Source organism: Cynocephalus volans, chromosome 5 (genome assembly GCF_027409185.1).
Source record: "Cynocephalus volans isolate mCynVol1 chromosome 5, mCynVol1.pri, whole genome shotgun sequence".
Classification (NCBI taxonomy): domain Eukaryota; kingdom Metazoa; phylum Chordata; class Mammalia; order Dermoptera; family Cynocephalidae; genus Cynocephalus; species Cynocephalus volans.
The window spans coordinates 69,924,211-70,068,389 of NC_084464.1; the positions used below are offsets into that span (position 1 = coordinate 69,924,211).

General features: G+C 35.7%; 2 protein-coding genes and 1 pseudogene across 4 annotated transcripts in view; 1 reads left to right on the forward strand and 2 right to left on the reverse strand.

Annotated features, from left to right (window-relative positions):
• Positions 1-7,293: 7,293 nt before the first annotated feature.
• PHF3 (PHD finger protein 3) lies at positions 7,294-84,214 on the forward strand. Of its 3 annotated transcripts, XM_063097008.1 has the most exons (16): positions 7,297-7,644; positions 18,018-18,286; positions 46,503-46,664; positions 50,964-52,752; positions 58,430-58,739; positions 61,128-61,311; positions 64,099-64,246; positions 64,327-64,483; positions 65,876-65,992; positions 67,848-67,979; positions 68,490-68,625; positions 72,226-72,421; positions 78,137-78,284; positions 78,744-78,833; positions 81,018-81,213; positions 81,420-84,214. In XM_063097008.1, exons 2-16 carry the CDS (start codon positions 18,043-18,045, stop codon positions 83,546-83,548), a joined length of 6,138 nt encoding a protein of 2,045 aa, XP_062953078.1. In that variant the 5' UTR covers positions 7,297-7,644; positions 18,018-18,042; the 3' UTR covers positions 83,549-84,214. The 3 variants fall into 3 exon arrangements, with proteins under 3 accessions (XP_062953081.1, XP_062953078.1, XP_062953080.1); XM_063097010.1 differs by lacking the exon at positions 18,018-18,286; XM_063097011.1 differs by lacking the exons at positions 58,430-58,739; positions 61,128-61,311; positions 64,099-64,246; ... (7 more) ...; positions 81,018-81,213; positions 81,420-84,214 and having other exon boundaries at positions 7,294-7,644; positions 50,964-53,342.
• An 8,402-nt stretch (positions 84,215-92,616) lies between these two features.
• EYS (eyes shut homolog) overlaps positions 92,617-144,179 on the reverse strand; it is a 1,675,061-nt gene continuing 1,623,498 nt past the window's right edge. Inside the window, 3 exon segments of the mRNA XM_063097631.1 lie at positions 92,617-93,803; positions 99,088-99,249; positions 122,808-122,980. Of these exon segments, the coding sequence (XP_062953701.1) occupies positions 92,617-93,803; positions 99,088-99,249; positions 122,808-122,980 (1,522 nt within the window).
• On the reverse strand, positions 104,754-106,375 carry LOC134378155 (spermatogenesis-defective protein 39 homolog; annotated as a pseudogene).

The window sequence follows — 144,179 nt, forward strand, 5'->3', positions numbered from 1 at the left end:
TGTCAAAACTTGGTGATTGGTTGGAAATGGGGCACAAGGGAGAAAGAGAAGACAAGGGTGATTTCTGGAGCAGAGAGTCAGAGAGTAGTATCCTCTAATGGTAGAGAGGACAATGGAGCATAATCAGGTTTACAAAGGAAAATCATGAGTTCAATTTGGGACATGTTTAATTCGAAACACTTGTATAGTGATTTTGAGTAGTTTCCTTGTTCTATGGGTTTGGAAGTCAGCTGAAAGGTTTGAACCAGAGGCAAATTTGGGCTTTTTCAGCCATATGGCTAGTACATAAAGAGACTATAGAGTGTAGAGATAAAAAGGACAATTTCCTTCAAAATAAAATTATAAACTTCTTGAAGATGCTATATATCCAACATCTAATTTAATGTCAGTTTCTCAAAAAGTGCTAAAAATTTATTTGTTGAGTAAATGACGCTAACTTAGCTACTGATCCTTCTCTGAACTAATATTCCAGATACCAGTGAATGGACAATTGCCTTTTTCTTCAATCTCCCATCCTATACCACACTTCAGAAACAAGACCCCCATCTTCAATTTATAATCAGGAAACACTATCTTGCCTGGCCTCACATGCTTGATTATGTCAGGTACCAGAGACCATATGGAGCAAGCTCCTGGGAAGTCTTTGTGCTACATTGTTCTCTCTACTCAACCTTTAAATGTTGCCATGCTCCAGAGATCCACCTCAGCTCCCCTTTTCTCTTCTATCTACATTTACTCTGTAGGTAATCTAATCCTGTCCCTTGGCTTTTAATATCATCTATTATATGCCGATTGCTTGAAAAATGTATAACTCTATCTCTATCATCAACCATGAATTCTCAGCTTTTATATCCAGCTATTCATTTGAAATCCTCCCTTGGCTATCTCATAGAGATTTCCAACATAATCTGCTCCTGTACCAACCTTCCCCAAACTAGCAAATAATACCATCTTCTACCTTGTCACTGAAATCCTAATCTTGGACTTCTTAACCTTTTGCTCCTTAGCCTCACATCTCACCCATTAGCATATCTTGTCAATTCTTTTTCCAAAAGATAGTCTGGCTGTGTCTAATTCTCCTCCTATCTCTGTCATCACCACTCCGGTCCATGCTCTGTTATCTCTTTCTCCTCCTTCTGGATCTCTGCAATGGAATATCTTATTTGTGCTTTATGCTCATTCTCCCATAATTGTTCATTCTTGCTTCACTGTAATTTATTCTACTTAAGGCAGCTTGAGCAATATTTAAAAAAAAAAAAAAAAAAGGAACAGAAAGCAAAGAAATAATAAAGCAGATTAAAAAAATTAAAAATTGTAACAAAATAAACAAATCTTAGGTGAAATTAATCAAGAAAAATTATAGGGGCTGGGGAGGGGGTGGAAAAAAAAGAAAAATTATAGAAGGCAAAACTTCGGAAAAATGAAAAAATGTGGACATAGCTATAATTAAATAAAAAGGACCTTAAAAAGTAAGAGAATAATTAGTAATAAAAAGTGTGTGCCACTAAATATAAAAACTTAGACATTATGAACAATTTCCTAGGAAACTATATAACTTGAAGTCAAACCAAAGTCAAGGGTTTGGATCCCCAAACAAGCCAGCTGACAAAAAAAAAAAAAAAAGAAGTATAAAATATGGATAGGCTTATTCAAAAAAATCCCAAAATGGGATACTACTACATACAAACTAGGATAACAAGAATCAAAAAGTCAGACAATAACAAGTGTTGACAAGGATGTGGAGAAATTGGTACCTTCATACATAGCTGGTGGGAATGTAAGATGGTACAGCTGCTTTGGAAGACAGTTTGGTAATTCTTAAAATGGTTAAACAGAGAGTTATATGATCCAGAAATTCCACTTCTAGGTATAGTCATAAAAGAAATGAAAGCATATGTCCACACAAAAACTTGTACATAAATGTTTATAGCAGCATTATTCATAATGGTCCAAAAGTGGAAACAACCCAAATGTCCATCAAAGGGTGAATGGATAAAAACTGTAGTATATCCAAACAATAAAATATTATTGGCAATAAAAGGAAATTAAGTACTGATACATGCTATAACATGTATGAACCTTGAAAACATGCTAACTGAAAGAAGCCACATGCTATGTGATTCCACTTAGTTTATGAAATGTCCAGAATAGACAAATCTATGGAGACAGAAAGTAGATTAGTGACAGCAAATTAGTGGTTGCCTAGGGCTGGTGAGGGGTTGGGAGTTGGATGGTAATAACTAAAAGGTATGGGATTTCTTTTTGGTATGATGAAAATGATCTAAAACTGATTGTGGTGATAGTTGTACAATTCTGTGAATGTACTAAAAATCATTGAATGGTACACTTTAAAATGGCGAATCATATGGTATGTGAATTATATTTCAATAAAGCTGTTACCAAAAAAGAAAAATCAGATCATGTCACTCCTGGCTTAAGAAATCCCCCAATGGCTTCTCATTTTGTTTTTAATAGATTCTAAATTTCTTGCCTTAGCCAACCAAGTTCTTGCCAATCTGTCAGCTTTCTGTCTTGCACCCAGTCACACTAGCATTCTTTCTGTTTCTAGAACATCCCAAATTTGTTACTACTGTAGAGTTTTGAAATGAGCTTTTTCTTCCACTAGAATATCCTTCCTCTATGACTTCCCTGGTTGTCCCCTATCACACAGTCTCACCTCTTTACTGCCCAGTATTTCCTCAACTCTGAAGAAATCCTCTTCCCTCGTCCTTCTAAGTTTTCCAATATGTACTCTGAATTCCAATCTGTGATCAACAGAGTTTCCTACATATTTCTATTGATGGGACTGTCTGAGAAGATTTTCCTCAAAGGGCCTGGACTCTCCGAGAAAATGCTACATTTTCGTGAGGCTGTCTCTCTGTAGACATTAAGTTGTACACATGATTTTGTAACCTTTTTCTTCAGTTATAGTTGAATTCAAACACAAATTACAAACAAGTTATTGGTTTTTAGTGATATAATTAGAAAGAATTATGAATGGGCAACGTAGCCCAGGAATGCTAGGATTGGTCCCTTTTGAGAAAAGCCATTACTATACTTAGCTCTGTAAGTAAGAAGTTGCTTAACTCTTATTCTAAGACAGTCTTGCCTAATGGACATGCATTTTGCTGTTGCTGTAACTTGTTGACCTTTCTGTTGAAGCTGCTTCCACACTTCTGGACTGGTTCACGTTCAGAAAACTGGGAGACTACAAGCTGAAAGGAAGACATGCACTCCCTTATTTGTCTTCTGCCTGAAGTGGTGAGAGCTATAACCTTGAACCTTCCCTTTTGCTTCTCACTGTGTTTGGGCCAAGGTGCAGGCAGCATAAACTTATTTTCAGTCATATTTGATTAATCTGGTTCTGTACTTGTATGTACTCAGAGTGTTAAAGGACACACTCAGCTCCTGGCTGAAGCTCCCCCAAATTGATGCCAAACTCACAGGTCTGGCTGCCTGTCCCCAGACAAAATCCATACAAACAAAAGTGAAATGTTGATGAAAATGGAAGTCAGCTATTATTCAGGAATACCACTGACCTCAGGAGAGATGTTAGGCTAACCCATCTCTCTGGTAAACCTGAAGAGGAATGGCCAGGCTGAAGCCATTTCAAAGACTCAGGTCTATTGAGAGGTTTTTAAAGAGGAGGATGAGGGAATGGAACACAAGAAATGAAAAGTAGAATGGGAGGGGACGTGAGCTATGAGGGGACTATGTCTATGAGTCAGGTACAAGGTCTCTCCAAGGCCTTGTCTGGTTTCTGTTCCTGTCCTTATCTCTGAGTTTGGGTAGTACATACAAATCTGCAGCTTCAGGCTGGCTGGAAAACAACTTTACATTCATGTAAATGATGTCATCTTGTCCCATAACCAAGGTTCAAAATATCAAATAATCATGGGAAAAGAGGGAACTTAGAGAAATGTATGCCAAGAAAAAAAAAGTGTCTTTTAAAAAAATCATTTAGGGCCTATGCAGTTTTAGGTCTCAACATGGCTTCAGTCCTGCCTGCTCCAGCAAGAGTACAAATAACTGCTCTAGCAACTGAGAAAGCAGTCTTTAACCAGATGAAAGTAATATTTAATTACCTCTCAGCAGGTGCCCTTAACTTCCTTGTATTAACTGAAGTCCAGCAGATCTCTTTTGAGTTAATTTTTGTAGGTAGTTTGAAGTAAGGGTCCAAATCCATTCTTTAGCTTGTGGCTAATCAGCTGTCCCAGTACCATTTGTTCCAAGAACTATTTTTTCCACATTGAATAGTTGAATTGGGGTTTATTTCTGAAATTTCAATTTTATTCCATTGATGTGTATATCTATCCTCACACCAGGACCACACTTTTGATTAATGTTACTTTGTAGTAAGATTTGAAATTGGGAAGTGTGTGTTCTCCAACCATCTACTTTTACAAGATCGTTTTGGCTATTCTAAGTTTTCTTATGATTACAGTTTTCCTTTTTCTGCATATATAAAAAATGCACACTTTCTCTTGTTAGGTTGCTTAAGTGTTTTATATTTTTGTTGGAGTGTATTTTCCCTCCTGTATTCTAACAGGTGATTGCTGTTTATGAGGAAGCTATTAATTTTTTTGCTTTTTTTTGTGTGTGTGTGTGTGTGTGTGCTAGTAGTTTAGTTGATTCTCTTTGGTAGGCAGTTTGCATCATATGCAAATAGCGATCATTAGGTCCTTTCCACTTCTAATTTTTTTTTTTTTTTTGGTGGCTGGCTGGTACAGGGATCAAAACCCTTGAAGTCTTGTCCATTTCTTTGTGTATCATTTATTTTCTTGCCTTTTTGTACTGGCTAATACTGAATAACATGGTCATAGTAGCAGCCTTGTGTGTCCTGGTTTGAGTAGGAATGCCTATAGTGTTTCACCATTCAGTGTAATGGGTTCTGGGAGGTATCACTGAGCTGTTATCTTTAAAGGATGCAGGAACAATCCAGATAAAGTGGTAGGAGGGATTGTGGTGGTGTTTGGGGTCATTTGGGAGGGTAAAAGTTTTGCAAGATCCAAATTTTGTCAATTTTCCTTCTTTCATAATTTTTTAGCCAAATACAAATAATAAGTTTTAGCCATTATTTGTTTTGTTTTGTTTTCCTACCAAATTTAACTTTCCCAAGTTAAATTGGAGTTTTCAATGTTACCAGTGCAATCTGATTTTCCAATAAGCCTTTTAGCTAAAGCAATATCCTATGTGCAGTTACAGTGATTCCCAATATTATTATTCTGGCTCTTTCTTCTAGTAAACTTTCTATGAATTGGGTAAAAGACAAATAGTTTGTGTTTACACCTGGAAGCAAAAAGCAAAGATCACTAGTGGACAAATGTGAATCTGGACACTTGGCTTGTTCAAAATAATAGAATCAAAACATCATGCTTTATGCAAGCTTGTCGTCTTCTTCAGGATCAGAAATCCTTGTTTTGTAAATGTGACAGTCTTATGGTTCTTATTTTTTTTACCTCTATTTTGTTTTTTCCTAAATTTATTAAAATTTCTCTGAAAAGGTAAGTTCTCCTCAGTCTTCAAGGGGGATTTTCTATCTAATTATTTCCTTTATTGAGTTCTACTCTGTGAATTCCTTCAGGATTTGATTTTGTTTATAACAATAATTTTATTTTTTTCAATGATCTTTTTAAATTTCACATTGAGATCCAGAAGACTATAGATAAGTAAGGTTTTTGTAGTTAATCCTAGACATTCCAAGTGAAAAAAAAAATTGATTACTCATTTCCATTTCATTCTCAAAACACCATTAAAGAAAAAGATTGTTAGTCTTGAGGGATTGATGAGTCTAGGCAGGGGGTGGAATTCTAGGAACCCAGGAGAATCAGGACAATTCAAACTTCCTTTGTACAAGAGCATTTGGTACTGGAAGTGCTTAAAATATCAGAAGACTGGAAAAAGGAAAGGATAGACCTTCAACACATGAAGATCTTCTACCCTGCTCTGATCTTACAATGTGTGCTGTGGTTGGTTTAAGGCTTAAGTCAAGTGCTGTAAAGGTTTTAGAAGAGTGAGGCCACGTGGGAAGGTGCTCAGCAGGTATACTGAATACTGTAATGGTTCCTGCAAAAAGAAGACACAATCCTTGTCCCTCAAAGTCTCATTTAGGTCGAAGTGACTAACAAGCAACAATTACTTCATAGTGCTTCTTAAGGGCTGAGATAGGAGTCAACCCAAGCTGCTGTGGAAGTACAGCCTTGACCAGTTGCACTCAATATTTTTGGTCTCTGGACCCCTGCACACTCATAAAAATTAAGGGACTCCCAAGAGCTTTTCTTTACATGGTTGTATCTATTGATATTTACCATCTTGGAAATTAAATCCAAGAAAAATTAAAAACACTTATTACTTAAAAATAGCAACAAACCCATTACATGTTATTGTAAACATTTATTATGAAAAACATATTTTCCAACAAACTAGCAAAAAGAGTGGTATTGATTTAAAATTTTTGCAAATTTCTTTAATGCCTGGCTTAATAGAAGATACCTGGATTCTCATCTGCTTCTGCATTTAATCAGTTGCTATATGCTGTTTTGGTTGAAAGATTGGAAGAAAACTTGGCCATAGATAGGCAAAGTAATTGAGGCTCCTTTGAAAAGTCTTGGGGAGCACTCAGGGAATCCCGGGACCACATTTTTTTTTTTTTTTTTTTTTTTTTAAAGATGACCGGTAAGGGGATCTTAACCCTTGACTTGGTGTTGCCAGCACCACACTCTCCAAGTGAGCCAGGGGCCGGCCCTCTAGGACCACATTTTGAAGACTGCTTGCCGGATACCAGGAATGTTTCTTGGTGCCAGGAATTTCGTGGAAGAGGCAACTTGAGTCCTGAGGCAGACCAGCTATGCGGGGCACGGTGGAGGTGGTGGTAGTTAATGGTGAGGCTGTTGTGCAGAGCCAGCAGAGAGATTTCGGCAGCGGGCTCAGTTCCTCCTCCCTAGGTTACCATTCTGGGACTCACACCCGATTAATAAACAGTACCTGGGGGTGGGGAGTAGTTTTGCTCATCAATATTACATTAACCGTGAAGCCTTCGTGCTTATTGCAATCGAGAAAAAGAGCTCATCTATTGCTTCGCTCCTCCCGCTCCCGGCCGCCCGGGAGATAAAAGCTAAAGGCCCGCGGGCGCTGCCGCGTCGCCCGAAGACAGGGAGGGGCGCGGAAGCGCAACGTAGCGCGTCCGCTTGGGTCCCCGCGGAGGCGCGGCACGGGAGGCCCCACAGTGCGCAGGCGCGGCAGCGACGCAGGCCGTGGCCCCGGGTCCGGTAAACAGTAGGATCACGTGATGCGGCCCCGCTCCTGCTCCCGCGCCGCCGCCGCATGCTGATGGCTGCGGGGTCTCGCGCCGCCTCACGGTCCCCACGAGGCAAGTGACCCTCGGGCCCACGGCGGCGGCGGCTGCAACGAGGGTTAGGCGGGCGGCACGGAAGCCAGCAGTAGCGTCGTCAGCAGCAGCCGCTTGGTCCCGGGAGGAAAAGAGGTTGTGGCAGCGACGCCGACGTCCTGCGCGTACCCCCTCTCCGCGGCACCCACCGGGCCCCCTCCTCCTCCTCCTCCTCCTCCTCCTCCGCGGCGGTAGCGGCGGCAGCGGCCACCATCTTCCTCTTGCTGCCAGTGGTAGCGCTCGTCTGGCGGAGCTGGGTGAGTTGCGGCTGTGGCCGCGGCCAGGGAGACGGGCAATCCTCCCCTCCCCCATCCCCTTGCACACGCACAGCGCTTCCGCGGGCCTCCCCGCCCCTCCCGCGGCACACACTCCGCGCCTTTCTCCCGCGCAGCCGGGAAGTCGCGTCTGAGGCCTTTTGCGCAGCGTCCTCGGCCTACCCGGACCGCGCCTCTGCCACCCGAGACCGTTTGGGGAGGGAGCCGTGTCGGCGCGGTTGCCAGGCTGGGGGTCCGGGCCGCGGCCTTCCCCGGACCGCTGGTCCCCGGCTCTCGGCTGCGAATGTGCCCCGCCGCCGCGCGGGCGTGCAGGCCGGGAGACACGGCGGGCGCTGCCAGGAAGGCCTGGCTCGCAAGCCCTAGGATCCGGCCCTTCGGGCCTCTTTCTTCTTGGGGGAGACCCGGCATCGAGCTTGGGCCCTGGGTCCGGGAAGCTGGGACTGGCCTCGGTCGCGAGACCGATCCTTGTCTCCTCTTTTGGAAAGGGTAGTTGGTGCTCTGTCCATCCTGTTACCGCGCGCTTTTGTGCTCGGGACCCAAACTGTCGATTCCTTTTGCTTAGTTTGAAATGAGAAGCTTAGCATCTTGCCTTCCGAGAATACGTGTAATTTAATGAACCACTTGTGTCGAAACGTACGTGTTTATGGTGCTAAATAACTGATCACCTGACACAGGGGAGGGGTACAGGGTGGAGAAAAAAGGGAGAGAAGGTTGGTATCCCGTATAGTCCAGTGTCCCTTCTTTACCTCAGCAATGTATTGCCGGGTCAGATGACCTTTTCCTGTCTTTGGGTTTTTAAATGCTATTTCCTAGAAATTTATGATTCGAGTGTGTGACTATTAGTGCTATTCAGCAATTATTAGTACAATATGATCATGGATTAATGTGACAGCAATGCTTTGTTATCTACCCAGTCCTAATTTTCATTTCATGTCGATAACTGAGCCTTCCTTCCCCAATACGAACTTTAATACTTAATTTTAAGTTAAAATTTAAAAATGATGCACTAAACTGTTTAGGGAATACATTGTTCTATTTAGTTACTATTTTGGAGTTGAAGTTGTCTGCCTTTTTCCATAGTGGTTGCTTAAGATCCTCCAAAACTATGCCTCAGTTACTTACTCATTTCCTACCATTTGAGTCTTGAATGAAGTGTTGGGGATTGTGAAAATATAAGTGAAGATGTGTGTTTGTGATAGGAAAGAGACATGGGAATCAAAGAAACAGGAAATTTTCTATTGTAGATACTTACTATAGCTCTAGTCTAGAGCACAAAAAGTGTTGTGTAAAGATTGCTGTTATTACAAATAGTAATTTTTAGCCTTTGCTGTCATTTAGATCTTTTCTCTGCTTATTTTTTCTTCCCTTCTGTTTACTTTTCACATATTACCATAATGATTCTTTCCATCATCATCATCACTATCACTGTTATTATTTTTAAATGCATACTCCATTTTCTGATGATAGTAACAGAATTTAAGGGGGCACTTTTAGGAACTGTTATTGCTCTGACAAAGCCACACATTCAGTCAATTTCTTAGCAGCAGAAAGACTTGTACTTAGCTGAAATGGGTCACTTTTATTAAAAAAAAATCGCAATCTTCTATTTTAAGCTTTATTTGATTTTTGTACCCATGACTGGTCAAAACGATAACAAATGAGTCAGTAATGAGACCAAAATTTTCCCGTTTCTTGCATGCTTTGTAGGTCTGTTTATTGAAAGGGATAAAAACATAATTTATTATACTGCTTTTGCATCCTGTTGGGAGAACAGTGAGTTTATCTATTACACTGAATTATGCCATTCCCTGTTGTTGGGATAGACGTCAGATAACTTTGTCATGTTGATCTTACTGTATACTTCTATGTTGCATGTTCAGATAAGTCAAGTCTGAAATGAAAAATAGTTTTGGTCAAATGCGAATTTCAAGATAGAAAAGTCGAAAGAAATTTGTTTTTATTTTATATTAATCATTTAAAATCATGTTATTAAAATTAAACTGCTATTGAGTATTGGAATCAGCTAGGAGAGGTTGGTAGTCTTGGACTTACATAATGTATTGATAAAAGTTGTAAGGCAGCAAGTGAGAATTTAATTTACTGCATAATTATCCTAAGAGTTTAGATTTTTACTTAGTATGGGCACTTGGAAAAACTGGTGAATGAAAATTATGCATAGTTCTTTGTTTCAAGTACTAAAACAGTTAATGATTATCTTCCTTGACGTGTTAATGTGGTGTTTGCTTTTTTGATACATTTTGCTTTCTTAAATGTGCACTAGTTTGTTTTTTTTCTTAAAACAAATCAAATACCATTTTAATTTCTCATGAAATTTTTTTTTACTTACTATTTTTTTTTTCTGGAAATAATACCTTTTCTATTTTTTTAATGAGATAATGAGGTTCATTGATTAGTATCTAGGTTTTTGCGTTACCTATAACTACTTAACCACACAGTGTAAGGGAGTTTAGGGTTCTTTGAGTGCTGATTTCTAAATGCTTTCATTCATCCACATCAGGAATTTTTTTCTGACAAGTGGCTGTTGGATTTTTCTTTTTTGGAGCTCTATTTCTCTCATTTCTTCTTAGAGCACCCTCTGAGAATCCTGGAGTATCTTTTCTGAAGCATAGATCTCATTTTTTAAATTATGAAAATTACTTGGTGAACTGTTACACATCTATGATACTGTTGCATTTTTGAGAACAGTAAAAAAATAATTGTTGCCCTTTGGTTACACACAGAACAATATTGAAAGTATGGATTGAATTAAAAATATTTGAGACCCAGGTGCTGTTTCTACTCTCAAAGAACACATCTAAGCGAGGCAGGGAAAAAGGATTCAAAGACATGAGATGTTAAAGCAGTGTAGTAAGAGTTAAAAGAGGAAGATATTTCAAGAGTTATAAAAGGCATTGTATGAGGAATTGACAAATGTGTAGACTGGACAAATTACTGTCATGCGTTATTTATTTAATTTAGACTATTTTTTAATGGTCAGGGAATTTAATTTTTTATAATCATTTGTACAGTGAAGAGGGGATGTAGAAAAATAGTTAAGTAAAAATTTAAAAATATTATCCAGAAGTTTTAATCTGTTGGCAAAATCTAACTTTATTAGGCAGTTTTGAATAGATGGTACAGAAAGGCTATGTTAGTCCATTTCTTATAAAAGAATACCTGAAACAGTAATTTATAAAGAAATGAAATTTATTTCTTACAGTTTTAGTGACTGGGAAGTCCAAGGTCCAGGGAACACATCTGGTGAGGGTCTTCTTGGTGGTGACTCTATGCTATGCAGGATATCACATGGTGAAAGAATGGCATGAACAAGATAGCTAACCTTACTCTGTCTCCTTATAAAACCATCAGAACCATGCCCATTACTCCACGAATGGATCAATCCATTCACAAGGGTACAGTCCTCAAAATCTAATCTCTGTTAAAGGCCCCACTTTTTAATAACCATAATTGGATTTCCTACCCTCTTAACACTGTTGCAGTGGAGATAATGTTTCTGATACATGAACTTTGGGGGGACACATTTAACTATTAGTAAAGGCTAAACTTATTATTTTAATTCATTCATAATTTGTGTGAGCTGGGGACATGAAAACAAAATTTTAGATTGTGAAAATTTTAGATTGTGAAAATAAATTGCAGTGTTTATAGCTCATAAATTGCTTTTCCTCCAGATGATGTTGTTGTTCATACACACTGAGGATAGCCATTTTGGTTTTTATGTGTAGAGGGTGGTATGCATATTTCCTTTATTTTGGAAGAAGGGTGGGTGACTTTTGTTCCCAGTATTTTTTAAGATTTAATTAGTGATATATTAAAACCTTAAAAATTAATGTATTCAAGTAAGAGTGCATAAAATATAGTAATTTAAAAGTACAGGCTCAGGAATCACACTGCCTAGGTTCAAATTTGAGAATATTGGGTGTGTGACCTTGTGCAAATTAATGTAGTTGTCTGGGCTTCAGTTTGCTCTTCTGTGAAAGAAGTAATAATTGCACCTACCTTGCAAGGTCATTCTGAGGAACTAATGAGATAGTGCATACAGTACACTTAGCATAGGACCTGGCATATAGTATGTGCTAAATACATGTTAGCTTGGACCGTTATTACCTAGGCCATAGTTTTAATGATGACCTAGTTTCATATACTACTGCAGTTAATTCAAACTTCTAATGCTTCTTATATGTCAGTTATGATATAATGCCAATATAGCTGTAAACTTTGAAGTTTACTCTTACTACTGTTGGCTAGTGTAAGTCTGCTTTTACTGGTTTTAACTTCTACTTGATAGTTCTTTTCCTAGGTTCTTACGTCTGCTTTGGTCTTAGTTATCTTTGCACAGCAGACACCTTGGTGTCTTCTATATTCTATTTACATGTTAAATTCAGAAAGGAAGTTGTAATCCTTGCTTTCTTTTATGAAGTCTTGCCAATAGATTCTAACTAACTGGATCAGAATTTGAAGTGGGTATGTAGAATTGTATTTTGTGGTATTGTGTCATACCACATTTTCCTTGACTCTCTCCTGGGAGGATGAGCTATGATTCATCTTTAACGTTGTTATACTATAATGTAAAGAACTGATCTTGGTGTTATATAGAGTGGATTTGAGTCTCGCTCTATCACTTATTTATTCGGTAATATTGGGTGTAATTTTGCTAAGGGTTAGCCCCTCTCTTGTAAATTGAGAATAATAAAAGTACTTGCCTAATTGTGTGGTTGGGAGGATTAAATGACATAATGCATTTAAGTTATGTAGCACAGTGCCCTGCACATAATAAACATTCAGTGAATTTAACTATACAAAGAGGTAATATAGGGTAGTGGTAAAAGCACATTGACTCTTGATTGAAATTTTCTGGGTTCAGATTTTAGCTTCACAATTTAGTATAACAAGTAGTTTAATCTCTCTGATCACAGTTTCTTTCTTTCTTTTTCTTTTCCTTTTTTTTTTTTTTTGCTATAAGCATGATAATATAGGGTTGTTGTGAGGATTAAACGAATTAATGAATGTAGAGCAGAATTTCTTAACCTTGGCACTGTTAACATTTTTGGCTAGAAACTTCTTTGTTGTGAGGCTGTCATTATAGTATATTTACTAGATGACAGTAGTACCCTCTCCAGTTGTGATGGTCAAAAACATCTCTAGACATGGCCAAAGGTGCTCTGAATGGGCATAATCGCCCATGATTGAGAATTACTGATGGTAAAGCATGGAGAACAGTGCCTGATATGCAGTTACAGCACATTTTAAAATTTTATAATCACTATTAGTAGTAGTACTTTTATTCTGATATTATTGCCTATCAGAAAATTATTTTTAGTAAGCATGCCTGTGAAATTGACTGCTTAGACTATGGTGTAGGGGCTGGAAGACCTCAAGTATGCTCCCCATCGAAGGTCTTTGCACTTCAAAGTTTTGCCTGGATTACTCTTACCCATTTGTCGATTGGTCAGTCCCTCACTTCAGGTTTTGGCTCAGATGTTACCCTATTAGTGAGGACTTCATTTATCATCATACATAGACTGCCCCACCGTCACTACCACCATCATTGTTATTTTAATTTTTCTTCATAGATTTTATAATCTTTGTAATATATTTTTGTTCTCACACTACATTCTACACACACACACTCTCTCTCACACACACACACAAATGTAGACTACATGAGAGGTTATTCGTCATACTATAACCTTTTAGGGCCTTTGGTAGTTTTAGTGATTTATTGTTAGGCTTTTATGTGTCTTTTTTTTTTTAAGAAATAATATGATAAGATACATAGGTTTACTTCAAAGATGTTTTTAAAAAGTTGGGATAGACAATTTTAATGTACTTTTAAAGTGGGTTTTTGTGTAAGTGTAATTTTTTGCTGTTGATACTTTCTAAATTTCCTCTTTTTGCATTCTTTTCATACCTGAACCACTTAGAAAATAATATAGGCTTGTTTTGTTGGTGTAAACTAAATTTGGCTGTAGTATAATTGAGTTACAGATGAAACAAATATTTTAAAGTGGGAGATATCTTTGGATTCAGATTAAATTTTATTTAGAATGTTAGTACTAATATTTAATTGTATTCTGAGTCTTTATAAATGTCATCTAGACCAAACTCAGCCATTCATAATTAGCACGTGCCGTTCCATTTTCCTGGAATATCCTCTGGACCTTTAGCATCCAGCTCACATATAATCTGCCTAGCCTTTCTTGGCATCCTGAGTTTCACCTTACTCTGTGATACTGTCTACAGCCCTTTAATATGATACTTCATATTTTGTTGTGTTTACGTGTTGTTGTGTTTTTTTGTATGTCTGTATTCTATTTTCGCTTATGAGTTCCTTGAATCCAACATTGAGGTTTGTTTCACTGGAACTTAAGATAATGCTTTGTAGTAGATGCTTAATAAATACATGAATACATGAGTAGTTTTGAACTAAGCAGATTATCAAGTTCTCTGGTTTAGCTGCCAACATTCTCTTGTCCGTAAACATGAGGTGTGACTCGGAACCCAGAAACAATTTCTGACTTTAGCAATGTATTCCCAAATTTTTACTATGGATTTAATTGGATCTACACATGTCATTAGCCATTTAAAATGTAACCCTAGATAGGCTTTTTATATTTTAGTTATTAAATTTAGAATGCCAAATGTAAGGAAGCATTCAAAAAATATTTCAGTGTACGAAACAGGAATTTGTTTAAGTTAAAGAGTCTGTATAATTAAGGAAGATACTAAACTGGCTCTTAATTTTTTTCCTTAATTTGATTATCTTTGTCTATCCCTATTATTGGGTATTCAAGAGCATTCTTTCTTAGGTTAGTGTTTTTTTTTTTTTTAAGACTTTATTTTGGAGTAATTTTAGATTTATAGAAAAGATGCAAAGCGAGGATAGAGTTCCTATATACACTTCATCCAGTTTCCCTGATTATTAATGTCTGACATAATGCTTAGTGCCTTTGTGAGAACTAAGAGATTGTATATAACTATTAACTAAATTAGAGACTTTATTCTGATTTCACCAGTTTTTCCACTGCTGTCCTTTTTCTGTTCCATGATCCAATGCAGGATACCACATTTGCATTTAGTAGATTAATGTGTTCATTTTAAGTGAGTTATTATTTCTAAAATCGGTTAACGTTTTCCTATTTAGCATAGGAGTTATTTTGACACTTGATATTTGAGCACTTGATATCTGAAACTGATTTTTTAAAAATTACACTTCCAATAAATGTTACTTTCAAGATGGTCTTGTTAGATGGCTGTATACTATCATTTTTGGCATTTTTCCTTTGGAATTACTTTCAGAGTCAGTTCAAACCATATAAGAGAAATCAGTCTCCTTATTTTATAACAATTTTTCTTAAAGTGTATACCACAAAACACTAGCATTGTGATGTCTCCTGTGGAAATTGTCTTCTTTAGACTCATAAATTTGGGATAGTTTATACTCTGTCTTAAAAGATTCCTATTCTCATTGGCCTAGTAAAGTTCAGTAAACATTTGTTGAATTAATAAAAGTTGTTAAAGAAATGTAACTTTGTTATAGCCCGTCTTTCACCACTTTTGACCACAGAAGCCTTTTTCCTGGTAATGACCGTTTATATACAGGGAAACTCACTTTATAAGTCAAACTAGTTTTGACCAAACAACAGTACTGGAAAGTTTGATTCACACATCTTATTTACAATATGCTTTACTTTTTTTTTTTTAAATTAAGTTTTAAAGACTAAATATTGGCTACTTGTCTACTGTTGAGATTAAAAAATATGCCACAGGCCCTGAAGATACTTTCAGTAAAGGAGTTTGGGGATGGTTTCACTAATAGCAGTATTATTGGCGGGGGGGGGGGGGGGGGGGAGTATTACTCATTTAGATGACAGTTTGGAATGGTCTGGTCTCCCTTATGGCTTTGTGATCTTGAGCTCTGTGACCATAACTTTTGAATGTTCTGAGTGTTCAAGAATGCCTCCATCAGTTGAAAGCACACAGTGCAGCGAATAGTTGGTGCAACAGAAAGACCTCAGGTGAAGTTTGTAGAATTTTACTAGCCTTGAGTCGCTCTGGGAATGAGTGCATTTTTCAATATATTCAGCATACCGTTTTTAGAAGGAAAGTTAGCTTTTTGTTTCTAGTGCTAAAATGGCCTTTTTTTCTTTTTGATTCATCTGAGGAAAAATGATTACTAATTGGGATGCAACCGTATGAAGAGAAAGTAGCTTTGGCCCGTGGTAAATTTTGGATTCCAGCACGTTCAGATAAATGAATTCTTCGATATTTATAATCTACTTAATTTTGTAAACATTTAATAAATTTTTTTCATAAATAACTTAATTATCAGAATTTATTATACTTAAATGTTTTTGGAACTTAAAAATGTATTATTGGAAGTATTGGTGATACATGGTAATCGAGCCTTTCTTAGGTTTTGAGGTAGGGAATTTCTTTTTTTTTTTTTTGGCAGATGGCTAGTACAGGACTTGCTCTGCACCACCCCAGCTTCCTCCCTCATTTTACATTTGCCTTCCTCGTTTTTGTGGGCTGGCCTGTACATAGGAAATTCTTAAAGGAACTTTTCCTGAGTTTTCATCAGCATTGTTAGCTACAATTTTCTATTAATTAAGAGAATGCATATAAAATAACCAGCAAGTCAGTATATAGTTAACATTTTATATCAGTATTTCATTAAAATTTCTTTTTTTTTTGGCGGCTGGCCTGTATGGGGATCCATATTAATATTTCGATGTAAATAAATAGCAAAATTTGAGAAGAGATCCTGAAACTCTTCTGTTTAGAAGGGGATTAACTTTTGTGAGAGCGAGGACATTTTGCTTTCTTTTTCTTAAATTGAGGTACAGTAAACTGTATTTTTTAAAAATGAACAGAGTTGTGAAACCACTGCCACAATCAAGGTCATCCCTCAAAGTATCCACCAGTTTCTTTTGTATTCTGTCCTTCCCTTATCTCCTAACCCAGGCAATCACTGATTTGTTGGAAAATTGTTTTTAAAGTGCCTTTGAGTCAAATCTCCCCAGCACCTTAGCTCAGTGTGGAAGGGTAATAATAGTTACGGGCATGGGTTATGGAGCCTGAAACTTGGGTTTGAATTTTGGCTCTTTGTGTGATTTTGGGAGAAGACATTTAAATTACTTAAGCGCATTTTCTTTGTAAAACAAGTATAGTAATATACCTTATTTATTATTCGGGAGTAAAATTTTATAAATGTAAGAAAAATGTTTAGCACAATATGGCATACAATATGAGCCCAGCAAATGGTATCTCTTAACTTCCTCCCTCATTTTTATAGGAGAAGAATTCAAGGCCAGTTTTAGAAAGTTATGGTAGATTTGTTGCTAATCTAAAACACCTTGGTATAATGGAGCCTAGGATGTTCTGAGTTAATCAGTAGAATTTTCTGGCTAACGATATGAAGTTTTTTGTTGATTTCCCCTCCCCCCCCCCATATGTTGGTTCACTTTTCTCTAAGACCAATATTGAAAGTAATTCAACTTTCAATAACTGAGGCTTCTTCAGAGCTTGAGATGACTTTTGCTGAGTGATATGTCATATGTAGGTACAATTCAAATAGGAGACTAATAACTTGGTATCTTTATAGACCACACATAACTCACTAAAATAAAATTAAATACATGATATAGATGGTTTTCTTGTTGTTTATTTTGTTTTCTCCTGAAGGGGGAACCCAGAAAAAGTGTGTATATGTGCACGTTTTTGCGTGCGTGTGTAGTTTTTTGAGTTTTGATTTGTTTGGTTTTGTTAACAGTTTGCATTTTCCTCTCCTGCCCCACAAAAAAGCTTTTTGTTTATATATATTACCTTTCTTTAAATAACTTCAGTGGTTTGTAGATAAAACAAGGCTACTTTACCATTTTAATAGGTATGGGACAATAAATGATTTGATTTTAGTTCTCTTATGTGACTTATTTTAAAAGTAGTGATTCTTAAGTCTGATTCTTAATTTATGAAAAGGTTATGGTTAAAAACGTAGTTTTTATGGTTTAAGCCATGTAATTCTTTCAAATGTGTCAAATTCATGGACTATGTAATGGCAATTTTTTCCCTAAAAGTAATGAATTGAGTGAACATTTAATAGGATTTCTGGTAAAATGATATTCTACATGCATGATGAAGAAACATTATTTAGTAAAACTTCGTTCTACATTTCCAAATGTATATTCTAGAAACAGTGAGGATTTTTTTTAAAAACAATTCAGAAATACCTTAAGTGTGTTCTTAGACTCAAAACTATTAAATAATTTGGTATTAGGTGATTTTCAGTTGATAGCTTTATTTCTTATGGTATTTTTTTTGTCTTTCTATAGGGCTGAAAGACACACAGAAGTCTTCATGGATATAGTTGATACATTTAATCATTTAATTCCTACTGAACACTTAGATGATGCCCTATTTCTAGGATCCAACCTGGAGAATGAAGTCTGTGAGGATTTTAGTGCAAGTCAAAATGTCTTAGAGGACTCGCTGAAGAACATGCTCAGCGATAAGGATCCTATGCTAGGATCTGCAAGTAACCAGTTCTGTTTGCCTGTTTTGGATAGCAATGATCCCAATTTCCAGATGCCTTGTTCAACAGGTAATTCTTACTTTTTTTTTTTTTTTTTTTTTAGTCTGAAATTTAAAATAAAAAATTTTCAGAATTTTTTCTGTTTTTTGTTTTTTTTTTTTTTTTGATGGTGAGGGTAGTAACTTTAGGGTTCTTTCCTTTGAATTTAGAGCTTTTCCAGGCATCAGAATTAGAATTTAAACTAAATTTTCTTCTAAGTAGTGTGGAGTTATCTTTGAGGATATTATGAATATAGGTAGGGTGACCATATAATTTTTCATCCAAAGTGGGACACTTTTGAAGATCACAAGGGATGCTGTTAATAACTACATTATACAACAGGTGTAAATTGGGATTCTTCCTAGCAAATAGGGATTTCCTGGCAAGAGGAAGGCTGAATTGACCTTTCTCAATGTCCCTCTGGACTTTCAAATTTAATATATTGTTTGCTCCCATTTCAGCTCCTTTGGTATTTTGTACATGTATCTTAAAACCATAGAAAGAACTCTAGACCTGTGCTGTCCAGTACAGTAACCACTAGCCACATATAACTATTGATCACTTAAAATGAGTATAGCCCTGAGATGTGCTATAAAATGCACATCAGTTTTTGAAGGCTCAGTATGAAAAAAAGATTATAAAATATCTCATCGACTTTTAAAATTTCATCAATGCATTAACGATGACATGTTAAAGTGATACTTTGGATATTTTTGGTTAAATAAATTATTAAAAATTTTACCTTTTTGCTTTTTAAAAAAAATAGTTGCCACTTGAAAATTTAAATTTATGTATGTGGCTTGCATTATATTTTCATTGGACAGCACTCCTCTAGGATTTATAGTTGAAGTAACTGAAAGACTGAGGATAGTAACTTTGTGTAAGGCTAAACTATTCTTGGTAAGAAATTTCTTTGGCATTATGTTTACATATGGAAAAAGTGTAGTTTTTCTTTTATAGAGCAAAGAAAATATTACTGTAAACTTGAGGCAATTGGCTATTCTGTAAGCTAAATGTCGATAAACGTAAATCAGCCTCACACAGAGAAGTTAGGCTTTCCCTCACCATTCCCTAGAGTAGTTCACAGGTTTATGTGATGTTGATTTGTTTTTCAGTGACTCTGGACTTCTCCTGTAGTATAATTTTTCAGTATATTTTTCATTTCCTTTTAATATTTTCTACCTAATATTTAAAATTTAATATAGTAATACTTAAAGCTTGGAAAAGGTGGTCTGCTGTTCACCCATAAGTTTGTCAGATAACTGGATGAAGATTTAAACACTGGCTACTAGGAATATTATTTTTATTTTACAGTTCTTAAATACTGAGGTCTTTTGCATTGCTTGCTAATGGTATATCTGAATTATTTACATTGTGTTGTGTTATCATATAGGTTTACATTGTTTTTGTTGTATTCTAAATGTTTTAAAGCTTTTAAAATTTTGTTTTATGTTTGCATTGTTCAAGTTTTTACTTTGGTGCTTGTGTCAGTGCAGTAGCTCTAATTATCTTTATTGTTAAGCACTTTTGACAATGGTTGTATGCTTACTGTTTCCCAGTTTAGTCCAAATTCAGGAAAAACATTTAATAATTATGTGCGTGTTGCTGGAACTACAATTACCTTCAGGGATGTTATATTGAGTCTAGAATTGGCACATATACCATCCTGGTAGACTTTTTTTACTTATAAATTTCTAGCCCTTTTGTAATACCAGTATTCCTACTTGCTGTTCTTTTTTTTAAAAAAAAAAAAAATTGATTTCTTTTGATATGAAAAGTTTTTATTGATGTTAAAAGTGTATTCAGTTTTGGTGAACATTTCTTTTGCTAATAGAAGACTTAGAGCACCTTTATTGAAGTACTTAAAATTTTTTTGAGGTATGATTTATTAATACTTGTTTATGATTCTATTATCTTTTAAACCTTAACTATTTAAGAACTTAAGTAGAATTAACTTTCTAAATTTTTTTATTCAAATTTGTTTGCTACTATTGTTTATCTTGGATTCTGTAGTGGAACTGTTTGTATTAATATATGTGTAGTATATATGTTTTTAAGATATGTACGGGAATATATGAGGGGAACTTAAAATAATAATGAAGCTCTTTTGTTTAGGATTGTTAAATTTTATCGTGCTGGCAGGTAGAGGATTTATCTTGATTGCTTTAAAGCTCCTTTTGCCCTTTGGGATATTTGGTTCAGTAAAAGGCCCACATGTTTTCTAATGCGAGCAAAATGGAAAACGGTTTTGTAAAAAAATTTTAACTTTTTGTTTTTAAATAATGTTAGATTTAAGAGAGTTGCGAAGAAGAAATCTTATTGTAATTTAATGAAAACCCTATATGGACAATAACTTTCAGCTGTTTATAAAAATTACTTCAGCTTTTTGTTATGAAATAAAAATGACACAGTTCTTATCCAGATGTTTGTACTCCATAGGTTTTTACTAATTGTCTTGACTGAAGCTAAACAGGGAAATGGTCCTGTCTGTATTCCTCAGGCCAATGACAGCTTTAGATTTTGGTTATTTAGTAACCTTTGTTTTGACAGAGCTAAAATTAGCAAACAAATTAACTGCCCTGTCTTGTTCTCTGCTGTGCCGAACCAGGTTGGTTTCTGTAGTTGATAAAGATCAAGTTTTAGTTGACATAGTTGAGTGACTTGCCTTATATTTCAGCTGTCTCCAGAAATCATAGAGTAGCTTTAAAATTATAAAAATAGGAAAGAAACATGGAAGATTTAGCTGTCAGATGCATAAAAATTGAGATGCTAGTTGTTTCATTTTGAGAGATAGCAGCCAGTAGATTCCTGATCCTCTTTTTGAATGCTTTTGACTCTGTAAAGATTAATTTATCTAGCTGCAGTGTTTGCATATGGTTTTTAAATGTAATGTGCCCAGTAATACTTTTTTTCAACTCCAGTGATTGAAGAAAATCATTAAGTATTTGGGAAATATTTGATCTTGATGATCAAATCAATTATTGGTATTCTGTTACCCTTAAATTGAAATCAGTATTTTCCAAACTAATTGGTTCATGATACAGAATATATTGTTTTTTGTATACCTCTTGAGGAATGTATTCAAAATCATTGAAGTGATGTTTACTGACATCATTGTAATGAAGGAATTATCTCTCATTTTACAGAGGTGTTCCCCTTTTACATTGACAGCTATGATTCATAATGAAACAGTCTTGCTCTCACTATCAGTTTCTTTATATGATACATTGAAAAAAAAAAGTTCAGTGGCCTAATTTGATTTACCTAGTTTTTACTGTGTAGTTCAACACTGTCGTAAGCCCAGGAAGATACACTGTAATTTTATGGGTATTCAGAGCAGCCTTTCATTCAAATAACACTTGTAGCTTATGTATCCTTTAGTGAAACCAAGATGTCCTTTCTAGGCTACATCATGGCTTGCAAAATCATCATGCACTGAATTAAAAAAAAAAAAAAAAAGTTTTTTTCTCCTGTAGCATGATTTTTGGAGATTAAGCAAATCAAAGTCATTGAACTTACAGGTGTCCTGCCTATTCACTGAGTTGATTCATGTTGTGTACCTACGTATTTTTTCCAGCTGTAGAAGAAAATATTTGCTAATATGCATGCACATGTGATAGTTGCTTTCTTATGATGAATGCCATTGATATTATATGACATCAAGCCGTGTTGTTTAATGAAAGAATTTTAGCTTGTGCTGTTTTTCTTCTGAGCAAAGTATAGTAATACACATTAAGACTGATTTTATAAGCTTCTCAGTAATAGTGTGATTTAGTCTTTTTTGGGGGGGCACACAAATTTTTAACTTTTAACCATATCTCTGTAGTTTGGGGCTTCTTCATCATTAGAGACATTAGAGACATTATCTGTGTAATATTGGAAAGAATTATACTGCATTTGTTCTGGAAAAATGATTGGTGTCCTAGTGTGTCACTGGGATTTATTTAAAAGGTATTTATGAATTTGATGGCTTCATGCTTCTCTTGGACAACACTTTCAATCAGTGCATTGAACTAAACATAGTGGCTGTCTGATCCAGTAAAATTCAATTTTCAGACATTCGTTATTGTACTCCCTATTTATACTTTTTTGGGGGGGGGTATGTAGTGAGCTATTTGCAAAAAATAATTATACCTGTGGATCCCACTACACATGTACGTTCATTCTGTATTTGTACTGGTGTCTTTTCATTATTTTTGTTTATTCTGAGTACTAGTATTTGATAATTTTGTGAGTTCTTTGCTTTAGTGAAGTCTTACAGCACTTGATCTTTTTGGGAATTGCATTTGAACAAGACAAATACAGATTTAATACATGTAAAGTATTCATGCAATGAGATAAATGTATTGGTTAAGATAAAATGCATGCTCTTAATTAATGTTAGAGAAGATTAACTGATTAGCTTTGTAAACACATGCATATAGCCTTTAAGAATAAAACTTCATTTCTGTGAGATTGATTATAGTAAATATTATTTTGAGTTTTACTTAGGTTTAGATTAAAGTGGAATATGTTTAGAAGAGAGCAAAGAGAAAGAGGCCAACACTTCATATAATTGGAGATGTAACTTAGTGAAGAAGAGAAAATGTTGGAAGGTGGAAAGAGTAGGATAAAGTAGCTGCCCATAGATGTTTGAAAGTCTGTCATACTAACAAGTAATTTGACTTCTTTATGGATAAAAGGGAAAGAGTTAGATCCAACAGGTAGCAGTTAGAGGGAGGCAGAGTTTGAGTGGCTAAAGGGAAGAACTTGGTGTTCCCCAGAATGTAATAATAAGTTCCCTGGGGATATGGGATTTACACTTTTGCTGGATATGACCCGTTGACTAGGGTGTTTCCTTGGGGATTTGGGCATCAGACACTTGTTTTTATTAGGTGACCTTTTAAGGTCTCTTCTAACTTAAAGTATGTCTGAAACTTTTTTTTTTTTTTTTATTAAAAATTAGTATATGTTCATTGTAGTCCAGAGTCCTGTCTGAAGACTTGATATATTTCATTGCTTCTTTAAATTATATGAAGTATAGCTTAAAAGTACAGTGATAACTACATTTATGTAAACAGCTTTAACTGATTTTAATTCACTTTCTTTCTTATCTTATTTCTTATGCTTTGTCTGTATTATAGACTATTGTTTCATTTAGACATTTGTAATGGGACATGCCAGTTGTTCTCAAATGTATTTTTCACTAGTCATTGCTACAAGTCAAGGATCCTTAATACCAAGAGTAACAGTTGAACTCAGAGGTAAAACAAATAAACCTTCTAAAATAAATAATAAAATGTTACTTTTTAAATTCAGAAAATCTAGAGGTAGAGAATTTCTGGCCCAAGGCCAGAGTTTTCCAATCTGTATCTTTATTTTGTATATTCTGTAGCTTTTCTGTATTTTACTTTTACCTGATTTCATTTACTTTTGTTTTCCTTAACATAACATAAAACCAAGTGTATTTTACTTTGCATTAACTGAATGTGTAATTTTCTTTTTAATTTAAAATGTGAAATAAAATTAATCTTTAACATTATATCATTAATATCTTTCAGTTTCTTCCTTTCATCTTATTGCTTCAGTTCATTCCGTTGTTATTTCTGAAGCCCATTGCTTATTTCATTTAAAAAAAAAAAGACCCAGCACCAAAAAACAAACCTTGGACCAAGACTAGTACAATTTTTATTCTTTGAGTTGCTGACTGTATTTTTGTTAAACTTGCATTTCTGTGCTGTTTTGACATAGTTCTTTTTCCAAAGTCCTGAGCATACTATTGGTTCTATTGAATCCATCTCCTCGACATCTCTCTCCCGGAACCCTCTGTCATTGTCCTGCTCCTCTCTGGGTTTGTCATTGTGTAGGCCTGTTGTACATCTCTTACTCCTGAGCTTTTACAGCCCTCCTTGATTAGAGCTTTTGTTTTCCTTTTTTTCATGTTCTTTCTTTGTACTCTCTTTGCTTAATGACATCCTAAGTAACTTTCTAATACCATTAGACTTAACTAATGATTTCCTTTTATATAGAATACAAAGTTGAATATCACCCTTCTTTAAAACTTTAAGGCATTTTTTTCTTAGCATTCTAGCATCTGGTGTTGCTGATGGGTTGCCTGATAACTTCTGTGAGGCTTGTTGCATTGTTAGGTGGCCTTCCCTCTATCCCAGCTTTATGATATTTTCCTTATCTTTTGGTGTTCTGAAATTTCATTGATGGATCTGGGTGTAGTCTTTCCTTTATTTTCCTGGGCACTTGGTGGACCTTTTCAATTCTTTGTGTTTTCTCTGCACACTCCTAGTAGACAGATGTTGGCCCATGTCTCTTACCTGTTTCTTATATCTTTTTCATCACTTTGCTTTATGTATTTTAGAGATTCATTGCCATGTTTTCCATCTCTATTTAATTTTGACAATTATTTTACTATTTCAAAGAACTCTTACTTGTGTTCTTTTTATGCTATTTTTAGTAGCATTCTATTGTCATAGAGATATATGAGTCTCTTTATATAGTCTGATTAGTTTTTTTGTTTATGTAAATTTTCCCATAGTGTTGCAGGCTTTCCCCAAATATCTGATTATTTTTTGTTTAAAATGGAGGGAAATAGGAAATTTAATCAGGTTTTGTTGTGAGATAAGTGGGCTTTAGCTAGATAGGCTGCAGTTATTTGGGGGAACCTTTATCATTAGGTGCTAACTGTCCTATTTCCTTCAGTTAGTTCATTCAAGGATTACAAAAAGATTTTGTTGCTTGGAGTTGAGTACTTAGTTGTAAGCTTTACTGGGTACTGAGATGAGGAGAAAGGGAAGGGGTTGACCCTCAGTATTTAGGCCTTCAGTTAATTCCTTGTTTCTAGCTCAGCTCACTACTTATGTCCTCTGTCATTTCGTTTCTAGATAGTAAAAGTCTGTTCCCCTCTTAAGCTCTAGCTCCCTTTGATTCTGGGGTCTGACTTTTTCATGTTCGACTTAATTCATTTTTTCTCTTCAGTTTTCTTTTCATCTTCCAGGGATGGGTTGAAATCTTTCATTTGCTTTTGGTCTTGTTACAGGTTTTTTACCTTTTATTCCTTTATTCTCATTTTAATGGGATTTAGTGGGGAACAGGAGGTAAAATATGTACAAAGTGTGCCACATTAAACCAGTAACTTTTAATTAAATCATAATAAATATAAAATTTCTGATACACAGTAATACTTAAGGATTTTGAAACCTTAGTATTTTTAAAATTTTTAAAATTTCGGTTTATTTTTTAAACATTGTAATATTTGTGGGGTACATTGTGTTTTTTCAGTACATGCATATATGGTACATTATTTCACTTAGGGTAGGTAGCATAACTTTCTACCTGTTATTCCACCACTCTTCTCATTATTCTTCTTTGTACTTCTCTGAGAACCACTTTGTTTTTTTTTTAAGTAGCTGAATTTCATTATGTATGTGAAAACCACAGGTTTTTTCTTTTTTTCCCCATTCATCCATTGATGGGCATTTAGGTTTACTGCATCTCTTGGCTATTGTGAATTGTGTTGCAATGAACATAGGAGTGCAAATGTGTATTTGGTATATTGATTTCATTTCCTTTGGGTGTTTACCCAGTAATGGTATATATAGCTGGGATATAGGGTAGTTCAATTTTTAGTTCTCTGAAGAACCTTTGTACTGTTGTCCACAGTGGCCGCACCAATTTACATTCCCAGCAGTTTAGGAGAGTTCCCTTTTCTTTGCATCGTCACCAGCATTTGTTATTTTCTGTCTTAGATAATAGCCATTCTCAGTAGAGTAAGGTGGTATGTCATTGTGGTTTTAATTTGCATTTCCATGGTGATTAGTGAGATTGAGCATTTTTTCATGGCCAGGACTGGCCATTTGTATGTCTTTGTTTTGAGAAATGTCTGTTCAGGTCTTTTGCCCATTTTTTAATTGGGTTATTTCGGTTTTTTTGCTGTTGAATTGATTGAGTTCCTTATATATTCTGGATGAAGCCCCTTGTCTGATATGTAAATTGCAAACATATTCTCCCATTCTGTAGGTTGTCTCTTCAGTTTGTTGACCGTATCCCTTGCTGTGTAGAAACTTTTTAGTTTGATGTAGTCCCATTTGTTTTGGCTTAGGTTACTTGTGCCTTTGTGATTTTGTTCAAAAAAGCAGTGCCTACCCTCCATTTGGCGTAGCATTTCTCCTGTTTTGTTCTAGTAGTTTCAGGTCTTAAATTTAGGTGTTTAATCCATTTTGAGTTGCTTTTTATGTATGGTGAGAGATAGGGGTCTAGTTTCAGTCTTCTGCATATGGGTATCTAGTTTTCTCAGCACCATTTATTGAAGAAGCTGTTCTTTACCCAGTGTATATTTTTGGCACCTTTGTTGAAAATCAGTTGGCTGTAAGTGCATGAACCTTCTCTATTATTATCTTGTCTTTGTCAGTGTTGAGTTTTACCCTGTTTGTTTATTCCATGTTCAGTTTGCATTTGTTTCCCTACTTTCAAGATTTTTTCACCTATTAGTATTATTAATCTTAACCGTTAGTTTTATGTTAGTAATAAAGCTATTACCAAACTTCTCAGAGTTTGCGAGTGTATTCGTTAGGGTTTCTAGATAAACAGAACCAATAGGGTGTATGTGTATGTGTGTAACCTTGACTTGTTTAAGAAATTGGCTTACATGATTGTGGAGGCTGGCAAGCACAAAATCTGCAGGGTAGGCTGGCAGGCTGGATACCTAGGGAAGAGTTGATGTTGCAGCCGAAGTCTGAAGGCAGTCTGTAGGCAGATTCCCTCTTACTTGGGGGACTGCCCTCTTTCATCTTTTAAGGCCTTTATCTGATTGGATAAGGCCCACCCACCTTGTGGAAGGTAATCTGTTTTACTCGAAGTCTGTTGGTTTAAATGTTATTCTTATCTAAAAAATAGATAAGTGTATATTTTTGTGTATAAACTGATTCCCCAATTTTATTTAGCTTTATAGTCGCAATATTAGGATGAGTTTTTAAATTCTGTTTTAAAAAGAGCAAAGAGGATAGTCATCTTCTTTCCCTTTTAAAGAATGTATTTTTGTAGGAGAGATTTATGAATGCCTGAAATGGCTCTTAGTTATTAAATACCAAGGGGTTGAGAGAGAGAGAGAGTTATTGGCCAGTGATTTAGTCAATCATGAATATTAAGAAGGTGCTGTATGGATATGCCTTTAATAAGTGCCAACAGGTAGAAGTGTGCTACAAGCTACCTTAAACTTTCTTTATCAGGTAAAGTATTGATTCAGGATGGAATTTGGTTAGGTATAAGAAAAAAAATATCTCTAATTTCCTTCCCCCTCATTTTACAGTTGAAAGAGTTATGGCCTAAGAATAAACATTAACTTGAAGAAAATTTGTTAAAAACGAGATGTGTTTGGCCTTATTCATTTAATGAATGGTCTGTTTTGTGCCTACTCGTGTACCAGGCAGTGGATATGCAAAACAAAACTTGAGTAAAACAAAACTTGGTCTCTGTTCTCATGAAGCTTAAAGTTTAGTATAGATGGTTTTTAAAAAATTTTTTAATTTTTAAAAATTTTTCTGAGTATGTTTAATAAGTTAGTTATTTACTTAACATACATTTTGGGAGAGGTAGTCTGCCATGGGCCTTGAGTGTCCCTGAACTTTCTTGCTGCATGTACCAAGAGTGCAAGGTCCTGAGCATTCTTTTCCTGGACCATTTCTCAGGCTTGTGATTACAGCAAGCAACCTTGAGGGATGAGGTAATGTTTGCTCCCTCACCTCTACTTTTATCCCAGACAAAGAGCAGGCTTGCTTAATGCTCATTATAAAAGCAGTAAATTCCCCACACTGTTCCTCTCCTCTGTTTCAACCCACTGTATGGAGACATTTATCTAGGCATACCTGTGTTGTCCCTATGGAACTTGAGGAGGCACGGGGAACCAACAGAACGTTATGATTATGCTGTTTGCTATGGCATGAATGACAGAATTTTTTGTCTCTGACCTAATTGTCTTGTGTCTTCTGTCAGCAATAGGCTACTTTGTTTAGTTTTCAAGTAGAGTAAAATCCCAGATTCTTCACAGTTCTCAACATTACTGTTTAATTCCAGGAATGATTCATAGGGACCTACCAAGCAGTTTAATTATGAAAGATAACAAATTAAGTTAAATAATTTATCTCCATGAAGGCAGAGATTACTTCTATATGTGTTTTTCATTTAGGCACTAGAATAGTAGGCGTATAGTAAATTTTGACTGAAAAAACAGAAGGAAAGAGTAGGGCCAGATACTAGGACCAGAAATTAAGATAATAAATAAAAATTGTGTGTTGCAGGTGGGCTCTTAGATTTCTAAGATTTTACTCTTAGATTTCTAGCAGTCATTGTGGAAGAGGAAAACATTCCAAGGCAAAAAATATAGTGTCCTGAATGTAAAAACAAGTCTAGTGCACGGAAAAGGAAAATTATTTCTGACTAAAACTAGAACAAAATTTCATTCAGTTTTATCATGTGTGATATAATAAAAGAAAATTCTTAACAACCTACTTTCAATTAACTTTTTCTTATATCCCTCAATATACAAGAGTACTTCAAAAAATTCATGGAAAGATTCTTATTATCTTTTAATTGTATTTTTCTACAAACTTTTTGAAGTACCCTTGTATATCTCAGTGTAAACAGTATTACAGGGACTAATATAATGGTTTTACCCAACCTCAGGGTAGATTTTAAGTTATCTTTCAAACAACTTGCCTTGGGTATTATTTCTCCCCAGATTTTTAAGTGTATTGTTATGAGGGTAAGTTATATGATACTATGTAAGAACTGTTGAGAATGCGGTTACTCTTTTTTTCTTTTTCTTTTTCCAGCTAAGTGCATAGACATAAGCTTTATTAATCAACAAGGCTGGGTATGAGATTGTGTAAATTTAAAGGTTCTCATGGAGGCTTTTGGATGGGAGACTATTATGCTGTCCCTGTGGAGGAGAAGGCCAAGATATTCCTCAGAAAGTGATTTTGGTATCCCTCTAAAGCATGAATAGGAGAAGCCTCATAGTTTCAGACATAAATGAAGATCATTTGGTATAGATGATTTTTGTTTTATAGCCAATTAAATGACAACTTATTGAGTAAAATTCTTAGATTCTGTTTGCTTTATTTCCAGTGATGATTATTGTTATTTTCTTCCAGTCATGGCAGGATTGCAGAATCTCTTACTGCTGTTTTCACCATAGTCACTGCCTGGATTCCTTTGGAACTCTTTAGGCCCTTGTACTCTTTTCCCTTCCATTTTTAATTGACTTTAGTTGGGGAATCTTCTCAAAAGATTTCTGAACTTGAACTACTGGTGTTGATACTACTCTCCTGTCATCTTTTCTTCCCTAAAATACTGCCTTTCCCTAGTTTTAATATTTTGTCATAGACTCATTTATCACTTCTTTAAGTGAATCTTGAATGATATTACCAAATGTATACTTACATAACAGGAGCGGTAGATTGTCATGGACAATTACATAGAGGTTTTCTAAAGTGTGGTTATATCCAAAATGATGACATTGTTCAAAGCATAATTCATATGAATTCTTTTTCCTGCTAAAGCTAATATCCTATAACTGGAATCTGAGATTAGGATGAGAGCCTTTTACTGGCTGGGTTGTGCAATTCCAGTGAGTACAAGTTTCAGAGAATACAGTGTGAATGATGCCCCCTTGAGTTGAATGGACAGCAGCCTGAAATAGTTTAAGGGACTGAACATTAATTTATACTGAGATATTTTTATTTAAAATGATGTCTAATAATTATTTGATGATATTTTCATTATTTTAATAGTTTTAAATTTTCTTAAATAGGAGAAATGGCACATCTGAAAAATCTCATTGTAAGACTCCTAGTCTGAAAAATCAGTCTAAAACTACATTTCTATCTGTGATAATAGGACTACCACCACCTGGTGGTGGTGTACTCTAATTGTAAGAAAAGAGAAAAATACCTCCTGTGTTTTGAGCCAGAAAGGCCAAGGTATTTTCTTTTCCCAGAGCTAACTATAATCTGATGATTTTGTAGCTGTTATTGCAGTCAGGAAGTATTCTTTTTGTTGTTTAAAAATGTAAAGTTTATAAAATATGGCTGGCAAAATATTTTGAAGAGAATACATGTCAGATATTACAGGTATCTTAAATTTTATTATAGTGATAAAAGAAGAGCATAACAGAAATAAGTCAGTTCTGAAAGTGTGTAAATTTGAATTTACTTTTCTCATTAAAAAAGGTTGGGAATGGTTAAATGTCTGGGTTAGCTTTCTAATGCATTTGTAACCCATAACTGCTGATTTAGAATAATAGAATGAACCTGACCTCTGGGTCCTGGTTTTGTGCAGAAGTATGAAAGAAAAATGTTTTTAAACCCCTTGTCCTGGGACATTTTGAATACATGTGATGTGCTTGTTATTGGCCATCTTCTTTTTTATTTTCTGCATTCTCTCATCTTCACTTTTTGCCTCTTCCTTTCTTCCCAACTGAGTTTCTTTCATCCTTCTTTAAATGGAAAAATGTTCCCCCTCCAGGATTAATTGCTTATCATATAATCAAAACTTATTTTTATACCTTATCTGTGATATCAGCCCAGAATTTAAACAAGTGCTGATGGTCATCTCTGACCCATGAATATGTATAATCAATTTTTTAAAAAAAGTATGTACTAATTTAAACATTATTGATAACTCTTTAACACTTCTAGAACTATTTGTATTATTAAAAGAGGAGATTTTCTAAAGCAAATGATTTTGTAGTTATTGGATGTTTGTACGTTTTAACATACTGAAGTAAAAAGTTATATGGTAATGTGTGTGGATCAATGGGTAGTCTTTTGGGCAGAATGGCCAATATTCTGTGATTTTGCAGTTGTAAAGACTAGGATTCTTAATTTGGTAGTTTTTTAGTGTGTTACCAACTTAGGCAAATATACTTATTTCTCAATTACAGAACACTGTTGTATACTAGATGTGCAAAAGTTAATATTTAACTTATTTACTCATCAACATGAGATAGTTTATGAATAGGTTTTCCATCTTTAAAGTATTGAGTTATTCTACTTTGTAATTAAAATTTTGATAAAAAGGATATCAAGAATCCTTGAGCAAATGCTTTCTGGACCTTGGTTTTGATCTTTTTTCTCTTTTGTCTAATTAACCTTGGTATTATAACATATTATTCTTAAGATTTTTTTCTGTCAAGAAGAAAAATAAATGATAAGATCTCTAAGTCCTTTACTTTGTTGTCTTTTGAGGATGTTGACCAAAAAGGAATTCTGATAAAAGATAGCTGCATGTGCGATTTTTCTTATGGGATGTTGAGATGAGACTTGGCTGACTTGTAGTGGCCCAAGAAAGAGATTATTTGTTTCAGGGTCTTATCCCTGGGTCACCTTCCGTGTCCCATAGATAAGTGTATCTGCCAGCCAGAGCAGCTGAATTTCATAATTCCTAGGCGCAGTGTAAGATCCCTGTTTTTAGAGAAATAGGAAAGCCTGGATACCTGGATTTCCCCAAATTGCAGGCCTAGGCATCTTCAGCCTCCCTGGCTTACCCCAGAAATGCTTTCTGTATTTCAGACTCTGTTCTTTTCCTACTCTCTGTTGCTGTCATGGATTTGCTTCTCATGAGTTGTGACTTACTGGGTCATCTCGACTCAGAATTTTTGGCCTTGGTTTTAGTCAGGATTAGGTTCAGTTGAGAGTGATATAAAGAAATTTATTTTGTCATGTAATAGCTGAGACCTCAGTGACTGAGAGCTGGTATGGAGTCACAGTACCAGGGACCCAAGCTGCTTCTACCTTGCACTGCTATGTGTAATCAGTATTTTCAGGTTTATCTTACAGTTTGAGATGGCTCCTTCAGCTCGTAAGTGTGGGTTCCAGCCAGTAAATAAGGGGAAGGGAAAGGTAATTCTCCCTTCATTTAAGATCATATCCTGAGAGTTGTGTGTACGGTTTCTACTTACATCCCATTGGCCACAACTTAGACAATAGCCACATCTAACAGTAAGATGGATTGAAAAGTATAGTCTGTTATGGCAGACTGTCTACCCACCTAAAAAACAGGAATTCTAGTCAATAAGGAAGAGTATCCGAATGGATTTTCAGCTAGCATTTTCAAGCACAACTTCTGCAGTTCATTCTCTGCAGAGGCCAAGATCCGTACCTTTTCCCAGCTCACAGGTCATCTTGGGAGGTTTGAATAGTTGGCTTGTTTTCAGAGCTGATTGTGCCTCACTTGTCAAAGCCTTTTCTAGGCTGCCGTATCTATTTTTTTCCCCCTAATGGGATTTGGGTCTCAGTTAACAGAGCATGATCATTTGCTCATATCACAAATTTTAGTGGGAAATTGAATTGTGTTGTTTCATCTTGAAGACAGTGTGTATCAAAATTGCTATTTGTGTATCGGAGGCTTCATTTCACTAAGGTAATGGTATATAAACTTTTTTGACTGTGCATATTTATGAGCAAAGACATTTTTGAGTATACATCAGCACTTGTATATGTAATTATATACATGTCCTACTGTACTAATATTAATGCACTTTGTATAACACATGCAATAGATGTTTTGAAATAATAAGCTATATATAAAATAAATTATTAATTATATAAGAACATTTTTGCAGTGCACTATGATTGCATATGCTTAATTACTTTTGAAATTTTCATCTTATTCTAATACAGTCTTTAACACATTTGGTTCTAAATTGAGTTTATTTCGATACTGGATTTTAATGGCTATCATAGCTGGAAACAATAATTTAATAGTGATACATGTATTCAAATAGAAGAAATTCACTATAGGCTCCACTTACTAAGTTATAATCCTAGTTGTTTTCTTCCTATCAAATAAGCAAAGGCTTTTATTGTATTTTAATTGGAGCATTTCTGCTGTCTTTAAGTGTACTTGTTCTTTTGAACCAATGGAAATTGTCATGTTACAAAATTTTTACCAAATGAGCTCAAAACTCACTGAACCTTTTTATTTGGAAAATTTTTAAAGTGTTCAGATTAGGGTTTTTGTAAGTGACACATTTCATTTTTAGCCAAAATCACATAATGTTGGAAACATCTAAACACCAATTTTCTTAGCCCGGGTTTTTCTTTTTTCTTTCTTTCTTTCTTTCTTTCTTTCTTTCTTTCTTTCTTTCTTTCTTTCTTTCTTTCTTTCTTTCTTTCTTTCTTTCTTTCTTTCTTTCTTTCTTTTTTAAAGAAAAGCAATTCTTTCTTTCATTACTAAAATGTTATTATCTAGGTGGTACAAATTAAGGGTGTTTATGTTTTAATATGACATATTACTTATAGCTACATATAGAAAAGACCTGCATGTATAACATTTGTCTCATTTGTAAAACATTTGTCTCATTTTGTAAAACAAAAATGTGTAACTCATCTTAAGCATAACAGCTCTTTTAAGTCCTGTGCTATGAATTAATGGAGAACTTTATGTGGTATAAAGATTTTCATAGTCACTTATTTCATTAAAATTGCTGTAAAGTTTGTTTATAAAGGTTTTTTTTTTTTTTTACTATAAAAGGAATTGTATTTATATTAAACACATCTTGTAACAATGCAAAATGCTGAAGGCAAACATGCATTGAGGGTGTCAGCTCCTCTGCTTTATAGAATTCTTATTCTTCTCTCAGTATCTCTCTTTTTAAATAAATTGTGACTGACATCAATTCACCAAGGATACTAGGATCAGTCTGATTAAGTATTGGTAAAGTTTAATTTCTTTTTAGCTTTTTAGGTAACAGTTAATAATATATAATAATATTTTCTTCCAGGACATAGATAGATAGTTGGGTGTACCCGTTAGTTATATACACCCCCTTAGGAAACCATCTGCTTAGTATATACTTAACGGCTGATAAAAGCTGCTATAAGGGTGCGTTATTGAAATGATAAAGTGTTTTATTTAGAGGCAGTACCTTTTTAATGTATTCTGTTTTTTCATTTCTTTTTCCCTCTAAAGAGTTTTGCTGAGTACCTGACAAATTTTGATTTTTAAGCTGTTTATAACTCATTCTGGGTACTAATACCATCTTTGACTTTATTTTAGTTTCTTCCTCATATTTTTCTTCTGCTGAGTTTTTCTCAACATTTTTTTTCCTTTGAAAATATTTCCTTGTTTTATATCCGTTTTAAAACCACTTTAAATCTGTTTTGGATTGTAAATCAAATATATGTTGTTTAGATACCTGGTTAAGGATACTTTTTATTTTAAGCTTTTCTTTACTTTCAAATTTAACTTTGTATTTTGAAAATTTAAAACATACTGAAAAACAGCAAGTATTAGCATACACATATTTACCCATCACTGAGATTCAACAGCTGTTAATGTTTTGTTATATTTGCTGTATTTTTTTTTTGTCAGTTTACCATTTTATCCATTAGTTGAACTTCTCCATGTATCTCCCCCCAAAAGGGCATATACATAAGAACACCATAACCACAACTTAAAAAATAACAATGAACTAATATCATCTAATATCAGAAGTCTTATAATGTTTGGTTGTCTGACTTTTTTGATATTAAATTTCATTACTGGGTTAAGGTGGATCTCTGCTTCCTAAGTACTTGAGATAGCAAGTAATCTGTAGGATTAAAACTTTGCACTTTATCTCAGCCAAAAGGCTGAGAAGCGATGTAGGGATATAATTTTGGCAACATGAAAACATTAGTTCCTTATCAGCCTTTTCTCTAATGGTTTTATGTTTCCATTGATGATACTTGTTGGAATCATTGTACTAAAGTGATGATTTTCTGTTACCATCTTTTTTTATACTTTTTTTGTTGGCAATCTTGTGGTAAAGAAAAGTTTTCCTTCATTACTTGGTTACTTACAGTTCCTACTGAAGAGGCAGATTAAAGGGATAGAATTAACATTTAATTACTGATTTTCAGAGTACATCTGAAATGGTCAGTCACATCCAGTGCCAGAAGCGGTAACTGATTTTTTTGGCTCTTTCCTTTTTGATTGTCATAATGGTTTCATGGTTTTAAAAAAATATATTAATTATGTTATACTGCCTTTTATTTTTTACCTTTATTTAGATTTAATATTAATGAAAATACTTTAAATTAAATTTGATACACACTGGTGACAGGAAAATTGTCTAACAAATGACATTTATTAATGGACTGGCAGAATTGGCATTAAAATAGAACCATTCTTGTGATGATTTAGGAAAATACTTATTCCACATATTCCACATAACTTAAATTTTCAAGAAACTGGTATTTTTAAAACTATATTAGGATAGCTCATCTTCCTTTTTTTAAAACAGTGTAGAGCATAATTTAACTTTAAACTGTTGATTTAGTTGTCTTAGGAAATAAATTATTGTCTCATTCTTTATTAGTGATAGTCCCAGGTACTCTTTTAGTACATAGTGCTTTTGGTCCCTGCATTAATTGGGCCTGAGGCAAATAATATTTGAAAATAATTTTTTTCGAATGGTTTTATTCTCTTCTTTTTATAATAATGTCTTAAGAACTACTAGTGTGTCTTTCTCAAACATCGAGTATGTTCCATCCTTTCATCTAATTGAGAGGCCAGGAAACTGAGATTGTTAGAAATTTGTGAAATAGAAGTATAGGGGTATACTCTTAGAAAAAAGAGGGGTGTGACTGTAACACATGGACAGAAGTAAACCTTATTAAAGTAGTTTTTCTCTGAGGGCTTCTATTTACTTGATTTTCCTTGAGGAAGAGTTCTGGAATTGAACCTTAAGTGAAGTGATCTTGATAAGGGCTTACTCAGTCCAAACTGCTCATAAGAGGCCAGAGAGACTTATTGAAGATATCAGGAAGTATTTACTGACTTTTCTTTTTTAAAGATGACCACCGGTAAGGGGATCTTAACCCTTGACTTGGTGTTGTTAGCACCACGCTCTCCCAAGTGAGCTAACCGGCCATCCCTATATAGGGATCCTAACCCTTGGCCTTGGTGTTGTCAGCACCATACTCTCCCAAGCGAGCCATGGGCTGGCCCCAGTGGGAGCAGTTTTATAATTTTATGACAGACATGAAACAGTGAGAGCAGTATAATGAACCACCAGGCACCTTTTACACAGCTTAAGCAATTAATAATTGGCTTCTTTCTTCTATACCCCACACACTTCTCCTTAACACCTCCCTCCACCAGGGTAATTTTGAAGTACAGCCAGAAATTGTATGATGTCATCTCTCAATATTTCAGGATGTGTCTCTGAAATGTAAGACTTCTTTATTTTTAAGAAACATACCTACCATAACATCCTGCTTAAAACATTTGAAAATAGTTCTTAATATTTTTAAATACTCAGTCAGCTTTCAGTTTTACCCAGTTCCCTCAATATTATATTTGCAATTTTACTCAGAATTGAAATAAGGTCAATGCATACAATTAACTGATATGTAAATATATTTCAGTCTGTGTAAGTTTTTCACACTTTTTTCTTGAGATTTACTTGTGGAAGAAATCAGTTCATTTGAGAATTCTGTATCCTGGGTAACTAGAACAATCTAGGACAGTGTGTGACACATAGTAGGTGCTTGATGAATACTTGTAGAGGAATTAATTTAAAGGTAAATAATTCATAGTATTTTAGAGCACAATTAAAATGTAAAATTTTTAGATAACAATTACGATCTCATTTAATATTAGCTTATAGAATAATCTTGCCAATGAGGGCAATTATTTAGACACTTGTGAAGTGTTAAATGATAGGGCACTTATGGCTATAGAAAGCTATTTGAGAAAACCTGCCAGGTTATACGAATAATGACTATCATTTATTTAAGATCTTATTGCATGCATATCAGGCTCTCTGTTAGAAGGTATGTTGGCTTATTTTCACAATTTTTCAGTGAAGGGTGATACAGGTTGCATATCATTTCTCCGAAATGCTTGGGACCAGAAGTGTTTTGTGGGTTTTTCTAATTTTTTTTTTTTTATTTTTGGAATAATTGCATTAAACTTACAGGTTGAGCATCCTGAACATGAAAATTCAAAATGCTCCAATGAGCATTTCTTTTGAGTGTCATGTTGGCGCTCAAAAGGTTTGAGATTTTGGAGCATTTCAGATTTCCACATTTGGAATGCTAAACCTGTAATTATTACCTATGTGAAGAGAATAAGGTTCAGAGAGGGAAGTGGAGGGGAAGTGCTGGTATTAATGTTGTTCTTAACAAACTTTATAGAACTAGAGACAGCTATTTACAACTGTGCATATATAACTTGGATAAAAAAGAAAAACTTTGAAGAAGCAGTGGGCTGCAGCCCCTTCTGCCTGGAAGCTGGTCAAGAGAGCATGCCTGGGGTCTTAGGCAAGGAGGCCCAAAAGCAGGCAAGAGAGCAAGGCAAAAACACCACTTCCACATAGATGGCCCACCACAAGCCACTGTCACGGCTGCTGAAAAAGTGGCTTGATGCCCACTAGACACTCGACTGCATTGACACAAGGAGAGTCACCAGCAGAGACCAGAAAAAGAAGAGGCCATCTCCCTGAAAGCCCACTCCAGGGTACTAGAAGAAACAACTGCTCTACCAGGTGAACAGACGTCAACATAGAGATACTGGAAATATGAAAACAAGAAAATATGACACCATCAAAAGAATACAGCAATTCTTAAATACCAGACCATATAAAGCAGGACACCCTTGAAATGACTAAAAAAGAATTCCGAGCAACAATCTTAAGGAAACTCACTGAGATTTGAGAAGACTCAGATGACATAATGAAATGAGAAGAAAAAAAAATCCAGGATGCAAAGGAGGAAGTTTCAAAAGAGATTAATATCTTAAAAAAGAATATAGCAGAACACATGAAACTGAAAGATTCACTCAGTGAAATAAAAAACAACTGATAGCTTAATCAGGCTAGAACAAGCAGACAGAAGAATTTCTGATTTTGAAGATGATCTTTTCAGAATAACACAAGAGGACATAAAAAAGGAAAAAAGAATTTTAAAAAATGAAGAAGAAAAATCTAAGAGAGCTAGCAAGGCGCAAAGACAAAGAATTTTAAAAGAAGCCAGAGAAAAGTGTCAAATCACCTGTGAGGGAGTCCCTATCAGACTACCAGCAGACTAATCAATAGAAACTCTACAGGCCAGAAGAAAATGGGATGATACATTCAAAATACTGAAAGAAAAAAACCTGCCAGCCAAGAATACTATACCCAGCAAGGCTTTCAGAAGTGAGGGAAAAATAGTGTATTTTCCAGACAAACAAAAATTGCAAGCGTTCACTACCAGACCACTAGTCTTACAAGAAATCCTCCAGGAAGACCTGCATCTGGAATCCAAAAACTATAATCACTTCTATGAACACACAAGAAAGAACAAAACCCACTGGTAGAACAAAAATGTAAATGAAAAAAGAGAAAGAAGCTAAATCCTACCACCACAAAAGGCCATAGTGACAATGTAATAATTCCCCTACTTTATTTCTCATTTTAGTAATTTTGTTCTTTTTTCTTGGTCAGTCTAGGTAAAGGTTAACAAATTTTGTTAATCTTTTTAAAGAATTAACTTTTGGTTTTATTGATTTTCTTAATTGTTTTTTAATTCCGTTTCATATATTTCTGTTGTAATTTTTGTTATTTCCTACTTACATTTGCTTTTGGTTTAGTTTGCTCTACTTTTTCTGTTTTCTTAAGGTAGAAGTTTACTATTACTGATTTGAGGTTTTTCTTATTTCTAATATAGGGGTTTACAAGTATAAATTTTCCTCTAAGCACTGCATGAGCCCTGCAACCTATAGATTTTCATATGTTGTGCTTTGATGTAAGTTCTTTGTGATTTTTCTTTCTATCCATTATTTAGGAGGACGTTGTTTAATTTCCACACATTTGTGAGTTTTCTAAATTTCCTTCTGTTATTGTGGTCAGAGAACATATTTTCTATGATCTTAGTCTTTTTTTAAAGAAAAAAAAAACATTTTAACAAAAAAGAAATGGTCATGGCAAGATTTCTATTATCTTTCAGTTCTATTTTTCCACAAACTTTTTGAAGTGCCCTTGTGTTTATATTGTTTTATTGATTTTTTAATGCAGTTCATCTTGCTAAACTTAGATATTTAATTTCTGTCCTTGATTCTTTTTATTGAGTGGACTTGTTAATATGCTTACAAATTAATTTGCCTTTGAAAACTTTATCTTGCTCTGTTGAAATTAATTTGATATTTGCATGCTTTTGGAAGCTTTAGAACTATTTCAGATACTTATAGAGATTATAAAATGAAATTTGTAAATTTTAATATTTTACATCTCCAGTTTTTGTGATTAATTGAAGCCATATTTTCTATAGAGTATTTTGTTATTCATCTGTTACTCAGTTTATGTATTTGTTATTTAAATAAATAAATGTGCGTATCCTTAAAAAATAAGTAAATAAAAATAAAAAAGCGGAAGAGTGACACTGATACCACTTTCACTCTGCGTAGAAAACCTTTGTCGAGTATGTGTCTTTCTGGCCGCTTTTTCTAGGCATTTCCACATGTATATTTTTTTAAAAAAACATTTTAAGTACAAAATGGATTAGAAAATATGAATAAAAAGGAAGGGAAAAATCTCTGAAATAACCATTTATTAGCATTTTGGTGTTTTTTTGGGGTGTGTGTGAGAAAATAAAGCTTGGGAAACAATTATACTACACCACATGCACTTCTTTCCCTCATGAAATACCCTTTAGCACATTGAAGACTGAAGTTCTGCAGTAAATAAACTGTTTTAACTTCCTTCAGCTCAGTGTTTTTTTAAACTTGTTTGTTAGAAAGCCTCCTTTCCATGAATATACGTATGAATTCCTCCTAAATCATGAACTTGAGTTTGCAAAAGTTGAAATATTGTGAACATTTAAATTTAAGATTTTAGAATGTGTTAAATATAAATTACAGCAGAAAGGATGGATAATTTAATAGTGTTATAGTGTACTGAAGATAGCATTCTGTAGAATAATTAACTTAGATTGGTACCAAATACTAAAATAAGGTAAATAAGAGAAAATACTTCAAACAGGTAATGCAGATTACATAAAGAATTCATATAAACTGTTGAGAGAAAAACATATTAAGATTTAAGTAGGAGAGTAGGCAGAGGTGAAGACATACAAAAGGGTAGTATACAAATTTGAAGTGTTCAGGGTTTTTTAGTAAACACTTTTGATTTTAAAAATCTGAACTCAGTGGTAGTGAGTTCTTATTGAGACTTAATATGAGGTTGTTTGCACTGAAAATTGTTCATACTCAAAGCCATTTGATGATATCTGTCTATAATAGTAAAATAAATATATTTGCCTTCTTTGACTCAGTAAATCTATGCTTTAAAGTTTATCATAAAGAAGGAATTGAAGAGGGAAGAAAAGGTTTGTATATATAGCAGCATTATTTATATTTTTCAAATTAGGAACATGATAATATGTAAAAAGATAAATTCACCCCAAAATGGTTAATTGTATTTAACATATAAGTTGGTGGAGTATGTAATAAGTTTGGAGTGAATGTGTGAATCATCCGTGAAGGAAAAAACTCTCATCCCTGAAGGGAGGTCAAGTGCAGGCTGGGTAGTTTTCCGCAGTGTTAGAGGAGAAAGCTGTGGGGTCTCTGTTAAGAGGAAGTAGCCATATATTTTCTTATTCTACTTCAAAAACACAAGCCCTATAAAACGGATACCTAACCTTTATTGTTGTGATACTGCAAAGGTATCATGCACTTTATTTTTTTTCTCAAGTCTGATACTTAATGCTAATTTTATAATAGAGTAAATAATTGACCTAGAAGTAGTTGAGCTGAGTTTGGCCTTTGTATTACTAGTGTAGTTAACATACACCAAATGTAGAGTTCCCATTTGTTCCCAAATTGTAATTCTCCCTTTTGTACGGTCTTAAAGTGATTTAAACCAATCCCAGTTGTTGAGAAATGTAATAAAATTAACTCCAAATGGTTTGACTTTATTCTCTTTGTATCTCATTTACCTCCCCTTCCCAAAAAAGTGGATTGGAATTAAATAGTCTAGAGGAAAATAGTATTACTTCATTTAGACTTGACTAAAATCAGAGAGATGCAAGTTTAATTAGGACGATTTGGGGTTTGGGTAGGAGGAGTATTAATATGATCTAAATTCAGGTGTAGGGAGATTTCTGCGATCATGGATTTTATGCCAAAATTTCAAAATGAGAATGGCACTTGGTTCCGGAATGTGGGAGGGAGGAAAAAGCATAGTGTCATACTGTTTGTTTCTGCATGGCATGGTGAATGCCTTTGCCTCTTAAAGAATTTAGGTTATTGCTTTGTTTTGTTTTGTTTTGTTTTGTAACCTGAGTTTCCATTTCAGTTAGACCTATTGAATTGGGCTGGCCACTTTTTATAAAGTCAGATATCAAATACCGAAGCTTAATTTGCCTTGCGGTGGTGGGAAGAGGAGATGAGGGAGGTCCCTGAGAATAGGCAGTGTTCTGGAAAAAACTCATGATGTTCTTTACTCCTATTCATTTTCCTGGCAGAAGCACTTGGATTGAACTCTTTTTAAAACAGATACCTAATTGAAAGGGTTTTAGTGAGAGATTATTCATTCTGTACTGTCAATTATTTTAATCAGATAAAAAGACTAGAAGAAAGAAATCTCAAGCATCTTTATTGGTTGATTTGTTTTAGAGGGAGTTGAGGAAAAGTCAGGGAGAAGTAATAATTTTTGACAATAGGGTGTAATAAGGGAGAGACTCTAAAACAGTTAACAGTTATAAGGCTTTTGAAGTGCTGAATATGGTTCTAAGCACTTTCTATGTTAGTTTAATCCTCATAGCAACCCTCTGACCACTAGTTTTATCTCAATTTTATAGAAGAATTTGAGACACTGAGAGGTTAAGTACATGCTTCCATTGTTTGGGGTTTTGCTCAGCATGAGAGTCTTGGGAACTTTGGAGGCAATGAGGGCTTGATGTAATGTAGAGATGGACTTTTTGAGATGGAGGAAATATGTTTCCAGGAGGAGTGGAAGTACAAAAGAGAATTCATTCTTGGAAATCTCACCTTTGAGAAACATCTCAAATGCCGTCTTAGTTACTGTAACTGTAGGTTTTTGACCAGAGGTTTTTGAATGATACTGGGACCTTAAGGCATCACTTACCTTCCAAGTAATTTTCCAGCACATATTAACATGGTCAGATTTCTGTTGGTTTTTCCTTCCGCTCCTTCCTCCCCTTCCCTCTTTCCACTTCCCTCTTTTGTCCCACTCTGTCTCCCTTCCTGGTCCCTCATTCATCTCCCTCTTTGTAAAGGGTACTCTCCCTACCTCACCTCCTTTCCCTCTGCCTTCCCTGCTTCTCACTTACGTAGAGTCTTTTCTCTCTTTAATCTCCTTTAGCTGATTGTCCCCCTTTTCTTTCTTTTACTATTAAACTTTTTAAAAATAAAAAAAGAGGCTCTAGCTATTGTCATTATTCACTTATTTACTTCTTAGCCTCTCGTCATCTGACGCTCTGCTTCTGTGTGTCATTTGTTCTTTATTTGTTGTCTTTAGCAGTTAACCTTTTTGATCCTTACTTCCTTAAAATTCTCCTTATTCTTCTTTTGTGATGTTGTATTACCTTGATGCTTTTTTTGCCTGCTCTTTTTCTTCATGTCACCAGTATATCCAAAAAGTGAAGTCATTATCTTCCAAATTTGTTCTTCCCAGCTTCTCTCTTGGGGTTAATAGAAACATTTTTCTCTCTCTCATCAATGTTTAATTTTCCTGACTGGTCCTTTCCCCTAATTGTTTTATCAGGCAAATATATTCTGCTGTATAACAGGTTGTTATTCTAGGTTCTGGAGTTTCAGCCATGAATAAGAAACAATGTCTCTGACTTGTGAAACTTTCAGTTTAGTGGAGAAGACAGTTAGTAAACAGATATTTCATGTCAGAAAATAGAACAAGTTTTAAAAGATAAAGTATGCTAAGGGTCAGTAGGCAGTGATAGGAGTATGTGCTGTATTACATAAGGTGGTTAGGGATGTTTTCTCTGAGAAGATATTTGAGTAAAACTTGAATGAAGCAAGAGAACGAACAATATGGATATGTGGGAGAAGCATTCTCCATGCAGAGGGAGTGACGGGCGCAGAGACCTTGAGGTGGGCCTGTGCTTTTTTGTGTTCAGGAAAGGCCAGTGTGATTGGAGCAGAGTAAAATCAGCGTGGTAGGAGGTGAAGTTACAGAAGATGGCAGGGGAAGATCTTGTTAGGACCCTGTGCGCCTTGGCTGGGATTTTGGACTCTAAATGTGTTGGGAAGGCTTTGAAGGGTCTTGAGCAAACGTATAACATGATCTGACAATTCTAGAAGGATAACTGGTAACTGTGCGTGTGTAGGGATGAGTGGCAATAGAGGAACCTGGGACACTAGGAGGTTATTACAATATAGTCTTGATGAAAGATGATGGTGATATGGAGTAGAATATTAGCTGTGGAGATCGTAAATTGTCATATGAGTGATGCATTTTAAAGGTAGGTCCAGAAGGATATGCTGATTGCATGTATGTAGGTTGTGGGGAGAGGAGCTAAGGACGGTTCTAGAGTTTTAGGCTGAACACCTGGGTGAATGGAAGTTCTGTTTATTGAGAGTACTCTGGGAAGAATGGTTTTTTTGTTGGGGGGGGAGATTGGGTGGAATCATTGTTTACATTCAATATGTTAAGTTTGAGATAACTGTTAGATATCATAATAGAGATGTTAAATTATACTCTTGTGAAGGTCACATGTGAACTTGGGGAGAAAATACCTTTGGGAGTCACTGGAGTATAGATGGGACTGGATGTTATCACCTAAGAATGAGTGAATGTAAAGAAGAGAGAAAAACAATCAAGAAGATAGATGGGAAGACTGAATAGTTGGGTCTTCTAAAGGGTAGACATCTGGAAGAGGAGGCTCTGTCAGAGGATACTGAGAAGTGGCTAGTGAGATAGGAGGATGTGATATCCCAGAAGCTAAGTGAGGAGAAGGGGATTTAAAAAGGGGAGAGGAATCAGATGTCAGATGTATCTAGGAAATGAAATAATTTAAAATCTGGTAATTGATCTTCAGATTTGGCTTGCTGAATCCTGTTTTTATTGATTTTGCTTTGGAATATAGCTCTAAAATTCATACCATACCTTTTCGCTCCATGCCAGTAAACAATGTTAATCAGGCTTTTCTCCTGGACTGTTCTCCTTTTTTTGGATTTTACCTTTCTCTCCTGATTACAATATAAAATATGTGCTCATTGTAGAAAATTTGGAAAACACAGAGGAAGTATAATGAAGAATAAAACAAGAACAGCAACAACCAAATTCCTTATCTACATTACCATTAGAGATAATCATTGATAACAGTCTATTGCATTTTTTCTACTCATTTTTATCCATGCATCTTTATAATGCATATATTGTATATATGCTTTTATATAGAATTGAGATGAAAAATGGTCCTAAAATTTGCTTTTTTAAATGAACATAGTCAAAAAATTTTTGAGAAATGTATGTGAATGTGTAGCAACGTAAGTATTACATCATGGTGGAATAGCCTAACTGGACTTCCCACCTGTCTTTACCCTGGTTATATCTTAAATGAGTCTTAAATAAGTTCCAAAAGCATATTATCCTCTAAACTTTTAGTGCATAGCATAGTGATTAAAAGCATGCACTCTGTTTTTGAGAGTAATACATGCTTATAGCAGGAAATTTGGAAAATTGAAAGAAGGTATATTCTTGTCTTGTATAGTTAAGAATTACTACTTAGAATTACTGTTGTAATTTCATCTATTTTCTGCCAGTCTTTTTCTGTTTGTCTAAATGTACATATGCATGCATTTCATTTGTTTGTTTCTTTTCTTTTTTTTTTTTGGCTCTGGCAGGCTGGCTGGTAAGGGGATCTGATGTTTGTTTATTTCTAAAAAGGATCACACTGTGATATTTTCTTCAAAGTCCATTCTTTCTATGATCTTTATAGTTTATCTTGGTCAAAGTGTGTGAGCAGTTTCATGATTCTGTTTGTTGTCAAATTGCTCTTCAAAAAGATTGTACCCTTTGAAAGTTTATTTATAAAGAATTTTGTTCTCTTTAAATTTTAGGATAGACCACTATCTTGTTGAGCTCTTTTAAATGAAGTTCTACTTGGATACAAAGATGAGGACTAGATAACTTCTTGAGGTTCCTTCTAACCCGTAGGATGAAGATAATAACTAACATTTGTATAGTGCTCTAAAGTTTACAGAGTGAGTTCTCATACATCATCTCACTTGATCCTCACAACAGCCCTGTGAGGTAGGTAGGACAGGTATTGTTGTTCTCATTTTAGAGATAAAGAAACTGATAGAGAGGTTAAGTGACTTGATCAAGTTTTATTTAACTGTTCTAGCAGGGATTTGAATCCAGGCCTTCTCATTTAAATAATCACATTCTTTTTTACAAGATCTCATAAAACTACACATTTAGAATTACTTATACATGTTGGCTAGTTAAGTGGCATTTGTTCTCCACAGAAATAAACCTAATAACAATACGAATATACTTTAATATTTCCTTCAATGTCCCCCCGTTCTTTTCTACCTCTACTCCCCACAATTAAATAAGTGGCTGTTTCTCTTTTGAATGGAAGGTAATTTAATTATATAGGCTGTATTAAACAGCTATTACTTTCCCGAGCATTTGGGTGAAGGGGAAGTTATATTACCATTTTTAAAAAATTTCTCTCTCCCTCCTTGCCTCCTTCCCCCTCACTCTCCCTTTCACCTTTTACTCTCTCCTTCTCTCTCTCTCTCTCTCTCTCTCTGCTTTTTTCTTCCTTTTTTTGGTACATCTGCCTTGCTTACTTTCACACATGTAGCATAAAGTCTCTAAGTAGTAGGATCCCAGTTAGAGCTAGAATTTTTGGTTGTAGCATAAACCTAGAATCAGAAGCTTTTCAGGGTATGGAAATCTTTTGTACTAACTGAACCAAAATTGGGATAATTGGTACTCCAGTATAGTTGCCTATGACATTCACAAGGGGATAGCAAATGACAAATGAAAGTGATAGTTGAGGTCAAAACCTGAAACTATAACTAATCTTTGACTAGTTACCTCACAAGGTAGAAGTTTGTAAAACTGAATTGATTTGTGAACTTAGTAGTGACAATATCACATATGTTAGGAATAGACCTTGATTTTCAAGACTGCATAGTATTAAATTAAAGTTGCCTCACAATATTTTCTGTACTGCCTTTAAATACTTAACACCCCCAGTATTTTTAAAAGTTAATTTTTTTGTTTTTGTTTTTTTTCTAGTTGTTGGTCTTGACGATATTATGGATGAAGGAGTTGTTAAAGAAAGTGGCAATGATACCATTGATGAAGAAGAACTGATTTTACCTAACAGGAATTTGAGGGACAAAGTAGAAGAAAATTCAGTAAGATCGCCAAGAAAATCACCTCGTTTAATGGCACAAGGTAATCCTTCCAAAGAGGCCCAGCTAGAAAATCAGAGGTATAGGGACAGTTGTGTTAGGTTGCAGACTTGCTGAGCAGAGATCGTATTTTCTTGATGTTTGCTAGTCTAAGCAGTTTGATAATAATCAGATTTGAGATTATATCAGTTTGTTGTATGTTTCCAGTACCTACCACCCCACTGTCCATTTCCCTTTCTCCAGAGGAAATCACTAATAACTCTTTCAGCTGATTTTATTTACTTTTTTGGTATTTACCTTCATATCTCTACATATATTGCTATTTTTTGATTATTCTGATTTAGGGATCTATCTACTGACTTCCCACTCTGCGTGATTTTTCTTCTTCTTGGCCCCATTACAGAAAAGAACATTTCCCCATCCTTCTAATATATAATTTTGTTCCATTAGTAATAGTTATTTATGTTATTATGACTATATATATCTATATCTATGTGTGTGTGTATAGTTATAAATACACAGTTAGAGATCATTCATTTAATAAACTGGTTACTTTTTTTTCCTATACAACTTTTTGTCTTTCTGATTTTTGTTTTTCATTCACTTAGTTCAGTGTGTACATACAATTATACCTCAGCTGCTTTGCTATTTGCCCAAACTTTTCCTAAAAGATACTAGTGCATATCAGGTATTATGTCATTTTCATTTTATTGGAGAAATATCTCTTAGAACCTTCTGATCTTTGGTATGGACTGGTGTTTAAAAGCCCCATGCCTATTATCCACGGATCTTCTTTTACCATTCTTCTGAGTATCTGTGCTTTTATTGTACGTCCTGTTTCCTCTTCTTTGGTTCAACTCCTTCATTTTAGTGATGCATCTCTCTTCCAGGAGTTTTGTACATGGGGATACTTTTTTAAGCCTTGTCTGTCTGCAAATGTATTTAATCTATTTTCACACTGGAATCATAGCTGGATGTAGAATTCAAAGTTGGAAATGGTTTCCTTTCAGAAATTTGAAGGTGTTGCTTCATTTTCTTCTAGTTTCAGTGTTGACAAGTTTATTCTAACTTTTTTTGCAGTGGGGGTGGGGTATGTTACCTGCTTTTTTTTGGAAGTTTGTGGAATCTTCTTCTTCAGCTCTAGTATTTTAATTTTTCATGATAATATAAAAAATACACCCCCACCAAGTTACCTTGAGCTAGATACTTAATAGATCCTTTTTGTCTGAAAACTTATTGTTCAATTATGGGAAAATTTCTTGAATTATTCTATTGTTTATTTTCTCAACTCTGGCTTTCTATAACTCCAGTTATTAAAGATAGCATGGACTGGCTTTTCCAGTTTCTTTATCTTGCCTACTTTCCACCTCTCTGTCTTTCTCCTTTACTTGCCAAAATTTTGTCATATTTATTCTCCCACCTTTTCATCAAGTTTTGTACTTCTAATTTCTAAATGTTCTCTTTTACTTTGGGAATGGCCCGTTTTGTAGCATTCTGTTCCTTTTTCATGGATGTAATATATCTTTTTTTGTCTTTATTAAAGTACTAATGGTGTTTTAAAGGATGTCTATCTCTTTTCATAGTTTATGTTTTTTCTATGTTGCATTTTTTTAAAAATTAAAAAAAATAATTTTTGGCCTTCATCTTTTATGTTGGAGGCTTCCCTAAAATGTCTGATTCTCAATTGTTGCTCATGTTTAAGGGTAAAGAAGTAAAACTATGTGGAATCTCTAAGTGTGTGGGCTGAGTTTTGTCAACTATGAACGTTACCATATGGTGATCTGGCTGCACTGTTTTTTTGCAGCAAAATCCCTCCTATCAGTATTTAGGTGATTCCCATAAGCTTACTGCTAGCATGTTATGGGAGCCCTTGAGGGAATCTACCTGAGGTGTCTCAGCTTTGAGTCTGTACAAAATCACTTCATTTCACAGATTTCATTGTACATTTCTGCTACTCTCAGCTGTACCTGATGTTTCTTAGACTAGAAACCCTGTTTTACCCTCTCCAGAGAATAAGCCACCAGTTTTGGGTTAGGACCAGGGACGGGCAGTTGCCTAACAGGTGGAGTAGGGGAGAAGAGGGACCTAGGGATATAATTGCTTCTTAAAGAGCTTTCAACCTATCCGGGTTTTAACTACGTGCCTTCATCCCCATGTTAAAGTCATCTGGGCCACCAGTTCCTAAGGTTTTTGAGGTCTTATTGGTGTTAGTTTTTGCCAACACTGTCACCTTCTTGTTTTTATTGGGCTTTCTCTATAGTTATTTCTTAATCATCTCTCATTTTGCTTCCAAAATTTTCTGCTGTTTTCTTCTCTCTTGTTCTTCCTTTTCTTTTGGGTTTATGTCTTTTAAAAACAGATTCCCTTACTGTAGCTGTTGTGGGGTTTTGAGAAGTAAATAAACTTAGAAACCTGTATTTACTTTATCATCTTGTCCTTGATTTATATATATATTTTTTCCATGGCCACACGGAGGCTGATATCCTGGTAAAACTTTTTTTTTATAATAGCAGTTTTAGTTTTACAGAGAAATTGAGCAGAAACTACAGATAGTTCCCATACCCTTCCCCCACTGACATATACAATTTCTCCTATTATTGACATGTTACATTAGTGTAGTACATTTGTTACAACTATGAATCAATCTTAATATATTATTATTAACTTAAATTTATATCAGGGCTTCTTGTTTGTATTGTACAGTACTATGGGTTTTGTCTAATGCATAATGTTGTGTATTAACCATTATAGTATCACATAGAATAGTTTTGCTTCCCTTAAAATCCTCTGTGTTCTATCTACTCATTCCTCCCTGCCTGCCTGCCTCCCTCCCTCCCTCCCTCATCCCCTGAAATCCTGGCAGTGACTAATTTTTTTTTTCATTACCTCAAATATTTATCATTTCTTTGTGTTGGAAACATTTTAAAATCAGTTATTTGATACATACTTGTGACTTTGAGAAATGAAAAGAATAGAATGAACATTGTAGAAAAACAATGATAATTTTTTTGCCTATACAGCCAGACTTCAAACTAAGGCAATTTTGTATTTAGAGGAGAAAAAGTGACTTTGTCCTTTGCTTAATAAATTACTTACTATTGGGAAATAATTTTTTTATCTGAATATCTTCTCAGTTGAATATGCCATTCCTTTGTCATTTTTAGCAGCGAGTTGGATATTAAAAGTTCTTCATTTATTTCAAAAATAAATAGAGTTGTAGGTCACTAGAAGCTACCCTCAAAGCTTTAAAAATTATTTAAATATTGACACAAAACTTTATTAAAATTTTAGTTATTTTAAAATATTATATAACTGAACATGTGATAAATAGTTTATAATCCACTGTTTTAAAAGTTGTTGAGTACTTACCTCATGTCCACATAGTGCCAGTTCCTAGGGGAATTAGAAAGGGTCCCTAAGATTAAGATAAGCATATAATTTATTGTTCAAACTGAGACACTTTTAAGAGTGAAAGAATATGCTTTTAATAATTACGACTACAAGTATCACCTGGGACTACCAGAAAGGAGGACATATACCTTCTTGAAGATTCTCACAGTGATAAATGACAACGTAGGGAAATATTGTCAACATTGGAGCATAGTAGTGTTTTGCATTGAAAAGGAGACTTATTAAAAAAATTAAACATTCTGTTTCATGCAGAGTTGATTGAGATGTTTTGGATATAGCTTCGTACTTTGCATTTCAGTTTGGGGGTTGTTTTTCTACTAAGTGAAAAACTCACCAATTTTTTTTCACATTGTGTTTCTCCTTCCCCTGGAGGATGTATCAGGATAGGGGAAAGAAAAATTCATTTAAGACTCCTTATTAGGAGCATTATTAAAGGTGGTAAGCTCTATTAAATTATTTTTGTACTCTTCTTATTTTCCTTTATGATACATTTTTTTTTTTTTTGGTTTAAATCTTTTTAGTTGTAATTTCTGTTTTGGTGATCCATGTATGGTACTCTAGTGTATGCTTTATTTCTTTTCTTAGGAATAGCTTGAATGCTAAAATGGTGATATAAGGGGAGCACATTGATAAAGGAATTTATGAAAGCCTTTCTTGTATTAAGGTATAATGCTAGTCTGAATTTTACAGAAGTTTTTTCCCCCTACCAGAATTCAGAGAACTTTGATATATAAAATTTAACATATATATGTTAAGTTATATATATGTTAATATATATGTGATCATCATGAGTAACTTTCAAAGTACATTTTTGTCAAAATAAATATATGTAGCTCAGAATAAAGAAGTGATATATTCTAAATTGTATTGAAATAAAAACAAATGGCAAAATAGCTAAGTTATTTTTATTTATTTTTTTCCCTTGTGATAGAACAAGTAAGAAGTTTGCGACAAAGCACTATTGCCAAGCGTTCAAATGCAGCACCTTTAAGTAGCACAAAAAAAGCATCTGGAAAGACTGTATCTGCCCCTAAAGCAGGGGTGAAACAACCAGAAAGGTGTCAGATTAAAGAAGAAGTTTGTACGTCACTGAAACCTGAGTACCATAAAGAGAATAGAAGAAGCAGCCGACATACTGGACAAATTGAAGTGGTACCAGAAGTATCAGTGTCTTCAGGTCATTCTTCAGTGTCATCTTGTCTTGAAATGAAGGGTGAAGCTGGATTAGATTCTAAGCATAAGTGTAATAATCAGGGAGAAGCAAATGTGTCATCTCATGAATTAAATTGTCCACTTCTTTCAGAGACTTGTGTCACCATTGAAGAAAAGAAACATGAAGCTCCAATGGAAGGTAAAATTAAGGCTGTTAGTAGCCCGTTGTTTAAGTTTTCAGATAAAGAAGAACATGAACAGAATGATTCCATTTCAGGTAAAATGGATGAGACTATTGTTGAAGAAATGAGGGCAAAGGGAAAAGTTGAACAAGAATCAAAGGAGACAGTAAAATTATCTTGTGAAGATGACCAAATTATTGAGAAACCTGGATCTTCTGGTGGTATATCTGATGATACCGATTGTATGAATCCAAATAAAACAGAAAAGAACCTTATAGTTTTGTCTAGTTCTGTGGATGAAGTGACTGAATGTAATTTGGAATCGAAAAATACCATGGATGTTTCCGATAAAGTTGAGAACTCCCTTCAGAGAAATAAAACGGAACCACTGGATTATTGTGAAGACACAGTGTCTAATGATAAGCAGTTGCAGAGCACCGAGTTGAATAAATCAAACTTAGAGGTGGTTGATACTAGTGCTTTTGAACGAGAAAGTAATATTTTAGAAAATGCTATTTGTGGTGCACCAGACCAAAATTCAAGACAGTTGAATATTATTGATAGTATTAAAATAGAGTCACTTGAAACAGCAAACCTTCAGGATGACAGAAACAGCCAGTCAAGTATTGTTTCTTGCTTAGAATCAAAAAACATTAAATCCAAACATTCAAAACCTGTGACTCATTCTAAGCAAAACGTGACTGCAGATCCTCCAAAGAAAATTGTTGCATCAAAGCATGACGTAATGCAAAGCAAAAGTAAAGTTAATGTCAAAAGTATGAAACGAAATGCTGATGAGCCACAATCTCAGAAAAGTTTCCATAGGCCAGTCAAAGTGAGAAAAAAACAAGTCGGTAAGGATTCAAAGATTGAGAGTTGCAATTCTGGGGTTAAATCTGTGAAAAACCAAGCTCATTCTGTATTGAAAAAAACATCACAGGATCAAAATTTAGTACATATTTCCAAACCATTAATTCATTCTTTGAGTGATAAGCCTCATGGTCATCTTGGTTATTCTAAAGAACCTCATCATTCTGCACAAACTGGACATTTACTGCATTCCAGCCAGAAGCAGTGCCATAAGCCTCAGCAGCAGGCCCCAGCAATGAAAACCAATAGTCATGTAAAGGAAGAGCTTGATCACCCAGGCATTGAGCATTTTAAGGAGGAGGATAAACTGAAACTAAAGAAACCTGAGAAGAACCTACAACCCCGCCAAAGAAGAAGCAGCAAAAGTTTTTCTTTGGATGAGCCACCATTGTTCATTCCAGACAACATAGCTACAATAAAAAGAGAAGGCTCAGATCATAGCTCCTCATTTGAAAGCAAATATATGTGGACTCCCAGCAAGCAGTGTGGGTTTTGCAAAAAACCACATGGCAACAGGTGTGTGTGTGTGTGTATGTGTGTGTATGAATGATGTGTACATTGAAGAGAAATTGCTTTTTTGGGGGTGGGATTAGCGTGAGAACTTTTTTAATAGAAAGGAATTATTTAACTTGTGAAGACTTTTATAAAAACGAAAAACCACTCATCAATCTTGGATAAATGATAGAAAGGTGGAGCCACTGGATTTACAAATGTATTATCCTAGAACACTTTAAAAAGCATAGTCTGACCAACAGCTGATATATATGGAAATGTTTTGTTATTGTAACTAGTTAGAGAGTATAACTCAGTCACTGCATCTGAAAAACAAATACTTTCTGCTAACCAGGAAATTGTTAACACTGCTTTGGGTCTGTAAGTTATATATCTTTTTTGAGGGGGGAGGGGAGCTTGAAAATAGTAATAAAGTATGAAGGTCATAATGGAAATTCTATTTTTCTTTTGAAAAAAAGTTTTTTGTTTTTTTTTTTTTGGATAAATGAAGCACATTAAAGACAATGCCATCACTTTATAACTATCAAACTTGTCCTTGGAATGAAATTTGATAGCTAAAACAACTGTTAATTACCCAGGTGAATTTTGTATGTAACAAGGAATAGAGTGATGAAAATATGTATTTCTTTTTTGGATGTTTTAGTCATTTCAATAATTTCTTGTGAATTCTGATATTTCAGAATTTTAGAGGTGACTTTAGCACTGCATTTTATCATTCTTAAGATTCAGTGATTTATACTTTTATGACACTCCCTCTGCCCCGTGCTCCCGATGGATGCATTTTTTGTTTGCTAGCTTTTTAAGAAAAGGAAAACAAAATGAAGTGGAGTTTACAGCTACAAGATTATCCTGTTCGAGTCTTCATGTTGCTGTTTGAACATCTGTCAATGCTGATATGATAAAAGGACATTATAACTTGTACACTATATTGTTATTACCCTTACTCATGAAAGTGAATGTTAGAGTGACTTTTCCTAGCACTGTCAGATTACAGGAAACTCTTTAGGGAGGAAAAGTTTAGTAAAGTGTGTTGTAATATATTATTTTGGTGGGAAGAGGGTGGTTGGGGAGAATGGGAGGGAGGTGTTGGGGCTATTCTGTAAAAATATAACCTGAGTTTTATATTTAGGGAGTTTTTCATATGTGATTCAGCCCATCGCCTATTTTTAGTGTCAGGCATTACTTTATAATAGAATATATTCCAGTTTTTAAAAGTAGTCACTTGTTCGAATACAGTGCTACATTTGCCCTCACTTATGTGCTTTTTATGGTTTTTCATTTAAAACACCTTATTCATGTGTTCTAAAGTAGGCTTCTTGTTTTGGGGCCTAAAAGAATTAAGGGTTGGATGGTACTTTAAAGTACCTTTTTCTCTGTGTCACAATCTTCTAAAAACCATGTGGAATTAGGAGCCTTAAGTGAATGAGTTTTTAAAATGAAACTTTGGCATAGAGTAGGCTGCCATGTTAAGTATGTTATAATGTAGCTTTTTTTGTAGATAAACTTCTGTTGCGATGGCCCAGTCTTCAGCAGTTTGCCCGGGCTTTTTAATGATGACTGTCACTTAATCAGCATCAACAGTTATTTTCCTAAAGTGAAGATTTGATGCTAGCCTCCCCTCACCACCTCTTTTTTTTTTTTTTTTTTTTAAACCTAATGCTGTCTCTTGGATCAACTCTATAAAATCTAGAGTTTCTTTGCCCCAGTCTTAGAATTTAGATGCCCAGGGATTTTGGGCTCATTCTCTGTAATTGACCTGGATAATATATAATTATATTGGAAACAATCATTTTTTGGAGCACCATTTCAGATTACAATTTTGTGAATAAAGAAACCTAAGTAATTGATTGTTTTTTCTTCACTACTGCTTTGATACATTGTGCTTATATACATTGAGTTTATTCAAAAAATGCAACTGTCATACATCATGTAATTTTCCTATTTTAATTCACTTGTAAGAATATGAATTTATTAGAAAGGGAATATTTGGAAATAATTTTGATCCTTCTGTCTGTTTTTATGCACTAGCCACACAGAAAGCTATTTGTTAATATGACATTTTCTAGCACTTGTGATAGCTTTGTTACTGTAAAGACTATTTTAATTTTTCAGTATTTTACATGTATTGCAACTGAGGTTAGCTTCTTTGTATGTTCTTCCAGTTTGAAATTATATTTTGTGATTTAGATATTTATTCATGGCATGGCCAGATGTGATATTTAACCATAAGCAACTCCTGTACATACCCTAAAGAACAGTAGGTATTGACTCTTTAAGAGTTTACACATCATGCTGCTTTTGTTTTGTTTTTATTTTCCTGATTCAGTTTTATACAAAAGGTACATTAATTATTTTAAAAACTTGACTATTTAATCCTCTGTTTTTAAAAAATTAGTGTGACTTTTGAACAACTTTTAAACATAAGCAAATTGTTATTTTGAAGGAAAGGAGTCTTAGTCTTTTCATATTATCTACCTTATGGTCTCTATTTCCCCACTTTTCTAGAAAATGCTTCTATCCTTAGTTTGCATTACACTTTCTTGGCCCCAGTTGTAGACGACTAGTATATTGGATAAAATTTTAAAACAAACAAAAAAACCTCCCTAGCAAAATGGATTTATAGCTTTATATTCAAACGAGAAAACTTATTTCTGAGAAGGAAATTTTCTTCTAGAATAAATAATTCAGGTTTTTCTCAGAATTTTGAGTTCTGTAGACAAGTATTTTTCTTTGTGGATTGGATTGCTAGTAATAAACATGATTTAATATTTACATGGAATGGAATCCTTTCATCTTAGAAGAGTGACTACATATATGTTCACAATAAAATGGTCTAGGCTGTCACTTAAACATCAGAACTGAAGGCCCATCTACAATAAGTACCTACAATGGACCCACAGTGTTAGTGAATTTGTTAAGAGCAGGAGTTCTTAGTGTTGCCTCTGTAGTTTACTTTGAAGGAACTTGAAATTTGTAAAAATATTCTTTGGCCCAGCCAGAAAGATAAGAATAAAGATGAGAATTCTAAATTAGTTTTAAATTTTCTTATAATAGGCCCAGTTTAGCTTTTTATTTTTATTTTTAATTTTGTGTATGAACATGAAACAGTAGAAGACACTATAGATATTCCTGAACTTTTCCAATTAACTAATTAATGTTGACTCATCCACTTAATTGATCCAGAGCTAAACTGCATGCGACATTGATTTTATAGTAAAATATTAAATGTTTAGGTGGTGTAGTCTTTTCTTTAAAATGATTTCTCCTTTTGGTAATCAGAATTTCTAGGGCAGGGCAGAAAAGTGGGAGAGTAATTGTTGGCTGTTCCTGCTGTAGCTACTTTTATTTCCTCCTCCACCTCATACTCCTCCCACTCCCCCACTTTTTAAAAATAAAGCCATAGCATGAAAAGAGAAGAAAGTATATTCTCTTTTTGTGATAGGCCATTAAAAAAAAAAATGGTTTAAAAGTTCATAGTACTAATCAATTTTAGACCTAAGAATGGTCCATATTTACATTTTTGGATGATCAATTTTATTTTAAAGTGAATTTTATTTTCCGCTAGGACCTGTCATTGGGCCAACGTTGATATTTTTATCAATGTCATTTTGTCTTGATTTCTCAGAAAATTTAACTGTTTTACATGAAATCTAAATAGTAAGATACATCCGTAGATGGCACTTCGGTGAAATAATTGATAAATTTAATGATCATAAAACCACTCTTCCCTGGTTAAGTGAAATAAAAAGTCAAAAAATTTGAAGTTCCTTAATATGTGATTTATAATTTGACATTTGGATTTGGGACAGAAACATAGTCTGTAAACTTCTAAGTTGTGTCTTGTTGAAACTATTCCAGACTGGCTTTGAAGTCCTTACATAACTTTGTGGAAGTAAAGCGAAATCACCATTAGCTTTTTTTCAGTATTTCAAAGACATTTATATTAGACAGTTGCTTTCAAGAAATAGCAGTTCTTATTGCAGCCTGAAGTGGAAGAACTGTTAAGCATCTATATTCAAACTTTTCTTTTTCTTCTTTCAATTGCCTGGACTATTTGTATCATTGAAACATTGTGGACCCATCACAAATCTCAAACCTAGAGAAACTTTCTGTCTTGCAAATAACATTGTTTGAGAGGTTTCTTAGACATTTTATGTTGTTATTTTTTTATTTTTTTTAATTTTCCAAACCACATGAATCACTGGGGAGATGAGGACTTACCTGATTAAGCTAGCACAGGCATTACCGGTGAGAGTAAAGAGTGGTGAATTATATACATGAAGAGGTCAAGTCTGAATGCACAGCGGTAGTTTGTTACATAATAGGCAAATGAGGAAGAAGAAAAGGAAGTGCTGCTATTGAGGAATGAGGTATTTGGCATGATTTTTAAAAAACATCCTGTAAGGACTGAAACTAGGTGTTCTAATTTTTATAGTTTCAACATTGAAACAGGACTTCTGGTATATTCAGAGGCCGTATTATCCAGTGTTTATTACCTTTAATATCCTTATTGCCCTACAACTTTTTAAAAGGGGTTTGACTTTTGGTGATGCCACTTATCAAAATTAGTAGCACAAATTCTTTGTCTTTAAGTCACTAAAGAATATCTCTAAATCCTGAATATTTCAAACAAACTGAATTGCTAGCCTCAAGAAGGAAAAAGGAAAATTTTAAATATGATTATTTGAAGTGAATGTTGTAGCTTTCCTAACAATGGGTTGAAAAGTATGTCAAAATGATATTTTGTCCCTTAAATTGCTGTTTATATATGATTTGCCATTTTGCGTAAAAGTAATTATAGATACTTTATGTAAATTGGCAAAATAAAAGCTATTTTAGAGTCATCTTCTGTCCCAGACTTTTCCTGTTGGTTAGAGAGATTAATTCTTAGCTAAAATGCAGTAAAGGGAACTTTTGGAGGGAGAGGGGGGAAGGGCTTTTTTAAGGGAGATTGAAGAAAAACCCTAAATACAGGATAGAATATTGATCTTTATTTGAGAAAACAAGTTTATTACCTAAAACACATGGTCATTATTAATAAGGAAGTCCTTCACACTCAAAAGTACATAAAAAGATTCGTCAGCTGAATCACTGTGACATCATGGGTATTTTGAGCTTAAAATATTCTACAGTTAAGGTGATGAATAAGAAACAGTTTGAGAGGCTCCAATATATTTTTGAGTTACATTTTTGCATTTTTGTTGCCTTTTTTTTTGTCATTCAGAATGATTATTTGAATGAACGGTTGTTCCTCCATTTTATGTCTTATTTTAGGTCTGTGGTAGTGTAGCTGTAACTTTGGTGGATTGTGTATGATCAGGTTATCACAGAAGTCATACCACCCTTTGCAGTGGAGGAATATGTTGTTATTCTATACTTTGTTATTCAGTATAGTATCCTATACTGAGAAGAGTCAGTTGTCTTTTATTTTCATCCTGATGGCTTCTTTCCCCATTCCCCATGTTTTCTCACACCAGAGGGAAGATATTTGAGGTTTTAAAAGTTCCATTTTCATAGAATATTCTTTTTGAAAACTTGCTCCATATTGAGCTGATGAAATTGGTAAGATTGAAAACCTGCAAAGTATCAGAAAATCAAATATTTGAGGTTTATTTAAGCTCACTGTTGACATTGATTTTTTTAAAAAATTTATCAAAGTTTTTTTTTTTTTTTTTTTCAGGTTTATGGTTGGCTGTGGGAGATGTGATGACTGGTTTCATGGTGACTGTGTCGGGTTAAGTCTTTCTCAAGCACAGCAAATGGGAGAGGAAGACAAAGAATATGTGTGTGTAAAGTGTTGTGCTGAAGAAGATAAAAAGACTGAAATATTAGATCCTGATATTGTGGAAGACCAAGCTACAGTTGAAGTCCATAGTGAAGATAAAACAATGGAGTGTGAAAAGCTTGGGTTATCAAAGCATGCAATGACAAATGACAAAACCAGATATATAGAAGATACAGTGAAGCACAAGGTCAAAATTTTAAAACGGGTGAGCTTTTCATTAATGCGTTATTTTGTTGAAGAGCTTTGTATGGACCAACAATGAGAATTTTGAAATTTCTTTTTTCTTTAGGTTTGGATGTTCCACTTTTTAAGTTTCGGTTTATTTAAGATTTCTTGCAATCTTGGTGAAACCAGGTATTGGCATCTTCAGAATGTGCAGGTCTTATTTCTTATAGTTTTGTGCTATTTCAAGTCTCTAGTTTGGTATTTGAATTTTCTGTGATAGAATCTTGTGGTCTTAAGTGCAGATTGTACTTGCTAAGTAAGTTTTTTAAGAACGCTTTTCAGTTCATAAATATCTACCATTCCTTTAACCAATTGGCATTATTTTCAAGTGGAAAAGCTATTTTCTCTCTTTAAGGAAAAGTAATCTTAATTCTGTTGACCTCTGTCCCAATATTTGCTTGGAACTGTCACCTTGTAATCTTTCTCATAAAAAGTTGTCACTTTTCCCTGGTCTTATGTTTTTAACTACCTTCTGAAAGTATTACAGGAGAAACGTATAAAGGACACAGCATTTTATCTGATTAAATTTCCTTTCTCCTCATTGTCTACCTTTTCATTACCTGTGATTTTTCTAATCGTTGATTTGTTATTCTTATAGAATACTGCTAGGGAGGAAACACGGTGGGAACAAATGTATGTGGATAGGCAAGTATAATAATCCAAAAGACAACTTAAATTTTAGAGTTGGAAGAAGCTTGGAAACTTTTTAGTCTAGTCACTCTGATTTATTAATATGCTCTGTAATATTTCCAGGACGTGATTATCTAGTTTCTGTATGAAAACCATTGCAAAGGAATAGCTACATCTTCATTTTTAAGCAGCTCTAATTGTTTTCAGTTTGAGCTGAAATTTGCATGCTTGAAAACTGCTTTTCTGAAGGCTTCCTGTTAAAGCTAATTTTTTGTAACATAGTCGGGAAGGTAATTCAGATTGAAGAGCATGAGCATGTTTTCTCCAAAATCTTCCCCATTATTTACGAACTCAGTTTTTTCAGACACTATTTAGTGTCCAATATGGATTAAGTTCCAGTTTGCCAAATCCTTGTGGTATCTAACATTTTCTATCTGCCAAGACTTTTAAAGAATTAGATTCTGTCCTTTTGATATTTGCTATTACTTTGTTGATTTGATCTACATCAAAGTAACTGATAGTATGGAATTGAGAAGCCCATTGAGAACAGTTTATATAGCATGTCTTTGGAAAGCTTCTATTTATCATTAACTATTAATCATCACCTCTTATGTACAACTTCTTTTTTTTAGAAATATAGCTTGTATTGACATTTAGCTGAGTTGTCTCTATCTTCACTAAAAATACAGTATTAAACATTAACATTGTTAATGTTTTGGGAAACCTCTCTCTTCATTCTCTGAATCAGGAAAGGAACTTGAAGTTAGTCTGATTTGGTAAATGCATGTACTATCCAAGTGATCACTGCTTACTTTCTCTCTCTCTCTTTTTTTTGATGGTGAACTGTTGAATCTTACTTGGACTTGTGTCATGTTAATTTATGGAATCTGCTTTTCAAATGTTACTTCTTCTCCCTAGATTTTTGTGTTGAACCATTTATTGAGTTTCTACTGTGTGCCAAGCATGGTGCTGTCAGACTTGGGTATATAACATTGAAATATGTTTATACTCTCAAGGAAGTCTAGTTAGAGAGGTAAAAAATAAACAAATAAATAAAAATTTAGAGGATTCGTAGTCGAGAGAAAATCATTCTTTTGTATACACTCTGTCTTAAAACCTGTGATTATATGTCTGTCTAAACAGAGTGTTCCTCTCCCTGTCTTTCCAGCATATTAGTGTGATGCAATTAATTTCTTTCAAGGGTCCCAGAATTACAGCTTACTAGTAATTCTTTGAGCGTTATAATTAGGACCAGAGTAGCAGGTACCTTGATGGTTTATTTTACCTCATGGGAGTTAAAATAGCAAATAGGCACACTGAGAACTTAATTGGTATACTTGTTATAGGTGAATGTGACTTCATTTTAGAAATATAGTGAAAAATATAGATACTTGTTTCTCTACAATTTCTCTCTTCTTTTTCCATATTTACAGCCAATGAAAATAACTCTTATTACCTTATATCTAATTTTCTTTCTAATAATGTTACTGATCTCTGTGCCCTTTGTTTCTCTTTTATAGGCTATTACGTGTTCTGCAGAAAATAAGTGCTCAACAAATGAAATTGAGTTATTTTTGTACATCTTAAAAAATGTTTAAACACTGGGCTAAAGAATGGAATATGTTTAATATTTTAATAGGTTGTAATACTAAGTTTAATTTTTTTTTTAATCCACATACTATGGAGGTTTATATCTAAAGCAGTTTTTATTCTAATGAATTAAGTACTATTTTTCCAGGAGTCTGGTGAAAGCAAAAATTCATCAGACTGTAGAGATTATGAAATTAAAAAATGGCAGCTAGCTCCTCTTCGAAAGATGGGACAACCAGTTATACCTCGGAGATCTTCAGAAGAAAAAAGTGAAAAAATACCAAAAGAATCTACAACTGTTATTTGCACAGGAGAAAAAGCTTCAAAACCAGGTAGTGAGATTAGCAGAAATTATTATATAGTAATGTATTTATATTTTATTTCACACACAATTAATTAGTATATTTAGGGAATTTTTTAAAATTTAACGTTTTAATGGCAATAAAAATAGTTCAGGTAATTGGCCTTACTTGTAATTAAAAACTATTGCTCTATATTTTGGGGAAGTACTAGTGAGCTTGAGGTCCCTGCCTTCATGGCACTTAAATATTAATGTGAAAAGGCAGACAATAAGTTGACAAGAAAATGGTATGTATTTTAGAGAAAAAATGGGATAATGGAATAGAGAGTCACAGTCGGAGAGTGGTGAGAGCTTCTCTTTTAGGTGAAATAGAGGAGGTAACTGGTGAGGTGGGATTTGAAGTGATGTGAATATTTGTTTGGAAAAGGAGCTAGGAAAGGGGCACAGAAAGTCTAAAGGTTTGGGTGTAGAAACAAACTTGGTATTTGAGGAGAAAGAAAGCTACTTTGGAGTGATTGGAAGGACAGAGTAGTGATCGAAGATGAGTTCGGAAGACATTATGTAGGACCTTTGGGGCCATGGCAAAGTTAATATTTTCTTCTGAATGTTATAAGAAACTTTTAGAGGGTTTCGTATGAGGTATTGATGGATCACTGTGATTGCTCTGTGGAGATCAGACTTTAGAAGGGCCGGAGAGAAAGAGAGTAGACCAATTAGAAGTCTATAGCAGTATCCTAGGAAAGAAATGATGGTAGCTTGGTACAGAGGTACAATGGAGGTAGTGAGAAGTGATTAAATGCAGATATGTTTTATAGTAGAGTTGACAGAACTTGCTGATGGTATAGGTATAGGTAGATAAAGGAAAGAGAATCTTAGTGGGTGATTGGATAAATGTTGGTGCCATTGACTGAAATAAGAGAGAGAGAGAGAGAGGAAAAGATTTAGGGAGGAAAATTGAAGAATTATGTTTTGGCCCCTGTAATGTTGAGATTCCTATTAGACATCTAGATGTAGATAGATGTTTGAGTAAACCTTTGGCTGATGAGTCTGGAGCTTATAGAAGACTTTGTGGGCTGGTATCTAGATTTGGGATTTATTGGTTTACAGTTGTTTAAAATCACGGACCTAGATGTAAACAGCTGTAGAGACTTTGATATTGAGGAGACAAGCGGAGTGTTGGGGGAGCACCAACATTTAGAAGTTGAGAAGAGGAAAGGATCCAGCAAAGGAGAGTAAGAGATGGCCTGTGAGAAAAGAGTAAAACTAAGAAACTGTGGTGGCCTGGAAGCCAGATGAAGTTTCAAGAAGAAGAGAATTATGAACTGTGTTAAATATTGTCTGGACATTAATAGGATGAACACAGGTTGTTAAATCTGTGGTTTAGCAAAATGCAAATCATTGTTCATCCTGGCTAGAATGGTTTTGGAGGAACAGTGGGGATGAAAGACAATTGTAGTTGCTTATGGAAGAATGGTGAAGAGCTGGAGGTATTGATTACAGATAAGTCTTTCAAGTTTTGCTGTTTAAGGGAGCAGAAATAGTGTGGTAGGTAGAGGAAGACTTGGGGTCAAGTAATTGTTTTAAGGAAATATTATAGCATGTTTTTAAGGCTAACGGGACTGGTCCAGTAGACAGAGAGAGAGAGAGAAAGAAATTAATGATGTAGGAAATACGTGAAAAGTCACAAGGGGGTGGCATTCATTCCACATGGATAGAGGGGTTTGTCATAGAAGGGGCCAGCTCATTTGTTGTAATAGTGGGGAAGCTTATGTATGGTAGGAAGGAGGAGGTTAGATTTGGTGGTGGGAAGATGTAATAGCTGACATTTTTCTGTTTTCTCAGTGAAATATGAAGTGAGCAAATCAAATGAGGTTGAAGTTGAGAGGTGGTATTGTTGGTTTGAGAGGAGAGGAGAATAAGTGTGAAATAGCTGTCTTGAAAAGTGGGAGAGGAAGTTTACTAGGAAAATTTAATAGTATTAGGGTAGAAAATTGAGTTACCTGCTTGATATTTGTGGTTATAAATTTAAAATGAGATCTGTCAGTACCAGTGCTATTTTTCTTCAGTTATCTTCAGCTGTTAGTAGCCCATTTGGGTGAAGGATAAAAGTTGGCTTTAACCAGGGTTATGGTTTTGCCAATGCAGATGTTTAAAGGAGAGAGAATAAAGATGTTAAACATGTAAGGGGTTGATAGTAGTGTTGGGCTATCTAATCTAAGTTGATTATGTGGGAAAGTGAGGACATGAAGATGATAAAAATGATAAATTTAAGAATTGTTGGAATGAGGAGATTCTGGAATGAATGAGCTGATATGATAAGTCAGAGTAGTGGAATGTTTGAGATTTTGGAGATGCACAAGGATTACTAATGATATAAGGCAAAAACATTTGAAAAGTTTAACATTTATATTAATAATATCAAGCACAGTTAAAAACAGAAGAGATTGATCAATTTTATGATATTAGATCATTAAATTATGTGTTCATCTAGTAAGTTCAAATCAGATTTTCTAAATAGTTTTTAAGAAGTTAATTATTAGGTACATGTGAAAAGTAAGTAGCCCTGAAAACCATTATCTAACATGGGAAAAGGATATGAATATTTTATAGCTTTGGGGTTTTAGTTTCTGTTTATTTTAATTAGAACTTCAGTGTCAGGAATATTTCAATATGGACTATGGGTTCTGATTTTACTTCTAAATAGTGACTTTTAGAAGTAATTTGTCAGTCAATTTGGATTATAAGCTTACATATGAATTAAAAAGTAAAATACCTTTTAAACAACAATTTAATGAGTTTTTATACTTATTTAAATTAGGTACTTATGAGAAGCAAGAGATAAAGAAGAAGAAAGTTGAAAAAGGAGTGCCTAATGTGCATCCTCCTGCTGCTTCTACTACCAAGCCTTCTGCAGATCAGATCAGACAAAGTGTCAGGCATTCTCTCAAAGACATTCTTATGAAAAGGTAACACATACTATTATTAAAGAAGTTTAAACAATATGTCTCATGTATTTGAAAAATAATTGAATTGTTCTAATTTTAAGACTTACAGACTCAAATTTGAAGGTACCAGAGGAAAAGGCAGCAAAAGTTGCCACAAAAATTGAAAAAGAGCTTTTCTCTTTTTTTCGGGACACAGATGCTAAATATAAGAACAAGTATAGAAGTTTGATGTTCAATCTGAAAGATCCTAAAAACAATGTAAGTATGTTTTGTTCGTGTCTATGGATATTTATGCTTCCCACTTTCCTGAATACGTAAGGATCTAAGATTATAATACAGTAAATATATAATTTATTAACTGGAATGAGACTGTAGAATACCTCTTGGTTTAGACCATCTAATTTTAATAAAGTATTTTTGCTACTGAACCGAGTTATGAATTTTGCATAGTAGTGGGTAGTGTTATACAATAAATCTGTTGAAATACTAAACATGTCTTAACCTGATATATGTAAATTTTCTTTACTGTCTCTTGTATAATCCACTTTATTAAAAAATTCATTCATATGTATTCTTCAAAACAGTTAAGCTAAAATTCATGACACTGTATTATTACTTTTGATTTAAATCTGAAAGTAGAACAGTACTCCTTAAGAAAATAAATTAGATTTAGATTATAAACTACTTTAAAACATTTTTCCTGAATTAAATATAACTTTAGTTCTAAATGTCTTTTAATGGTAAAGTAAACATTAATTGAACCCCTATCTTTTCTTGGGATTTCTTATTTGGGACTTAGAGGAAATCCAAAAGCTGTTTGCTTGTGTGTATGTGTATGTGTGCTTGTCAGTGTCAGCAGCAAAAACAGGCCTTTGATTAGTACACTAAGCAAAAGTGTTGCTAGTGAATGTTTTAAAAGTTCAGAACGTTATTGATCTCTTTTGTGACATTTATATAGTTCCACCAGGAATTTTTGCTACAGATGACTTTAGGTAACAAAATATAGTTAGATTCAACCTCCTTGCTTACAGGCTTTTCACATAAGTGATAAAAATTTGTATAAGGATATTTGCTCCGGTATGTGATTTGAGGTATTTTCTTGAAGTATAATAATAGGTACTTAAGAAAAATAATCATTATACAATATGCCATCATGATGCAGGGGAATCAGATACTTTTTGAATTATATAATCTAGAAGCTTTTCTTTAGTAATTAAATGATTTATTTCCTTTAGGTTTCTGTCCTACAGTTGGTTCTTTGTTCTAGGATGCCCTCCAAGCCAGTCAGGATTTAAATGTGTAAAATCTTAAAAATATGGAAGACATTACATTTAGTAAAACTCTTTAATGTAGTATACTGTTGATTTATTATTATGATGGTTAGATTGTGTCCCTGGGTAGACTTAATACAACTTTTAGATAGGTATTATAATGGTTCCATTGTACATACTTCTCCATTATTTGTTGACTTTTATATGAAATGTGTGTTTTGCTGCCTTAGAAAAATTCCTAGAATACAAAACTGTCATTTATTCTCTGTGCAGTAGGTAATGTATAAATCATTAAATATTTATTACAAGTTTTTGTACAGCAGTATCTCTTTTTTAAATGTTTGTCTTCCCTTTTCTTCTTATTTTTAAATTCTTCCAGATATTATTTAAAAAAGTATTGAAAGGAGAAGTAACCCCTGATCATCTTATAAGAATGAGTCCAGAAGAACTAGCTTCTAAAGAGTTAGCTGCTTGGAGACGAAGAGAAAACAGACATGTAAGATGATCTATAAATATACATTTGCTATCAAAACCTATATTTTTTAGCTACAGGGGGAAAATGATACAGAGGTAGTTCAACACAGAGGCACAGTAACACAGACTTTTTGTTCTGTGTTTCTTCTAGTAACTTATTCTCCTTTATTCTAGTTCTTAAATTCCGTTGTTTTTCCTCATCTCTGCCGCTTTTTTTCCTCATTTCCTCAGATTATCAAATTACAGAATTACCTTGTGTTTCATTGTTATATTTTGTAAATCAGAAGAATGGGAAAATAGTTGCATCTTTTCTTAATCACATCTGTACTTTTAGTTTTAGAAGCACAGTTTGAAGGTATTGTGAATATGTAGAGACAGATGAATTAGGTCAGAATCTAAATTTGTGCAAGTTGACAATTCCTTATTGATAAAACCTGATCCGAATTACGATGTGCAAATGTTCATATTCATAGAAATATTGTATGTTTAGTATCTTTTTTAAATTTATTTTTTAATTGACATGTATAAGTTGTACATGTTTATGGGATACAGAATTATATTTCAATACATATATATACACATACACACACACACCATGTGTGATGATCAGATTAGGGTAATTAGCATATTCATCCTCACAAAAATTTATCATTTCTTTGTGATGAACTCTACAAGATTTACCTGATTCTTTTGTCCATAATACTTACTTGCATCATAGGCAGTAAAATTCTGTGTAGATCTATGCCAGATATAGTTTGAAGCTCAAGAGGCCTTGATTTGATGTATTATACTTATTTACTTTCACCCTTTATAATTTCTCTTTTATTTTGAAAATAGTATTACCTCCTCTTCTTTCCATTTATATCCCTAATATGCACATACCTCTCTTCTGCTTTGAAGTTAAGGCTGCAGGTTTCATCTGTATCAGAGATCATGTTGTTCTTTCTTTAGGCCACATACCTGATTTTTTTTTTTTTGAAGGATTATTTACACTTACAAAGGTGAGATAAATGAACAGAACCATTTTTGCACTCCTTACTTCATTTCATTCCCAGCTACATTTTATTACTTCTTGCTGTACTTGCTTAATTTGTATGTTTTGTTGCTGAGCTTGTTCAACTGAGTTATCAGTGTTACTAAGTAGGCTCAGTTAGGAGACACTAATAGGGATCATTTTTGGCATTTGAATAAACTGCTATTGTGGGAGATGTTAGAACATCAAATTAGGAATCTAAGAGCTAGATAGTGCTTCTTTTCCTTGTGGCAGCTGCTAAAACGTACTAAATAAGCAAGCAGATTTCGAATATAAATATCATGTTTCACCACTTTGCAAATTACATTGCACTTCAATTGCCTCCTGTCATAATGTACATGTGAACTTCTCATGGCTGACATATGGGGTCAAATTCATATAATTCATGTAACCCTAACACTTAAAACAGTCTCTGGTATATACAAGGGGTCTTCGAAATGCTCATGGAAGGATTCATATTATCTTTTTTTTTTTTTTTTTTTTTAAGATGACTGGTAAGGGGCTCTTAACCCTTGACTTGGTGTTGTCAGCACCACGCTCAGCCAGTGAGCTAACCAGCCATCCCTATATAGGATCCGAACCCGTGGCCTTGGTGTTATCAGCACCACACTCTCCCGAGTGAGCCACGGGCTGGCCCCATATTATCTTTTAATTCAGTTTTTCCATATACTTTTTGAAGTACCGGTTTATAAGCATTCAGTATATGTTTGTTGTATGGGAGACTACCTAAAGATTGAAAATCACCTGTGGTGATTTATTTTTAGGGAAGCTCTTCTTATTTAAAGTATACATGTGGAAATACATATTTTAAATTAAGTATTTCTTTTAAAATATTTTCTGTCAGACCATCGAGATGATTGAGAAAGAGCAGAGAGAAGTGGAAAGACGACCAATCACAAAAATAACTCATAAAGGTGAAATAGAAATTGAGAGTGATGCTCCAATAAAAGAACAGGAAGCAGCCATGGAGATTCAGGTAAAGATGATAGATATGTCATGTTTTAAAGCTCAAAACACAAAGATTCAGAAAAGATATTTTTGCCTATTTTATTGGTTTAATGTTTTTTGGGGGAGTATTTAGAGTATCATTTCTCTTAGTGTGAAGACTGTCTGCATTATGGGTACCTGCTAAATACTTGTTGTAATGTAGATTCCTGGGGTGCTTTGACTTAGTGAATTCCTTAGTAGGCTTGGAAATATGTAGGTGCTTTTTAGGCAGACTGTAATTTGAAAGCTGGTGCAGCTTTTCTTATTTTTAAATAACAGGAAATAATTTGAAATCTTGTTAGAAGACATGAAGAATGAGGACTGTTTGAGTTTTTGCTCTATATTAAATTATAATTAATAGCCAGCATTTCTCTTTTAAGGAATAATAAAAAACAAAATATGAATGGAATAATTTCATTTTGGAAAAATATAATTTCATACTTGAGATCAAATTTTATCAACTAAAACTAATTTTTACTCTCACTCTCACTTATGTTAGGAACCTACAGCCAGTAAGCCATTGGAGAAACCAGAAGGATCTGACAAACAAAAAGAGGAGATTGACTCCATGTCTAAAGATACCACTAGTCAACACAGACAGCATCTTTTTGATCTTAACTGCAAAATTTGCATAGGTAATTGGAAATTTTTCTTCCTAAAATGTTTCATTCATTGTGAAAGGAGGACACTTGTGTACTAGTGTTCATAATTTAAGTGTGTTTTTTTTCCAGTATTGGTGGTGAGGTACCTGCCCACTTTCTTTGAGCAATAGCACATTTTTGTGTGACTGGTTTTCAGGGTGGAGGTACAGTTTGATACTGTAGTGCTGTTTACCATCTAGAATTAATTTTATTACATATGATCTGAATTTATCAACCATTGCCAGGATCAAATGACAAGAATTTAACCATTAGAATGAACATTAGAAATTGTGGGTCGTTGTGATGGTACTGTCATTTACCAAGTGAAGTAATAAAATAGCATTCATATTTTATTATTATTATATATATCATAAAACAAATCAGAAATTACTTTTTTAAAAAGACTTTACTTCTTTAGAGCAATTTTAGGTTCACAGCAAAATTGAGAGGAAAGTACAGAAATTTCCCATGTATCCTCTTCCCCCACATATGGATAGTCTTCCCTATTATAAATGTCCCCCACCAGAGTGGTACAAATGTTACAATTGATGAATCTGCATTGACACATCATAATCACCCAAAGCCCATAGTCTGTATTAGGGGTTTACTCTTGTTCTTGTGTATTCTATGAATTTGAACAAATGCATAATGACATGAATCCAACATTATAGTATATAGAGTATTTTCACTGCCCTAAAATTTTTCTGTGCTCTTTCTGTTTATCCCTCCCTTTACTACCCCTGCCAGCCTCTGCCAGTCACTTATCTTTATACTGGCTCCATAGTTTTTCCTTTTCCTGCATATCATATGATTGGAATCATTGAGTATGTAGCATTTTTATATTGTCTTGTTTCACTTAGTAATGTGCATTTAAGGTTCCTCCATATCTTTTCATGACTTGATAGCTCATTTCTTTTTAGCACCGAATAATACTCCATTGTCTGGATATACCACAGTTTATTTATCCATTCACCTACTGGAGGACATAATGGTTGCTTCTAAGTTTTGGCATTTGTGAATAAAACTGCTGTAAACATCCATGTGTAGGTTTTTTTGTGAATATAAGTTTTTAACTCCTAATTGCTGGATCATAGAGCAAAAGTATGTTTATTTTTGTAAGAAACCACTAAACTATCTTCCAAAATGACAGTACCACTTTGAATTTTCACCAGCAGTGAATGAGATTTCCTGTTGTTCCAGATCTTTGCCAGCCTTCGATGTTGACAGTGTTCTGGATTTTGGCCATTTTAGTAGGTGTGTAGTGGTTTCCCATTCTGCTTTGCATTTCCCTGATGACATGTGGAGCATCTTTTCATAAACTTATTTGCTATCTATATCTAATTTGGTGAGATGCCTGTTAAAGTCTTTGGCCAATCAGGTTGTTTTCTTATTATAGTACTTTAGAGTTCTTTGTATATATCGGATCACAGTCCTTTATCAGATATGTCTTTGCAAATACTTTTTCCCAGTCTGTGGCTTGTATTCTCATTCTCTTGATAATGTCTTTTGCAGAGCAGAAGTTTTTAATTTTAGTGGAATCCAGCTTATTAATTCTTTCTTTTGTGGATCATGCCTGTATTATTATATCTAAAAAGTAATTATCATACCCAAGTTATCTAGGTTCTCTCCTGTGTTATCTTCTAGGAGTTTTATAGTTTTACATTTTTACATGTAGATTTTTGATCCATTTTGAGTTAATTTTTTTGAAAGGATAGAAGGTCTGTGTCTAGATTCGTTTTTTTGCAAGTGGATGTCTAGTTGTTTTAGCACCATTTGTTGAAAACACTATCTTTACTCTATTGTCAAAGGTTGGGTAACTGTATTTGTGAGTCTCTTTCTGGGTTCTTTGTTCTGTTGCATTAATCTGTTATTCTTTTGCCAGTACCACAGTGTCTTGATTACTTTAGCTTCATAGTAAGACTTGAAGTTGGGTAGTGTCAGTCCTCTGACTTTGTTCTTCTCCTTTATTTGTTGGCTATTTTGAGTCTTTTGGTCAAAAATTACCTTTTGTATTCTTGTCTTGGTTATTCATTCAATAAATACTTATTAAGCTTCTGCTTCTTGTCAGGTACTTCACTGGGTGCAGATGAAAAAGTCTGATATTGACCAGTTTTTAAGAGAAACTGTAGTTTAGTGGTAATGACAAGGAAGTGATTATTTAAGTTACAGAAGTGCAGTTATTATAAGTGTATTTAGCAAGAAGACGTAGTCTAGACTTGGGGTTTAGGAAAGGTGTGGCTCAGGAATTGACATTTAAGCCAAGACATGGAGGTTGAGAAGTGTTTCTGCAAAAAGAGAGGGGAAGACGAGTAGATACTGGCATGAGCTTGAACTGAATTCAAGTAGAGGAGGGAGGTACACATGATTAGGCTGAAGAGATATTTACGGATTACATTTTAGAGTATCTGTTATAGTTATTGCTTTTTAAACTTCAGATTGTGACTCAGTAGTAGTAGTCAAATCAGTTTAATAAGTAGTGACCAGCATTTCAAAGCAAACAAAACAATAAAAATGTTACTGTGAATTGCACTTATAAAGGTAAGTATAATTTTATGAAACTTTAGTTCCAGTTATTTATATATAAAAAAATGCACACAGGTACATACACACACACAAATTTAATGGTAGCACACACGAACTTTTTTTTTTGTCATTGACAGAACCTGAATTTTTCTCTGAAGTTTATGTTTTTAACATATGAATTTCTCATCCCTTCAACCCAATTCCCACCCTCACACCTACCCTCTACCCTGAGGCCTGTGGAATTACTGAGGTTTTGGAGGCGTAAAACACCTTTAACACAACTCAGTATTCTAAGGGAAGAACATTTGTTAAATACTACTAGACTTGACCTATTTTTAGAAAGGTTGAGTGATTTTTTTTTTCTTTTTGATGCTATAATCTAAAACCAATGTCATTTTCTAAACTTTACTGATTTTTTCATGTTTTATTAACAAAGTAGCCCTGCACTAGGCATTTATAGTCATGAACTACTGCTATATATAACACAAAGTAGGATTCAGATTTGTTTTCCTCAATTCTTTGAGTTACTTCTTATGACTTGAAATTTGGTGTAGTTTAGTTAAAAAATCATTAGTCAGGGAATTGAGAAACCTATTTTAGGTTCTGGTTATATAACATTTTCATTTTAGCTTGTATGTGTTGCTTACCATTCTTTTTTCCTAATTTTTCACATCAATTAGATGAATTATACCATCTAGTCCATATTTATTCATGATATGAATTATATTTAGGAGATAATATTTGTAAAATGACTTGAAAGGGAAATTAGATATATTACAGATAGATCCCTGCAAAGTACGCTATGAATTGTATTTCAGAGAAGCTTAGGTTTCTACATGTAGAAGAAGGTTGATGATAGAGAGAAAATTGGTATATTCCTTGTTGATTCTTAAATATAAGTGTAATATAACTCATTATGAGAAATAATGATAGATATTATACTGGGAAATGTATGGTTACTCAACACTTGAATCAGGGAAACTGAAGAATAAGTTCAGAAAGTGAAAATGGATCAAGTTATAAAAATTTCAGTTAACAGTAATGGTTTATTTTGGTGTCTTCTGGCTTTAGGTCGAATGGCACCACCTGTAGATGATCTTTCTCCAAAAAAAGTGAAAGTTGTTGTTGGAGTAGCTCGTAAGCATTCAGACAATGAAGCAGAAAGTATAGCAGATGCGTTATCTTCAACCTCAAATATTTTGTCTTCTGAATTCTTTGAAGAGGAGAAACAAGAATCTCCAAAGTCAACATTCTCTCCTGCTCCACGGTAATTTTCTCTCAGTTACAATTTTTATAGTAATCATTGTAGATCTTTGCCAAATTATACTTGGAAGTCTACAAAAACAGAAGAGTCACTGGGGGTCCAGCACCTTGCCCACTGTGCAGAAGCAGCTGGATGGGTCACTTCACTGCAGGCTGGTGTAGGGGCTCCGCCCATTGCCCAGTGGCTGGACTGGTCACTTCACTGCAGGCTTGCCTAGCAGCTCCACCCACCACACAAGAAGTGTCTAGATGGGTTCCCTCAAGAAGTGGCTAGATGCAGCCCCACTTAGTGGCCTTGCCCACTTCCTGAGAAACAGCTCAGCAGCTCTGCCCTTGGCAGTCCAGCTCCTGAACCACAGAGGGAAGCATGACCTCTTGGCTACTGCCATCACCACTGCCTGGCCCCAGAGCACTGCTGTGTTTCTCCCTACACAATAGTCTGTCTCACTCCCCACTGACTCCCAGCCTGGCGACCACCAGCTCCACCTCACCAAGACCCAGGTGTTCCTGCCTTTTACTAGCTAGCAGGAAAGATGGAGAACCAAGGACCCAAGAGAAACCTCTGCCTGAAGGAAAGAGGAAAGAGAAACCCTGCCCGGGGTTGTCCATTCAAGCTAAGGAGCTTCAGTACACCGCAGTGCACCTATCAGGGTCCAGGATACTAGCCAAAGTGCCAACAAGTCTGCCAAGGGTCAACCACTTCAGCCAATGAGCTACAGGGCACCCAGGCACTTCTCCCAAGAATTTGAGATGTTACCTACATACATCATCAATCCAACACAGTGTCACTCACATCAGCAAGGTACCACTGGCTGCCCCAGTGCCTGTGCCACAGAGGCACACACAGACAACTCCAGTACCAGATATGGCTGGGGTACCCACATGGACTCTACCTACTGCATCTATCTGGAACCAAAACTAAAATACCCTACCCAGTGGTCAATATAAAACACGTTTACAGGAGGTAGTCTCTCTTCTCAAAAGTCCCACTGCAGAGTAATAGAAGCAGCAGTTGCTTCACTAGATGACCAGACATCGTCATAGGGATACTAGAAATAAAAAAATAAGAAAATATGATACCACCAGAGGAACACAGTAATTCTCAAGTACCAGACCCCAAACAGCAGGAAACCTTTGAAATGAGTGAAAAGGAATTTTGAGCAACAATCTAGCTTAAGGAAACTCAGTGAGATACAGGAAGACTCAGACAACAAAATTAAATGAGAAAAACTATCCAGAATAGGAAGGAGGAAATTTACAAAGAGGTAGATACATTATAAAAGAATGTTGCAGAACTCCAGGAACTGACAAATTCATTCAGTGAAATAAAAAATGCTTCTGAGAGTTTGAGCAGCAGGCTAGAGCAAGCAGAAGAAAGAATTTCTGATGGTGAAGACAGTCTTTTTGAAATAACCCAGGCAGAGGGAAAAAAAGAAAAAAAATTTTAAAAATGAAGAAAATCTATTAGGGCTATCAGACAACCTCAGGTGCACAAATATCTGAATTATGGGTGTTGTGGAAGGGGAGGAGAAAGGAAAAGACATTGAAATCCTATGGGAAACTTTCCAAGTATTGGGAGAGATACTCAGATCCAAGAGGCGCAGAGATCTGCAAACAGATTCAATCCAAAAAGGTCCTCTCCAAGACACATTGTAGTCAACTTGTGAAAAGTCAAAGACAAAGAGAATCCTAAAAATAGCAAGAGAAGAGTATCAAGTCACCTATGAGGGAGTCCCCATTATCAACTCACAGCAGATTTTTCAGCAGAAACCTTACAATCCAGAAGAGAATGGAATGATATATTCATAGTGCTAAAAGAAAAATAAAACTGCCAGCCAAGAATACTACACCCAGCATAGCTGTCTTTCAAAAATGAAGGAGAAATAGTATATTTCCCCAGACAAACAAAAACTGCAGGAGTCACCACCACATGACCAGCACTGCAAGAAATCCTCAAAGAAGTCCTGCATCTGGAATCCAAAAAACAATAATCACCACCATGAAACACAAGAAAGAACAAAACTCCCTGGTAGAGCAGATATGCAAATGAGAAAGAGAAAGAAACTATATCTTACCGCCTCAAAAACCAACAAACATTGAAGACAGACTATAAAAGGGAAAGGAAGGAACAAAAGATTTTTAAAACAACTATATGAAAATCAATAAAATTCCAGGAGTAACACAATGTCTTTCAATAACAACCCTAACAACCGCACCCTCCCCACTTCCTTTTCTCTCTTTAGCTTGGGCTGTTAGTTAATTAGATTCAGAAGGAGGCTGCCAAATAGTGAGGAAAAGGAAGTGGGGGGATCGGGAGGGGAGTGGTGGGAAAGAATAAAGAAGTTTGTTGGTATCCTAAGAGAGGGAGGGGAAGAAAGAGGGAGACCAAGAGAAGGCAGCCTTGATGCCCATCTGTGTCACATTCAGGGTGGGTGCACTCCACATGGGTGTTTGATCATTTATCCAAAACATTTTTCTCTCTGGTAGTAGCTCAACTTTCTCTACTTCCAAGTACTGGGAACATAGTTAACGTTTTCATATTTTATGTATAACTGGTTGCAATTCATTACTTCAGAGGATTTTATAAAGTAACTGGACTTTAGGTGAGGAGGGCAATATCTGCTTTGGCTTCATGGACTAGTTTAGTTTATACCCTGCTGTCCTTAGGGTGACAGGAGCTCCTTAACATACCCTTTACATTTTGCATGAGGAGCACAATGAAAATTGATCAGAAAATGTTTAGAATTGTTGCCCAAAGACTGAGTAAGACCTCAAAAGCATAGGCAACAACAACAACAAAATAAACAAATGGGACTATATCAAATTAAGAAGCTTCTGCACAGCGAAGGAAACAACAGTGAAAAGACAACCACAGAATGGGAGAAAATATTTGCAAACTATATATCTGACAGTTAATATCTAGAATATATAAGGAACTCAAACAGCTTAACAGTGAGAAAGCAAATAATCATTAAAAAATGGGGCCGAGCCCGTGGCGCACTCGGTAGAGTGCTGCGCTGGGAGCACGGCGACGCTCCCGCCGCGGGTTCGGATCCTATATGAGAATGACCAGTGCACTCACTGGCTGAGTGCCGGTCACGAAAAAACGACAAAAAAAAAAAAAAAAAAAAAAAAAAAAAAAAAAGGCAAAGGAGCTGACTAGACATTTCTCAAAGGAAGACATACAAATGGCCAGCATGTACATGACAAAATGTAATCATCAGGATAATGCAAATCAGAACCATGCTTGAGATATCATCTCAACCCAGTTAGACTGGATATTATCAAAAAGAGAATAGCAAATGCGAGGATGTGGAGAAAGGGGAAACCCCTTCTACACTGTTGGTGGGCCTGTAAATTAGTACAGCCTTTATGGAAAACGGTATGGCAGTTTCCCAAACAACTACAGATGGAACTGCCATATGATCCTGCATTCTCACTCAAAGAATGGAAATCATCATGTCGAAGGGATACCTGCACTCCGATATTTATTGCAGCTCTATTTACAATAGCCCAGAGTTAGAACCAACCTAAATGTCCATTGACAGATGACTGGATAAGGAAAAGTGTAGTGTATATACACAATGGAATATTACTCAGCTATAAAAAGTACTGAAATTCTGGTATTCATAGCAACATGTATAAACTTGGAGAAAATTATATTAAGTGAAATAAGCCAGGCACAGGTAGAGAAATACTGCATAGCCTCAGTCACAAGTAGGAGCTAAGAAAGAGAGAAAGAACAATCACAATTTATGTTGAACTTCCAGAAGAAGAGAATAGAACTCTATTCACTAGATGTGTGAAAGAGGGAGGGGAAGGGGAGTTAGGGAGAAATTGGTTAATGGACACACAGAATGATTACATTTTGTAATGATGAATGTGCTAATTATCCTGAGTTGATTATTACATGTTGTACACATATTGATAATTCTGTACCCCACTGATATGTATAATCAATAAAAGAGAAAAATGTATTTTGTGAGCTGGCTGATTAGTTCATTTGGTAGAGTGTAGTGCTAATAACACCAAGGTCAAGGGTTTGGATCCCTATACTGGCCAGCCGCGCCCCCCCCCCCCCCCCCCACACACACACACAAAAAAAAGTGTATTTTGAGTTCCAAAAATTTTAAAATAACAGCACTTTCATAGACAGGGGGCTGGCGATATCATTTTTAATGACCCAGTATAATTAATATGACTATAACACTACTTCAGTACCTACCAAGTATTTCTTTGTATCTATCAAGATGCGAGCACAATTTTCTGAACATGGAATTATCTATTAATGAAAAGGTGCAATACTAAAAGAAGTGTGTTTTGGGAAAAAAACAAACAGAAAAGTGACTTTTCTTAGGAACATTTCTTCTGAAAGAAAATAACTGTACCTTTGTATACTTTGAAAGAATTGAGATAGAAGAGTGAGACTATGAAGGTTCATTTATTTTGAGTGGTTAGAGTGAGAAACTTGAGTGTGGGGAAATGGCTTTAAAACTTTTAAAAATCATGCTGGTCCCAGAAAGCAAGGGATGGGTTATTAAAGAAAAGTTGTGTACCTCTCTGGACCTTAGTTCACCTAAGCCATGACTTTATAAAACATGGCTATATAAATGTGAATGTAGTTTTATAAAGTGAACATATAAACTCTTTGACTGGCTAGTTAGCTCAGTTGGTATGGTGCTGATAACACCAAGGTCCAAGGTCCAGGCTCCAAGGGTTGATCCCTGTATTGGCCAGGTGCCAAAAAAAAAAAAAAAAAAAAAATCTATCTATCTATCTATTTATCTATATATATATATATATATATATATATATATATATATATATATATACACATACACACAACAACTCTATCAATAGCCTTTACATATTTTGGCTTCTTGACATGCTAAAATAGAAGTAACTGATGACTAAGTCAAAAATGGATTTATTCATGAGCATATCTTTAGACTCCTAACTTTTTTTTTTCTTCAGTATTTCAATTATATTTAGGCTTATATGGCATATGCTTTTTTTAAAAAAAATTTATCAATATACAATATAGTTGATTTTCGTGTCCCTTTACCAATTCCTCCTTTTCCTCCCTCCCTCTCCCCCCTCCCCCATCAACATCATATCTGTTCGTTTTTCTTAATAAAACCAAAGAATTGTTGTGATTGTTGTGTCTTCTTTCCCCACCCTGCCCCCCATTCGTTTGTATATTCACTTATTTATTTGTATTAGCTCCCACAAATAAGTGAGAACTTGTGGTATTTCTCTTTCTGTGCCTGGCTTATTTCACTTAATATAGTTTTTTCTAAGTCCGTCCATGTTGCTATGAATGATAGTATTTCTTTTTTTTTTTTTTTTTTTTATAGCAGAGTAGTATTCCACTGTGTAGATATACCATATTTTCCTTATCCACTCATCCGATGTTGGGCATTTAGGCTGGTTCCAACTCTTGGCTATTGTAAATAGCACTGCAGTAAACATGGGAGTACAGGCATGATGATTTCCATTCCTCTGTGTATATACCCAGCAGTGGGATAGATGGGTCATATGGTAGATCTATCTGTAGTTGTTTGAGGAAACTCCATACCATTTTCCATAAAGGCTGCACTATTTCGCAGTACCACAAACAGTGTAGGAGGGTTCCTTTTTCTCCACATCCTCGCTAGCATTTGTCATTCTCAGTCTTTTGTATATTATAGCCTCCTAACTTTTGAATGTCATTTTCTAGTCCAGAGATGCCTGGGACTGTTGAAGTTGAGTCTACCTTCCTGGCTCGATTGAACTTCATTTGGAAAGGTTTTATCAATATGCCTTCTGTGGCAAAATTTGTCACCAAAGCCTACCCAGTATCTGGCTCCCCTGAATACTTGACAGAGGTACTGTGACCTTTTCTACCCTTTTGGGCCTGGGTTGGCATGTGTATTTCTGAAAGCAGTGGGCAGTTGTTAATATTAACAGTGTACAGTTAATAAAAATATTTATTAACAGTGATCCTTAAACAGTTCAACTAGTGGAGTTAGGAATTCAGAGATGGATTTTTAGAATTATAGAAAATTATACTCTGAAAGTTTTAAACCCTCATGCCCTATATACTCGTTCCATGATGTACCTTGCTATGTATTTTAGGCATCATTCATTTGGAGTTGGGATTTGAAGTAAATCCTAATTGCTGTTTCCTGTATTCTATTATGTTTTCTGATGCATTTTTCACAATCTTTTTATTTACTTGTTTTTATTACCATTTCAGATTAGTCTTAGAGCTAAATTTGTATGAATTATGAATATTATAATAAAGATATTCTGTATATATTAATCACTTTCGTTTTTTACCACAGGATCTACCAGATAGTATTCAAGTAGGTGGCAGGATATCACCTCAGACAGTTTGGGATTATGTTGAAAAAATAAAAGCATCAGGAACCAAGGTGAGGAAAACTTTTTTCACTATACCAGTATGGGAAAATATTCAGAAGGTAAACCACTCAAGAGTTCTTAGTCAAAGATGCTAGGTTTCCTGGGGAAGGGAGCCAATACACATTCTAAGTTTATATAATACACCTCACAGCACTGAACCATATCACTGTTTGCTAAGGCTTCAAACAGCCCAGCATTCCTCCCCCCCACCCTTGTTAAGCTTTCTCTGTGGCTTTTCAGTGTTTGAAAGAAATGTTTTAGTGTAAGTAATGAGATTCACCCTGGAATTTTGCCTTGCTTCAATTATAGACATTTGTTTTAGTTAAGGCACAGCTAAGCTGTTGCAACAAAGAGACTCTAAAATATAATGGCTCAAAGAATACAGAAGTTTATTTTTCTCTTCTGTTAGGCCATTCAGTGTGGATAGATGGCTGTGGTTCTATAGGATCATTCAGGAACCAGGTCCCTCTTTTCTTAGTATTTTGCTGTTTCCAAGAGTGTTGTCCTCATTAGTCAAACATGGTCAAAGCTGACTCATCAGTACCAAATGAAAACAGAGGAGGAATACCTATCTAGTTGTTTTAAGGGCAAGACCTAAAATTTGAAATCATCTCTTCATTTTCTTTAACTTCCTTTGTCAAGAGCTTAATCACATAGTGTTACGTAGCTGCTAGGGAAGCTGGGAAATGTAATATCTATTGGATAGCTATGTGCCCAACTAAAAATTGAGGACTTCTCAGTAGTAATAGGAGGAAGGAAGGAGAATAGACACTGGGGTATAATTAGTAGCCTGTATCACAATAATATTTCTCTTTTTTCCTTTTTCGTATATATTTTCTATCATTCTTTTTAAAAATTCATGGAACAGTACTACACAGGAAAATTTAATCATTAGAAGAAATTGTTTTCCCTTCAACAGATGTGATAGTACCTAGCATGTTATAGGCATTTGTTAAACAAATTTTGAATAAGTGAACATTACTGTTTTGCCTCTCTTTTAGAAGGCTCTAGGTTTTCTTTGGAGTGATCCAAAATGGATTATCTTAAACTGAATATTTTTTTCCATTATAAATTTTAGAATTTAAATTGATACAGTGTTGGAATACAAGTAAACTTTGAAGCACTATACAAAAGTTATTATACACTTATTTGCTGTAACTTTTTCATGGTATTAAAAATGGGAAGTATTACTCTTGGACATGTTCGGAACCACACTTCCAGCTATCCATGTATTACTGTCCAATACTTTATAGTGTGCCTCCAACTTTAACTGATTTAAGCACTGTAATAGTTGTTACTAATATGGACAGTCCCCAACTTACAATGAATATATCCTTGCGATATTTTCAACTTAAGATGTGTTTATCAGGATGCAGCTTCATCATGTCAAGGAACATCTGTGTATGTATGGTGATATTTAATCTACAAGAGGGCAGTTTGGATGACTGACATTTTATAAGAGGTAGAGTGATAGTTCAGTTCCTTCATATGTCTGGGAGCTTGCATCAGTTTTAGATTTTGCAAATATGGCTCCCACTTTGACTGCATGTCTTCATGAAAAAATATTCATTTCTAACACTACCAAATTAATACCAAATTAGGAATATCTTTTCTAACTGAAACAAAGGCAAGAAACTCAGAGGCTTGCAAAAAAGTTCTGGAGTAAGCCAAATAAATGACTTTACAAAATTTATGGTCTGTGTGTATTTGAGGTCTTTTCAGCCAGCCTTCTTTATTCCTAAATTCAGTCCCTATAAACTAGGTAGATTTGTATTTTTGTGTGTATAAATGTGTAGTGGGGAGGTGGTGTTGGGCACTGTTAGTGCCCAGTGTGCCAAGAGCACAGGCAGCCCTCTGTGGAGGTTATAGCATTGGAAATAGGATATAGTACATATATCCAAAGACTTGGCTTTCAGTATTATCTCTGCCACTGACAAGTTGTGTCACCTTGAATAAATTCGTTAATCACCTTGATACTCAATTTCTTATGGGAAGCTTTCAGATAAAACAAATCCATCAGTGGATCAGCAGTGATCTTAAGAGTTGTTTCCTTTTAGTGTTCTCATCTGTATTTAAGTTAATAAACCATGTTATTTGGTAATCATCACATTATTACTAATTGAGAAATAGTATTTAAAACCAAACTATTCTTTAGGTTGTTATTTTAAACAACCATTTGTTATTTTCTTGAATAGGAAATTTGTGTGGTTCGCTTCACACCAGTAACTGAAGAAGATCAAATTTCTTATACTTTGTTGTTTGCATACTTCAGTAGCAGAAAGCGATATGGAGTAGCTGCGAACAACATGAAGCAGGTTAAAGATATGTACCTTATTCCTTTGGGTGCTGCAGATAAAATTCCACATCCTCTTGTGCCTTTTGATGGACCTGGTAGGTATATGTTTTAATAGTAGAATAAGATTGAAATAAAGTAGGAGGTGGGACCATAGTGAAAAGACTGATTCTGCTTTCATGGGATGGTGTGACAGGGCCAGACACCCATTCAATAGCCTGTAATAAGCTATAGATGCAAAATTTTACCCTTTTTTGTAATGATTGAAAATGACGATTAATTAATGTTTTTGATTTTTATACAGGGCTTGAACTGCATAGACCTAATCTATTGTTGGGCTTAATTATTCGTCAAAAATTGAAGCGGCAGCATAATGCTAGTGCTAGTACTAGTCATACTGCTGAGGCTCCTGAAAGTGTTCCAATAGCATTGCCACCTGATAAAAAAAGTAAAATAGAAGTTTCTACAGAGGAAGCACCAGAGGAAGAAAATGACTTTTTTAATTCTTTTACAACTGTATTACACAAGCAGAGAAATAAGCCTCAGCAGACTGTTCAGGAAGACCTTCCAATAGCAGTTGAACCTTTAATGGAGGTCACAAAACAGGAGCCACCGAAACCTTTAAGATTCCTTCCTGGAGTATTGATTGGCTGGGAAAATCAACCTTCTACTCTGGAATTAGCAAATAAACCTCTTCCTGTGGATGATATACTTCAAAGCCTGTTGGGCACCACTGGTCAAGTCTATGAGCAGGCTCAGTCAGTGATAGAACAAAACACTCTTAAAGAAATTCCATTTATAAATGAGCAAACCGACCTGAAAGCAGAAAAAATAGATAAAGTGGAAGTAACTGATGGTGAAGCCAAGGAGATAAAAGTTAAAGGAGATAATCTTACAGAATCTACAGATAATTCAATCGTAGTAGGAGAAGAAACATCAGTGGTAGGGTCCTCTTCCATTTCTCCAGGGCCTTTGGCGAATCTTAGTCTCAGAGGTAAACCACCAGATGTTTCTACAGAAGCATTCTTGACAAATTTATCAATTCAGTCAAAACAAGAGGAAACAGTGGAGAGTAAAGAGAGAACATTAAAAAGACAGCTGCTGCAAGATCAAGAGAATAATTTGCAAGATAATCGGACTTCAAATATTAGCTCTCCGTGCAGGTCTAATGTAGGGAAAGGAAACATAGATGGTAATGTGAGTTGTAATGAAAATCTTGTTGCGAGTACAGCAAGGTCCCCACAGTTCATCAACCTGAAAAGGGATCCTAGACAAGCAGCAGGACGAAGTCAGCAGATTACTACTTCAGAAAGCAAAGATGGAGATAGTTGCCGGAATGGAGAAAAACACACCCCGCCTGGCCTATCACACAACAAGGAGCACTTAACAGAACAAATCAGTGTAGAGGAAAAGTTGTCTTCTGTAGAGAAAAACTCATGCTTTCAGCAGAGTGATAATTCAAAGGTTGCACAAAACTCACCATCAGTAGAAAACATACACAATTCACAAACAGAACAAGCAAAACCCTTACAGGAAGATATTTTAATGCAAAATATTGAAACTGTGCACCCATTTCGAAGAGGGTCAACAACAACATCATCTCATTTTGAAGTTGGAAATACATGTCAGTCAGAATTTCCTTCTAAAAGCATCAACTTTACTTCCAGAAGCACCAGCCCCAGAACAAGTGCAAACTTTTCACCCATGAGGCCACAGCAGCCCAACCTTCAGCATCTCAAGTCTAGCCCCGCTGGATTCCCATTTCCAGGGCCTCCTAATTTCCCACCACAAAGCATGTTTGGATTTCCACCACATTTGCCACCTCCATTACTCCCCCCTCCAGGGTTTGGCTATGCTCAAAATCCCATGGTTCCCTGGCCACCTGTTGTTCATCTCCCAGGCCAACCCCAACGTATGATGGGTCCCCTTTCACAAGCATCAAGGTATATAGGCCCACAAAATTTTTACCAGGTTAAAGACATTCGGAGACCAGAAAGGCGCCATAGTGACCCGTGGGGTAGGCAAGACCAACAGCAACTGGATAGGTCATTTAATAGAGTTAAAGGGGACCGCCAGAGATTTTATAGTGATTCACATCATCTGAAAAGAGAGCGACATGAAAAAGAATGGGAGCAAGAATCTGAAAGGCATAGACGCAGAGACAGAAGCCAAGACAAGGATAGAGACAGAAAAAGTAGGGAGGAGGGGCACAAGGATAAAGAGAGGGCACGGTTATCACACGGTGATCGAGGAGCAGATGGAAAAGCAAGCAGAGATAGTAGAAATGTAGACAAGAAACCAGATAAACCTAAAAGTGAAGACCATGAGAAGGACAAAGAACGAGATAAAAGTAAACATAGAGAAGGAGAAAAGGACAGGGATAGGTACCACAAAGATAGGGATCACGCTGACAGAGCTAAAAGCAAAAGGTAAAGTTTGCAGGCTATTTCAAGATTATGTTTAAGTAACTGTTAAATGTTGTATCTTAAAAACTTTATAAGATTGCCTGCTAGGATTGTGCCATCTTCTAAATTTTTATTATTGGTGGTTTGCAGAACAGTAAATTCTGTGTGTTGGTGCAGAGTGCTCTGTACCAGTGCTCATCATCCCTTCTTCATACCAACTGTCCCTAGTTATAGGAATTTAATATTTTTAAAAGTTTTACATTGCTGTATATTCAAAGATTTGTTTTATTAATATGCAATAAAGGCTTAGAAATTTTAGTTTTATTTCTCAATTGGTAAATATGGTTAACTATGGAGTATATTTACTGCCTCTAGTGAATGTCCTTTATATAATGACTAATTTGAGAGTAATGTGTGCTCTGTAAGTTTGTTTTAAATTGCACTGTTTTTAAAGAAACTGTAGAGGAGCAACAAAAAGCCAAGCAACTTCGTAATCAGATTATACTAATCATTTAGTTGAGCAGTTTTTGACCAAGAATCAGAAGCCCAAGGAGTACGTTTATTGCTTTAATCTGCACTCACTGAAGGCTTTATTACCATATACTACAGCTTTGTGGTAGGCCATTATTTTCCTTTTCATTTTTGGCTTTTCAGAGACTTGAATACTTAAGCTTGTACATGATCTTGTGTTTTGCTATCCTTTTTACTGTAAAATGTAAATATTTTAAGGGATATTTTGATTCTAAATATGATAAAAAGAATTTCTCACCTATTTTGTGTGTGTGATTTGAAATTCAGTAGTAAAAAAATTTCTTCTTTAAAGCTTTAATTATCTTCAGACACTGTTCTTTGATTCAGCCAAGAACATGTAGACATAGCTATCTATGTTGGGTATTAGATGAGAGGAAAAACAATTTTTTAAAATCTTAGGTTATAGACTGAGATAAATTGTGTAGTTCTGAAGAGGCTAGAATTTAAAACTACCAGTGAAAAACTGTGCAGCTATAACCCACTATATAGGTATGTTTTTGAAAACCTGTACACTGAAAATTTGGTACACTGACTCACTAATCATTCTAAGACCACAGAAACTTTTATTTAAGAGAAACGTGTTTTGAATCTTTTTGTAAAATGTGTAATTAACCCTAATTTGTTTGTAGGATAATTGTACAGTTTCATATGCCAGTTTTTACTTGAAATAGAAAGCACATGGAGGCTCTTGTTAATCCAAATCTAAATTTATTTACACTCTAAAATACATACTGTGTTGATGGCTGTAATTTAAAGCAGCAGCCACCAGATGATGCTGACACTTGAGACAGAAACCAGTATTTTTCCTTACTGTACTAATGAAAAAGAATATAAATAACTCCACAAAATTAAGAAGATTGTTTTCCTAAAGAGTCTAAAGATTATAATTAAAAATAGGTTTGAAACTGAATTAGCCTCCTATTTTCACTGGAGAAGAGAGGGGAGGAAATTTAGAACCAAACACGAGGTCTAATTTGCAACAACTTGCAATACTTTTTTTTTTTTTTCTATTTTTTTTTCACTATTTTTATCCTTTGAAATTTATCATCATAAAAGTTCTGGAACAAAAGACTTGTAATAATAAAGTCTGTTTTACTTTGGTCTCCTTTTCTTTTAGAAATTGTTGGAAAAAAGTTAGTCCCCAAACAAAACCTAAGGATAGTCAGTTATCTTTTGCACCATTTTGAAGAAATTGCTGTCAAGGTTTTAAAAATTAAACACCAAAAACCAGTTTTTTTAAAAATTTCAAATGTGTATGTTTTCAGTACATCTGCTTTTACTGATTTATCTGATTGAGAGGATTCTTTTGCAAGGTACAAGTAAACAAGACTGGGTTAACAAATGGAAGAAAGCCTTTTAATTCAGTTCTTTTGTCACATCTTAACAGTTTCTTGTACACGTCCTGGGGTTACAGGGCTATTAAATGCTTAGAACCAGTCTTTTAATCTCTGGATGACTGATGTATTGTGGAGAGTAGGGAAGGTATGGCTATATTAACTGCTTGAGGTTTTCCTGTGAGGAAAGAAAGGCAAAATGAGAAAAGTGTTCAGTGAGTAGAAGACCCAAAGCCATTCTCAATCCTTAAGTACTAGTGAATTACATGAATTTCATCTTTGAGTTTCTCCTATTTTGAGGAAAACTTGCTTTTAAAAAAGTTTGACACTTTAAAAAATTTAGAACCATCTTAAGACAGTTTGTACACACCTCTATTAAATAAAATGTACCAGGATGTCTCAGTACTCATAAATTTGACCCCTTGTTATCATAGTGGAAAAAAGAAAGCCTCCTGAACCCTGTGTATGCCAAGCCTTGTGCTGAGCACGTTATATAAACCTTGATGAGTCTTGAAAGGTGAAGACTTATCTTAGAACTGAGGAAGCTGGAACTTAGAAAAGTTGGAAAACTTGTTCACGGTTAGACAGCTCTTGTCAGAGCTGGAATCCTAGCTCAGTTCTACTTTTCTCCAAAGTCTGTTTGGCAGTTGTGCTCTGAGAATTGATAAGAAGAGAGAGGAGCAAAAAGCCTGATTGTTATATACACTTTTTGTAGCCCTCTTTCTCCCCATTACACCAATCTGTCTGAACCTTCCACTGAGCAGCCCAACTCCTCAAAGTGAGCAAAAAGATGTAACCGAAAACCTGTGAGTTCTTTTGTACAGATTTGCAAAGTTTGTATTCATCACAGTTCTAATTCTCCAGTCTTTTGTTTTGCTGCTGTGACCAATTGCTACAAATTTAGGGCCTTAAAACTACACAAGTTCGTTATCTTACACTCCCGTAGATCAGAATTCTGATGCTGATCTCACTGGACAAGATCAGGGTGTCAACAGGGTATGTTCATTTCTGGAGGCATTAAGGGATAATCCATTTATTTGCCTCCATATTTATAGCTAGCAATGTGGGGCCAATCTTTCTCATGTTACCCTCTCTGACTCCCTCTTCTGATTTCCTCTTCTATTTCTCAGGACCCTTGCGATTGCATTGGGCCCACCCATAAAATCCAGGATAATCTTTTTAGTTGAATGTCAGCTCATTAGCAGCCTAATTTTTGTCTGTGACCTTAATTTCCCTTTGCCATGTAACCTATTTACAGGTGTTCCAGAGATTAGGATGTAGACTTCTTTGGGGGGCCATTGTTCTACCTACCATAGCCCTTACTAAGTGTAGCTTAGTTGTGGAAGAACTAATAAGTATTAAAATTTTGGAGTTAAGGAATATATATGCCATGATAAATGTGTGTGAAAAATTTAAGAATAATGATACCAACAGAGAAAATGGAGTGATAAGCCTATTAGGTATTATGTATTTATGTATGGGCTAACATATAAAACTGCTTGTTAAGGTGAGTTTACACTCAGTTCCTAAGTTTTTAATAAGTAGCTGTGTTTTTTAAAGAAATATGAATCAAATTTTAATGCGTCATGAGAGCTTGATAATGAACCAGGTCTTAGTAAAACAAACATTTATTTCTAACATTTGGTTGTACCAGATGTACTGTTTTCATGTTCTTAGATCCCTCCAAAAGGTCAGGCACCACTTACTAATGACTACAGGAACAGTATACATAATCAACTTTTGATTTATGTCTCCCAAAGCAAATCATGGATGAAAATGGTTACTGCTTTTAAAAAGGTGCCAAACACCCTGATTCTTTGATTCCTGTTTCATAAGGAATTTTAGTTATTAATGTGTAGAACAAGAAGGTAGTGAGTGAGTTGAAGAACATTAGGCCAGTAGTTAGATGTATTTTGAAAACTTGAGTCCACTCTGTAAGTTTCATCTTATATATAGATGCAGAACAGAGTCATTGGGGGGAACCCCCAGCATATGTACTTAAAGGGCAGGGAATCCAATATAATTCCAGATATCCCCCAAATACCTTTACTTTTTCTATGAAACAATTCAATGTGTTTGTATTATATTTGTGTGTATGTTGATCCAAACTGTCTTTTAAAAATATTCTTTATTTTCGGAGAATACTTTTTTCCCAAAGTGATTTTGTTTGTTTGTTTTTTTCTTTTCAGGAACTTATTCTTTAAAAGGAGTCTTTCAAAAGGCAAAATTATTGCCACCTCTGGTTTAGGTATTTTACCTTACTTTAAAAAATGTTCTTATGTTTACATTCAACACTTTGTTTCAGAAACATCGTAATATTTATAGTAAAATTATCTTAAAGGTCTTTCTGTATTAGTCATTTTAATTTTGTGCTGGAAAAAGCATTACATAGGAATCTTAGTACCATCATCACTAGGATAGCAAAAACAGAAATGTTGATAATTTACCACATGAAATGTGCAGAGTTCTAAAGTGGGAAAAAAAGATGTTTTCAGCAAGTCTCTTTGACTTACAGAAGAATCTCTAGGTAGCAGTTTCAACTTAAATATTTATTGTATGCCTACTCTGCAGACATTTGCTTAGTTCTTGGAATTCAATAGTAAGCAACATGGGAAGGTTCCAACCTTGTGGAGCTTGCTGGTATAGTGTAGAAGACAAATGATAACACCTGTACGTAAACTTGCAGCTGTGAGAGGAAGCATTAAAGCAGCAATTCTCAAACTTTTTGGCTTCAGGACCTCTTACACTTAAAAATTACTGAGAACCCCAAAGAGCTTTTATTTATATGAGTTATATTTAGCATATTAGAAATTGAAATGATAAACTTCAAAAAATTTTGTTAATTTAACAATAATCCCATTATGTGTCAATATAACATTTGTATGAAAAATAACTTCCAGACTAAATCAGTTTAGTAAGAAGAGTATCATTGTTTTTCTTTTGCATATTTCTAGTATCTGTCTTGAGACAGCTGGATTCTGTTATCTGTTTCTGCATTCAGTGTTTTGCAATATGTCATTTTGCTTGAAATACATGAAGAAATTCTGGTTTGTTGTTGGGAAAGGGAGGACTCTGTGGATCCCCTGGAAAGATTGAAGGGATCCTCAAGGGTCCTTAGACTGCACTTTGTGAAGCCCTGCTTTAAGGAAAAGGTACACTATTATGAGAGTACATGTGGCCTAATGTGATGGGAGTGTGGTTCCGGCAAAGTTTCCTCAAAGCTTTGTAACCTTCCGTATAATAGCTTTCTTGGCTTTATACATAAAATGTGGGGTTTTTTGTTTGCTTTTTTTTTTAATAGTTAGATTGATTACCAGCTGCCAAAATTTCTTTAGAGCATTTATCCCCTCAATAGCTTCAAAGTTAAATGTAGTGGTATGAACAAAAGAATATTAGGTCAAGGTTTTTCAGCAAATATTGGAATTGTCTTGAGTGGTTTCTGTTAAAACACACACACACACACACACACACACACACACACACACACACACACACACACACACACACACACACACACACACACACACACACACACACAAAAAAAAAACCTTTGAATCAATGTGTGGATGTTCTGCAATTTACCTTACATTATATTCTACCTTCACACTTCCTAGTGTTAGTAGGAACAGTATGTCTGGGACCAATTTGTGCCCTATTAAATGGTGCCAAAGTTCTTCATTTGGATCCTAAGCATTTTCTCAGTAATGGCTATACCTTTCTGATTGGATTGGAGTGGCTAAAATAACTAAGACCAAACAAATTTATGTTCTTCCAGTGATAAACTACTTATCTAGTTCCTTTGTATAGACTGGAATCTGCATAGGCATTAAGAAGTTATTTATGTATTCATCAGTCCTTTCTATATTCTTTTCTCCATTTATTTGATAATTATACATTCTTCCTTTTAAACTTTACGTGCTGCTTATTACCCAGGTTTTTCTTCTCCACATGACCTATCTACCTGTTAGTGCCCCTCCAAGTCAGTAATGTGTGGTCAGTTGCTTTTTTTTTTTTTGGTGGCAAAATTGTCATAAATATCAACCTCAGAAAATGGTAAGTAACAACAGCAGTAACCACCTTCCAATCTACAATGGTGGGGTATGGGAGGGAGATGAAAATGCTATTTACAGTTATATCAGTAACTTTAGTTTGGGCAAAATGTACTTTCTCAAGTTGTCCTTTCAACCGTACATATATTGTCAAGACAGTAATTTTCAGTGGCAATATTCAGAACCTGTTTTATGCCTAGTTTTGAAAAGGCGTAAAGACTTGGAAACCATTTTCTATAGACTTGAAAACTATTGAACATAAATGAAGTTTAATTTTTAAATTTGATCAGTTAGCACATGATTTAAAAAAGGGGTTCCATGGGTTCATAAACAAAAAGCAACTGTCCTATGTCCTACTCTTCTCTCCAGTGACAACCACTTTCAATTCTCTTAGACGTTTAGGATTTTTGCCTTCATATTTGTAAGTGACATGCATATGCTATTTTTTAAAGAAGTTACAAATACTGTAATAAACTTTGATGTCTTACTATGAAAAAGATAAGGATTTAGTTATTGCCAGCTTACTCTCTCCTCCCCTCACCTTTCCCCTTTCTATATTAATACAATAATTTTTGGCTTAAGTTCATACTCAAGGTTTAAGTTATTGCAATCATGTAAATATTCATAGCTGAGCCATGTAGTATGATTACATTTTCTTGTATAATTTTAATTTATTTTTTGGTTGATAACTTTGTCCTTTTTTTTCTTTATACTTATCTTTTTATTGGTTATGAATATTCATGATACAAAGCTGATTGTCGCCCCTCATCCCCATGATGTGGGGGCCAGATTCATACTGGCTGTATACCCATTACCACAACTTGCATTTGTACCCCATGTCCCCCACCCGATTATCCCCAACTTCCCTCCCCATCCCCCCTTCACTCCCCTCTCCACTTTGTAGCCCATAGAATGTTTTCTCCCTCTGCAAGGTCAACACACCACTGTGGTCTTTCTTTCCTTCTTTCTCTCTCAGCTCCCACATATGTGTGAGTACACACGGTATTTATCCCTCTGCTTATTTCACTCAACATAAGTTTCTCCAGGCTCATCCATGTTGTTGCAAATGGGAGCATTTCATTCTTTTTTATGGCAGAGTAGTATTCCATGACCACAGTTTCCTTATCCAATCATCCATCGATGGACATTTAGGTTGGTTCTATGTCTTGGCTCTTGTAAACAGAGCTGCAACGAACATGGGAGTGCAGGTATCCCTTCGACATGATGATTTCCATTCCTCTGGGTAGATACCCAGGAATGGGATTGCTGGATCATATGGAAAATTTATCTGTAGTTGTTTGAGAAACCTCCATACTGTTTTCCATAGTGGTTGTATTAATTTGCAGTCCCACCAACAGTGTAGGAGTGTTCCCTTCTCCCCACACCCTTGCCAGCATGTTATTCACCATCTTTTTGATTATAGCTAGTCTAAGTGGGGTGAGGTGGTATCTCAGTGTAGTTTTAATTTGCACTTCCCTAATGACTAGTGATGTTGAGCATTTTTTCATGTACCTGTTGACCATTTGTATGTCTTTCTTTGAAAAATGTCTGTCCAGCTCCTTTGTCCATTTTTTAATTGGGTTATTTGTTTTGTTACTATATAATTGTTTGAGTTCCTTGTATATTATGATTATGGATATTAATCCCTTGTCAGATGCATAGTTAGTAAAAGTTTTCTCCCACTCTGTAGGTTGTCATTTCACTCTGTTGATTGTTTCCTTTTCTGTGCAGAAGCTTTTTAGTTTGCTCTAGTCCCATTTGCTTATTTTTTCTTTTGGTGCTTGTGCTTTCAGGCTCCTGTTCATAAAGTCTGTGCCCAGAACTAGTTGCTGGAATGTTTCATCTATATTTTCCCTTAGAAATTTTACAGTTTTGGGTCTTATACTTAAGTTTTTAATCCATTTTGAGTTGATTTTGGTGTATGGTGAGAGATGCATGTTTAGTTTCATTCTTCTGCATATGGATATCTAGTTTTCCCAGCACCACTTGTTGAAGAAGCAGTCTTTTCCCTAAGGTAGATTTTTGTTGCCTTTGTTCAATATCAGATGGCTATAAGCCTGAGGGGTGATTTGTGGGTTCTCAATTCTGCTCCACTGGTCTGAATGTCTATTTTTATACCCATACCATGCTGTTTTGGTTACAGTAGCTTTGTAGTATAATCTGAAGTCAGGTAGTGTTATGCCACTGGCTTTATTTTTTGCTCAGGATTGCTTTAGCTATTTGGAGTCTTTTGTTCCCTATGAAAGGTAAGATTATTTTTTCCATTTTTGTGAAGAATGTCATTGGTATTTTGATAGGGATTGCATTGAATCTGTAGATTGCTTTGGGTAGTATAGACATTTTCACAATGTTAATCCTTCCAATCCAGGAGCATGGAATATCTTTCCATCTTTTCGTTTCTTCTTTAATTTCTTTCATAAGTGCTTTGTAGTTCTCATTGTAGAGGTCTTTCACTTCCGTGGTTAAATTGATCCCTAGGTATTTTTTGTGTGACAGTTGTAAATGGGTGTACTTTCTGTATTTCTCGTTCTGTTAGTTCATTATTTGAGTATATAAATGTAACTGATTTGGGGGCATTTATTTTGTATCCTGCAACATTGCTGAAGTTATTAACCAGCTCTAGGAGTTTTTTGATAGAGTCTTTAGGTTTTTCTATATATAGTATCATGTCATCTGCAAATAGAGACTGTTTGATTCTGTCTTTTCCAATCTGGATTCCCTTTATTTCTTTCTCTTGCCTGTTTGCTTGGGATAGTACCTCAAGTACTATGTTAAATAGTAGCGGAGAGAGTGGGCATCCTTGTCTTGTTCCTGTTCTTAAGGGAAAGGCCCTCAGTTTTTCCCCATTCAGGCTGATACTGGCAGTGGGCTTGTCATAAATAGCTTTTATTTTAAAAATTTTACAGATGAATAAATACTAAATGAACTAATGGAGTTAAAACTTAGGAATTAACATATTTACAGATAAATTGGATGTAAGAAAAACAACCAAAGTCTTTAGCTATATTTTACAAGTTTGTCAAAAAGATATGTTAACATTTGGACTATTGCAGGTAACAGCAAACAGTTGATTCCCTGTATACAATGTACCAAAGAAATAACTATCAAAATAACTACATTTACATATATGTTTTGAACAGAACCATATTAAAATGGTCATTATTAACTTACATAACGTAATTTTATTCATCTCCATTATAAATATTGTATCCTTCTGATTTAATGAACTCAACTTTTTTGGGATCCTGAAAAAATACAACATCTTTAATTTTGCCAACAAAATCTCTTTTAAAAATCTCTTGAGTAACAATATTTACCTTTCGACCAAATTCGAAGCCGCCTAAATAACAAATACCATCATAGTTTAGAGCAACAAACTTTTTGCATGGATCAATATCCTCAGAAAGAATTAGATTGTTATCTAGATAGGCCTTGATAAGAGTCTGGTTTTGAATTATAACTACATGGTGCCATTTGTTACGACATAATGTGCCATTGCTATAGTTCATAGGCACAGAGATTCTTTCTCCTAAGTTAACTGCAATTTTCAAGGTGTGATTATGGAAACCAATTGCCAGAAAATCATTTTCTTCACTTTGAGCTTTTCCCATCCATACAATTAAGCCTTCTGTTTCAGTAGTACTGAAATTTAAGGATACAGAAGTAAACTGAAGATTTCTCATTTTGTAATTTGGGTCAATGTATTTAATGTAAGAATTACCCATAAATTTTGCAGTTGAAAATAAAGTTTTGTTTTCACAATACCTTCCCACCCAACCCAAAGTACACAGACAAGTGTAAGAAAATGATTGGTCAGGTATACATAGAGATTGGTGGAGACAAAGATTATTCAAGCAGTGCACAGACTGGTTACATGTTTTTCCAGCCCAATGTGGCAAACATATGCAAGAAAAAGTTGTGCCATTTACTATACATTCCCCTCCATTTCTGCACGTGTTGTACCCACAGGCTGTCCCGTCACAGTCACCTACATTTGAACCACCTGTTGCTCCTAATTCAGTTAACTGTAATTCTTGATTGTTTATAATAACTTCTCGGACACAGCCTTGAAAGCCTACAGGTTCATTTGCTATTGCCACAGGATTTACAAGATTTAAAGATGGTACTCCTCCAATGTAGAAATCTGTGTTTGTATCCAGGGAACTCATTTTAGTGGAGGCTTTTTCTGTTACATTTATCCCATCTAGATCCAGGTAGCCTTCTGCACCAACTCTTCCTGCTTTAATCATATGCCAAGTACTTCCATTAATAGTTACTTTTTGGAGAGTTTCTAGAATGATAGTTCTGTCACCAAGGTTGTAGCGAAGTTGAACAGAACCATTTACTAAAGAAATACATAAAAAGTCACCTGCCAAGAAAGAAAACAGTTTAATTAGTAAAATTCTATTTCATTAAAAACTATTGCTCTTTCTGGCTACTTGGATAAGTTTTGGTTTTGAAGAAACTAAACAAATCTTGAACACAATTATGTTAGAGTTCTATTTCCACTTACAGATCAAAACATAAATGTATACATTCATACACACATACACTGTATTATTTCACTTTGTTTAGCAATTGGCCACATAAATTTTCTCTAGTTGTAGATAGTTCTCAGTGAATGTATTATAGTACTAAGAGTTTTTTTTTTTTAAGTGATTTTAGCTAAGGGTGAATGTTTAAAGATAAGTAACTTGGATGTTTTACTTCAAGCTACTGATGCTGTTTTTGACAAGAGATTTGGGAGGTAGGCAAGGGAAAAATATGAAAACAGAAGTTAATAGTGTTGCTATAAAAAGCTCTTCTTAACATTGCATGTGCTCCAGACAAAGTTTCAGCCATGCCCTTGGCTTCAAATTCTATCTACAAATACACAAATCCCAACTTGAAATTTCTATTTGGGTGTTTTAAAGGCATTTCACACTCCAAAATTCATATGTTAGTGTGTGAACTTTCTCCCATAAACCTGGCCTCTTGCAGTCTTCCCAAATGCAGTCACTCCCTCATTCATCCAGTTTTCCAAGTCAAAAACTTAGGAGTGATCCTTGGTACCATCCTTTCTTCACTCCACACATAAGCTATCACAAGGTAAGTCTATAATCAAAAGGTTTATTAACATTTTGGCTCATTGTAAAAGTTCTCAATTCAGTCCACTTTTCTCCTGCTGCCTTAGTTAAATTTACTACTGTTTCTAGCTTGATTTGTTGCAAGAACATCACCACTTTTCTTCCTTTCTAACTGATATTTTCTAATCTACACTAAAGCTAAAGTAATCTTTTCAAATGAGAGCCTGATCCTTATGTTATCTTTTGATGGTATTCATTGTTGGGGCAGGTACCTAAATTCTTCAACATATCTATAAAGGCTCTGCACATTCCTGTCTCCTCTCCTCTGTCTCCAACCTTAGCTGGGGTGTACTCTCCCCCTTCGCTTCTTGGAGTTGGTCAGGTTTTTTTTCTATCAGCATTTAATATCTTTATACATTTTATATATAATACTTAATATCACTATATATTTTATAAATGGGTTTCCCTTCACAATATTTATCTCATGTAGTCATGTGTAAACAAATCTGAAGTTGCAACGAGGCATTCAGAGGAAAAGTAAAGGCAACTCTACATGCCTGGGAAAAGAATGCAGCTCTTCAGTGTGAGATTGCTTCAGGAGAGTAGCAATGTGGTTTACATGATGAACCTTAAAGAAATCTCCCTCTCCCCTCAAACATTTTCCCCTCCCTTTAACGTTTCACAACCTTCCCTTTTCTTATCCAGAGATATTTGGTTCTATATTACTCTTATTTCCTCTTCTTCAAAGTGCTGTACATCCTCACCTCTCTCCTCCCTCAAATAGTGTCCTTTCCTTCTATTTCCCCCTTGTGGTCTATACCAGACCATTTTGGGATGGCTCTAAGATTTGGCAGCTCTACAGTCCTACACCCATCAAACTATGGTTCTCTGGTTTCGATCATTTTTCTCACAGAAAATTCTTAGTAAATATAATCCTCCATATCATTACATATGTGATTATTTGATTAATAGTTGCCTCATCCACCAGTTTGTAGGCTTCATGAGCACAGTGTTCTGATTTGGCCCAACAGTTTATCCCCAACACCTAGCACAGTGTCTGACACATAAATAAATGCTCAATGAATGTTGAATAAAGAAATATCCTTTGTAGGGTTGTGGGGTGAGATGACTCAGAATATTTCTCAAATATTAGTTTTAGTTTGAAAGCAAAAACATCTTGTTCCTATAATGATATGTAAATTGTTTTTTAAAAGTTTCCTAATGAGGAAACTCCATTTATTTGCATTTTAATTTTTTTTCTTTTTTCTTTTCTTTTTTTGACCAGTAAGGGGATTGCAACCTCGGCATGTGTGGTCTGCACCACGCTCAGCCAGTGAGCGCACTGGCCATCCCTACATAGGATCCGAACCTGCGGCCTGGGTGCTTCCAGTGCTGCACTCTCCTGAGTGAGCCACAGGGCTGGCCCTGCATTTTAATTTTTAACATGAACAGAATTTTAACTATAAGGAAAGAAGCAGCATTACAAATTTTCAGGTTATGTAAGAAAAATATACAGATTTCATCATTTATAATTTTATACCACAAGACACTAGAACAATAAAACAATCGATATTAAGTTAAAAAAAAGATTATAGCACCCTGAACACAAACTAGTTCTTCACAGTATTGTTGAAGAAGCTTCTTTTGCTACATGAGTTATAGGGTGTCCTATAGTAAACAATCTTATAGTGAAGAGCTGTATTAGAATAAAAGATATAAATGGTTAGGAAAGCTGATGCTGTAGAAGAAAGAGCAAGGAGAACAGCTTCTGCAAAGGAGGGCTGATTTTAACATAGTTCTGCTGGTATGTCCTTGTCTTATGAAGAATTGAAAAAAACATTTCTCTCTCTCAAATAAATAAATAAATAAATAAAAATTAGCTATAGAAGCCAAAATTGCTCTTGTGGGTGTATTAGCAATTTTTTTTTTTTTTTTTCAAGATTACTGGTAAGGGGATCTTAACCCTTGACCTGGTGTTGTCAGCACCACACTATCCCAAGTGAGCCACAGGCTGACCTTTTTTTTTTTTTTTTTTAAGTCAGATTTTATTTCAGTTGATTAGAATATGGTGCTCTACTTATGGGTCATGAGTACAGATTGGCTTCAGAGTAAGTGAATGTAATGGACAGTTTATAAGCTGAAAAACAGCTTATAAATGGGATGAAGACTGTAAATAAATTCACCTTGGCTATCTAATGCCTATTTAACCATGGCTGGGTTCCCCTCTCTCTGTTCTGCCATTGCTTCCACCCTATCACCTGCTGCTCCCACTGTGTATTATACATCAGAGAAACCTTGGGAGAAACATTTGTGAAGAGACTACACAAACAGCATATTAGGGAAACTTACATACTTTTGATTCTCTGGAAAAGGAAAGCAAACTTAACTTTAACATTTTATTTCTTACTGTTTAATCGTTTGAATATGCATTAACTTCACATAGTGGATGAGTAGTCTTTTCGTGATACACATTTGTCTGGGAGGATTATAACTACATCAAAATGAACTCAAGCTATCTGTGATTAATTTGTGCTTAATACAATATTGGTAATTTTTTATATATAAAAAAATCATTTTAAGGTATTCAATTTTTAACAGAAACAGATGAATAGGGGCCAGGATCTTATGACTTGTATCTCTTTAAAGTGTCTTTCCAAATCAGAGATCTAAAATCAAGTAGGATATTTTTCAAATGATTAATTTGTTGTAAATTTTACACTATTTGGGACTACTCAAAGTATTACCTTCTAAAAAAGACATAGAAACCTTGTTAATTGAAAATTTGGTTTTTTACATATGAAAATCTAATTGACTTCTGATATCTAAATTTGTGGGTTTTGACATTGTGTATTAAGTGTTTAGGCTTTTTTTTTTTTTTACTAATAGCTCCTCTTAGCAGAGGATCAGCTCTGAAGGCATGGTCAATATTTACATTAGACATAGCTCTTAGAGAAAGTACAAAGTACAGGACAGTCACCTGTATTTTATGCAGCCTTAAATGAATGGAACAGACTTTACATAAATTTGTTATACCACTTGATTGTTAAAAAAAAGTTTATGCTTTCTGGTAATTATCTTTAGGTTAATCTAAGAACGTAAATCTTAGATTTTTTAATATATTAAAATTTTCATAATTTCCTTCCATGTGTCAAATGTGGCATCAATTATGATGTGAATGTCTCTTTGTAAACAGTGCCTAATGGTAGAAAAAAGGAAAATCTTGATTGTCATAAACTGAATTACATGAATTGAATAACAGATTTAAGAAAATATGTTCTTGCTCTCCTATGGTTATTAATGTGTCTGAGCTTTATATTTCATATACATAAACACAAATATGTATCCAGAGTACTAATTATAAGACTATAGTATAACATTCCTGGTCAGTAACAATCCTGAAGATGTCATGATTTTCTGCCCTTAAACAAAGGTCTAGCTTATGTTAATTTAATGTTGAATTTTTAAAAATCAGCAATGTAACTGAAGCTGATTGTCTTTTAATGTCTTGATTTATAAACAGAAATATTCTCTTTGTGCATGGTTCTCCCTATAAATCACATAAGGAGATTTAGATATATCAATTTAAAATCAAATATCAAATCTCAGAAGAACAAATCTCTTCTAAGGCATATTTTGTAGCTCAATCATGTTATCTTTTTGTCTTTGAAATTATCATCTTTTCTCTCTTTGGAATTATTTTGAAGGTGCAGCAGTACATTAAGATGGAACCACTTTGTTCTAATTCCTTGACATCTTCATCATTTAGCAGCAAATTAAGACACTTTTATAAGAACTTAGATTAGATTATGAAAATCAGAGCATTATTTCTGTTGATTATGAGGCAGAATAAACTGATTTAATTATTTCTCGATACAAAAAGTTTATCTTCTGAGAAACAATACAAAAAGCCAAATGTAAAATCAAAAAAATATTTTGCAATAGAAATGTATCTATATATGCAAATGTCTTTGTCAGAATCTGGAAAAACCCATTATGAAAATGGGAATCAAGGGTGAAATAATAAAACCTCAAACCTCAAAAATCAATTTTTAAAACGAGGATACTACTTGGATATTTTTATTCCATATTTTGTTGTAAATATGCACCTTTTATAGTTCAAAAATGTTTTAATAAACTTATTCCGAAACAGATCCTAGGTTTATTTGGATGATGGAATACCTTAAATAGAATTTTTGTAGCTATAAATGTGGATGGATCCACATGAAATATATCAGCCATGCCTTCCTTTTAATTTTTATGTACATATTTTGTCCCTTTTGACATAGGATTATCATGCATGGCTTTAACCTTTTTTGATGGGATCATAAAGTTGAGCATGTACTCTACTTGGATTTTGCTAACATTAATTCCAACAAAGCTCTTGCTATTTTTTAGCATTTATATTTGAATCCAAATTCATAAGCATGCACTTGCAGTGACAGTAGAACCTAAAAGTGTCAAATGTGTACATATTTTATAGACTAGCTGACTTAAAAAAAATTAAAAAAATACTATCACACATTACTTAATAGACTATTAGGAATTCATTAAGATTTTTTTTTAAGGCAGAGATTCTGTCAACCTTACCTGATTGTGCTTTCAAGTGTTGTGCAGCATAAAATAGGATACCATCTGCAGCAAGAGGCTGAAACTGCAATTGGATATGTGTCTTTTTTCTAATATGAAAGGAAGCAAAAGACATCCAGGATAATTCATTGCCTCTGAAAGATGCATCACTTATAGACAAAGCTAAAAGAGAGAGTGCAAGAGAGAGGAGGGAGAAAATTACTGTCATCTGCTGAATTAAAAAAATATATTGCTCAAAAATATGAGGGGTCTTCAAAAGTTCATGAAAAGATTTGTATTATCTTTTAATTCTGCTTTTCCACAAACTTTTTGAAGTACCTTGGTACTATAAACTGCTGACATAATTTTATCATTTAAGAATTAGTCTTTCAAGAATTGCTTATAGGTAAATACATTTAACCTTCATAATTTTGGGTGTCTGTTCTAATCCCACTAATTTTTTAGGTTTTTGTGATGGAATCCATTATTGAAAAGCCTTCTATTAGTTCTGTTAACCATGCCCCTTTTGGATGGTATTATGTGACACAAGTCTTCTGCTGTAGATTGTATTATAGAGAAGCATCAGATACATACTTGAGATTCTTGGGAATGTCTTAGATTAATAATGCTTTCAGAAAGACAGCTCCAATAGTGGAAGATAGAAGGCATCACTATATGAATTATCCTTCAGCTTCTATTTTTCTGATTCAGATAGAGGGTATAATCAAGATGATAATATAAATGGACATAAATTTCAGTTTACGTGACAATAATTTAGGTCCATATCTCTTTGTAAAGTGCTAACTCTTGGGTTTTACTTCATCAGTGGTAAGCTTAAGAAAATTCATTTTAATGTGAAAGTATAATCATACAGATTTTACTCGCTGCTTCTGTGTATAACTGATTGGATGGGAATTAAGAGAGTAGGAAAGGAAGTTCTGCACAGTTGGCCATTTTTATCTCTATGGATAAAATATCTCTATATTCCTTTCTATGGCCATTTTTATCTCTATGGATAAAATATCTCTATATTCCTTTCTTCCTCTTCACAATGGTAGGGGTAAGAATCACCAGTTGTTGCTAAGAATGCAAAGTCCTATATCACACTTTTAGAGGGACTGATTTATTAAAGCTGGGATGGGGTCCAGGAAGTATATTTTTAATAAATACCCCTGGTGTTTCGGACATAGGCATTCCTTGGACCACATTTTCATAAACACAGACTTAAATTTTATTTTAAGAATACAAGGATTATATAAAAAGTGGGTGTCCTTTTGAAATTGTTTTTATGAGTATTACTAAGTAATACATGATATTATATGACAGTCAATATAGAAGAGTAAAGTCAAAAAAGTCAAATTTCATTGTTCTTTCTCCTCCCTTAGCCACAGGAACCACTGTTAACAGTTTATTGTATATTTAGCTAGACTTTTTTTTTCCTGATGCACATACTATTAATGTGTGTGTATGTATAGTACCTAATTTATTTTAAATAAATAAAACAATATTATAAACTATGCATAGGGCTGAACCTGTGGCTCACTCAGGAGAGTGCGGCAATGGGAGTGCCGAGGCCGCGGGTTCGGATCCTATATAGGGATGGCCGGTGCGCTCACTGGCTGAGCGTGGTGTGGGTGACACCAAGCCAAGGGATACGATCCCCTTACCGGTCACAAAAACAAAACAAAACAAAAAACCCAAAAAACAAACAAACAAAAAAACTATGCATAAATACTTGCTTTTTTCTTTAAATAATCTACATGAAATTTTGATATTAGCATATTTTGCCTATGCTGCCTTTAAATACTTGCATAGTATTTTCATAAATAGACTTTATTTTTTGGAGCAGTTTTAGGTTCACAGCAAAACTGAGAAGAGAGTACATAGAGTTCCCATACCCCCAACCCCACACATGTGCAGCCTCCCCCATTACCAATATCCTCAACAATGTTTATCATACAAATGTACAATGGTACATGTGTTAACAAATGATCAACCTACATTGACACGTTATGATCATCCAAAGTCCATCATTTATGTAGGGTTCACGTTTGATGCTGTATGTTTTATGGATTTTGACAAATGTATAATGACGTATCCACCATTATATATCATACAGAATGTTTTTATTGCCTTAAAATACTCTGTGCTCAATATTTAACCCTTTCTCCCCCCCTAGCTCTTGGAAACCACTGATATTTTTACTGTTTCTATAATTTTGTCTTTTCCAGATTATTATATAGTTGGAATCACACAGTGTGTAGCATTTTCAGTTGGCTTCTTTTACTTAACAATATGCTTTGAAAGTTCCTTCATGTCTTTTCATAGCTGGATAGCTCATTTCATTTTAGTGTTGAATGGTATTCCATTATCTGTATGCACCACTGTGTATTTATTCATTCACCCACTGAAGGACATTGGTTGCTTCCAAGTTTTGGTAATTATGAATACAACTGCTATGAACATGTGTATGCAGATTTTTGTGTGGACACTAGTGTTCAACTCATTTGGGTAAGTACTAAGGAACACACTGCTGAATTGAACGGTAAGAGTATATCTGGTTTTGTAAGAAACTGCTCAGTTTTCTTCCAAAATGGCTGTATCTTTTTGCATTCCCATCAGTAGTGAATAATGGTTCCTGTTGATCCACATCCTTACTAGCTTTTGGTGTTCTCAGTGTTTCGGATTTTAGCCATTCTTAAAAGTGTCCAGTGGTATCTCATTTTAATTTGCAGTTCTCTAATACATATGATGTTGAGCATCTTCATGTTTATTTACCTTCTGGATATCTTCTTTGATAAGACATCTGCTCAGATCTTTTGCTCATTTTTTTTAAATCAAATTTTTCATTTTCTTATTGAGTTTTATGAATTCTGTGTATACTTTGGACAACAGTCCTCTATCAAATGTCTCTTTCACAAATATTTTCTCCCAGTTTGTGGCTTGTATTATCACTCTCTTGAAAGTGTCTTTTGCAGAGAAGATTTTAATTTTAAGGAAGTCTAATTCATCAGTTCTTTCTTTCATGGATCCTACCTTTGATGTTGTATCTAAAAAGTCATCACCAAATTCAAAGTCATCAGATTTTTCTGCTATATTATCTTCTAGGAGCTTTATAGTTTTGCATTTTACATTTAGGTCTGATCCATTTTGAGTTAATTTTTGTGAAAGGCTTTATTTTTAGCAAACATTCTCTTCTTACCACAATTTCCCAGGATCTTTACATATCAATCAGTAATTTGTCTGTCTTTGAGCCAGCAACCTTGCTGTATTACAATATCTTGCAACAGAGACTCAATAGCCTGGGGAAATTTTCCTGTCCTTTGCAAGGTCAATATTTAAAACTGCAAGGCTTTGGAAAACCAGGCCCTGTGAAGTACATTTGCTTTATGAATCCTCTATATTTTTCACCCATACTCTTTAGCTTTTTCTATTGCATTTTTCATTTTTTATGCTTTTTTCTCTCTCTTTCAGTTTCCCTCTCTGTTTCCTCTGTCTCGGTCTGTCTCTCTGTGTCACACAAACACACATACACTTCACTTAACATTACACTTTTTTTTTTGAACCTCTTAAGAACAAGCTAAAGATGCGATGTCCCATAACTTCTAAATGTTACAGTGGCTATTTCTCCAAAATAAAGATATTCTTCTATATAATCAGTACACAAGCCTTCATATCAGGAAATCAACATTGGTACAACATTGTGATCCAATTCATAGGCACGATTCACCTTTCATCAACTGTCCCAACAAATTCCAACAACTGCCCCTAAACGGTTTTGTTTTCTTTTTTGGTCCAGGATGCACTCCAAGAATGTGTGTTGCATTTAGTTGTCATGCCTCCTCAGATTCCTTGAATCTGAATATTTCCTCTGCTTTATCTGTTTTCTATATCCTTGACAGTGTTTAAGAGGGCTTACATTCTGTAGAATGACCCTCATCTCAGATCCATCTGCTATTTTTGCATGTCCCTATCCAAATCATGTAATCTTTGCAGAAATGATGCTGTGCACATCAAGATGTATGCAATGTAGACTTATCTCAAGGCTGGTAATTAACCTTAATGATCTGCTTATACTTGTGTTTGACAGATTTCTTCACTTTAAATTCTCCTTTTTCCCTTTGTAATTAATTTCTATTTTGTGGGAAGACATTCCAAGATTATATCAGTATCCAGATCCTCAGCTAACCTTCACCTACCAGCAGCATTAGCCTTCACTGATGACTCCAGTAGGAATCAAGCATCTTTTGAGATGGTCGCATGTTGATTCTCTATTTACAACATACTTTTTACATTTATTCATTGGAATTCTACTAGTAAGTAAATGTATGGAAGATCTTTCCCTTTCCTTCTTCCTCACTCCCTACCTCCCTCCTCCCTTCCTTACCTTCCTTTCTATCAACATGGGTTCATTATTTTTATTCAGTGGGTTGTAATCTATTATTATCATAATTATTTTGCTTCTCAAATTCTTCCTGATTTGGCCAGTTAGAGACTGTTCAAGCTGATATAATCTCCTTACTTGTTTTTAGTCTGTACTGATTTTTTCTAGTTCTTCATAATAAAGCCTTGGTAGGTTGTATTTTTCTAGGAATTTATCCATTTCTTCCTGTTGTCCAGTTTGTTGGCATATGTGTATAGTATTCTCTTATAATCCTTTTTATTTCTGTGGCATTAGTTGTAGTATCTCCTGTTTCATTTCCAATTTTAGTTTTTTGAGTTCTTTTTTTCTTAATCTAAGCATTTGTCAATATCGTTGATATTTTCAAAAAAACTACTAGTTATGTTAATGTTTTTCTATTCTCTACTTTGTCTCTGCTCTAATAATATTTTTTTCTTCCCAAGGAAGAAACAGCTTTATTAGAAGTCTAGGCATGTCAGGAAAACCCAGTTCAGTCATAGAGAAGAGAAACTAATGCATACAGGGCAAGAATCTATTATTACGAAGTGTCCTCTTAAAAACCAAGCATTAAAATAAAACCTCCATCTAAATATCCTAACAGCAATGTTTCTGAGTTTAGACCAAGTGAAACATCTGGAAGCTCCTGGTGAAATAATGAGATTTTTGCATAATGGGAGAGCTCTCTAGCACTGCTGAATCTGAGCTCCATATAAGGTTATGAGTCTAGCATATAAGTAGAGGAAAAGATAAAGGAGATTTCTCATCACCCAGACAAGTTTGCTTAAATGTGCAGGTAAGAAAGGAACCCTAAGTTCTTGGACAGAGAGTAGACTGGGGCAGCAGAGGGATACTGGCTGAAGAAACAACATTTGGACAATGTCTGTCATGATGTGGAGAACACTGCGCAGTATGGTGTGAGTGCATCTCCAGCAGGTCCTGGGCAACACAGGCACCCTTCCTGAGGCCCCTGGAAGATAATCCTTTTTGTTCTGTTCTGACTTCATTCAGAGCAGAACTGCCAATGTTCAGCACCAAGTCTCAGGTCATAATTAGCTGAGCAGAATGGAGCGGCCATCCTATGACACCGTACCTCTCAGTCTAGGAGACTTCCTTTCTGGAGAAGTCATTCTTCTCAGACCAAGAGAGATTGTACCCAATATGGGCCCAATCTAGAAATCACTTCCACCTTCACATGAGCACCAGGTGGAGAGAATATTTCTCATGAGTCAGAACTTTAGATCTTGGCTCTTAGATGATGTCTCTTGGACAGAAGATCAGTCTGAAGCTACCTGTGCCCAGGTGCTGGTTTCTGTCCCAAGAGTAACAGGCACTGCCTGTTGGTGATGGGCCCAAATGATTTAATGCTGTAACTCTCCCAAAGAAGAAGAGCGCTCTCTACTTTCACAGGCAGGAAAGGAAGGAATAAATCAGGTTTCAGGGTAGCTAATGCCACTTGATTCTTCCATTGACTCTGTGAGCTGTTGAGAATGGCATCGATCTTCTCCTCTTTAGATCTTACCTCTCTTCTGTATGCTAGCAACTGCTGATGATCCTTCGGGTCCCAGCAGGTATCAATGACATCATGGCACTTGAACTTAGTGGCTAAGATTAACTTTGTGTCCCCATCTTCCACCAGATAGACATACTCCTATCTGCCCTCTGGACAGGGGCACTGTTGTGCAAAATTTCCACAGCCCAATGGAAGCCAATGGGTGCTGTCTTCTTGGAATAGCCCCGCTAGATCTTTGTGGTGAAGAGGCCATCTACATCATGCCAGGCTCGAAACTTGGCATGAGTAGCCAGGACTGTCAGCACATACTGTTTTTCTGGGATCTTAAATGTCTTCTTCAGATTGATGGGACTGCTGAATGTCCTCTCAGGCTCCATGTAGTGATAGAAGTAGGAGTAGAGAAGCATCACTAGTGGCATGTTGAGGATGGAAGTTTTGCGGGGGTGCTTTTGGAAGATCTCAGTCTGTCCTGCTAATTCTAGATGTCAATCATTTGCCTCAATAATGATCTGATGTTCCAGGAGTGTGTAATGGTCTTCTGTTACGTACTAAATCATCTGCTGAAAATGGAAAGCTAATGCAGATCTTAAGAAATTCCTTTCATTGTTCAGGGTCCTGAATGTTCAAATGCTCTCTATAATGAAATAGTGCAAGCTCTTCTGTTCTATCTAGGAACCTGAAGAGGTATAAAAGCAACTTCTGAACCTCTATACACAAAGGGAATGGGATGTCTCAGAGCAACCTGTTGCACCTCCAGCTTTCAAAAGAGGATTTCTTTGCTCAGTATCCTCTTCAGGAAAGTTAGAACTGCAGTAATCACATTTGCATCATGCATGCTTACTTCCTCTTCTAGGAGCTGTAGCTTGTCCTTTGAGGAGTGGAATCTTCCTAGTGAGCAGACCTTGACCTTCCAGAGGTGTTGCAGTGTATCCCTGGGGCTTTAGTCATTGCCGTAATCCCTGTACTCCTCTTTGGGTCTCCCCAGCTTTGGAGCATAGCTTTTGGCAGTTGTGTCCAACAGAGCATCTAAAAAGGACCGGAAACTTCCAGGTTTAGTTCTGCCTCTAAAAAAGCTGCTCAGGGAGTAGGTAGAAGTAGGTTTGGATAGTTATGCATAGGAGGAAAAGCTGTTTCAGTTCTTCAGCTGTTCATGCCCCTCATGGGTTGACCCGCTATTACCAGCAGTCTCTTTGATGGACCATGAGATACTTCCCACAGTTTCCCTACTGTGGCTGACTCACTCCAGATCATCATCATCATCCATGAAGTCTCAAAGGCTATTCACTGTCCACTTGGATTCCTTTGACTATGAGCTCATCATCTTTATCATTAAAGGTGAAAGGCTTGAATTTGGAGCTGTTCCAATACTCCTCCTCATCACCCTTTGTCCAATTCATCTCTTCCACACCAAGCCTTCCCTCTCAGGACAGTGCCAGCCTCTGCCATTGCTGGACGAGCCTTTTTAGTCAGACTGTGTAATAATCTTTATTAATTTCTTTCTTCTCCTAGCTTTGGGTTTACTGTGTTCTTTTCTGTATTTTATAAATGACTTTTATCTTTGACTTTTGACAGTTTGATTATTATAATTTGTATTGGTGTGGTTTTCTATGTATTTGTTCTAATTAAAGTCCTTTAAGCTTCTTGATTCTGTATATTCATTTCTTTCCTCAGATTGTTTTGGCTGTTATTTCTTCATTTAAACTTTCTGCCCCTTCCTCTTTTGTCTCGTGAGATTTCCATAATGTGTATATTGGTTTGCTGTACCATTTAAGTCCCTTAGACTTTCTTTGATTTTCTTTTTTCTTTTTTGTATTTTATCTTCTGACTCAATAATTTCAAATGACTTGTTTTCAAGTTCACTAATTCTTTCTTCTGCCAGATTAACTCTGCTGTTAATTCTCTCTAATGAATTATTCAGTTTCAGTTATTGTATTTTCCAGCTATAGAATTTCTGTTTGGTTCTTTTTTTATAGTTTATTTTTCTTTGTTGATACTCTCATTTTGTTTATACATAATCTTCCTGATTTCTTTTAGTTGTCTGTGTTCTTTTTCCTTAACTTCTCAAGATCTTTATAATAGTTAAGTTCCTTGTCAAGCAGTTCATAAATCTACATTTCTTTAGCGTTGGTTTCTGTAGTTTTATTTTTCTTGTTATTTTGATGGAGCCACATTTCCCTGTTTCTTTGTTTACCTTGTAATATTTTGCTGGGATTTGGGCATTTGAAAAAACAACCCCCTCTCCCAGTCTTTGCTACTGGCCTTGTGCTAGGGAAGACTCTTTAATCAGCCCAGCTGAAAGACATCTCAAACCTTTTTTGATATCTTTTCCCCTCTCTCATCTGCCTGTAGAACTGCAGTCCCAACATTCTGCTCACCTTTATTTTCTAGTGCCTTCTGGACTCTGGTGCCAATCTTGTCAGCACTCTGAATAAGGTGAAACAGAAACTAGTTCCTCAGACAGCCCACAGACAAGCCAGAACATTGGACCCATGGCCCACCCTTTAGTTTCTGTCCCAAGGGAGGAGACCCAGTGTAGATCTCTCCCCCTTGCTCTACACTATACTGCATAGGGGGAGGGACACTAATGGGTGTGACTGTTTTACAATGGCCTTGGTGTGGTAGCTTCTTAACTGTTCTCTACAGTTCTCACAGAGGCATTCTAGTCCCAATATGATTGTTAATTTGGTGTCCTCTTAGGGAAAGGAGGGCCTGCTGTAGCTTTCTAGTTTATCTTGCTGACCCAAATCTCTGCTTTTAAAGCAAAAATTTTTCTTCCAAATCTATTTTTTTTTAACTTTTATTTTGTCGATATACATTGTGGTTGATTATTGTTGCCCCTTACCAAAACCTCCCTCCCTCCTCCCTCTCCTCCCTCCCCCCAACAATGTCCTTTCTGTTTGCTTGTCATATCAACTTCAAGTAATTCTGGTTGTTATATCTTCTTCCCCCCCCACCCCGGATTTTTTTTGGTGTGTGTGTGTGTGTGAATTTATATATTAATTTTTAGCTCCCACCAATAAGTTAGAACATGTGGTATTTCTCTTTCTGTGCCTGACTCGTTTCACTTAATATAATTCTCTCAAGGTCCATCCATGTTGTTGCAAATGGCAGTATTTCATTCGTTTTTATAGCTGAGTAGTATTCCATTGTGTAGATGTACCACATTTTCCATATCCACTCATCTGATGATGGACATTTGGGCTGGTTCCAACTCTTGGCCATTGTAAAGAGTGCTGCGATGAACATTGGGAAACAGGTATACCTTCGACTTGATGATTTCCATTCCTCTGGGTATATTCCCAGCAGTGGGATAGCTGGGTCATATGGTAAATCTATCTACAATTGTTTGAGGAACCTCCATACCATTTTCCATAGAGGCTGCACCATTTTGCAGTCCCACCAACAATGTATGAGAGTTCCTTTTTCTCTGCAACCTCGCCAGCATTTATCATTCACAGTCTTTTGGATATTAGCCATGCTAAATGGGGAGAGATGGTATCTCAGTGTGGTTTTGATTTGCATTTCCCGAATGCTGAGTGATGTTGAGCATTTTTTCATATGTCTGTTGGCCATTTGTATATCTTCCTTTGAGAAATGCCTATTTAGGTCTTTTGCCCAATTTTAAATTGGGTTATTTGTTTTTTCTTGTAAAGTTGTTTGAATTCCTTGTATATTCTGGATATTAATCCTTTGTCAGATGTATATTTTGCAAATATTTTCTCCCACTCTGTTGGTTGTCTTTTAACTCTGTTAATTGTTTCTTTTGCTGTGCAGAAGCCTTTTAGTTTGATATAATCCCATTTATTTATTTTTCTTTTGGTTGCCTGTGCTTTGGGGATCACATTCATGAAGTCTGTGTCCAGTCCTACTTCTTGCAGTGTTTCTCCTAAGTTTTCTTTAAGAAGTTTTATTGTTTCAGGGTGAATATTTAATTCTTCAATCCATTTTGAGATAACTTTAGTATATGGTGAGAGGTATGGGTCTAGTTTCATTCTCCTACATATTTATATCCAGTTATCCCAGCACCATTCTCTGAAGAGACAGTCTCTTCCCCAGTGTATAGGCTTGGTGCCTTTGTCAAAGATCAGATGGTTGTAGCTGTGTGGGTTGATTTCTGCATTCTTTATTCTATTCCATTGATCAGTGTGTCTGTTTTTATGCCAGTACCAAACTGTTTTGGTTATTATAGCTTTGAAGTATAGCTTAAACTCGGGTAGTGTTATGCTTCCAGCTTTATTTTTTTTGCTCAGCATTGCTTTGGCTACACGTGGTATTTTATTATTCCATATAAATGTCTGGATAGTTCTTTCCATTTCTGAGAAAAATGTCTTTGGAATTTTGATGGGGATTGCATTGAATTTGTATATCACTTTGGGTAGTGTGGACATTTTCACTATGTTGATTCTTCCAATCCAAGAGCATGGGATATCTTTCCATCTTCTTGTATCCTCTCTAATTTCTCTCAGCAGTGGTTTGTAGTTCTCATCATAGAGATTTTTCACATCCTTGGTTAACTCAATTCCTAAGTATTTTATTTTTTTGGTGGCTATTGTAAATGGGCATGCTTTCTTGATTTCTCATTCTGCATGTTCACTATTGGAGAAAAGAAATACTACTGATTTTTGTGTGTTGATTTTGTATCCTGCTACTGTGCTGAAATCATTTATCAATTCCAAGAGTTTTTTTGTAGAGGTTTTAGGCTGTTCAATATATAGGATCATGTCATCTGCAAACAGGGAGAGTTTGACTTCATCTTTTCCAATCTGGATGCCCTTTATTTCCTTCTCTTCTCTGATTGCTCTGGCTAGTACTTCCAACACTATGTTGAATAGGAGTGGTGAGAGTGGGCATCCTTGTCTAGTGCCTGTTCTTAAAGGAAAAGCTTTCAGCTTTTCCCCATTCAGGATGATATTGGCCGTGGGTTTGGCACATATGGCTTTAATTATGTTGAGATACTTTCCCTCTATACCTAACTTATAGAGGGTCTTTGTCAAGAATGAGTGCTGAACTTTATCAAATGCTTTTTCAGCATCTATAGAGATGATCATATGGTCCTTGCGTTTGAGTTTATTAATATGGTGTATCACATTTATTGATTTGCGTATGTTGAACCAACCTTGCATCCCTGGGATGAATCCCACTTGATCGTGATGAATAATTTTTCATATGTGTTGCTGTATTCTGTTTGCTAGTATTTTAGTGAGGATTTTTGCATCTATATTCATCAAGGATATCGGCCTGTAGTTTTCTTTTTTGGTTATATCTTTACCTGGTTTTGGTATCAGGATGATGTTTGCTTCATAGAATGAGTTTGGGAGATTTGCGTCCGTTTCAATCTCTTGGAATAGTTTGTAAAGAATCGGTGTCAATTCCTCTTTGAATGTTTGGTAGAATTCTGCTGTGAATCCATCTGGTCCTGGGCTTTTCTTTGTTGGGAGCCTTCTGATAGCAGCTTCAATCTCCTTTATTGTTATTGGTCTGTTCATATTTTCTACGTCTTCATGGTTCAGTTTTGGGAGCTTGTGTGTGTCCAGAAATTTATCCATTTCCTCCAGATTTTCAAATTTGTTGGCGTATAGTTGTTTATAGTAGTGTCGAATGATTCCTTGTATTTCAGATGAATCAGTTGTAATATTACCTTTTTCATTTCTAATTTTTGTTATTTGAGTCTTCTCTCTTCTTTCTTTTGTTAGCCATGCTAATGGTTTTCAATTTTATTTATCTTTTCAAAAAACCAACTTTTTGATTCGTTGATCTTTTGAATTGTTTTTTGGTTTTCAATTTCATTCAATTCTGCTCTGATCTGAATGATTTCTTTCCGTCTGCTAACTTTAGGTTTGGATTGTTCTTGTTTTTCTAGTTCTTTAAGGTGAAGTGTTAGGTTGTTCACTTGCCACCTTTCCATTCTTCTGAAGTGAGCGTTTAATGCAATAAATTTCCCCCTCAATACTGCTTTTGCAGTATCCCACAGGTTTTGGTATGATGTATCATTGTTTTCATTAGTTTCAATAAATTTTTTGATTTCCTGCTTGATTTCTTCTTGGACCCATATATCATTAAGTAGAATGCTGTTTAATTTCCATGTGTTTGTATAGTTTCCAGAGTTTCATTTGTTATTAATTTCTAGTTTTAATCCATTGTGGTCTGAGAAAATACATGGGATAATTCCAATTTTTTTGAATTTATGGAGACTTGCTTTGTGACGTAATATGTGATCTATCCTGGAGAATGATCCATGTGCTGATGAGAAGAATGAATATTCTGAGGTTGTTGGATGGAATGTTCTGTAGATATCTGCCAATTCCAATTGGTCTAGAGTCTTGTTTAGATCTTGTGTTTCTCTACTGATTCTTTGCCTAGATGATCTGTCTAATATTGACAGTGGGGTGTTCAGGTCCCCTGCTATTATGGTATTAGTGTCTATTTCCTTCTTTAGGTCTAATAGAGTATGTTTTATAAATCTGGCTGCTCCAACATTGGGTGTGTACATATTTATGATTGTTATGTCTTCTTGATGGATCAGTCCTTTTACCTTTAAGTAGTGTCCCTCATTGTCTCTTTTTATGATTTTTAGTTTAAAGTCTATTTTGTCCGATATAAGAATAACTACTCCAGCTCGTTTTTCTTTTCTGTTTGCATGGTAAATCCATTTCCATCTTTTCACTCTTAGTCTATGTGAATCTTTATGCGTGAGGTTGGTCTCTTGTAGGCAGCATATAGTTGGGTCCTCCTTTTTAATCCAGTCAGTCAGTCTGTGTCTTTTGATTGGGGAATTTAAGCCTTTTACATTAAGAGTTGTTATTGAAAGATGTTGATTTATTCCTAGCATTTTATTGGTTGTTTGGTTGTCTTTGGTGTCTTTTGTTCCTTGTTTTCTGATTTACTGTTTGGTTTCTGTGTTTGTTGGTTCCTTAGGTTGTAGATAGCATTTTTGTTTGTTTGTTTTCTCTTCATGAATGCCATTTTTATTACACTAGTGGGTTTTGATTTTTCTTGGGTTTTTATGGCAGTGGTAGTTATTTTTCAGGAACCAAACCCAGTACTCCCTTGAGGATTTCTTGTAAGGGTGGTCATGTGGTAGTGAACTCCCACAGTTTTTGTTTGTCTGAGAAATATACTATTCGCCCTTCATTTCGGAAGGATAGCCTTGCAGGGTAGAGTATTCTGGGCTGGCAATCTTTGTCTTTTAGTATTTTGAATATATCATCCCATTCCTTTCTAGCTTTTAGGGTTTGTGATGAAAAGTCTGATGTTAGCCTGATTCAGGCTCCCTTATAGGTGATTTGACGCTTCTCTCTTGCAGCTTTTAAGATTCTTTCTTTGTCTCTGAGTTTTGCCAATTTGACTATAACATGTCTTGGAGAAGGCCTTTTTGGGTTGAATACGCTTGGAGATCGTTGAGGTTCCTGGATCTGAAGATCTGTGATTTTTCCTATACCAGGGAAGTTTTCTGCCACTATTTTGTTGAATATGTTTTCAATGGAATCTCCATTTTCCTCCCCTTCTGGAATACCCATGACTCGGATATTTGAGTGCTTAAGGTTGTCTGTTATCTCTCTCAGATTTTCTTCAATGTCTTTGATTCTTTTTTCTTTCTTTTTGTCTGCTTGTGTTATTTCAAACAGCCCATCTTCAAGTTCAGAGGTTCTCTCTTCAACTTCGACAAGCCTGCTGATTAAACTCTCCGTTGTGTTTTTTATTTCGCTTAACAATTTCTTCAGTTCAGCAAGTTCTGCTACATTTTTTTTTAGGACATTGATTTCCTTGCACATTTCCTCTTTCTGGTCCTGTATACTTTTCCTCATTTCATCATGATGTCTAGCTGAGTTTTCTTGTATCTCATTCAGTTTCCTTAGAATTATCACTCGAAATTCCTTGTCAGTCATTTCAAGGGCTTCTTGTTCTATAGGATCTAGAGTTTGAGATTTATTAATTTTTGGTGCTATACTTTCTTGATTTTTTGTATTTCTGGTATCTTTTTTTTGATGTTTATTCATTGTGGCAGGGGGTTTCACAGTCCACCAGTTTGAGACTCTTGACTAACTAAGATGTTGCTGTGGTTGCCAATTTGGTATGGCTACCTCCGTGACTGCTCAGTTGGCCTCTAGTGCCTTGTGTGTGTGGTTGCCTCGGGTCTTGGGCCTCTCCAGGGAGCCACCTCTCTGGTCATCTTGGACTCTGCTGGGCTGCTGGATCACGGGGCGTTACCGCAGGGTGTGTGGTCTCTGCTGAGCTTCCACTTCTCGTGCAGGACTTCTCCCTGTTCTGTGCGCTCTGGCCCGGGCTGTTGGATCACGCAGTGGCGACCCCACAGGGTGTGTGGTTTCTGTCGAGTCTCCACCTCCCCAGCTGGACAACTCCCCACTCTGTGCGCACTGGGCTGGGCTGGGACGTGTCTTCTGCAACCCTTGTCTATCAGCTGGGCCTTCAAGACCCTGCTCAGCACCACCTCACCCAAGAAGTCTACCAGGTTTCTGCTAGGCGCAGACAACTGGTCGCTCTGGGTGCCTTTGTAGCACTGTGTAGATCTTTCTCAGGACTTGTCACCTTCCTCCTAGTATCGTGGTTATTTGTGTACTTGTCTTATCTCCCACAGCAGAGTGTGAGCTCCTTGGGGGAGGAGCCTGCAGCACACGGTTCACCTTTCAATCCCCCTGGCATGGACCGAGTCCGGTGCCCGCCCGCAGTCAGATCTCCGGCAGGTTCAAGCGAACTCGGGAACTCTCCGACCACACTATTCCTAACCAGAAATCGGTTAGGCGTTTTTCTGAACTGGTGGCTGCAGAGATGGTATCTGCCTCCCGGTAACAGGAAGTTTACCAGGGGCTGGAGCCCAGGGTGTGGTGGAGTGACAGTCGGCCTAGCCCGTACTTCCTTGCCCTCCCGACACTGGCCGGGGACACCCCACGCCACCAGCCCCACCAGAGAACCGTGGAGGGAGTGGGAGGGGAGGCTGGCCCGCAGGCCCCGGGAAGCCCCATGCCGGGGCAAGCAAGTGGGAAGGCTCAGTGAGGATCCGAGCTGGGCAAGGAGGACAGGCTTGGCTGAGCTGGGCTGGAGCCGCCACCACCTGAGAAATTGGAGGCAGGCCTGGGGCTGGTGAGTGGCCTGGTGGGGCAGGCAGAAGCCGGGAGGGCATCCGCCCCCCGAGCAGGGCTGGGCCGGGGGTCACTCACAGGCCTGTGCTAGGTCGGGCGCCTCCCTCTCTGCCTCTGCATCGTCACCGTCCCCGTTCTCGGCCACCGCCGCCTCGAGCTGCTCACTCAGTCCCGCGGCACGGCTCGGGCGCTCCCAGGAATCTTCTTTTATGCCGGCCTGAAACCTCAAATCCTGAATAGGGCAGCTGGCCGCCTTCAGTGTGGCACCAGCCTCTGGGATCCTGCCAGCATCAACAGCAGCCCCGGCGCCATGTTCCCTGTTTAGAGACTCACTTTTGCAGCTAAGAAACAGTTCTTTTCCTGCTCCATACTTCAAAGCTGTTGCCTGTAAATGAGGCAGTCTCTCCTGCCAAGGGCAAAGTGGTGGTCAGCCCCCACGACCGGCCACCAGCAGCGGTCCTCCCTTAAGAGATGGCAAGAGGAAGGTCCATAAGTTTCTCGGCTGCCTAAGGCCCAGTGGCCCCCTTATCCACCTCAGCTACTCCGCACCAACCACTGCAGCCACTGCCATCTTAGGATCCTCCCCAAATCTAAATCTCTAAAAGTTTTCCCTCATGCTTTAAAAATTTAAGCAAATGTTTATCTTGGATGCAATAATTCTGCATATTTTAGCACATCCGTTTAATCACTTTAAATGGGACAAGTTCTAGTGAAGGTTATTTGCTACCAGGTCATCCTGTTCTCAGTGGTGGACCTCAAGATTTCTAAAAGAGAATAGTTTAATTCCCAGAGCATTGTTCTTCAAGATGGACTCAAAGCATAGTCTAATAAATAAATAGCTCTCTATCTCCACATACTAAAAGCTTATGAGTTTGATTCTCACAGATACACAGCTTTGTTCTCAGCAGATTACAGGACTATCAATTTTATGTTCTCAATTTCATTTTGTTTAATGACAAACATTTTTACTTTAGTCACAGCTGTTCTATTTTACTATAGCTATGTTCTCTTCAGTTAGTAGAGAAAAAGAGATAAAAATTGGTGGATCTTGGATGTGACCAGTGCCATTGTGCACACAATAAGCACAAAATAGCTGCCCACCTTGTCTTGCACTCCAGCACCAAGCCCCTCCCCCCTTCCCTTTACGAGAAGCCTTGTGAGTTCTGCAAAACAGGAACCTTTTTGCTTCTTCAAGGAAGGGCGCAGTTCTCCACCCTGGTCACATAGCTTTGGCATTAGCATAATGTCCCTCCTTGATGGTTTCAGCCAGCCTTTGGTGCTCTCTCACCCCCACATCTGGGGCTGTCCTCCACTTTGAGGGCAGCCCAGCAGATTTTCTTTTCCTTTAATAAAGCTTGATTGGTACCTGGCATCTCAGCTCACTTTCCTTCAAAAATAATTTAAGACTTTTTGTAGAACTGATTAATCTATTATTTGTCTTTAGGTCTATGGTTAAGTGCATATGATTTCACTGTAGCTTCTCGGCATGTAAATTCTCCCTTATAGCTTTTTCACAATAAGAATCTAATGGACAGAAAAGAGCTCTTTTTCTCCTAAACTATGTGAAGTTTTAAAACGTTACCTCTCATTTCAACTTAAGCAATTGAAAGAAAGTGAGTTGAGATGATGGGTACCATTCAAGCTTTATTAAAGAAAGAAACCTGTCGGGCTGTGCTCAAAGTGGAGGACAGCCCAGGGCTGCCCTGAAAATGGGGTCAGCACCTAACATAGGGCAGTGGGAGATTATGTTAGCTTTTGGGTGCAAAATGTACGGGGGGAGGGACCATTCGGTTCATGTAACTGGGTGGAGAACTGCGCTGATGCAGAAGCTGCAAAGTTCTAAGTCAGGAGGCTTCTTGTAAAGAGAAGTGGGGAGGGGCTTGGTGCTGGAGTGGAAGACGAGGCCGGCGGCTATTTCGTGCTGGTGCTTATTGTGTGCACAATGGCTCCAGCCACGTCCAAAACCCATCAGCAATTTGACAAATTTTAGATGAACTAGGTACACACCTTGTTATTGTAGCAAAAATAAAAGCTAAGCATATTTTCTCTTTGCTGGAGGCATGAATTATTGTCAGAGTCTACTGGGAGTTGTGTGAATGAGCAATTGAACTTGTTGGCTAATTGCTAACAGAAGGAATGGTTAGGTATCAATTACTAAAAAAAATAAAATCATTCCTTTAGGCAGACTTTCCTCAGCACCCAGATGGATAATGTGGAACAACTCTATTCAGCGATTTAACTTACTCAGTTATTTGAGTGGCTATTTTGTTCTAAATGATCTTTGGAGACCCATCAGGTTGGAATATTGTTTAAAAATGAATTATTCTACAACATCACATGATTGTTTTATGATAGTCAGAGACATCTGGTGATTCCTGCTCTCAGATCTTCTAGGATGAGGTGATCCATTCCATGTTTTAAGGAGCAGAATTTGGGAATTTAAATACATGCCAATTTAATTTTCATAATAAAAGTATCAACCTTATCACCTATAAATCCATAAAATAAAGCACATAACAATCCTTTCAATCAATGACTAAGATACCTAGACTTCTAAAGGAACTTTAATTTTTAATTTTTTGCTATGCTTTGACTATCGAAAACTTGGCTGACACAATTTATATCCAAGAGTAACAGTGTAACAAAAATGTTAAATAATTATTTCCCTAGACACTTGACTATCACTCTAGTAGCATTCCAGATAAGAAAGCTCCTTTATTAATTTAGCTTATGACATAAATATTCTTATAGAACTATTACTTAATACTATTCCCTTAGCCTTTATTGTGTATCAATATAATAAATAGCCATATACAAAATATCTCTTCATTTTCTAGATTATCCTCAAAGATAATATATATTATGTTGTTTAATTCTTTTTTAAATAAAGTAAATCATGCTCAGTACATTTTTATTAGAGTTCAGTGCCACCAGGATATAGTTCTCTGTCTTTGATGTGATGACTGGTATGCTTTCTTTTATTAGGCGATAATGGAGTGGCAACCTGTGGTATTTTATGTTTTACTTAGACTGCCCAGAAACCCCAAACTAGCTTTATATTCAGTTGCATGCCATGTTTTAGATTAGCCTTGTTTTGTCTTTCTTGTTTTTCCCTTCTGGTCCCTTTTTTATTCTTCCCTTCCCTACTCTTCCCTTTCCTTTTCTTTTTTTCTTTGCTTTCCTTGGTAAGAGGACATACATACATACATATATATATATCGTCTTTTATATATATATATATATAATATGAAATATATATATATATATCACCACTCTTTTGGCTACTTTGAAAGTGTATATGTCTTTTACTGTGATCTCTCTCTTATGCTATTTGGAAGTGTTGTAATAAAGTCAGCCATTGAGTCAAATAAATTGTATAGGAAGATATATGACTGTTTAGGAGTATCAAAGGTTTATTTACGGAAGATTCTGGGAGACTCCTTTGGTTATGTGCATGTGTCATCCAGGTTTTAAGCCTTGAATAATCCAATTCATAGGCTTTAATTGAGCTCTATCTATATGAAAGTCATCCGCTCTAGCTCAGTAAGCAAGTCCTGATGATTTTTTTAATCCAGTGTTCTTCTCATCTTCTCACAGGAATTTTAATAATTTAGACCTTACCTGGCATAAATTTACTTTTCAGATGGAGGGGTGTGTCGGGCCTTAAAAACTAAGGCCACCTTAAGTGACATTACAAGCGGCTCCATTATGGGCCCACAAGGGCGTATTAACGTGGCAGCCTAAGATGGGCACCGCGAGGAAGTAGGGTGGGAGTGTCTGCAGGAACCTTGCCTTAGCCCTTATTGGCCAAATATGCGCTTCCACGCTCGTGAACACTGCGTGATTGCAATAGCTAGGCATTGAGACAGGATGCATGCTCTTGACCTTTAAGAAAACCTCCCCTCCCCATCTACCTATAAAAGCAAGTGCTTGTGTGATAATAAACGGAACTGCTCCACAGGACCCCTGCTGTGTCTGAGTGTCCTTTAAACTGGGCTGGTTGGGGCCGGCGGTGTGCTCACCTCTCTTCATGGCTCTCTTCCCCCGTCTCCTTCCAAAGGGAAGAGGAGGGAAAGAGGAATCTGGGCCATTTGCTCGCCCACCAAAAGGAATGAGGCTAGGGCTGTTCGGGTCTGCCGGTGGCAGACCCGACAGGGGTGTACTCACATATGCAAGTCCACACTTCCATTCTTCCCATGTTTTGCTGAAGTTCTCACTTTTGGGAAAGGAACCTCTCCTACCTATGTGAGTTTGCTCAGACCTTACCCATCCTTTGAAACCTAATTTAATTCCATTGCTTTCTAATGCTCATTCAGGTCCTGCTAGCCAGAAGTAATGCACTTATTGTGTACTTTATCTAGTAATTAAAGCATTCAGTACCATGGGATATTTCTTGCTCTTTTCTCTGAACTGTCATCTAAATTATACAGTTTAATTTAATTTCACAGACTTTTGCCTGGTCTCCACCTAAATTGTTAGCTTTGTGAAAGGAGGGAAAAGCTCTTTGAAAGTACTATCTTATAGTGCTTTAAATCTCTCCATATTGCCTGAGTTGTTTCCCCATAAATACTATTTAAACGTAATAATCTACTGTGACTCTATTGAGGTTGTTTTTTAAATTTTTTTTTAACGAGGACATTTTATTTGGTCATTTTGAAAAGTTTATGTCTTTACAATGGTCATAATAGTTTGAAAAATCTTAAATAGAGGTTTGCTTCAGAATCTATTAAAAGTAACCCATATTTTTAAAATGAAAATGATCAAAATATCTATGTGGACATGGCCTCCATTTAACCCAAGTGTAATCTAATGCTTTTTTCCTTTCTCTGTGGGAGGGAGCTAATATTTATGGAGTGCTAGTTAAATGCTAGGCACTGTGAAAGCCTCTTTATTTTATTGGCTCCTCTTCATAACTTTTATTGGGGTGTGCTAGGAGACTCAGACAAATTCTGCATCTCAGACTATAGTGCTTTGTTGATTATTTGCCTTGTGATATTTTTTGGCCACTAGAAGAGCATAGCACTGGAAGGCTTGCTTTTCTATTTTTCTTAATATAAATTTTATAGATTTTAACAAGATGTCGAAATAATGAAATATTTAGTCATCTCTATATCTTCCACTATATTCATGAACATTTTAGTTTGTCACTTTGTAATATTTTGATTGAAAACTAGGAGTCTGCTTCTCAGTTACTCGAATTAAAAAGTAAACTTTGTGATTGGATCTCATCACTGTCAATGATCTTAGGTTAAAAGAAGGTGGGCAGATCTGTCTCAGGGGAAGTAGCAACCAACTTTGTTCATAGAAATTGATTGTAAACAGACATTATTTTTGTCTGCCTTCTTAGAATGGGGGACAGGGTACTTATAACAACAAATAAAATATTTAGAGAGTGGAAACTTTAGCAAAGAGAGCTAAAAATCCAATGTGAGTGCTTTCGCTTACTAATGTTATCTTGAATGGAAAATAAAAAGGACTTCGTTGAAGAAAAATCTGTAGATATCTATTAACTTTTCATTCACTGCCTCATAAAAAGTAGTAATCATTAATTTAGGACTTGAAAAGAAGAATGGAGTCTTCCCAGACTTTGGCCAAAAATTATCCTAAAACAGAGATTCTTAAATATTCTCTTTCCATACCTGAGAAACCTGATGTTCAGGGAAGTTAAGTTACTTTTCCAAAGACCAAGGTTAGGAAATGAAAACAGTGTGTTTCTGTCTACTAAGACTCAGTTGCCACATCTATTCCTTTAGATGCTCTAAAAAGCTTGATGCTCATATAAAGTTCAGAATTATTATGTATAATTCACTTTCTCCCTGAATTTCCCTTAGCAGGTTGTATTGAAGAGTGCAGAAAGAAGACTAAAGTAAAACGTATGTTCATAGGAATCATAGATAGTGCCTGATTATTTTTTACTTTTTATGACTGTTATAAAATCATAGAGGTAGAGAATCTAGTACACATGTAACTACATCCCTATTAATTATCATGATGGAGTTGAAAGTGGGGAAATAAAGACTAAAATTTATTTTTTTTCTATGAAGAAAGCATGTGTATTACTTGCTGTGTTCCCATATGGCCAAATGCACTTGAAAGTGAGTATCCCAAAACAGGAAAACACAGTAATGTTTCCTGAAACTGCCATCTATTGTGCTATGGACCAGTTTCAAGGATTGGTCCTAAAACTATTATAGGTAGTGGTAGGAGGACTTGAAGAATTGAACTTCTCTATTAGCAAGAATTAATTTCAATGGAAACCAGGGGCTGGTTGGGCCATCAAGTATTTGTGGCATCAGAAAAATGTTTAAGTAGATTGAACATTTGCCTGTTCATTTAAAATGCCAGCATGTGCATGGGTTTCTTTACCTTAGGGAATGAGAAATGAGTGAAAGGAAAATTACATTCGGGCTGGGAAAAAATATTAAAAAATTGAAACAGTTTCAATATTTTCTAGGCTAAAAGCTAATGCAGACATTATGAAATCTAACTTGTCTAAATGTCAATGATGTACAATTTAGTAGTATCAAAAGTAGTCCAAGAAAAAAAAATAATTTATGACTAATCTAGAAGAAAATGAATTGAGAGGAGATTTTATGATTCAGAAAAGGTCATATGTATAGTTATAAGTGACAAATTATATCAGGAAATACAACTCTAACACAAAGAAATGAATAAGTAGGCAAGATTTGAGTGTGTGAGAAAAGAAACTGGACATATTATCTATCTTGCAAAATGTTTGTGAACCAGAATTCTGCTATAATATTTTAAAGACTACTCTGGATTGCAAAATATTCTAACCAAATTCTTATTTTATAGCATAGCAGTGTGTATCTTTGGTTAATTTTGTGTTCAGAATTTTATGAGGGTGTCACAAATTTTTGGCACCTTTTATCAAACTTTGTAGACTCTTTCTATGAACTAATCTCATTACTCTGTCTTTCTGTCTCTCTCATCTGTCATCTCTTTATGTACCTATACTATCTATTTGTATACATACATACATTCACACAAACTTTGGGTTAATCCCCTAAACTTTCATTATTTGAGCCATTAAGCTTCAAAAATCTGGCTTGCCCTATTGTTAAATTCACTAGCCCTTATACTACGTGTTCTATAATTTCATTTAGTTTTTAACAGCTATTCCTTTGGGAGTAATAGAGTTGCTCATCTTGGTAAAGTTTTGAGTACTTTGCTTTTCACTAAAGAACTATTTTGTGAAAAATATTACAATGAGTTTTTATTATTTTATAGCTGTTAAGTTGGAATGTTCAACAGATTTTTTTTTCTTTTTTTGCTCTGCACTATCTGGTGGGTGCTAGAGATTGAACCACAATAAACAAAAACAGTCTTGGTTACTGTCCTCAGATCTATGACAGAGAGTCAGAAAAGTCTTCCCTAAAGTAGCAAGATCTGAGTTGAGATCTGAAGGATAAGTTGTTGTTTGCTGGGTGTAGAGGCGAAGATGAGAGGACTTTAGGCAGAGGAAAAAGTATGTGCAAAATCCTTACTCTAGGAAAGAGCGTGACATATTCTAGAAACTTAGAACCACCATTTCTTAAAGATCAAGATCTGTCCCTAATATCATTGTGGAAGAGACTGATTTCCATAAGCCAGACATAAAACTCCATCTCATAGTCACACTTTAAGGCATGATTTAAAATTTCTTTCACTAAATCACTAGTATTCTAACCCTCAGATGTCTTCATTTATCAACAGTTTTTGATTCTTGGAGGAGAGTTAAACATGCATAGAATTTCAAGAATATAGGAATAAAAATGTTTTCATTAATATATTTGATAGTTATCTGAAGGGGATTAAATTTGTTCTAATCACACATGTGGTTATAATATTATGACAAAACCCCCAAATAATGCAAAGGTGGATATGGGTATAGCACAATTAGAGATTAGCTCCTGTACTCTTTCTGTCCTAGCCTCTCTGTTCCTAAGAAGGGGACGAGGGAGCTAAAGCTTTATCTTCTACGTAGAGGGTGAGGCAGGATAGAGAAATATATAATCCAGCCTCAGGAAGCCCAGAGAAGGCAGGTGGGTCCCTATGTTCACCTATTTTTCTGGATTAATCTTTCCATATTTCTTAACAAGGAGTTTCCTGGATGCCCTGCTGCTGTTCTGAAAGCTCCAGGTAGGGACTGAAGGGAAGATAACTCAGTTAAGTACCCTTAGCATTAGCTACAGCCCAGATGGGGAACACCTAGGGGACTGCTGAGCTTCTTCAGAAGCAATACCATAATTTTCCCCAATGGTTAGGACTTTATTGCTCATTATTGTTCCCACTGGACTTGGGGCCATCTCACCCCTCAAATTTCTCTTCTTTCCCTCTGCCTTATATATTCGTGAGAGTTTAGAGTCAGATGGAAGGTGCAGAAAGGAGAAGCTCAAAGACAGAGTCTTGTTCTGGAACTGAATTATGAACCTAAGCTCATTTGATTTAACTGCATTTAGAACATCCAGAGCATCTAGACTTAACAGATGAAGATTTTAGAGTTAATAAATTAAAGCAATACTAAAAACTGTATTACTGTAGCTGTACTATTGCATTTTGAGTACTATCCTATCTGTGAAATATAATATCAAGTATAGTAGGGAGAGAGGAGAATGGACTCTACTTTTGTTGTATATCTTTTCTTTGCTTTCCAAAAAGAAAACTGACTTTGCAGTTCTAAAATTTAGTCAAATTTGTAGACAGCAAAATTGGTTGAAATTTGCCTCACCTTGTTCACAGTAGATTCCAGTGGTTCCAAGAGGACAGTAACAGGTGTATCCATGAGGCAATGAAATACAGGTTGCTCCTTTGCTACAGTGGTGTGGAGGGTCGTGTTCAGGATCACAGGTGGAAATCGTCTCTGTGCAGAACACTCCTTTCCACCCAGTGGGACAGTTGCAGCTACCAGTTGAAAGAGAACATGGCATGATTTGATTACTTAAAAAGAGATGGATATTCACCTGTGTATTGCCCATATGTTAACTTGGCAGTTCCAACTGAGGTTCCAAAAGATCAAAGTCAATTGTGATTCAAACTGCCAATATCCAAATTGTCAAAAGAAAAGAGTTAAGAACTGATTATAGGATTACTGGACTCCACATCAAGAAATTAGAAAGAAGGTTTGGGTCCCCCATACCAGCCAGCCACCAAAAAAAAATAAAATAAAAAAATAAAAAAAATAAAAATAAAAATAAAAATAAAAAAGGTTCAGAATATGGAAATTGAAAGATAATTTTATGAGAATTATTTCTTTGGACAAAACCACATTGTAAGTCCCTCTCCCCACTCCCACACCTGAGTGAATCCCAGGGAAGGGATGTCACACTCTTAAGAACATCAGCTTGAGGACATGTAAAATCAGACATAGAAAAAAGAACATATAAAAATGTCCTCCTGGGGAGGAAGTTGAGGAGTGATGGGGAATACGGAGTTGGAAGAGAGACCTTGTTTGGGTTTAGAGCATAATATTGGGAGGGGCCCAGCAAGGGAATCTCTGATGGATCCACCAAAAGTAGAGTTGCTGGATAGAATGTGGAGTGCCTGGTTAAATTTAAATGTCAGATAAACAATGAATAATTTTTTTAGTTTAAGTGTATACCGTACAATATTTGAATTTCAGGTAAGCAATACTTGAGAAATACTTCTACTAAAAATTATTTGTTATTTATCTGAAATTCAAATGTATCTGGGCACCCTATATGTATTTTCTTTTCTTTTTCTTTTTCTTCTAAATCTGCCAACCTTACACTAAAGGGCACATGAGAGAAAGGGTTAGCTTTATACTCCTGCTAGGCCCAGAGAAAATTAAACCATCTGAAAATAGTGCTGGTCAAAGAAGCACATTCTGGGAAGGGGTGTGGGGTATAGGGTCAGAAATCACTAGCATGGAGAAAGCAGCAGATCATACCTCCTTCCCAGACTTTTCATTCATGTTGTAGAACCTGACTGGGTTTAGGGCAGCAGTCTTAAAGAGTGAAGTGTTGATTAGTATATTGAAGTGAACCCTTCAAATCAATGAATTGAAAGTATATTTGAGAATTAAAATGCCTACTAGTTAAGTAGAAGCATAAAATTCAACAGGCCTCCCCATGTTTTAATCCAGGACCAGAAAAAGGTTGAGTCCCCCTTAGCAGGTTTAAAAAGAGTGGGAAACGAAAGTAAATTTACTATAGGAATATAGCCATGGGTCCTGGGTTGCATTTGTTTGCTCCCAATTCATTACAATGGTCTTTATTTACTGGTAAACCATAAATATAGACGATATTAATAGCACTGCTGAGGTTTTGGAAAAGCATCACCAATGTGCAATTTCTAATGTGAGCAAGTCAAGATAAGTCAGATGGAAAACCTAAGTATCTTTAACTTTGTGTTTTCTTTAGTCTGGAAGAACCCTCACAGATTCTAAGGACTAAAGGCAATTTGTATATTCCCTTCTAGGTGAGTCAAACTGTGATACACATTGTATGCCACAGAGAAGGGAGGTGACGACAATGATCACTCTTTCTGCAAACATTACTAACAACCTTTATCATTTTACAGAAATAATAGGTAAGAGCATCAAAAAATTGAGATTAAACAAAAAAGAAGAAAATAACATTCACTCACTCTAACCTCTGACCACAGCAAGACTATTTTTAGGTCTTAGCACGTATCTTTCCACTACTTTCTTTAAGTAAATTTTAGCATTATATAGTGTTTTATATCTTTTTAGTTTAAAAGGTTTTATTATGAAATACATTATGCATAACATATATATGTACAGTTCAAAGATTAATGGTGAAATGAACATCTTCGAATCCACCACTGAAGAAACAGGATTTCCAGAACCTTGAAGGCCAAAAGTGTGCCTGTCCTAACATCCTCCTGCTCCCTCCCCCAGGAACTGGCCACTGTCCTGAAATTTGAGATAATCATTTCCTTGATTTTCTTCTTAGTTTTAGTTTTCAGTTTTGCCTGTTTTAAAACTTCACATAATTGTAATGATACTGTATAGATTCTTCAGTGACTGCCTTTCACTCAGGATTATGCTTTTGAGATTCACCCATGCAGATGTTGTGCAGCTGTTGTTCATTCATTGTCATTGCAATATGTCTTGATGAACAGAAGTTCATGATTTTTGTGTAGTTAAAATTTTAATATTTTATTTTATGGTTTGCATTTTTTGTGACTTATTTGTGAAATTTTTCCCTGTTCCAAAGTAAAAAAAGATGTTATGTTATTTCCGAAAACAATTACGGTTTTTGCCTTTTACATTCAAGTTGATATATTTGAAATTACTTTTTGTTTGGTATGGGGTAAAGATCCAATTATAGTTTCCCAAATGAATAAGCAAAAGTCCTAGTACTCCTTACTGAACAGTTCATTCTTTTCCACTGATAATCATGTCCATGTATGCATAGTCCTGTGACTCTCTCTTCTGTTCCATTAGTCTACTGGTCTAATCTTGTGCCAATATCACTGTCTTAATTTCTCCAGCTTTATATAATAAGTCTTGATGTCTAGGACAGCAAGATCTGTTACTTTGTTTTTCTGCCTGCTCTTTCATATACTTTCACTTCAACTAGTCCCAGTTTCAAGATAGGCAAATTTCCTTGATTTCTCCTTGTGTAAAACTAGGTTTATTTCTCATTTATGCTTACACTGAGGGGGTAGCTGTTTGGTGTTCTGGGGTGTGAGGAGTCTCCTATTAGGTTCCCCATCTCAGGCAGTCCTTAACCTTAAAGTCAGGTCCATTGTAACCTGTGCAGCCCTCAAAGGCCAAGTTCACATAGTTTCTAGGTTTCAACAGGAACTCTTAGGACAAACACCGATTTTGGTGCTTACTTTCTAGAATCTTGTTTTCATTTCATTTGGACTCTGTAAATGTTTTGTTTTTACTTCAAGGTAACAATGTTCTGAAAGTACATATTTTATATTTTATTCTGGTTCAAATATTTTCATTTGGAAATGTCATTTAGGATATCTAACTTCCCATAATTCCACAGAGAGAACTTCCTTATAAATAATCATTTAAAAAAACATACAATCTTTAGAAACATCTTTCCATGCTTATTAACTTCTCTTCCACAACCCTATATTTAATGGTTGAATATCATTCCATAAATTAATAAAACATAGTTTATTCTCATAGTCCCTTGTGAGATATATGTTTTTAATTTTTCACTTTTTATAAACAATATTGTGGTAAAAACTCTTGTAGCTAAATCTTTGTGCATATACATGATCAGTTCCTTAGGATAAACTCAAACGTTATTATGACTTCTAGGCTTTGGATACATATTCCAACTTGCCCTTCATAATAATTACATCAATTTATATTTCTATTATCAGTGTATGAAAATGTCCCTAATATAATAAATTTGTAAATAACTGAAAATATGAAATATTTTTACAGGCTTCTTGTTCTTTATCAACCAAATAATTATTTATTAAAATAGAAATATTTGCATGCAACACATATTTATCAAGAACACACTCATTTCAAATTCCTATTTTTTCCTTCATTATTTGGTTGGCTAATCAAATTTGTCTCACCAAAATTCATTTTTTTAATCATTTTTTTTAGTATTTATTATGTGCATAGCACTATGTGGGCAGGAGATATGTAAGGCATGAGTTCTGGCTCTCAGTGAGATGAGGCATGCTAGGGAAAGCAGCACTAGACTGAATATGCTGAGGAGCTGAGTGAATGGCACAGAGAGGTGCTGCTGAACCCAGAAACCAGTATGGGGAAAAACTCAGTGGATGAAAACATAATTGACATGACCAATGCATGTTCACTGATCCACTGTTAGACTTTGGTTGTAGCAGAAATTTAAAACAAAAATTCTTGTCTATTTCAAACTTATGATAGAGGCACAAGGCACAGACATAAAAAGACAAAAACAAACAAAAAAGTCTCTGGGGATATTGCCATTTCATTAAATAGGGTGTTTAGATGGGTCATAATAAAAGGAAACTTATACTCTTGTTGCATCTAAGTTAATAGTTGTGCAAAAAAAAAGTTTGAAAAATCGTATAGCGTTCTTCAAAATGGAATCATACAGAATTAATCTGCTACAAACTTACACATGATTTTAATCAGTTTTAACATTACAAAGAGTGTAAAATGCGTAAAGACCTTTTACACGAAAAATAGAACAAGTTACAAATTTCACAAAAGAAATAAAACTCTAGTCAAAAATTCTTATTAAAGAATTAAAGAATTTTTAAATAAAAATAAAACTAAATTTATTACATTTTTAAATGATAATTGCACCACCTAGTGGTTCATTTTTATCTACTTGAAAAAAGACTAAGTGAAAACCAAAATTAGTCTCACTGCCTTATAGACAGGCCTTGAAATAGTAAAATATTTATTTTATTTATGTATTTTAAAAATAAATTGTATTGCATATATTTAGGTTAGAAAACATGATGTTGTAGGAATAAATATTATTTTAATATTAAAAATAGCTTAAATCACATTAAGCATATACAGCTGCTATAAATTTATTTGAAAAATAACATCTTAAATAAGCTAGAACCTCATAAAGTTCCTCTCAGAACTTTTAAATCTGAAACAATTAGATATATATTTAGAGATTTTAAAAATTACTTTTAAATTTGGTATAGTACTTTCTTACATTATATTTTAAGATAGATTTTTATCAGAATAATTTTGTGCAAGGCCAGATTTTTCTTTTTGTTCCCTTGTTTCTTTAGCACCCTGTGAAATGTAGATAATAAAAAAATTTCAAATCTTCACTCATTATTCTCTACTTTGGGTGCTATTTTTCTAACCCCTGAAATAAATTCATTAACATTTCTTCCTTTAACCACATATATACTACTCTGCCCGAAGGAAGCATAGGTTTTGGAGAAGTATGAGTGTGAGGTAGGGCATCCATATAATGGGAAAAGTAAAAACAAAACAGAGAGTAGGTATGTATGCATTTAAAGAATACTTATTATTATTGTTTTTTACATGCTAGGTATTTGCCACTGTGCTTGGCACTGAGATTCCACAACACATAGGCTCCATTTTTGACCTAATGGGCTTGCTGTTTTCTGGATGGGTCAGATAATAAACAGACAATTTTAGTATGGTAGGAAAAGTGCTAAAATAGGTATGGGAGCCCATAAGGACACCTAAGCAATTTTAGTGAGTTCAAGGTAGCCTTCTAAAGTGAGATTTGCCTACTTGAATGCATGCATTGAGGAGTAGGAGCAATAGATTAGACTGGAAAAGGAGACTAGTGCCCAAGGACTTTGAACAACAGGCTGAGATAATTCAACTTTTAACTGACAGATCTTTGGGAAATTACATGAATGATGAGGCACATTTAAAAAATATTAATCTGGTATGTATAGGATGGCCACATGGTATAATAATAAGCTTTCTAATGATGTAACTTTAACCTTAGTGGAAACTAACTGTATTGTCGCTACTAAAAAAGAGACTGGCGACCTTTTTTTGTAAAGGGCTAGTGATGGAGTTTGGATGTGTTGTCCCCTCCAAAACTCATGTGGAAATTTGATCTCCAGTGTGGCAGTGTTGGAAACGGATTGAGTCATGGGGCGGATCCCTCATGAATGGATTAATGCTCTCCCTGAGGGAGGAGGGGTAGTGAGTGAGTTCTCGCTCTATTAGTTCTCTCTCCCTCTCTCTCTCCTTCCTCTCGCCATGTGATCTGCTTGTAACGCTGGCTGCCTGCCACTTTTCCACCATGAGTAGAAGCAGCCTGAGGCCCGTGCCAGATGCAGCTGTCCCAGAACTGTAAGCCAAATAAACCTCTTTTTTTTTTATAAATCAGCCAGTCTCAGGTATTTCTGTTATAGCAACACAAAATGGACTAATACAGCTAGACAGTATGTAGTTTTGCTTTGTGGGCCATATAAGCTGTCACAATAACTCAACACTGTCATTGTTGAAAGCAGCCATAAAAAAATGTTGTGGCTGTGTTCCAATAAATTTTATTTACACAAACATGTAGTGGGCTCTATTTAGTCCTTGATCATATTTTTCTTGAGGCCTGCAATTGACCATTAGTTCCTTGGGAGCAGAGATCGGGTCTGTTTTTGTCTCTATTGTAGTCCTAAGACCAAAAACAGTACTTGGCACATTGTAATTTTTCATTGAATATTCAGAAAATAAATAAGTAAATGAATGAGTCATAGTTGGGATAAGGAAGTGGATAGATGCAAAAAGATCTGAATAGGAAAATAGCTGTGGGGATAGAAAGGTTAAAGTAGATGTGAAATTCATTTTTTAAGACTGCTAAGTGTGTTGGTATGAAAGAGGAGAGATCATAGTAATGACAAACATTTATTGAGGCTTACCATGTGTCAGGCACTTTTTGAAGTACTTTAAATGTATTAACTCTTTTAATCTTTTCTATGACATTATTAGGGAGATACTATCATCATCCTGATTTTGCAGAGGAGGAGCTTGAGGAACAGAGAAGTTAAGGCTGGTAATGGATGAAGGAGTCCATACTTTAGCCATCATTCTGTATCTCTATCTTTTAGAAATCTCTGGGGTTTCAGAAAGAAGGTGGCACCATTAGTAAGAATAGGGACATTCAGATATATATTATAAAAGGAAATTATAAAGAATCCACTTTTTAGGTAGACTGAGTTGGAAGTGACAGCAGATGACAAGAAGGTTTTGGGGTTTTTTTTGTTTGTTTTTTCTATAAGCATCTTGTGACATGGCCCTTAAACTTGATGAGAGTAAAGGATATAAGACATATTTGTGAATTAAGTAGACTAGCAGGCAAAGGGCTGAAGCCCATGGCATGCACTATACAATCGCTAAGAATATTCAAAAGACACAGAAGAATCACTGATATTATATAGAGAACTATTTTCTTATTTCAAGACCATTCTAAAATATATCTTTATATATCTTTAATTGTCAATATATAAAGAACAGTTTGTGGGTTCCTCTGCCTCCAAACATGCAGAGATGATATAAGAAAATGTTAAATGCTTAAGAAATACAAGCAATAGCTGGTCATGATGGCAATCGAGAATTGAGTATTGGAGGGTGTTTTTACTAATGTAGTTTATTATTTTACTTCTGTGGATTTAGAATAGAGCTGATTTGAATTCCTAAATTGAAGATAAATTGTTTAGTTATTACTGTCAATTTTACAGATCATCTACGGGCTGAGTTTTTCTCATTACAATAGAAATTCAACATGAAGAATTTAATTGTCTTGTGATTAGGCAATTTTAAGACTGCTAGAGAGTTTAGGATGAACATGGACATATAAAAATTAACTGAAAGTGAGATGATGGAAGATTTAATATTCTTTGTTTGAATAACACTTAAACATTATTTCCTTACTTACTAAATGTTCACCAAAGAGGGAGTATAGAACACCACTGCACTTCGTTACCAGGCTAAATACGAAACAGAAAACACAGTCTTGCCCTTACAAGGACTGGATATTTTATTCAGAACAATGTATTTGTATGAAATATATATGATGTATATAAAATATAATATTCAAAGTTTATTAAGGCTTCGCTTTAGTGCCAGGCACCATTTGAAGTATTTTTATGCAGTAACTCATTTAATTACCGTATTAACTCTATGAGATAAATACAATTATTAGTCCTCAGTGTGCAGATGAGAAATTGAGACTTAGAAAAATATAAACTCTGCTTAACCTACTTTTTAAATTTACCTATCAAATATGGATTCTGACTGCTTTGGATAACAGATTCTTCTGTATTTGTTCAGGTTGAAATGAGAACAAAAAGAGAAAGTTCTTGGAAAATATGCGTATTTACTTTAAGCTGGATTTGTGAGAAAGTTATGGTCACAGATTTGTACGTTTTCTATGCATAAGCAAAAGCACAGACACAGTATTTAAAATGAGATATATAAGGTGTGATGATAAAGTCATGAATAATGGAATAACTGCATGCAAATTGGCAATAGATGATTGCATGACCTAAAGGACTCCACTTCTGCATATAGGAGGGTACTTCAAAAAGTTCATGGAGGGGCCGGCCTGTGGCTCACTTGGGAAAGTGTGGTGCTGATAACACCAAGGCCACGGGTTCAGATCCCTATATAGGGATGGCCGGTTAGCTCACTTGGGAGAGCATGGTGCTGACAACACCAAGTCAAGTGTTAAGATCCCCTTACCGGTCATCTTTTAAAAAAAAAACAAAACAAAAAGTTCATGGAAAAATGGAATTAAAAGATAATATAAATCTTTTCATAATCTTTTTGAAGACCTTTCGTACAACATATTTGTCTGCTATTTAAAGGGAAATGGAGATGTAACTGAGTCATCTTTTCATTAGACCATCTGTTGTGTTGGATGGCTTCACTCATATTAAACTGTTTTCCCTTACGGTTTATTTCCATTTGAGTAATAAATTAAGAGAATATAATAAGTATGATATGATGAATATCATCTTACCTGCCAAAATTTGCTGGATGTTAAATAACATGCTCAAACTTTGAGCTCGTGAAGAATACACAAACAAATGCTTAACCAAATGAATCCTATCATAAACTGGAATGTGATGAAATGTCAAGTCAACATGCCTACGAGGAGGGGTTGCTATAATCACTCCACTCACTGAAGTTCCCCCATAACCTTCCTTTCTTTCCTGGTAAGATAACTCAACAAAGTTTTTGACAATAAAGTGTAAGAAGGATGGGATGAAATTACTCTTTACATACTAATGAAAGTACTGACAGTTGTCTGTGGGTCTAATTCCTGATAATTCTGTTCTCCGGGTGGAAAGGCCTGGACATTGTACTATGTAGCAGTAAGACTCAGAATTCCTCTTACGGAGGAAACTGTTTTTGGGAAGCCATTTAGATGACCTGCTTATAGTAGATGGTGGACCCTGGTTGCACTGGGATGAACATTAGCCTGTACTACAAAAAGAAGATGGCAAATTACTCTGCCTTAGACCAGGTGGTAAATTTGGTTTGTTCTAACCTAGAGAGTCGGTTGTAGCAAAGTGAAGCAATGGACAGAAGACAAAGAGATGGGGTGGAATGGCCATGTATTTATTGCAGTGGTGGGGTGACTAGAAGACAGGTTGGAAGTTGTTTAGATAGCCATGATATAAACCTTTCCCTTTAATGTCTATACCCCTCCCCACCCCCTAAACCAATCTGAACAGTCTGATCTATCCTAAAGTGTGAATGGCTTTGTTTATTCAATAGAGATACAAAAAGTTGATTATGACTTTTAAGTATCCATGATATAAATTAGTCAGTAAGGGTGGAAGCAAAATTGTGGAACCAAAGATGGCACTGAGAGCATAAATTGGAATTTATGGAATTTGCGTTAATTTTGGAAAGGTCTTTGGACTTTCACAGTTTATGTAGCTCTCTAGGGTCTAGCAGTAAGTAAGTGACATCTGAGTTATTAAAAACAAAATAAAACAAAACAACAACTAAATAAAACAGGAGAGAAAAGATGTTCCCCTTAAGCCACAGTCATAGGGGGGCTTGATTTAGATCTCTACTGAATTCTTACTTTATTTTCCAACTACTTAATAAAAGAACAGAAAATGTGTTTTTCTGTTATTATTTCAGAATCTATGACCTTCATATGAAAGAATTTGGCTGTTTATATCTTTATAATGTCATCTAAGTTGTTTTTCTTTATTGCCCATATTTCCCATAAACTTGTACATATAGAAGCTTAATTAGATTCATGTTCAGGTTTTTAAATGTTTTGTAAATGATGCTGTATAGTTCCAACTGTATCACATCAGGAGGCATGTAATGTCTGATTGTTCCACATTTAATTATGTTATGATTGACCAGTTGGATAAAGTGGTGTTAGCTTGAGCCAACCATTACATCGTTTTCTATCAATCTTTCACTTAATAGTTCAAGCAGCCATTATTTTGTTGGGGATTACAAAATGGTAATGTTTTTCATTTCTGTTATTAATCCTGCACTTACTAGCTGAGTTCTATTAAGAACTACTCCTTATCAATTTTCTGATTAGTTAGTATTAGTTGTTTGTTGCTGCATAATAAATTACCCCAAAACTTAGTGGCTTAAAGCAACAATAAACAGTTATTATTATTATGGCCTCATAATAGGTCACTCTGCTTCTAGGCTTGCCACCTGTAATTCATTCTCTATACAACTGCTGGAGGGGATATATATATAAAATACAGTCTAATCATTATTAAAACAGTTCAGTGGATAGCATTTTTTAATACTTAAATGTAACAACTTAAGGAAGGTAGAAGCTGCAATGACTTTTTGACTTAGTTTTGGAAGTCATAAACTGTCATTTCCAGAATATCTTATTTATCTATTTATCTACGTATCTGTTTATTTATTGACATGTATTGATTGTATATATTTATGGGGTATATTTCAATATATGTATACAGTATGTGATGATCAAATCAGGGTAATTAGCATACCATCATCACAAAAATTTATAATTTCTTTGTGGTGAGAACATTTGAGCTCCTCTCTTCTAGCCATTTGAGAACATACAATAAATAGACTATTGTTACTTAAAGATGCCTTTCTTTTTTTTTTTAGTCCTTTTCGTGACCGGCCCTCAGCCAGTGAGTGCACCAGCCATTCCTATATAGGATCCGAACCTGCGGCGGGAGAGTCGCCATGCTCCCAGCGCCGCACTCTCCCGAGTGCGCCACGGGCTCGGCCCTTAAAGGTGCCTTTCTGAAGAGGCTCTCCTTTTCCCAATGTATTTCTTGCTACCTTTGTCAAAAATCAGTTGGATATAGATATGTGCATTTATTTCTGGGTTCTCTATTCGGTTCCATTGACCCATATGTCTGTTTTTGTGCTAGTATCATGATGTTTTGATTACTATAGCTTTGTAGTATATTTTAATGTCAGATACTGTAATGCCTTCAGCTTTGTGCTTTTCGCTTAGGATTGCTTTGGCTATTAAGGGTCTTAAGGGGTTCCATATGCATTTTGGGATTTTTTTTCTATTTCTGTAAAGAATATCATTGGTATTTTGATAGGGTTTGTATTGAATCTGTAGATCACCTTGGGTAGCATGGTCATTTTGACAATATTAGTTCTTCCAATCCATGAACATGGCATGTCTTTCCTTTTTTGTGTCCTCTTTGATTTCTTTCATCAGTGTTTTGTAGTTTTTATTGTAGAGATTTTTCACTTCCTTGGTTAAATTTATTCCTAGGTATTTTATTTTTTTGGTATCTATTATAAATGGGATTGCTTTTTTGATTTCTTTTTCACCTAGTTTGTTGTTGATGTAAAGAGACACTATTGATTTTTGTATGTTGATTTTGTATCCTGCAACTTTCCTGAGTTTGTTAATCAGTTCTAAGAGTTTTGGTGGTCTTTAGGTTTTTCTATATGTAAGATTATGTGATCTGCAAACAGGAACAATTTTACTTTCTTTTCCAGCTAGGGTGACTTTTATTTCTTTCTCTTGCCTAAATGCTCTGGCTATAATGAATAAGAGTGATAAAAGTGAGTATCCTTGTCTTGTTTCTGTTTTTACAGGAAAAGCTTTCAACTTTTCCCTGTACAGTATGATGTTAACTGTGGGTTTGTCATATATGGCCTTTATTGTGCTGAGATACTTTTTTTCTACACCTAATTTGTTGAGAGTTTTTATCAGGAAGGGATGCTGAATTTTAACAAATGCTTTTCCTGCATCTACTGAGATGATCATATGATTTTTGTCCTTCACTTTTTTGATGTGATGTATCACATTTATTGGTTTGTGTATGTTGAACCATCCTTACATCTTTGGGATAAATTGCACTTCATCATAGTGTATAATCTTTCTGATGTACTATTAAATTTGGTTTGCTAGTATTTTGTTGAGAATTTTTGCCTTTATGTTCCTCAGGAATATTGTCCTGTAGTTTTCTTTTTTTTGTTGTGTACTTGTCTGATTTTGGTATCACAGTGATGCTAGCCTCATAAAATGAGTTTGAAAGAATTCTCCATTCTTTGATTTTTGGAATAGTTTGAAAAGAATTAATATTAATTCCTTTTTAAAACTTTGGCAGATTTCAGCAATGAAGCCACCCAACCCTGGGCTTTTCTTTGTTGGGAGATTGCTGATTACTGATTCAATCTTGTTACTCATTACTGGTCTGTACAGGTTTTCTTTTTCTTCCTGGTTTAGTCTTAACAGTTTGTATGTCTAGAAATTTCTCCATTTCCTTTAAGTTTTCTAATTTGTTGGTGTGTAATTGTTCATAATAGTCTCTAATGGTTCTTCATATTTCTGTGATATTAGATGTAATGTCTCCTTTTTCATTTCTGGTTTTCTTTATTTGGGTCTTTTTTTTCATAGTCTTGTCAATTTTGTTTTTCTTTTCAGAAAACCAACTTTTTGTTTCATCAATCTTTGGATTTTATTTTGGTCTCTATTTCATTTACTTATGCTTGGATCTTTATTATTTCTTTTCATGTACTAATTTTGGGGTTGGATTGTTCTTATTTTTCTAGGTCCTTGAGGTGCAACATTAGGTTGTTTATTTGAAATCTTTCTACATTTTTGATGTAATCACTTATTTCAATAAAATTCCATTTTAGTACTGTTTTTGCAGTATCCCATAGGTTTTGGTAAGTTGTACTTGTATTTTCATTTGTTTCAAGGAATTTTTTTATTTCCTGCTTAATTTCTTCATTGACCCACTGGTTGGTCAGGAGCATGTTGTTCAATTTCCCTGTATTTCTGCAGTTTCCAAAGTTTATTTTGTTATTGATTTCTAGTTTTATTCTGTTGTGGCCAGAAGGGATACTTGATGTAACTTCAGTGTTTAAAAATTTGTTGAGACTTGGTTTGTGGCCTAACATGATCTATCCTGAAGAATGCTCCAGGTGCTAAGAATGTGTATTCTGGAATTGTTGGTTGAAATGTTCTATAAAGGTCTCTTATGTCCATTTGATTGATAGTGCAGTATAAATCCAATGTGTCTTGGTTTATTTTCTGTCTAGATGATCTGTCCAATGCTGAGAAAGGGGTGTTGAAGTATCCAGCTATTATTATATTATCTTTAAAAGTCTATCTCTTCCTTTAGATCTGTTAATATTTGCTTTATATATCTGGGTGCTCTGATGTTTGGTGCATATATATTTACAACTGATATATGCTCTGGTTGAGTGTATCCCTTTAACATTATATAGTGCTTTCTGTATCTCTTTATTTAGTTTTTGATTTAAAGTCTATTTTGTCCAATATAAGTATAGCTATTCCTGCTCATTTTTGGTTTCCATTTCCATTTTTCTATTCCTTAACTTCCAGTCTAAGTGTGTCTTTACAGGTGGTGTGAGTTTCCTGAAGGCAGCAGATAGTTAAGACTAATCCATTCAGTCAATCTACATCTTGCTATGTCTTTTAAATAGGATATTTAATCTATTTACATTCTAGGATGTTATTGAAAGATGTGGCCTTACTCCTGACTTTTTGTTAATTGTATTATGGTTGTTTTGTATGTTATTTATTCCTTTCTTCCTCTTTTATTGTTTGTCTTTGCTTTTTTGTGGTTTTCTGTAGTGATAAGATATAATTTCTTTTTTTTTTCTCATTTGTACATCTGTGCTACCAATGGGTTTTATTCTTTCACATGTTTTCATGATGGTAGTTATCATTTTTTGCTTCCAGCTGTAGGACTCTCTTAAGGATTTCATGCATGGTCTGTCTAGTGGTAATGAATTCCTGCAGTTTTTGTTTGTCTAGGAAAGATATTTTTCCTCCTTCACTTCTGAAGGATAGCTTTGCTGGGTATAGCATTCTTGGCTCATAGTTTCTTTTCTTTCAAGACCTTGAACATATCATCCCATTCTCTTGTGTTCTGTAAGGTTTCTGCTGAGAAATCTGCTGATTGGGTTTTCAATATAGGTGACTTGATGCTTTTCTCTTGATGTTTCCATAATTCTCTCCTTACCTTTGACTTTCAACAGTTTCTCTACATTGTTTCTCAGAGAGGACATGTTTGGATTAACTCTATGGATCTATAAGCCTCTTGGTCTGAAAATTTATATTTCTCCCTTAACTTGAGAATTTTTCAGCTATTATTTTGTTAAAAAGGTTTTTGATGCCTTTTTCTTGCTCTTCCCTTTCTGAAACACTCATGATGTAAATGTTTGTATGCTTTATGTTGTCCTATAAATCTCATAAGTGCTCTTCATTATTTTTAATTCTTTTTCCTTATTTTTTGTCTGACTGGGTTATTTCAAAAGACCTGTCTTCATATTCAGAAGTTCTTTCTTCTGTTTGATTTAGCCTGTTGATAAGCTCTTGATTGTATTAATTCTTCAGTTCCAAGATTTTTGCTTGGTTCTTTTTAATGATATCTATCATTTTCTTGAATTTCTCCTTCAGATCATGAATTGTTTTTTCTGATTTCATTGAATTGTCTATTTGTATTCTCCTTTGTCTCATTGAGTTTCCTTAAGATTATTATGTTGAGTTCCTTTTCAGGCATTTCATAGATTTCCTTTCTTGGGAGAGTCTGGCACTAGAACATTATTGTATTCCTTTGGAGGTGCCATGTTTCCTTGTTATTTTCTTTTTTCTTTTTTCTTTTTCATGTTCCTTGTATCCTTACATTGATGAATGAGCCTATGGTGGAACCTCACTTCTTCTGATTTTCTGGAGTAGCTTTTGAAGAGAGAGACTCTTTCCTGTAGAAGTGTTCTATCGTGTTGGTTGTGTAGGGTGTTTTATGTTTGGTTCTGGGTAAGCATAGTAGTGTAGTCTCTGAGTGATTTCTTTTACTGTATTTAATCTTGAAGTTGCATGTTATTGACTCCATGGCCTAGGTGCTGGTGTGCTGAGCAGATCCTTGCTAGAGTTGTGACACTGGGCGAGGTTGCTGGGGCTGCAGTTGGAACCTCAATCCCTGGAAGATGTGCTGGTTTATTCAATGCTTCCTAAGCTGAAGTGGGTGACCCTGGATAGGATCACTGTGGTTCCAATCAGAACTTCAGGGTTCTGGGAGAGCTGATGTGGCAATTAGCTATTCCTCTGCTGAAGTGGTTAGGGTTGCTAGGGAAATGGATGGAACAGTGGGGCCCTGGGAGAAGCATTGGGGTACTCTGCACCTTCTCAGCTGGAAGAAGTGACACTGGGCCAGATCTCTGAGGTTGTGGTTGAAATCTCAGGCCCTCAGGAGAGGCATTGGGGATATTCTGCAGCTCCTCAGCTGGAGTGAGCAACCCTGGGTGGGCTTGTGGGGGTCATCGCCAGGATTCTGTATCTCCAGGAGAGGCACTGGGGTGCTCTGAAGCACCTCAGCTGAAGTGAACCACTCTGGGTTGGATTACTGAGGCTGAAAGCAGTATCCTGTGCCCTTAAGAGAGATGCTGAGGTGCTCTGCAGTTCCCCCACTGGAATGAGTCATGCTGAACAAGGTTTCTCAGAACCCTGCACCCCCAAGAGGTGCACAGGGATGCTCTGCACTTCTCAGCTGAAATGGGCCACTCTGGGCTAGGTCACTGGGGTTGTGGTTGGGACCTTGCACTTCCAAGAGTGACTGGGGCACTCTTTGGCTCCTTAGCTGGTCTGAACTAATCCAGGCAATGTGGCTTAGGCTGTGGTTGGGACTCTGCACCCACAGGAGAGGCCCTGGGGTGCTCTTCAGCTCCTCAGCTGGAGTTGGTGACCATGGGTGAGGTTACAGGGGTTGTAGGTGGGATCCAGCACTGCTGAGAGAGGCTGGGGCATTCTGCAGCTTCTCAGGTGGAATGGGTGGCTCTGGGCAGGTTTGCTGGAGCCATGGTGAGAATCTGTTCCCCAAAGAGAGGTGCATGAACCCTCAACTGCAGACAGCAGGGCCACCAATGATGACAGAAGGCCCTGACCAGTTGGGCTCTGCAGAGTTTGAGCATTGGCTTCCTTTGTCTTGGGGGTGGCCTCTCCACTGTGCTGGACTGCCTGTACCCAGGGGTGCAGAGCACTGTGTGGGTTTGGGTGCTGGAGTCACAGTGTGATGAGGGGGCTATTGGGCCCCAGGGCAGGATGCACTCTGGTGTTGGCTCTGATCTCAAAATGGTGATGTGTTGTGGTAGCCTTGGTCCTGGGGGGATGTGAGGGGTCAGCATGAATTCCTTCTCTGTAATAATGCAGTCACGTGGGCTCCGAGCAGCTCCCTATGCTGGGCTCATGGGAGTGTCTCTCTTGCAGCTAGAATTGCAGGAGTCCATGCTGAGAGTATAGACTGTTGAGCATATATATATATATATATATATATATATATATATATATTTGCTTACCTTTTCCCCGCAGTAAAGAGTCTCTCCTGGCTCTGAGTCAATCCTGGTCAGGCACTTCGCTTGACTTTCTATGCTGCCATCCCGAGTTTCTGAGCCTCTGGGGGTCTTCTTCACATTTTATTGAATTCTGGTGTTTTCTCCTAGACACTCTATTCAATGTGTGATGATCTATTTGTTGTTTGGGACTTTCTTTGTGAATTAAGCATCTTTGGATGAAATATATAGAAGAAGACAGATTGGCAAAAGATTCTTAATTTGGAGACTTTGGGAGACCTTAGAGAGTCTATGAATGAGCTCTAAAGAGTTTATAAAGCTCTAAATTTTATGCAAATTTTGTGTCCTATGTATGTTCATTTTTCAGGGGAAAGGGTTTTTAGCTTTTACCTGATTCTCAAAGGTGACTGTGAACAAAAAAAAAAAAAAAAAAATTAGGAAACCCTAGATCAGAGTTTTTGTGATCATTGATAGATTTCTGTTGTAAATAAGCCTATTTTGGTGAAATTAATATTAATCCTTGATGCATTTCACAGTTTTACATCCATATTCTCCAAACTCATACTGTACTCACTGTCTGTGCTGCTCATTTTAATATCTCACTTTTTTTAATCCTACACTGTGCTTTTCTTAAAGGGACACATCTGCATATCATCCTCAGTCACAGTAAGGATACCATACAACATGGTGACTATTTTTAATAACAATGTCTTATATTTTGAGAATTGCTAAGAGAGACTTTAAGTTTTGTTACCACAAAAAAATGATGAGTATGTAAGGTTATGCATATGTTAATCAGCTCTATTGAGCAATCCCACAGTGTACACATTTTTTAATATATCATGTTCTACACGATAAATACATCCAATTTTTATTTGTCAATTAGAAAAACAAAGGGAAAAAAGTGCAACTTAAATGGAGTAAAACTTGCTTAAAAACATGTACCAAACACAGGTACATATAGGACTAAGTTAGAATTGAACAAACATTTTTTTTTTTTTTTTTTTTTAAGTCTTGGCTATTGGCTAGCAGAAATAGTTTACTGTTCTCCTGCTGCATCAGAGCTCATCCCAGGAGCATAAAGGCCTGACATGAACTCTGCCTTATGATACTCTCATCTGAGAAATTGCATTAGAGCCCAGCTGGATCTGTGTGTGCTGACGGACTTGGAGCTGGACAGAAGGGCTTTCAGTGAGTTATCAGAGCTCTGTTCACACACTGGAAGCTTTATCAAGCCCCACCTCTCTCTGTAGCTGGAGAGAGACTTTCCCTTATATGCCAAAACAAAGCCTCCCACCCGCAGCTGTGAGGAACAGAACTAAAAGGAGGATTTTAAGGATTTTCTTTTAAATTTATACCTTTAAACTGTGCACTGTTAAGACACTGTCACCAGCTTTGAGATTTTGCTTTTAAAATTGATTCCCAAAACCATGAAATTTATGCTCCTGGGTTGGGACTTGCCTCTTGAGCATTTAAAAAATATTTCATCATGTGTGTTAGTAATTTTTCAGGAAAAGATGGAACTTTAGCTGTAACTGTCTATATGGTATTACTTAGAAATTCAATTTAATATCATTCTGCTTCAGGTGAAAGACAAAAGTGTAGAACCATATAAAATTAAGAGTCTGGTATGCGAGCGAGGGTAGAGGAAAACTTCTTAAACCCTGTTGAAAAGTACATTACAAAGCACACTTTTTTTCCTTTAAAGGACAGATTCTTTTTATTGAAATTAGAAATGAATTATAAAAATTGTCAAAAGGATAAAATTTTTTGAACCACTGCTCTTACTAGAGGTAACGGTCTATGAGTGGGAGTCTTAATATTTTTAAATAGCTTTACTGAGGTGTAATTTCATTATACGATAGTCACAAGAGCTATGTTTGACTCTATGGTAATGCGTCACGTGTAGTAATTAACATGGTAAGTATTTTCTGGTTATGTCAATAAGATGATCCCCAAACTGGTCACAATTTCAATAAGAAAACATTTTAGAATCCTTTAAGGAAAGTCCCCATCATATGTTCTTGCTCAAGTTTATTTGTTACTCAAATTAAGGCCCCCGTGTTCGACTCTGAGATACAAACTTTTTACCCACACAGCAATTTATGAAATCTCTGGGGTACGTGGTATTAGGCAAGGTGTTTCCAACTTGGAGAAAATGTGAAATGCAACTGAAGATAATATCCACATTGTTTTTTAAAATTATGAATAAATGAACAGATTACATGTTAACACTTGTAGAAAAGAGCTACTTAACACATCGTTACTTATTTAAATCATTAGCTCTTTTTAAATTTATGAAAATTTATGAAGCTAAACTATTTAGGTTCTGGAGAGAATCTTGACCCAGGAACTGGAAGATCTGGTTTGGGGTCCTGCCATACTACTTACAAGGTGCTCATACATCCTCTTGATTTATTGACAATCTCTGGGGCTCCTTTTTTCTTTTACTTTTTTAAAAAAAATAATTAATTTATTATTTTTTACATTCTAGATGTTGTAGAGCAGTTGAGGGGAGGGGGAGTGGGGAAAGATGAGGTAGGGTGGGAGGAGGAGGGAGGAGGAAGGGGGTATGTTTGAGGCCTGTGGCACCCCCTTCATTCAGGCAGGGCAGCCCCGGGGGGTTTCTGGTGGTGGATTGGTCCTGGCTGGGCTGGATATGGACTTTGGGAGGGCGTGGCTGAAGCCCTTGGCCCCCCACTGCCCTGGCTCCAAAGCCCGAAGCATTTCTGCAGGTAGCAGCTCAGTGGTGTCACTAGGCTGGATGCAGATGTCCGGGGAGCGTGGATGAGGCTCTTGGGTGTTAACGACCCACGGTGTTATCTTGGTTTTTATAGGCCCCCACTCTGGCTTGGTTGACTGGAGCGCTTCGGCGGTGGCTTGGTGATCGTCATTGGGCCAAATGCAGATGCTGGGGGTGTGGCTGGGGCCCTCGATGCCCCACACCTGGGCTCAGGAGCCCAGGGCACTTCTGGCAGAAGCTTGGTGGTTGTTGCTGAGCTGGATGTGGATGTTGGGGGTGGTGGGAACTGGCTGAGGCCCTCAGTCCTCCCCTTTCCCCAGGCTCAAGAGCCCACAGTGACTTCTGGTCCTTCTTATTAACCAGTAAAGTTCTAATACCACCAAAGAACACCTATGAAACTATAGGTGTTCTTTGGTGGTATTAGAACTTTACTGGTTAATATCAGAACTTTGTCTCTGATCTGTGCATTTTTTCTTTCAGTTCTGTGTTGGGTTATTCAGTATTATCACCACTTAAACTCGGCATTGGAACTAATTTGTTGTCCTTTGGTTACTTCTAAAATGGGGGAACTTCCTGTGGGAACCAGCACTTGAGGCCTGTGGTTGAGCTAAATTGCTGCTTTGCTGCTGATTCTCTGGGGAAGGCTTTTTGTGGAGGATAGGTTTTAGTTGTTGACCTTGTAAGCACTTCTGGGTCTTGTGAGGACTGATACATCTGGGTTGTGTGGAAACTCTGTTCTGGGACTGAGTCTTTTAAAAAACTGCACCCCTGCAGTTCTGTATTTCTGACCAGTCTCCACTGAGTGGTGCTGTGCTGATTGGAGGGCAGATCGGCTGTCCATGCTGTGCCCCAATGTTCCTCTGGTGGGCCTGTCTCCCCCACCCCCTATACTCCAAACATTTTCCATGGGATCGGCCATGAGCTGGTCCCTTGCAATGACTCACCAGCCTCTGAGTGGCTCTTTTTTTCAGTTGTCTGTAGCCCCTCACTCCTATGTGGGTCCATGGAAACCTTTTAGTGGTCTTGCTGGCCTGGGGGCCACCAAGGCCCTCTTTTCCCCTGCAGCCTCCAAGCAACTTCATACAAAAGGCACAGTAGTGGCTTTTGCCAGCTCTTGCTCTGTGAGCCCACCAGGGCCAGCCTTGAGGTGGTCAGGGCTCAAAAAGGTCAGAGTTGTCCTTTCTCTCATCGTAGCTTCTCCTACCTTCATGAACTCCATAGGTCTCTCTTCCTCTTCCCCTAAACTCTAGCAGCCCCAGCTTGGCAGTATTGCTTTTTAATAGTTGTAAATTGGTTGATTTGTGAGAGAGGGTGACTCTGGGTACCGTCTATTCCATCATCTTGATCAGAAGTACTGAATATGTATTCCTTATTTATATTTGTAATTTCAGAGGCCGGAAGTCCTAAGTCCAGTCAACACATCTGGTGAAGGCTTTGTTTGGTGGTGACTTCAGTGGCAGCAGGGTATCACATTGTGAAAGTGGTGGAGCAGAGAGAGCAAAGCTTGGCGCTAACTTTTTCATCTATTAAATTGGAATTAGGATACTGGCCTTGACTAATTTAGAAAGTTTTAATGAGGAGCAATGGAAATAATATGTAGGAAATGCTTTGTTACCCACAAAATGATGTGCAATTGTAAGGTATTACTTTTGTTACCATAATTCAGGAAAATTTCTATATTAATCAAAATAATCTGCAAGTGGTTCTAAGTACATATGTATTCTATATATTCCACTATAAACTATATAGACCAAGATAACATGGTGGCTCTTAAATTCAAGTGGTTAGGCCCTTTGTTCCATATGGAATAATGAGGAGTTGGGATAGATTCCCTACCTCCACCTTGAACTTCATATGCTTTCTTATTGCCACTTCCCAGGGCTCCTGTTTATGATCACATTCTTCATCATCATCAATTTATGTAATATCACATTATTAAAAAAAAAAACACTTACTAATATCACCTGAAGAATAACCACATTTCTTTAAAGTGAGGTAAATTTGTGCCACTAATTAAGCTTAGTTATAGAGCAAATTAGAGAGTATAAGTTATAAAGCAAACTAAAGGTTTCATACAAAATTGTAGGGAAGTAATGATAAAATCAAAATGGTGATGCTGATGCCAAAAAATATTGCTC

Excerpts from the sequence above, each read along its gene's own strand:
- PHF3 (XM_063097008.1), top strand. The coding sequence starts at position 18,043 with ATGGATATAGTTGATACATTTAATCATTTAATTCCTACTGAACACTTA. Across the intron at positions 52,753-58,429 it reads AAAAAACCACATGGCAACAG|GTTTATGGTTGGCTGTGGGA; the intron begins GTGTGTGTGTGT and ends TTTTTTTTTCAG. Across the intron at positions 68,626-72,225 it reads TAACTGCAAAATTTGCATAG|GTCGAATGGCACCACCTGTA; the intron begins GTAATTGGAAAT and ends TTCTGGCTTTAG.